The 141,008-nt window shown below is 36.8% G+C and overlaps 13 protein-coding genes, 1 long non-coding RNA gene and 1 pseudogene across 48 annotated transcripts; 8 read left to right on the top strand and 7 right to left on the bottom strand.

Annotated features, from left to right (window-relative positions):
- Positions 1-19,838: 19,838 nt before the first annotated feature.
- On the top strand, positions 19,839-20,870 carry LOC149989172 (uncharacterized). The gene is made up of 2 exons (XR_016503401.1): positions 19,839-19,978; positions 20,233-20,870. It is a non-coding gene; the product is annotated as an uncharacterized LOC149989172 (long non-coding RNA).
- On the top strand, positions 19,953-24,680 carry LOC112283526 (ACT domain-containing protein ACR9). 13 transcript variants are annotated; one of them, XR_016503397.1, is made up of 8 exons: positions 20,897-21,031; positions 21,333-21,477; positions 22,120-22,392; positions 22,524-22,742; positions 22,883-22,988; positions 23,121-23,757; positions 23,895-24,128; positions 24,483-24,680. XR_016503397.1 is itself a non-coding variant. In XM_024522324.3 (7 exons), exons 3-7 carry the CDS (start codon positions 22,227-22,229, stop codon positions 24,036-24,038), a joined length of 1,272 nt encoding a protein of 423 aa, XP_024378092.1. In that variant the 5' UTR covers positions 19,953-21,031; positions 21,333-21,477; positions 22,110-22,226; the 3' UTR covers positions 24,039-24,416. The 13 variants fall into 13 exon arrangements, 9 of the variants coding, with proteins under 9 accessions (XP_024378092.1, XP_024378097.1, XP_024378094.1 ...); XM_024522324.3 differs by lacking the exon at positions 24,483-24,680 and having other exon boundaries at positions 19,953-21,031; positions 22,110-22,392; positions 23,895-24,416; XR_016503398.1 differs by lacking the exons at positions 20,897-21,031; positions 21,333-21,477 and adding an exon at positions 20,198-20,339 and having other exon boundaries at positions 22,110-22,392.
- A 4,940-nt stretch (positions 24,681-29,620) lies between these two features.
- On the top strand, positions 29,621-32,121 carry LOC112283148 (flavonoid 3',5'-hydroxylase 2). 4 transcript variants are annotated; one of them, XM_024521508.3, is made up of 3 exons: positions 29,621-29,833; positions 29,972-30,853; positions 30,965-32,121. In XM_024521508.3, exons 1-3 carry the CDS (start codon positions 29,651-29,653, stop codon positions 31,589-31,591), a joined length of 1,692 nt encoding a protein of 563 aa, XP_024377276.1. In that variant the 5' UTR covers positions 29,621-29,650; the 3' UTR covers positions 31,592-32,121. The 4 variants fall into 4 exon arrangements, with proteins under 4 accessions (XP_024377276.1, XP_090107478.1, XP_090107477.1 ...); XM_090251352.1 differs by having other exon boundaries at positions 29,702-29,833; positions 29,908-30,853; XM_090251351.1 differs by having other exon boundaries at positions 29,702-29,833; positions 29,930-30,853.
- Positions 32,122-37,224: 5,103 nt separating this feature from the next.
- LOC112283158 (putative RING-H2 finger protein ATL69) lies at positions 37,225-38,980 on the bottom strand. Of its 2 annotated transcripts, none has more exons than XM_024521527.3 (2): positions 38,663-38,980; positions 37,225-38,429 (listed from the first exon to the last, which is right to left on the bottom strand). In XM_024521527.3, exon 2 carries the CDS (start codon positions 37,995-37,997, stop codon positions 37,446-37,448), a length of 552 nt encoding a protein of 183 aa, XP_024377295.1. In that variant the 5' UTR covers positions 37,998-38,429; positions 38,663-38,980; the 3' UTR covers positions 37,225-37,445. The 2 variants fall into 2 exon arrangements, with proteins under 2 accessions (XP_024377295.1, XP_024377294.1); XM_024521526.3 differs by having other exon boundaries at positions 37,225-38,433.
- Positions 38,981-44,282: 5,302 nt separating this feature from the next.
- On the top strand, positions 44,283-49,088 carry LOC112283729 (methylthioribose kinase). The gene is made up of 11 exons (XM_024522784.3): positions 44,283-44,556; positions 44,881-44,936; positions 45,078-45,236; positions 45,495-45,594; positions 45,719-45,970; positions 46,125-46,532; positions 46,661-46,978; positions 47,065-47,374; positions 47,563-47,737; positions 48,199-48,400; positions 48,559-49,088. Exons 1-11 carry the CDS (start codon positions 44,476-44,478, stop codon positions 48,937-48,939), a joined length of 2,442 nt encoding a protein of 813 aa, XP_024378552.1. The 5' UTR covers positions 44,283-44,475; the 3' UTR covers positions 48,940-49,088.
- A 928-nt stretch (positions 49,089-50,016) lies between these two features.
- LOC112283622 (small ribosomal subunit protein cS23) lies at positions 50,017-51,582 on the top strand. The gene is made up of 2 exons (XM_024522570.3): positions 50,017-50,378; positions 51,210-51,582. Exons 1-2 carry the CDS (start codon positions 50,103-50,105, stop codon positions 51,483-51,485), a joined length of 552 nt encoding a protein of 183 aa, XP_024378338.1. The 5' UTR covers positions 50,017-50,102; the 3' UTR covers positions 51,486-51,582.
- Positions 51,583-51,720: 138 nt separating this feature from the next.
- LOC112283702 (disease resistance protein L6-like) lies at positions 51,721-56,914 on the top strand (annotated as a pseudogene). The gene is made up of 5 exons (XR_016503489.1): positions 51,721-52,961; positions 53,165-53,174; positions 53,525-54,619; positions 54,838-55,125; positions 55,331-56,914. The product of XR_016503489.1 is annotated as a disease resistance protein L6-like (transcript).
- A 4,998-nt stretch (positions 56,915-61,912) lies between these two features.
- Positions 61,913-62,803, top strand: LOC112283703 (disease resistance protein RUN1). Its single transcript, XM_024522749.2, has one exon. The coding sequence runs from the start codon at positions 61,913-61,915 to the stop codon at positions 62,801-62,803; it is 891 nt and encodes a 296-aa protein (XP_024378517.1).
- Positions 62,804-72,274: 9,471 nt separating this feature from the next.
- Positions 72,275-77,383, bottom strand: LOC112284051 (uncharacterized). Its single transcript, XM_073534777.2, has 10 exons — positions 76,600-77,383; positions 76,074-76,166; positions 75,757-75,858; positions 75,180-75,496; positions 74,812-74,943; positions 74,252-74,371; positions 73,968-74,093; positions 73,509-73,738; positions 73,041-73,194; positions 72,275-72,774 (listed from the first exon to the last, which is right to left on the bottom strand). Exons 1-10 carry the CDS (start codon positions 76,760-76,762, stop codon positions 72,556-72,558), a joined length of 1,656 nt encoding a protein of 551 aa, XP_073390878.1. The 5' UTR covers positions 76,763-77,383; the 3' UTR covers positions 72,275-72,555.
- A 5,407-nt stretch (positions 77,384-82,790) lies between these two features.
- LOC112283487 (NADH dehydrogenase [ubiquinone] 1 beta subcomplex subunit 9) lies at positions 82,791-84,549 on the bottom strand. Of its 2 annotated transcripts, XM_024522194.3 has the most exons (5): positions 84,375-84,549; positions 84,073-84,114; positions 83,844-83,925; positions 83,455-83,510; positions 82,791-83,315 (listed from the first exon to the last, which is right to left on the bottom strand). In XM_024522194.3, exons 1-5 carry the CDS (start codon positions 84,495-84,497, stop codon positions 83,274-83,276), a joined length of 345 nt encoding a protein of 114 aa, XP_024377962.1. In that variant the 5' UTR covers positions 84,498-84,549; the 3' UTR covers positions 82,791-83,273. The 2 variants fall into 2 exon arrangements, with proteins under 2 accessions (XP_024377962.1, XP_024377963.1); XM_024522195.3 differs by lacking the exon at positions 84,073-84,114.
- Positions 84,550-84,943: 394 nt separating this feature from the next.
- LOC112283486 (uncharacterized) lies at positions 84,944-87,464 on the top strand. The gene is made up of 9 exons (XM_090251573.1): positions 84,944-84,962; positions 85,192-85,374; positions 85,543-85,654; positions 85,831-85,891; positions 86,155-86,229; positions 86,461-86,484; positions 86,737-87,000; positions 87,109-87,202; positions 87,319-87,464. Exons 1-9 carry the CDS (start codon positions 84,944-84,946, stop codon positions 87,462-87,464), a joined length of 978 nt encoding a protein of 325 aa, XP_090107699.1.
- Positions 87,465-87,667: 203 nt separating this feature from the next.
- Positions 87,668-91,646, bottom strand: LOC112283485 (phosphoglucan phosphatase DSP4, amyloplastic). Of its 10 annotated transcripts, none has more exons than XM_090251356.1 (13): positions 91,509-91,646; positions 91,114-91,237; positions 90,685-90,790; positions 90,431-90,507; positions 90,193-90,269; positions 89,994-90,074; positions 89,735-89,870; positions 89,561-89,620; positions 89,200-89,256; positions 88,913-89,005; positions 88,732-88,794; positions 88,493-88,600; positions 87,668-88,269 (listed from the first exon to the last, which is right to left on the bottom strand). In XM_090251356.1, the coding sequence occupies exons 1-13, from the start codon at positions 91,574-91,576 to the stop codon at positions 88,132-88,134; spliced, it is 1,188 nt and encodes a 395-aa protein (XP_090107482.1). In that variant the 5' UTR covers positions 91,577-91,646; the 3' UTR covers positions 87,668-88,131. The 10 variants fall into 10 exon arrangements, with proteins under 10 accessions (XP_090107482.1, XP_090107486.1, XP_024377952.1 ...); XM_090251360.1 differs by having other exon boundaries at positions 87,668-88,280; XM_024522184.3 differs by having other exon boundaries at positions 88,732-88,806.
- Positions 91,647-92,882: 1,236 nt separating this feature from the next.
- LOC112283483 (DNA polymerase delta catalytic subunit) lies at positions 92,883-103,661 on the bottom strand. 5 transcript variants are annotated; one of them, XR_016503403.1, is made up of 30 exons: positions 103,062-103,661; positions 102,718-102,828; positions 102,290-102,396; positions 101,867-102,026; positions 101,407-101,602; positions 100,922-101,057; positions 100,498-100,635; positions 100,139-100,216; positions 99,746-99,837; positions 99,591-99,657; positions 99,236-99,307; positions 99,012-99,098; positions 98,726-98,845; positions 98,364-98,465; positions 98,136-98,243; positions 97,779-97,874; positions 97,403-97,468; positions 97,091-97,147; positions 96,828-96,915; positions 96,510-96,589; positions 96,107-96,220; positions 95,711-95,825; positions 95,355-95,527; positions 95,102-95,173; positions 94,777-94,851; positions 94,511-94,626; positions 94,075-94,235; positions 93,740-93,813; positions 93,339-93,426; positions 92,883-93,186 (listed from the first exon to the last, which is right to left on the bottom strand). XR_016503403.1 is itself a non-coding variant. In XM_024522176.3 (30 exons), exons 1-30 carry the CDS (start codon positions 103,315-103,317, stop codon positions 93,099-93,101), a joined length of 3,267 nt encoding a protein of 1,088 aa, XP_024377944.1. In that variant the 5' UTR covers positions 103,318-103,661; the 3' UTR covers positions 92,883-93,098. The 5 variants fall into 5 exon arrangements, 3 of the variants coding, with proteins under 3 accessions (XP_024377944.1, XP_024377943.1, XP_024377945.1); XR_002970119.3 differs by having other exon boundaries at positions 95,343-95,527; XM_024522176.3 differs by having other exon boundaries at positions 94,511-94,600.
- Positions 103,662-107,239: 3,578 nt separating this feature from the next.
- Positions 107,240-112,343, bottom strand: LOC112283484 (putative serine/threonine-protein kinase PBL26). 4 transcript variants are annotated; one of them, XM_090251355.1, is made up of 7 exons: positions 111,738-112,303; positions 111,063-111,425; positions 110,724-110,858; positions 110,090-110,270; positions 109,730-109,786; positions 108,369-109,438; positions 107,240-108,210 (listed from the first exon to the last, which is right to left on the bottom strand). In XM_090251355.1, the coding sequence occupies exons 3-7, from the start codon at positions 110,809-110,811 to the stop codon at positions 107,831-107,833; spliced, it is 1,776 nt and encodes a 591-aa protein (XP_090107481.1). In that variant the 5' UTR covers positions 110,812-110,858; positions 111,063-111,425; positions 111,738-112,303; the 3' UTR covers positions 107,240-107,830. The 4 variants fall into 4 exon arrangements, with proteins under 4 accessions (XP_090107481.1, XP_024377949.1, XP_090107480.1 ...); XM_024522181.3 differs by having other exon boundaries at positions 107,329-108,210; positions 109,730-109,801; positions 111,907-112,343; XM_090251354.1 differs by having other exon boundaries at positions 107,329-108,210; positions 109,730-109,801; positions 111,842-112,307.
- Positions 112,344-134,862: 22,519 nt separating this feature from the next.
- LOC112284003 (uncharacterized) lies at positions 134,863-136,260 on the bottom strand. Its single transcript, XM_024523448.3, has one exon. It carries the CDS (start codon positions 136,094-136,096, stop codon positions 135,143-135,145), a length of 954 nt encoding a protein of 317 aa, XP_024379216.3. The 5' UTR covers positions 136,097-136,260; the 3' UTR covers positions 134,863-135,142.
- Positions 136,261-141,008: the final 4,748 nt, after the last annotated feature.

Below are 141,008 nucleotides of genomic sequence, written 5' to 3' on the forward strand. Positions count from 1 at the left end.
TTCTCATCTTCAAATTGATGGACAAACGGAATAAGTAAATAAAGTTTTGGAATAATATTTGACGTATACTATCAATTATCATCAAGATAATTAAATAACCCTTTTGCCATTGACAAATTTTGTATACAATAATTTGGTACATTGTCCTACTTAATAAACATATTTTTTTGCCAATTATAATTATCTCTCAAGGACAAGAACTCGATGAAAAACAATTCAGACAAGTGAGCCTTCACTCAAAGAGAGGTAAATAAACAAATATATATATTGAAAGAGAAACTGGAATGGCTATTGCCAAAAGACAAGAAAACTAGAGACCCTTGAAACTAGACTAGAAGCAAGAAAGGAGTTGACAAGAGTGAAGAGAGCTTCACTCTTGCCTCTATATATACTATCTAACTAGAAGCCACATGGCGATATTCTATAAGACCTCTAATATGTGTTGACTTTCTAGGCCACATGTCTTTGCTTGCAAGGCAAGTTTTCTATGAGTGGACTACGTAGTTAGCTTGTCCTTCAAGCTACCAACATGTGTGGCACTGTCACGGACCAAAAATACAAACAAGAAATCTAAACAAGAAGTTCAAGAAGAAATGACAAGAACTAGATTATCAGATGAGTACAAGAGCAACGCCAAGAGAATTGAGCTAGAGCTTCAAGAGATGTGTTGTCGAGACTGAAGAACTCTTCAGCCTCGACTCCTATATATACTACTGGCCTATGGTTCTAAAGAAGCGCATCAAGAAGCTTCCCAAGAACTATGAAGCTTCTCGAGCAACTACCCAAGAGCTAGGAAGCTTCTCAAGTAACTTCCTAGAATCTACTAGAATATTCTAAGAATCTTCTAGAGCCTTCTAAAGGAATCTTTAGGAAATCTTTAAAGAATCTTTAGGGAATATTTAACGAATATTCTAAGAGAATATTCATAGATTCTTCTAGAAGTTTCTAGAGACTTCTTTCTAGAAGGTTCTAGAAACTTGTCTCTAGAAAGGTCTAAGGACTATGTCTCTAACATCACCTCCTCCTTTAGCTTCAAGGTCTCCGAGAAGTAATGTTATCATCAATCAATACCAACGCAAGAAAATGAAGATCTGTCGCATAACCTCTGCTATGAACTCCAATTGTTGTTCACTAGGCAAGTGATTGAATGGTCCTTGAAGCCAACGGTAGTGGCCCACGCCTTCAACTTCTGATCAAGCATGAACCTCCATGTCTTCATTGTGAAATTGTCCTGCAAACACTCCTTCTGGCTGACCATTGTAGGCATGCTCGACCTCAAATACAATCACCAGCAATCTGTTGCTCGGAATCCTTCGACGTCATCGTGGTGCAAGCGGTTCTTCATCTCGCGATCGTCTTCGTGAGCTAGTTGCTTGAGATGACATGACAAGTGTAGTATCTTGGCTATCCATATTCAAAGGCTAAAATAATAAGAACAAACTTGGGCCACTAACAAAGTTCTACGCTATCTTGGAGAGAATGACTACATCAACTATGCATTTTGGTGGTGCTCTCTCCTCTTTTCTGTTTTCTGGATGAGCAAGCTTCAGTAAGAAGCTATCGTCGAACCGGCTTGGGTTTCTCAGGATATCGTCGATGAAACTCCTGTACCTTTTGCGGCACATTCGCGAGATTTTCGGCCGGCTCCCATGTTCGTTCATTAATATCGTAACCGCTCCAATGCACAAAGTATTCTAATTTATCCCGTCTTTACCGTGAATCCAGGACCTTTTCCACCTCGTATTCTTCGTGGTTATCTATTTCTATACTAGGTGGTGGACATTATACTCTTCCAGGAAAAGACGATTCTCGATAAGGCTCCAACAAAGAAACATGAAAGATAGGATGTACCTTCATAGTAGCTGGTAACTCCAGACGATACGCTACAGGATTGATCTGCTTCTAGATAACAAATGGTCCCAATCTCCGATAGTCCAATTTGTCACATGGCCGCTTGGTCTTAATATTTCGTCGAAGCAGGCAAACTTTGTCTCCAATCGTGAATTTAGGTGCCTGATTCCGAAATTTATCCGCGGACGCTTTGTAAGATTCTTGGGCAGTTTGCAATTGAAGCTTCAATGTAGTTTGAAGCTGCGAAAGCTCCTTCACCAATCCTTCAGCTGCCGAATTGTTAATCGTTGACGAACTCCATAAGTCAAGCTTTGGATGGTATCCATAATTGGAAAAGAATGGCGTTTGTTGAGTTGATGCATGAAGGGTGTTGTTATATGCGAACTCGACTAGCGGTAGATATGCGACCCAATCATCTTGTTGATAGTTGATGGTGCAACATAAATATTGCTCTAAAACTTGATTCACCCGTTCTGTTAGGCCGTCCGTTTGAGGATGAAATGCCGAAGAAAGCTTAATATCCACCTTCAATATTTCAAAAAGAGATTTCCAAAACTTTGACACAAACTGGGTTCCTCGATCCGATAAGATATTATCTGGTAGACCATGATATCGATACACATTATCAAGAAAGAGTCTTGCTGTGTCTTCGCTTGACGATGTCTTCTTGCAAGTGACAAAATGTGCCATCTTTGTAAGCCGGTCTACGACAACAAAAATGCTGTCAAATGAATTCGATGGTGGTAGATCCGTAATAAAGTCCATGGAAACCGAAGACCATGGTCGGCGCGGAATAGGCAATGGCTGTAGAAGTCCATAAGGCCGATGTCGAGGATTTTTGGATCTTGAACAAATGTCACAAGATACAACAAAATCTTTCACATCCTTCCACATTTGAGGCCACCAAAAATCACGGGAAATAAGTTCCAAGGTCTTATTGAATCCAAAATGTCCCGCAGTTGGAAGGTCATGACAAGATTGAAGAACTTGGAGTCGTGTTGGCCCTTTTGGGATATACAACCGCTCTTCGAAATATACTAGATCTCCTTCCATCTTGAATTTATCATCACTAGCATGTTGCTTGATATCAAGGGCTAGAGAATCTTCAATGGTTGCGGCCCGTACCTGGTCGAGGAAGTCAGCATCAATTGGTACAATAGCTGCGTTGAGCTAAAATTTCTCTGGCTTCAACAATGTCGTGCACTGTTGATCAAATGCTGCATCTCCAGCCTTTGGCACGAGATATGATCTCCTTGATAATGCATCAGACAACCCTTGTTGCTTCCCAGGCCGATAAGTAATAACAAAGTCGAACCTGGATAGCGACATACTCCACCGAGCTTGACGCTGATTCAAAACCCGAGCCGACATAAAATACTCCAAATTCTTGTGATCCGTATATACGGTCACTGGATGTGCAGTTCCTTCGAGAAAGTAGCACCACTCTTGGAAAGAATCTACTATAGCAAGGAGTTCTTTATCGTGGATCTCATAGTTGATCTCAGCAGCAGAGAATTTTCGAGAATAGAACGCAACTGGATGGAGCTTCTCATCTACGCCCATCTGTGAAAGTACAGCTCGCAAAGCAAAATCAGAAGCATCTGTCTCCAAATAAAAGGCCTTTGTAAAGTCCGGATGTACCAAGATTGGAGCTGTAGTAAATACCATCTTCAAATCTTGAAATGCTTTTTCTTCGATAGGTCCCCGTTCGAGCTTGTCCTTACACGTTAACCGAGTGAGGGGGGCAGCAACTTGAGAATAATTCTTGATGAAGATCCGATAGTAGTTAGCAAATTCAAGAAAACATTGTACGTCCCTAACCGTCTTCGGAACTTCCCAAGACATGATTGCTTCTACCTTCTTTGGATCCATCTTCAAGCCTTCCGTAGTCGCGATGAATCCCAAAAACTCCATCTCAGTTTAGTGAAATAAGCACTTCTCCAATTTGGCATAGAGTCCTCGCTCCCGTAGTTTTTTGAGTACCAGACGAACGTGCTTCTCATGTTCTTCCTCGTTCTTAGAAAATATCAAAATATCATCTAGATAGATGATAACAAAATCATCTAGATGCTCTCGAAAGATGTCATTCATCATGTGTTGAAAGATCGCTGGAGCATTAGTAAGACCAAATGGCATGACATTGTATTCAAAATGGCCATACCTTGTTCGGAACGCTGTCTTCCATTCATCTCCTTCCTTAATTCGCATAAGGTTGTAAGCTCTCCTTAGGTCAATCTTTGTAAAGATCCTTGCACGCCCAAGTTGTTCTAGAAGACCAGAGATCAAAGGCAGTGGGTAGCGATTCTTTTTTGTCACCTTGTTGAGACCTCGATAGTCCACGCACATCCGTAGTGAGCCATCCTTTTTCTTCACAAATAAGATTGGTGCCCCAGCTGGCGACTTCGAATGACGGATGAAGTTCTTGGCTAGATTCTCGTCAATGTACTTCCACAACTCAGTCAACTCCGTCTGCAAAAAATTGTAGATTGGTCCAAAAGGTAGTTGTGCTCCTTCTTGTAATTCAATGGCACAGTCATAGGGTCGATGCTCTGGCAGCATATCAACATTCTTCTTTTCAAAGACATCTTTGAATTCTTCATACTGCTTTGGAATAACCAAAGTTGGAGTTGCATCTTCTCGAGTCGGAGTTACGAAGATGACAAGAGGTGTATTTTGCTTGGCTTCCTTCATAAAAGCCCTTGCACCTATAAACAAGGATTTGTTTCTAGACATTGTCTTGGCAGATTCCACCTTCAAGGAGTTTGTTGAAAATGTCACTTTTTGCAACTTCCAATCTATCAATGGATTATATCTATCAAGCCAAGATAGTCCCAAAATGATAGGACATGAAGGGGTCTTGATAACATTAAACACAATATTGCTCTCATGGTTTTCAAGACGTACCTTCAATGGTTTAGTTTCATGGATAACATTGCTCGAAGACAATGGTCGTCCGTCTATGACTTCTACATGGACAGGCTTAAGTTTCTTTACAAGAGAAATATTGTGAAGCTTGGCAAACTCTTCATCTATAAAGCAAGCGGATGCACCCGAGTCTAATAAAGCATCGACTTGTAGTTCTTGAATACCCAGATGTAAAGGTACCATAAAACAATCTGAAGGTTGAGCTGAGAGAAAGGGACCTTGATTAATTTTGGATGTTGAGATGTCCAGCCACACGGTCCCTATTGTGGCTGGGCGTCCTTGTTTTCCTGCATGCTTGTACTCCTGAGTCTGGTTGTTTGAGGCTTCTGTTTCTTCCGACAATCTACAGCTTTATGGCCCGCTTCTCCGCAATATAAACACAAGTTTTGTTCAAACCGTCGCTTCCTTTCCTCAGCTGTGAGGGGTTTGAAACGTACCGCATCAATTTGCATGGGTTCAGGATCTGTGGAGTGATTCTCTGGACCTTTTGAAAATGTAGCAAATACTCCATCATTTCTCCAGCTTGATCGTCTTTCTTGTCATAATTCAAAGAGGTGGTTGTCACAAATAATTACCTGAGATATAAGTTCTTCTAAAGTATCCGCCTTAGGCATGGTGATCAATAAGTTCTTGACATCATCTCTCAGTCCATATTGAAATCGTGTCATGAACGCTTTATCATTCCAATCAAGATCACATGTAAGCTGTTGAAATTCTGCAACATAGATTGCAACAGAACGTGATCCTTGTCGCAGATTTTGTATCTTTCTTTCAACCACTCTTTCTCAATCGCTATCTCCAAACGCAGCAGTAAGTCTCTCTATGAAAGCCTCTAGGTCGTACAATATTGGAGAATCCTTCTCCAATAGTGGAGTAAACCAAGAGCGAGTATTTTTTGATAGAAGAGTACCTATGAAAGCAACCTGGGTAAATCCATTCGAATAACGAGAAGGGTATAGGCGTAGGTAAAGCCGTACTTGTTGCACAAAACCTCGGAAGTTGGCTCTTGTTCCGTCAAACTTGTCTGGCATACTCGCTTTTGGTTCTTTCGTACTAATCCTTGAAGTATCCATAGGGGTCGTATGTGACACATGTCTTGCTTCTCTCAGTCAAATAATCTCTTGTTAAAGGCTAGGAATTTCGCGTCTAGCTTCTTCGGTCACTAGATCAATTTGAGGTTCTTTACTTGGATTGCAAAGAAATGCAATCTCCTTTCATACACTATTCATAAGAGCTTGAAGATCTGCAAGAGTTGCCACTCTATTGTCTACTTGTGGAGATGCACTGTCTATGACCTAGTCTACTTCCATATTTAGAGAATAGATGGATTAAAATTTTGAGAGAAGAAGAAATTGCTAAGTTTCTTGGAGAAAATTGTAGCACTACCTGTCACTAAAACCTACTCGGAGAAAAGAAAAAAAACACTAAACGATTTCAGTTTTAGAGGAGGATAATCCGCAACCTCTAAAAATGCCTCAATGCTTTCGAGAAGAGGAGTAATCCGCACTCTATCAAGAAGGCAAAGCTCTGAAATCGATGTTAACAGTCTTTTTTACTAGCTATGCTAAACAAAAAGAAGGAATTAATATCAGTCCAAGAGAGGGTAATCCGCAACCCTTAGAACGCTCAAGTATATCCAAGGAAACGGGTAGTCCACTCTCTGCCTCAAAGAACTAAGCTCTGATATTGTGATTGAGAAAATATCAGTTTAGAGGAAGGTAATCCACAACCCCTAAAGCGCTAGAATACCTTCAAGAAGAGGGGTAATCCGCTCTCAAACAAGAAGGATTCAGCTCTGATATTAAGATAAAGGTAGTCTCGACAAACTGTCACGGACCAAAAATACAAACAAGAAATCTAAACAAGAAGTTCAAGAAGAAATGACAAGAACTAGATTATCAGATGAGTACAAGAGCAACGCCAAGAGAATTGAGCTAGAGCTTTAAGAAATGTGTTGTCGAGACTGAAGAACTCTTCAGCCTCGACTCCTATATATACTACTGGCCTATGGTTCTAAAGAAGCGCATCAAGAAGCTTCCCAAAAACTATGAAGCTTCTCGAGCAACTACCCAAGAGCTAGGAAGCTTCTCAAGTAACTTTCTAGAATCTACTAGAATATTCTAAGAATCTTCTAGAGCCTTCTAAGGGAATCTTTAAGAAATCTTTAAAGAATCTTTAGGGAATCTTTAATGAATATTCTAAGAGAATATTCAACGAATCTTCTAGAAGTTCCTAGAGACTTCTTTCTAGAAGGTTCTAGAAACTTGTCTCTAGAAAGGTCTAAGGACTATGTCCCTAACAGGCACATGGCTAACTTGTTGACCAAGTTTCTAACCTAAAAGTCAACTATGGACTCCTATAAGGTCAAAGCAGCGTCTATAAAGCTTCTAGGAAGCTTTTCTAGAAGATATTGCACAATTAACCTACTTTTATCTACTTTTATATACTTTTATCGACTCTTGTAGGTAATTATATGTATATCCGTGATATTACCTCCCCTTCTAGGAACAAGTTCCACGAGGAGCGGTGATTATATGTTGAGAAAGTCTAATATGCGGCGAATTATATTTGCTACATACTCTGATCTCTATTCTCTTCGAAGGTAGTTGATCGGTCCTCTTAGCCATCGATAGTGTCCCATTCCAGGGCAAAAAGACCACCCTGTTATTTGATCATTATTGAGGCCTTCATAACTTCCTTCAAATAATACATTTGAAACACCATCAGCAATCGTTCCTATCTCCAGTAATATCACCAAACATCGAGAATCTCTTCCAAGGTCGTGATACCAAACGCGTTGTATCTCACCATCTATTCGAGGAAGAACATGTCGTTCTTGAGGATCTTCATCTCGGTTGCGTCGTCTTGAAGGTTGTGACAATCGCAATGTCTCATCCGATAAGTCAGCAAACGAAGGTTCTTAAGTTGAATCCGCTGGTTGTTGGCTCTCCATCTAATTAGCGTCACAAATGCAAAGAAGTTACAAACAAGGATAGGAAATTGAATGTTATCTTGCCTCAATCTTGTCTCTTTTATAAGAGAGATTTTCATCTTGATTTTGATGGATGTCGTTGATGAAAAACTTTGACTTTAGTTGATGCATTTGCTAGATTCCTAGATGGCTCCCATGTGCATTCACTAATATCATATCCGTGCCAATGAACAAGATATTCCAGCTTATTTCGGCGCCGCCTCGAGTCTAATATCTCTTCCACCTCAAATTCTTCATTATTATCTACTTCTATAGGAAGCGGTGGCATTTGTCTTCTTACTTGTATATCCACTGTCTTATATGGTTCAAGAAGAGACATGTGGAATACAGGATGGATCTTCATTGACTCCGGTAGATATAACTGATATGCAACTCGGTTGATCTGTTCAGAAACAGAAAAGGGGCCAAGCCTACGATAGTCCAACTTGTCACAAGGTCGAGTAGTCTTGATATTGCGACGAAGTAGCCATACCTTATCACCCACGTCGAGTTGTGGTTGCTCCTTACGATATACATCTGCGTTTATCTTTTGTCGTTCTTGAGCTTCCTTCAATTGCGTCTTCATTATTGTATGTAACTCTGACAACCGATTTGCCATATCTTCTGCTGCAGGATTATCAACTTTTGAAAAATCAAAAGTATCAAGTCGTGGATGATAGCCATAATTGGCAAAGAAAGGTGTTTGTTGCGTGGAAGAATGTACCGTATTATTATAAGCAAACTCTGCCAATGGTAAAAGGGTTGTTCAATCATCTTGTTGATAGTTGATAGTACACCTTAAATATTGCTCCAAGACTTGGTTTACGCGCTCTGTTTGTCCATCAGTTTGAGGATGGAAAGCCGAAGATAGTTTTATGTCTACTTTTAAAATCTTGAAAAGAGTCCTCCAAAATCTCGACACAAATTGAGTTCTCTTATCCGATATGATATCTTTAGGTAATCCATGATAGCGATAGATATTATCAATGAAAAGCTTAACTGTTTCTTCACCTATGATAGATTTTGTACATGGCACAAAATGTGCCATTTTGGTGAAATGATCTACTATCACAAATATAGAATCATAAGATCTTGAGCTTGGAAGATCTGTGATGAAATCCATAGAAACAGAAGACCATGGTTATTCTCGTATAGGTAATGGCTGAAGAAGTCCGTAAGGTCGATGACGAGGAATTTTTGATCTTGAACAAATATTACATGATTGTACAAAGTCTTTGACTGACTTCCACATTTGTGGCCACCAAAAATCTCTTGATATGAAATCCAAAGTCTTATTATATCCAAAGTGTCCTGCTGCTGGAAAATCATGACGTGCTTGAAGAACACGTAAACGTGCTTCTCCTTCTGGAACATATAGGCGTCCTTCAAAATATAATAGATTATTCTTGAACTCGAACTTAGAAGAATCCTGAGACTTGAAAGAATTATTCTCGATATCATGAACAAGAGGGTCTGAGGACATACTGGACTGGATTTGCTTGAGAAAAGTTGAATCAACAATCAATGTTGATTTCATTGCTCGGAGATGAAATTGCTCCGGTTTCAAGAGGACTGTTCTTTGTTGCTCAAAAGCTGCATCTCCTTCTTTTGGTGCAAAATAAAAACGTCTAGATAGGGCATCGGATAAACCTTGTTGTTCTCCTGGCCGATAAGTAATAATGAACTCGAATCTTGACAAAGACATACTCCAACGAGCTTGACGACGATTCAACACGCGTGTTGACATGAAATATTCGAGGTTCTTGTGATCTGTATACACAGTGACTGGACTAGAAGCGCCTTCTAGATAATGACGCCATTCTTGAAAGGAATCCATGATTGCAAGCAGTTCTTTATCGTGGATCTCATAATTGATCTCGGCTGCTAAGAATTTTCTTGAATGAAAAGCTATCGGATGAAGTTTGTCATCTGTTCCCATTTGTGATAAAACTGCATCCAAGGCAAAATCTGATGCATCTGTTTCCATAAAAAATGCCTTGGAAAAGTCAACACGATATAAGACTGGTGAAGAGACAAACGATGTCTTCAAGGCTTCAAATGCTGCTTCCGCTTCTTGATTCCATTAGAATTTATCTCTACTAGTCAAGCGTGTAAGTGGAGCTGCAACTCATGAGAAATCTTTGATGAAGATCCGATAGTAATTGGCAAATCCCAAGAAACATTGGACATCTCTTACTGTCCTTAGAATCTTCCAATCTATGATTGTTTGGACTTTCTTAGAATCCATCATGAGACCATCATTTGAAATGATGTATCCTAAAAAGTCAACTTGAGTAGTGTGAAATACACACTTTTCCATCTTGGCGTACAATCCTGCATCTCTAAGTTTTTGTAATACTTGACGAACATGTATTTCATGTTCTTTGACATTCTTAGAATAGATCAGGATATCGTCTAGATAGCAGACGATAAAATTGTCTAAGAATTCACGAAATACATCATTCATGAGATGTTGAAAAGCAGCTGGTGCATTCGTGAGTCCAAAGGGCATGACATTATATTCGAAATGTCCATACCTGGTTCAAAACGCAGTCTTCCATTCATCTCCTTCTTTGATCCGTACTAGATTATATGCTCCTCTTAGATCTATTTTTGTATAGATCATAGCTTGATTCAACTGGTCAAGGAATCCTGATATCAAAGGTAATGGATACCTGTTCTTGATTGTGATCTTGTTGAGTCCTCGATAATCAACACACATTCGTAAATATCCATCTTTTTTCTTTACGAATAGAATTGGAGCTCCTATTGGAGATTTTGAATGGCGTATGAAATTCTTCGCTAAATTCTCGTCAATATATGTCTTGAGTTCAGCCATCTCATCTTGCGATAAACTGTAAATTGGTCCAAATGGTGGCTGAGTTCCTTCCTTGAGGTCGATTGAACAATCATATGGACGATGCTCAAGAAGAATATCTGCATTCTTTTTCTCAAAAACGTCTTGATACTCTTGATATTGACTTGGAATGCCACTTGAAGTCTTTACGTTTTCAGAAATAGGTGCAGCATAAATAGCAAAAGTTGATCCTTCTTTTGCTATGTGTATAAATGCTTTTGCACCTATCAGTACGGGTTTTACTATACTAGACTTATAACTTTTTACTTGGTTGGTAGAACTATTAATAACGCTCTGGAAAAAGTCAAGTTTACGCGAATTCCAATCTATTCGAGGGTTATATTTTTCTAGCCAGGATAAACCTAAAATAACTGGATTGGACGAGGATTTAATTGTGTTAAAAGCTATGTAGCTATCATGACCGTTTATTGTTACTTTTATAGGATGAGTTTCATGAGTGACATCTCCAGAAGACAAGGGACGACCATCTATGACTTCTACATGTACGGGTTTAGTTTTCTGTAGAAAAGGTATTTTACGACTTTTAACAAATTGTTCATCTAAAAAACATGCTGAGGCTCCCGAATCTAATAAAGCAGAGGCTTTGTAATTCTTAGGTCCTAAATATAAGTCTATTATAAAACAAGGAGAGGTTTCTGAGGAGAGGATAGGACCTTCATTAGGAATTGTACAAGATTCCAGCTGCATGGTCCCTATTGTAGCTGGACGAATCCGTTTTCCGACATGTTGTCTTCTTTGACCGTCGTACCCCTCATTTTATAGTTGCGTCGTTTCTTTGGACAATGTTGAGCAGTGTGCTTAGGTTCTCCGCAATATAAACATAATCCTTCTTGACGACGACGAATCTTTCATTGCTTAGTTAGGGGTTTAAAACGTACCGCGTCAATTTGCATGTCTTCTACTTTCGAATGTACATTTGGCAAAGATGTTGATTTTGCCATTGAGTAATAACATTGAGGTTCCCATGAATGATTCTCGGATCAAAATTTGAAAAGTCGATTATCACATTTTACCGCATAATCGATTGCTTGATTCAAAGTTTGAGGATCAGGTAAGTTGAGCATCAATTTCTTTACTTCGTATTACAATCTATAAAAAAATTGACTGATGAGTGCAGCATCATCCTACTTGATGTCAATTGCAAGTTATCAAAATTGTGAAGCATACACTGTTACTGAGCGATTTCCTTGTCGCAGAATTCGGATCTTATTTGTTACAATACGAGTTGCATCGTGTTCACCATACATAGATCGAAACTCCGCCAAAAAAGCTTCCAAATTATCCAATATTGGATTTCATTGTTCAAGAAAAGACGAAAATCACAATAATGCAGAACTAGAAAGTAGAGTGCCAATAAACCTGACTTGTGATCTTGGAGTTGGATAGCTTTGCGATTGAAGTTCAATTGCCAATTGTACTTGATTGATGAACCCTCAAAACTTAGATCTCATACCATCAAATTTCTCGGCTAAGGCAATTCTTGGTTCTCTAGTGCTTACAGGGTGTTGTACAATTGGAGAAGGAACGTGATTTGTTGTAGATGTTGAAGCAGCTCCGATCATCTCTATATCCCCACTTTCTGCTATTCTTGTTCTTTCTTGTGTTGGTGAATTGAGTTGATGCATCGCAAGCATTAACTCCCTCATTTGCTCTTGCATTTGTGCCATTGCACTCTTCATTTCAACAAGCTCTGCCATAATGACACTAAGAAGAAAAATTTGTTTGATACTGCTCAAGCCAAAAGAAAAGAAAGACTTGATAACAAATAAGATACTAAGAAAAATATCAGTTTAGAAGTGGGTAATCCGCAAATTTCTAATACGCTTATGTTTTGTCAAGAGAAAGGGGTAATCCACTCTTACTCAAGAAAAACAAAGCTCAAATATTGTAAGTGTACTCTTGTCAATCTGTCAAGGACAAGAACTCGATGAAAAACAATTCAGATAAGTGAGCCTTCACTCAAAGAGAGGTAAATAAACAAATATATATATTGAAAGAGAAACTGGAATGGCTATTGCCAAAAGACAAGAAAACTAGAGACCCTTGAAACTAGACTAGAAGCAAGAAAGGAGTTGACAAGAGTGAAGAGAGCTTCACTCTTGCCTCTATATATATTATCTAACTAGAAGCCACGTGGCGATATTCTATAAGACCTCTAATATGTGTTGACTTTCTAGGCCACATGTCTTTGCTTGCAAGGCAAGTTTTCTATGAGTGGACTACGTAGTTAGCTTGTCCTTCAAGCTACCAACATGTGTGGCACATGGCTAATTTGTTGACCAAGTTTCTAACCTAAAAGTCAACTATGGACTCCTATAAGGACAAAGCAGCGTCTATAAAGCTTCTATGAAGCTTCTCTAGAAGATATTGCACAATTAACCTACTTTTATCTACTTTTACATACTTTTATCGATTCTTGTAGGTAATTATATGTATATCCGTGACATTATCATCTGTGACTTGATACTTTAAACTTTTCAAAAGTTGATAATCTTACTGTAAAAGATTTGACAAATCATTTATTAGAACTACATATAACAATGAAGGCATAATTAGAGGAAGGTCAAGAATGACAAAAGATCAATGTGAATTCATATTTCAATGAATAACCATAATTTTATATAGATGACAAGGTATGGTTACTTTTTTGTAATATTAAAACTACTTATCCTTATGATAAGCTAGTATATTGTAAGCTTGGACCTTTTCCTATTTGTGAAGAAGTCAATCTTATTGCTTATTGATTACATCTATCAAAGTTTATAAGGATCCATCTTGTATTCAAAGTATCTTTTTTTGAGCCATATAACTCAATGAATATCTCAAGAAGAAAAAAAAATGCCACTTTTTTTCTTTTATAGAAATGGATAATAATCAAGAGTTTGAAATAGAAGAAGTTTTAGATTGAAGGCAATACTAAAATAGATTAGAATATCTTGTTCATTGGCATGAATATGATATTAGTGAATGCACATATAAACCAACAAAGTATCTTGCAAATACAACAAAGAAAGTTGAGGCTTTTGATCATTTCCATTTATCAAAATTAAGATAAAGAATAACAAATCTTTGCTTTAAAATAAATAAGATACAAAGAAGATAGCATTCTACTTTCTATCCTTGTTTGTAGCTTTTGTGAATTTGTGGCATTAAGGAATTAGAGAAATAACAACCATCAAAATCAACTCTAGAGCTATTGCTTGTTAAGTTATTGGACAAGACATTGTGATTGTCACAACCTTGAAGACAACCTAATCAAAATAAAGATTCTTAAGAATAATATGTATTTTTTCAAATAAATGGAAAAATATAATATATTTGATATCACAACCTTGAAAGAGATTCTTGATATTTGGTGATTTTATTAGGAATAAGAATGATTCTTGATGGTAGTCCAAATGTTTTAATTGAAGGAAGTTATGAAGGCCTAAATAACAATCAAATAACAAAGTGGTCTTTCTACCCTAATATGAAATACTATAGATGGGTGAGACGACTTATCAACCATCTTCAAAGAGAACAAAGATCAAGATATGTGGCAAATATAATTTGCTACATCTTGAATTTTTTCAACGTATGATGACCGCTCTTTGTGGGACTTGTCCCTAAAAGAAGAAATAATATCATAGATATATATATTTATTCCAATAATTATCTATATGATTAAATAGAAATAATTAAAAATAAATTAAATTCATCATATCTCTTAGAGAAGCTTTTTAAAAGCTTCATACACTCTAGTTTGACTTTACATGTATTTCTAGTTAATTGATAGGCTAAAAACTTGGTTAACAAATTGGCCATCTAACACACATATTAATAATTTGTAGAACAAGTTAACTATGATGAACTTATATAGATAATTTGTCTTATAAATTAAGTCATATGTCTAAAAAAATTAACACATGTTGGAGGTCTTATAGAATATTGTCATATAGCTTCTAATTAGAGAGTATATATGAAAGTAAGAGTAAAGCATTCGTCACTCTTTTCAATGGCTTTTTAATTCTTAGTCTTGTTTTAAGAGTTTTTAATCTTCTTATCTTTAGAAATAGTCATTCTAGTTCAATATATTACCATCTTTAAGTGATTTTCTAGTCTTTTTGAGTGATACAAGAATATATTGAGATTTTCTTTCTTTGAAATTTATATCCTTGAAAATATTCTATTTTTTAAAAGAAAGAATCAATGTGAAAAAAATAAAGAATATTATTTTAAAGGTGGTTAGTCTAAAACTTTTAAAATAAATTTTTTTTAAAAAAAAAAAAAAAGAAAAAAAAAAGAAGAAGAGATAATTCATGTACTTTAAAAATAAATAATAATAAATTAATATTTTTGTTAAATTAACAAAGACATGAAACAACAACAAAATTCTAAAGAAATAATATACTCTTGTGATATTTAAAAGAAAAAATAGGCAATCTATAAATAAATACAAGAATGAAACTAGAATGACTATTGTCAAATATAAAGCAAGTAGAGATTCTTGAATATAAATAAGATTATAAGGCATTAATAAGAGTAAAAAATGCCTTGCTCTTGCTTCTATATATGCTTTTTAATTAAAAAATTATATAAAAATGTTCTATAGATTATTTAATATGTATCAAATTTACAAGACTTGTAAAGTGAATTTCTTACATATACACCACATGACTAATTTGTAAAACAAGAAGTTAGCATGTGCAATATGTGGCTAACTTATTGACCTACTTTTCAATCTATCGTTTACATACAAACACTTAAAAAGTCAAATGTGCATCTATACAGCTTCTAAAAAGCTCTTGATAAGATATTATCAAATTTACTTACTTTTATTTCAATAGAATTCATCTTATCTTCTTAATTATTAAATCTTCTAAAAAACTCTTGATAATATTGATGTCTATGATAAAAGGTTTTTTTTTATTATAAAATTTTTAAAAGTATATTTTTAAATTATTTTACTTATTTATTTATTTTTATATAAATAAATCAGAATTTTATTTTATTTTAATTTTTTTAATAATTATCATATAATTTACTTATGATATGTATTATTTCAATAAATACTAAAATTACATATTTATTAAAGAAAATTACGCCCCTCAAAAAAAATCCAAAAAATGCACTAATAATTATTAATTATTAAATATTAAAAAAATTATAAAAATTATGCTCTCTTCTTCAATTAATTTACTTCAATAATATTAATTTGAATGAAAGTAAGGATAAAAAAAATTATTACTTGGATGAAATTGAATCAAGTCTATCATATATAAATCATGTTACAGTTGGTATTTAATTTTTGTATAATTTATAGTATCTTAGCATATTATATATATATTTACATCATGTACTGTACAATCTATATTATATAGATATTATTAGCCACAAATTCTATCAATATCTTTGGAATATAATTTTAGACTCTTTTATATTAGCAATATTATTATGTTACAATAGATTTTTAATTTAATGATTTGGAAAGGCTAGAAGTTTAGGTCTACAATAGAGAAGGGCTTTGAATCTAGTTTGGTGCTAAAAAAAGATATCTTCTAGTATTATTAAAGCTTGGCAACTAATAGATTAAATATTATTAATAAGACTTTGATAATATGGGCTAATTCTACTTATTATGCCTTTGCTTCTAAAATGATTGTTTACAAATTATTTAAGATGAGAGATTTATTTGAAAATAAATATTCAACATCTAATTATCTCAAAGCACATTAATAAAGCTCAATATCTACAAGTAGAGTTACTTTCACCTTGTTTTAGCTTATAGAAGATTATAATATTTTTTTATTTAGTAATCTATTAGTTATTACTTTTACAAAGAGATTTTATAGTATGATATCTAAAAAAAAGATAAGAAGGAGCTTTAGTTTTCAAATAGATAGATAGACAAATTTAAGAAGAGATTTCATATCAAAAGCTAAAATTGTCATAAAGAGGATGCATTTGCTAATACTTCTCTTAAGACCTTGAGGAGGATGAAGGGAATTAAACTTCTTATGTGTCAATATTTGTTTTTTGAAATATTCAATATGGATGAAACAAACTTCTTTTATAGGATTAAAACAAATCATATAGTTGTTACAAAAAAATTGTCTAAGAAGATGAAGGAAAAAGAAGACATTACTCTTGAACTTATTAGTACCATTAAACTTCTTCTTTTAGTTATCAACAAGTATATGAAGCCTTAAGCATTTTCATGTAGGTACATTTTTCAATCTAGATAAATTTAAAATTAAATGGTTCACAAATAAGAAAGCTTCAATGAATATAAGTATATTTGAAGAATTTATTTTTAATTTTCATAAGATGATGGTTGTTGCACAAAAAGAAGAAGTATTATTATTAATTGATAATTTCTTAGGTCACAAAGTACCTAATATAGGTCAACAATGAAAAGTGACTTGACTTAAATTTGTGCCTCTAAATACTAGAAGTAGATTCCAATCTATAGATGCATGAATTATACAATCATTCAAAGCTCAATACCACAAGCCGCTAATTCAACACTATAAAGATTTGCTTATAGAAAATAAGAACAAAGATGTCTATATATATATATATATATATATATCAATTTGTCACAATGCTTGGTGCATTGGAGTTATAACATCAACAATCATAATTGTTCAAAAAATATACATATTTTTTTGTTTCATTTTGATAGTACAGAAGTAGATGAGACAATCATGAGAGATAGAGAAACTTAAGAAGAAATATAGAAGAAAAAGTGGAAAGAAGTTACTACCTTTCTGGAACAATTGGCACTTGTATTTGCAAAGAATAAAACGCCAATACACGACTATGCACTGCAACAATCCAAAATTTGCGGCTCGAAACTCCTGAGTTGATCACAGTCTAGCCCTTGGTTCGTGAATAAATAGAATTGTGCTGGTCTGCAAATTTTTCCTGGTGCCGATCATCGGAGGACGGTGACGTGCATGGATGGAAGCATGCAATCAGGATTCCATCGCTGAGAGAGGGCTGAGCTGGTGCAGCTCAGCACGTCAATCTTACATGCTGAGGTATGGATCGGGTCGTTCTGCCTTTCCCGAATTTTAGAGGCAGGAACGGAAGTTTATGTCCCGTGCGCCTCCGGCGATGTGCAGGCCTTTGAAACTTAATCGCATCGTTTGCACCATACAGATATTGCCACAATTTCATAAATGACTCGATCTGACTATCACACCTCTAAATAATTACTCCAATCTAACAAATTTCCGCTACTCCACCACCACCTTCAGCACATCCAGAACTTCTTGTCTCTACGCCTCAACCTCCACATAAGACTTAGGGGAGACGAAATGGAGTTTGATTTCACCAATGCACAACGTCGTATCAGGAGGAAGAGCGAGAGCTGCAAGCGCTGTGAAACCTACAGACCGAATTCCTAAGCATCAAGAAACAGCAGGAGGCCACATCGGTGTGACGGGACACAACATGAGCACCAGGGCGGGGCCACATCAGATCCCATATCTGGGCCATTATTGCCACCCGGTGGAATAAAGCTCCACCGTCGAAATCTGCCTTTCGCTTTCATCCTCCCCGTACCTCACTACCATCACTCGGTTGCAATATGTCCGCTATCGTCACCTCAGTATCACAACCTCACGATCAATCCATTAAAAAACACAGAAAAAAAAGGTCACCACTGGAATTCACACCACTAGTCGGAGCACCATCACCGGAGCCCACATCCCCATCGCCACCGCCGCCCCCATCGGCACCACGAGAGAAACGAAGGCAGCACCTCGATTCTGAGTAACAACAAAGCGGAGACGACACCTACATGAACACGCAGCTAGTACTCTCATTAAATCTCTTAATTATGCATGCACACGAAGAGACGGAAAAACTGAACTCGTCTCGCTGTGGGAAAGAGCATTTGGAGTTTATCCTTTGTAACTTACTGCTTCCTGGTTTCAATTATCAATAACAAACCCCCAGGTGCTAAACTCAACTGGAAGTTCTACCCCCATACATACACTTCTACCGTAAATGTTTTCAGGATTACGCGGAGCCAACGTGAAGCCATGCCCAGTGTACTTTCTGGTAATAACACCGAGCACCCAAGTGGGGGAAGGTAGCAGAGAGAACGCATTGTGTTTAAGTCAACCGCAATAAGCGCCCAAAAGGATCCGGAAGCTAAAGATACTCAATACTGTGATTAAAATATGCAAAAGAATTGTGTGCCAAAGAGAAGAAAAGTGTGATAACATAGAAAAGGTTTCTCTTAAAATGGAATGAAGTAGCGGAAGAGATGAAAACCGGGCACCAGCAAAGGCTTTGTCGTAGATAGACCGTCCCCAGAAAAAGAGTCGCCAATCCCCAGAGAGAAAAAAAAAAGTAAAAGAAAAAAAAAGAAATCTGTGTGCTTAATAAAATAAAATGAACACAAAGGAATGGATCTAATGATATCATGCTCAGGCAGGAAGCAGTTCCTGTGTGGTCGCAATTGGGTTGAGAGGGGATGGACGATGATTAATGTCAGGGATCGATGATTGATCAGGCTGCGGCAGCAGCAGGTGCCACCGAATAATATCAACCAGATCATGAATTGGGTGGTATGGTAGAAGGGTGGCCTGAGCAAGCACGATCTGAAGCGGCAGTGGTGATCGATGCCTGTGGTCCCCTGGCTTCGATCGTCATGGAGCGTCAGTTCATCAGCGAGTGGGTGGATCAGTCAGATTGGTCTCGGATCTGCAGTCGACGATCTTCCAGCCAAAGAAGTCCTTTAGTTTGCGATTGACGACGGCTTTGAGTTCCAAAGAGAGATGGAAGAATGAGTGGGAGTGATTGATCTAGTGACGCGGTACAGGGACAAAGCCATATCACGAGGAGGTACATAGCTGGGTGTCCTCGAGAAGTGGGACAAACGACGACCTTTTCTCAGTGGTGTCGAAGGCGGGATGGTTTGAAGGAATAGTCCAGGGAAGTTCGATTTCGGAGAGGATTCGGCAGTGGTGACCAGGACTGGCAAGTAGTTGAAAGCGAGGGACAGTAGTTGGAACTGTCGGAGAGCACCTCTCCCTTGATTCCACAAACGAAGAGGAGGAGGTGTGTCTGCCTGCGGGCAGTCAGAGAGTGCACACGGATACTGAGCTTCTTCCGCTACTTCAAATCGTCTTGCACTTGAACTCTCGTAGAACAACTCTCGTGGTTGACTTACTCGAATTGGGCTGAGCTCGCCCCTGCCTGCAAAAACGGGCTGTGCATGCGTAGGCGGCCATCCGAGGTTTAGCTGTTTCAGAAGCTGTCGACTTCGGCAGATTTTTTGTCTGCAGTAGAACTTGTGTCCAGCAAGTGAGGATCTGACCTTGAGCGTGGGAAGGGATATTATGCCCCTGCCATTTGAGGTTGGTGAAAAAACATTAGTAGATATCCGGAGGCTTGTGGGGGAGAAGTGTATAGGCGAGTGCAGGTCGATCTTGTGACTGAGAGGAGTAGGATTATGGAATTATGGAGGATCGCCTGAAAAAGAAGATTTTCATGTGCTGAATATTGTCTGCGAGATTTTGAGAGGATATGGGTGTGGAATGCATTCTGTAAAGAAAACGCTAAGCCAGAGCGAGAAAGTTAAGGGGTTGGAGTTCATGGCCGCCTGGTGTAGGTGCAGGTCGAGGAGCGCACTGTCCTATCCTCTGAATCTGGATTTGGGCATGGGGGCCAAAAGCTCCGGAGCATCGCTGCGTTTGCAGCTCAGTGTCTTACCTTGAGGTGTGTGGTTCCCTCAACTGCTGTTTTCGGTAGCGTTACTAGCTGGAATCATGGTTTTTTGGCAACCAGTAATCATAGCTTTCACATTCACCACAGCTTGTAATTTTCTTCTTAACTCTCACACGAACTTGAATATGTTTTAGAACAGCTGAGCGACCGATTACACTTGCAAACAAACAAATGATCGATGCAAGAGTAATCGAGAAAACTTGTAGGGCCCATTCATGCTTACCACGTGTTTGTCTCTTTCTGGTATTAATTTCCCGCAGTGCGAACCAGAGGCATGAACTTCTTGTTTAGGGCAGTGAAAAAGAAGTTCGAACAGAATTTTTTACTGTATTGGTATCTATCAAATAAGGCTCACCTTTCGGAGATACAACAGCATTAGATCGCAGAGAAGGTCTGCTAAAATACAGCTTTCTTGTGTTAGTTTCGTCCTCTTCTCCATCAGGTCCTTGTGTGTCCGAAGTGTCCCTGCGGAACGACCACCATACCTTATTGAAAACTCACTTGAATCCCAGAGTTGCACTCTATTGTTGTTATGTTAAAATGGTTTCAGGTATTACATCGCTCTTTCTATATCCATGTTTGATTCTTGAGAGGGACCGATGGGCTACTCAAGTATTCTTTTCTGGCTCGAAGGGTGTAGAAAATTACAGCTTGCAGGTTAAGTCTGCACTGTGTGGAGTCAGGTATTGGTCTTTGCCAACGAGAATTATTCTGTAGTACGGGTCGGCACTGTGCTTTGGTCAAGTTTAACATTCGAAGTTCTTTTGAGGGTTGTGCAGGCAGCTGTGAATGTTGCAGCATTATTTATTGGTGAACCTATTTGCTTTTAAGTGATCCCTTCGACTATTGTGAAAAAGAATATGTAATGATCAACTGCTGAAACACAATTGAAGTAGTTTCGATTGAAGATAACATGTCAAAAGCCAATGAAGCAGACTATAGTTTGAGCCTGTATTGTGCATGTTGCATCGCATTTTTGCTTAGCTTACGCTAGGGGAGGTGAGCCATTCATCTTCGCGGCTCATGCAAGACTTGGAAATACTGAAGCTGATGGAGAATAGTAAATCTCTAGCACTGAACTTCCCCTTTTGTACGATTGAGCCAAGTGTTGGTGTGATGACTTTGGCAGGTAATTGAGTGTGCCATCTTTACTTAGTTTTTACAATAGTTAAATTTTTGGATGTCGCTGGTTTTGGTAAAGGGGAGAGGTATGGTTCCATGACATGAAATGGTATTCATCTCATGTGGATTGTTTCTTGAGCACTGTTTTGTGCTATTGAGCGATTATCTGCTACGACAAGAGTGTGGCATGGTTGTTTGGGTGGCCATTGAATAAGCCGTTTGTTCTAATGAGAACCTCTCTTGGAAGCTTTGAGCCTGGTTATTACTCAGCACGCAATAGAAACGTTCGATGTGCATAATGAGCCACAGGCACCTTCCAGTTGCTAGTCTGGAGTTCAGTGGGTGGTAATGGTTTGACAAGTCCAATTGCTGTGTTTTCTCATGTTATCGATGTTATCTCAATCTGATTGTTGTCCATTACACCGGAAGCTTTGTGCTAGAATTCTGTAGTAGCGTTGTATTCGTCCTAGAATTTATATCAACAAAACAAAAAATTACAAAACACAAAAACATAAAAGAAATGCACAATTTGCGAATTTCAGCCAGAGCTTGAACGTCGGTGTCTTTAGAACTCGGACGAGTCGGACCTCGATTTACAGAATGTTACTCTGAACATTTACATTCAACTTGGAGAGCTAGTGTTCTGCAGATGAAGTTGAGTGGAACCACTCTGCATCGCGAGACCGTTGGCTGAGGCCCGCTCGCAACATTGTCAGTGTTTCTTGTTACCTGCTAAAACTTCACATAAAACTCAAGATGAGATCGATGCGGGCATATGGCGATGAGTTCGTGGTGGTGAGTGTGGGAGAACAACCAGAAGTCGATCTCACGGAAATTACCATTAATTGTCCAGACAAAGTGGGACTTGGCTGCGACATTGCCCGTATCGTTTTCGAGTTCGGCGTGAGCATCACAAGAGGAGGTGATACGAAATTTCAGGGTCCAGTGCAGGAACTTGCGATGCATTGTGCCTCATGGATTCATTTCCAGTAATGTACATGACTTTCTGATTTTGCTCTGCCACGATATTAAGTCACTTTCATGAATTCGCAGATTTGGTTACCGATGGCCGGTGGTGCTTTGTGGCGCTTTGGGTGATTCCGAGAAAGAGCATGTTGCCCATGCGCTGGACACTGATGAAGCAACGACTGGAGGAGGCTTGCCCTTCTAATCTCCCATCGCTACTTCCCCTTCCTAGCCCTCCAGTGTCACTGTCACAAAGAATACTGCTCCTCCAAGTCAGCTCAATCGATCGCACTGGCCTACTGAATGGTAACTAAAATTTATCACTGCGGCCCTGATCTTGATTGATGTGGGTCCTCGCTATTTCAATCCTCACAACACACAAGTGCATCTCATTTCCTCTAAGTTGGAGACAGATTGGTCATCTTTGTAGGGGTTTGCTTCTACAGATGTGTCACAAAAGCTTTGGGAACTGGAGTTCACAATTCATAAAGTGAAAGTGTCAACTACCCCGGAGGAAAAGTCCATTAACTTTTTCTTCATAAGTGATAGTAGGTATGTTCGTCCTCTTTCTTCAAAATCCCATTTTGCAAACTACGTAGGTGATGAAAGTGTCAACGAGGAGTTCAAGAATGTGGTGTGTAGCTTGTTGTCGCGCTGACTGGAAGTGTTTGGTAATGAGTGCAGGAACAAGCTGCCTTGGAGGAAACGAGGGGATGAGGTGGTACAGCAAGTGAAGGAATTGCTCGGTACCAACTGTTCGTGTTGTGATATCCAGCAGGCGAGTCAGGAGCTCCGGGGGCTTGAAATTCTTCCCCCACCTGCCTGGCTCACTATGGATTTGGTCTATGATGAACCTCCTACATTCGAGAAGAGAAGGAGCGATAGTATAGGAATTCAGAACGTCTCGTCGGCCACAATTGAAGTGAAGGATGATACTATCAATAGTCCTTTACACACTCTGCTTCAAGTGACGTGCAAGAGGCGCAAGGGCCTGTTGTATGACACTCTCCGATGTGTGAAAGATTTGAAACTTCAGGTGGCACATATGCGAATTGCCTCACTGGAGGACGGCAATAGCGAGATTAGCGTCTTCTTCTTAGATTGTAAAGGTCGAAAGGTTACAGATCAAGCCAGTAAAGACAATATTCTGTACTCCGTTCGAGAAGCAGTTGAAAACCCCCTGCGCATCAAGATTATCACTCGAGGGGTCGACACCGAGTTGTTCGTGTCCACTCCCATTGAAAATTGCGGAAGGGGCCGTCCTCGCGTCGTATACGATGTGACTCTCGCTCTGAAATTGTTAGATGTTGGCATATTCCAGGTTTACACACCCCTCAACATTCATTAATTCTACTGGACCTGATTGGATTTGTGTTAACACAATCCAATCCCTTCGACCATTTGAGTTGAACTCAACCCAGTTCTGACATTTGTAAAAACCTTTTTCTGTTGGCACAGGCCGACATTGGACGGCATGAGGTGGATAATCACAAATGGGAGGTGTACCGCTTTCTGCTGTCGGATAGAGAAGATTTCAATTTGACTTGCACCAAGAACCGCAACCTGATCATCGAGCGGGTGCAAGATATGCTTTTGGGGTGATGAGGTTGGATCTCCTCTTCACCTTCATTCATGGATGCTGCTGTATTGGGAACAATTGGAGGAACATGGGCAGGAGGCCTTGTCACATTGGTAAGCTCCTCTAAAGATAGGGATGGACATTTCAATGTTATACTCTCACCTGGGTCATTGGTTACAAGCCAAAACACACTGTTGCTTTCTCGATGCCGTTGCAACTGCAACAATATACCTGCCGATTAATTTTTTTTCTGTGAAATTTGTGAATAGTATGTGAGACGGACGTAATGTATACTACGACGCGAGCAGTTGCTCAATTCGTTCGTTCCCTGGGCTTGGCTAGCCCGTTTCTGTAATTGTGGAAGCCTTTCAGCTTCATTTGAAGCCCTCGCGTTTCTCGTACTATCCAGGCACACTTCCTTGGACGTGATCGGTTCTCGTTACAATTCTGGTGTCGTTCTTTTGCAGGTCATGCTCTTGTCATTCCCATCATATTTATCTGCAACGAATTGCACTAGATATTGTTCTCATCATATGGGCCGTATGATGTTGACAAGGGAATGCAAGCATACAGAGACCAAAGTCAAATGTTGCTGTCTAAAGCTTGCTTTTATTGTTGAGAATAATCCAAGCTATTGAATGAGAGCTTGTTTTCTTTTCCTTCCACATTCACCCTTCGGCAGATGCTTGTTTGATGTGTTGGCCATATATCTAGAAGTCCACTTTGAAATGTCATGGTACAAAAGCCTTCCAATGATCTTCTGTTTGGCAAAAAAAAAAAAAGTCTTTGGAAGCTGTAGTTATTGGGAATAGGAAAAAGTGAGAACGAAATAAATTAAAATACATATATATATATATATATATATGAAATGTTTGTATATTTAATGAGAGAGAGATATATATGTGAGAATGGAATCAATGATGAAATATGTATCACTCCCACAATTATGACATATCAAAAATTAATGTTTTTGTTTTCAATGGTTTTTTTATGAAATTCCGCTGAAAATCACCTTTTTGACAAGCACATATTGCAATATCTAGGAGATACCATTGTTTATGCCTTGTGAAAAAAATATTTTACAATTCAACTTCCTTTTTAAAAAAAATAGGTTAATTACTTAATGTATAATGCCAACAACTATTAAAGAATTGTTCACAAACCTGACAATAGAAAGAGATGAGTTTTTGGTTCCAGCATACATTGAGCGTACACTGGAAGTAGATTCAAAAGTATTTGGACAAATCCAAATTTTATTTTAAGCAAACTTGAAAAGTTTTTGTATATGTATCTTAGTGAAAGAATGCCAATTGTGGCTCACAAGAGATTAGGATTTGGCTAAGGGCTAAGCAAGGATTTAAAATACGTGTTCATCTAAGATAGGCCCAAATTCCTTTTAATCTAATCCAAATATTTAACTTTATAAAATAATATATTATATATCATCTAAGAATATATATATATATATATATATATATATACTTTAGCAGTTAAGTTTCAACAAGTATGTGGGGAATTAAATTTAATATTTAGTCATGGAAAGTTGATCTTTGGTGATATAAAATAAGCCTCATTAACAAGTATCTTTTTTAATTTAATAATATAAATTAGAATATTTTATGTATTAAATTTTTTAGAGTATATATATATATATATATATATATATATTAAGCCAGATCATGCATATGTTGTATTTCAAATTTATAGTTACTCTTCAATAAAACTTGCTTTCATTATATTTTTTACATTATTCATTGAGAAAATAATTTGAGAAATCAATATTATCTTTACAAGCAATCGAACCAGAGAAAACTTCATGTAGATTTATAAGATTAGATAGTACTATCATATTAAATGATAATTTATATAAATTATATATAAAGTAAATCTGAAATGAATTTTTGATATATTATTTATATTATTTATATATATTTATCAAAAATATTATTTATGTATGATAGTACTGTCTAATCTTATATATTTTTAAATAATATATTTATAAGATTAGATAGTACTATCATATATATCAAAAATATATATATTTATACAAAAAAAATTGGTATATTAAATATATTATTAATATATATTTATCAAAAATATTTAATATTTATATTTAATATAATAAATATATTAATATATATAATAAATTAATATATTATTTTTTATCTTTACAAGAAATCGAACCAAAGAAAACTTCATGTAGATTTATAAGATTAGATAGTACTATCATATTAAATAAATAAAATTATCATTATATATAATCAAATGATTTATAAAACATTTGATTATAAATTTATCTAAATAAAAATTATACAAATCATTTGATTATAAATTTATCTAAATAAAAATTATACAAATCATTTGATTATAAATTTATCTAAATAAAAATTATACAAATCATTTGATTATAAATTTATCTAAATAAAAATTATACAAATCATTTGATTTATATAATTTATATAAATAAAAATTGAGAAGCAAGCTTAAAGGGAGAAGAATTGAGGTCTTGGACATTAAATAGCAACTTGGAGCTTGTGGAGAGGGATAGATGATAAGGCACTTAGATGGCACCAAAGAGATCCTAGGTTTGAATTTCTATGGTAGTATAAAAGGAAAGAGAGAATATTCTTCTAAAAATCCTCAATTTATTTGTTAAAAATATCTAGAGGGTTGATCTTGTAATGCTTACATTGAGAGATTATATTAGATGCATGTCGCCTATAGGTAGAAGCAAAGAATCTTTCTTGTTAGTAATATAATCTGAGATACCTATGTCTTTTAAATATTCATCTTCTTGATAGATTGGCATATAATTTCTTCTAAAAAAGAAGGAACGACAAGTTGATAGTGGCTAAAGTGTGTCGACATCAATCCTTTGGAATCTTCAATCTAGTTTTTTTCTTTTAAATAAAAATACTTCAAATAAAATAAAATTTAGGGTTTAGGATTTGAAAATAGGATTTAGGGTTTAAGATTTAGGATTTTGAAGGGGTAGCAACCTTCTTTGGAGAGAAATATAAGGACTTTCAAAGAAGGTTTTGAGCTCTTTCATGTTTGTTTTACAAACATTTGATTGAAAGATTTTTTGACAGTATGAAGAGCAAGGGGATTTATGAAAGGTTTGTATTTTATTGATTATTGTATGTGTCTTTTTTTAAAAGTTTTTATAAAAAAAAATAGCACAATTAATAACAACTAGAGGCCTAATGTTTTTTCAAGGCAAACTTTCTCTCTCCACAATAGCAACTGTGGTGGATTCCATGGGGACTTTAATTTCTTTGTCTTCTCACATAGCATTATTGAATTTCTATTAAAAATAAATAAATAAATATATATATATATATATATGAATTCAAGCATAAAAAAATATTTTGATGCCCTAAAAGAGTGTGATGTTTTGACAATTTATTGAAACTTTAGAGGCTCTATTCTAAAAGCACAAAAGCTCTTTAGGATTTGAGAATGACACCTTGTAAGTTTATTAACAGATTTGTAACAAAGACAACTTTGAAAGCCTAATAGCAAAAATTTAGATGATTTATATAGTATCTGAAGGTAATACAGACAAATGAATAGGTAGCAAATTTAGAATTTTAGTACAAATTAGACAATATTTGCAAGTATATGTATGTATATATATATATATATATAGCAATGATAATTTTTAGCAATAGTGGTCCCTTTGATAATTATAAATAATTTTATAACACATTTTAGATTTCACAAAAAATCTTTTATTATTCTTTTATTCCATCAATAGTCTTGAGCTATATTTAGAAGCCATTTTTGTTTGGATTTTAATTCTTTTATTGTCTCTTTATTGCACCAAGAGTTTTGTATTGCTTTAGAAGAAACTTTAGGTTAGATTGTAAATATTTTTATTATTTTTTTGTTGCACCAATTGTCTTTGATTGCATTTAAATGTCACTTCACATTGGATTTCATATCTTTTATTATTCTTGTATTGTACCAAGAATCTTCAGCTAGTTTTTTAAGCCACTTGATTCTAAAAAAAAACTTAAATCAATTATGATATTAATAAAAAAAAAAGATTAAAAAATATATAATTTTCATATTTAAACTAGAAACACACATATATATATATATATATATGTATTTATTTATTTATTTTTATATTAAAATATCTTTGTAATAATATTTTTTATTATATTTTTAAAAATAATATAGATTTTATATCTTAAAATTCAAACATTTAATTTTTAGATTATAAATCTGCATATAATTCTCTTAATATTTCCATGGCCTTAGACAAATAAGAAACTTTTTTAGATTTAAATATTCTTCTACAATAATACATCTTTGTTTTAGTAATTATACAAGATTGATAAATAAAAAATTATAAAAAATTATGTATTTTATTATAGAAAATATATTTTACATACATACATACATACATAGAATATATTTATATTTATACCTCATTCTTTCTTTTTTGTTTCTATTGTTTTAAACTATAATAAAAAGATGCCAACAATTTACTCATAGCACTATCCATTCAAATTAAAACAATTATATATATATATATATATATATATATTCTTTTTATAGCTTTATTTTAAAAATATTTTCTTACTTTTTACAAGCTCCAGATAGACTATCTACTTAAATCTGAAGTTACACATCTATCTTATTTAAAACTCGGTTTTCTAAATTTCTCAAATTTGGATAGTTTCGAAATGGCAATGCCACTTTTGAAAATCAATTTGCTTGCTACAATTTTGATCAATGTGGTTTCTTTCATATTTGTATTCAAATATCCTTGAAAAAAAATTCCAAATAATTCTCCACCATCAACTATTCAGGATGTAAACATAAGAATCTAAAGGCAATCTTAATCTATTCAAACATTCTCTATGATAGGTTTTTGTTCAACATCATGAATTACATTCACAATTTCTTATAAAGGTCAAACCATGCTTCTGTTGCCTTTGACAAGTCTTGAGTAGAAATGAGTGTCTTGTGTTTTTTAAATAAATTTTAATACTATTAAAAAACCTACGTTGATCTTGTATCTAGATCAAGTGCAGTGTTGCATGACAAGACATATCTGTGGTACATTAGTAGTTTAAGAAACTGCAATAAACTATTGATGTAGTTTACCTATTCCTTCCCTATTCTTAATAAAACCAGAAAAATAAACAATTTGATCAGGTTTTTAATCATTAAAAAAATCAAATAGAAACAAAAAAGAACAAAAAGACGAGGTACAGAAAATACTCAGTTTAATGTGACGTATGGGTCAATGGAAGAGGAACGTACCGAAGCAAAGAAAGTAAAGGCGTTTACATATATGCATTTTTACACATGTTTATTAATAAAGTGTTTAAAAAAAAGGGGAAGGGGGAGACATACATGGGTAGCAGGCAAAGGAAAGTCACGCTGGCTTGCCTTTGAACCACGAAAGAAAAGTGGTGAAGTTCTGGACGCAAACAAGTCTTCTTACAACCACAACAGTGAACCAGCAAAATCCTCTTTTTGCATGCATTACGTCTTTGAAATGAACACAACTATCCATCAGAATCATGAAACATTGTCTGAGGTGGAACTAGCTTCTATCTGCACTTAACCTGGTCAAGATCCCTCGGTGGCCCACCTCTAGTCAAGTACCGCCACCATGCCCAATACATTGCTTGCCACACTCATTTACTTACTTGGCCGGAGTTCCATGTGGAAGCATTGCATCAGCTTCTTCCTAATTCAGGGGAATTTGCAACGGTTAGGTTTTGTTGCACGATTTGCAAAATCGATCGTGATGGTACCTGCAGGTTATGGCGGCGTCTCCGAGTTTCCTTTCCTTGTAAGACTTTTTCTTACCTTTTATGTGCCGATGCTCATGCTTCGGAGTGTTCATTTTTTCGGGTTGACTTCAAGCACTGATGGTATGTGTTCACAGAGAAACCGGTGGTGAGACTATGAAAATTTTAGCTCTTTGCAGAAGTTCGCGGTGGCGGTGCTTGGAGTGTACTTCGTTGCGGTGCTTATTCGCGGAGCGAGCAGGAAATTGCCTCCGGGACCGGTTGGTTTTCCCATCATAGGCTCAGTCCATTTGCTCGGCCCCAGAAGTCATGTCAGTCTCGCACAGCTTGCGAGGAAGTATGGCGCGCCGTTGATGTCGCTGTACTTGGGTCAGAAGCTGTTTGTCGTGGCGTCGTCAGCTGAAGCTGCGATGGAGGTTCTTAAAAAGCAGGATGCGGTGTTCTGCTCGCGACCGCCACTTAGAGGATTCAAAGTGATCTTTCCTCACGACGTGACGTTCGCGGATCTTACTCCTGAATCGAACTACCTAAGGAAGTTTATTCGGTTGCATCTGACAACCGCGAGGAGTATTGAAGCCTTCCAGCATATTCGAGTTGATGAGATGCTACAGATGGTGCGATCTATTGTTGCGTCTCCTAGAGATGTGGTCGTGAACCTGAGGACAAGCCTGGAGGTGATGACGGCTAATGTTCTCACTCGTTCGATTATTGGGAAACGGTTCATGGGTCGGACGGGGTTAAGTGAATCCGAAAAGAAGGAGATCATGGAATTTATTCACATCGCTGCAGAGATAGGCGAGTGCTTGGGTGCAAAGAATCCTGGAGACCTCATCCCCGCCCTCAAACTGGTCGATTGGAATGGACTGGACCAGCGTATGAAAAATCTCCGACGTAAGATGGCAACGTTTCTCGCAAACATTGTCAGGGAACGACGTGAGAAGAGTTCATTGGGGACGTCAAACCCGCCCGGCAAGGAGATGCTTGGTGTGCTCTTGGATGAAATGGAAAATGCTGCTGCCGGAGAAAAAATCACCGAGGACATTCTAAATACCATCATCTGGGTAAGCAATCTCCGCCCTGTCACATCCCTAAGCTCTAAACCCAACATTAGAAGTCGACAGTTGCACATCTAATTCTGTCGATGTCGTGTGGCTGTCTCGCAAAAATGCCAGGAATCTTTTACAGCCGGAATGGAGACAACTGTTCTAGCAACCGACTGGACCTTGGCGGAGGTTCTCCGCAATCCGGAAGTATTACAGAAATGTCAAGCAGAACTCGACGCAGTGGTAGGACGGAACCGAAGAGCCCAAGAATCAGACATCCCAGACCTGCACTACATCAAGGCGGTTGTGAAGGAATCATTTCGGCTACATCCCGTGATCCCCCTGCTCATACCGCATTATTCGCATGACCCAATTAAGGTCTTGGGGTACGACATCCCCGCCCACACACAGCTCTTAATCAACGTGTGGGCGATCGGAAGGGACCCCAAGGTATGGGCTGACCCACTCAAGTTTCATCCGGAGCGTTTCCTAGAAGGGCCACATCGCGAGACTGAAATGTTCGGCAAGAGCTTTAATCTCTTGCCGTTCGGATCAGGCCGCCGGGCATGCATGGGCATAACGTTAGGCACACTCCTGGTGGAAGCCAGCGTCGTTGTCCTTCTCCACTCTTTCGATTGGATTCTGCCAGCAGAGGGTATTGATATGACCGAAGGACAGGGCCTCTCGGTCCGTAAGAATGTTCCGGCGTGCGCGTTTGCCACTCCTCGACTGCCACCCCACGTCTACGCCGAATGAAGTTTGAAAAGGCCCGCTACGACACAAAGTTTCTATTGAAGTCTTAACACATTCACTCACAGAAACACAGATTGTGACTACTATTACTGTGCAAATGTACTTGATTCATTTATGCAGAAGCTGCCTTCTCGTCACAGCAGCACTACTAGCTGAACTCTAGGCTAGCGGGATCACAAGCTTGATGTAAAGAATAATTACTCTAAACTGTACAATAGCCAATGTATCGGTAATTATGATTTACACTCGAATGTAGTGAGTTGAATGAACGCATTTATCCAACACTCCGGCTTGTTCAATTCAACTTTCTACGTCCGAATGTTATTGATCATATCCTACACTCAGTCGTTGTGGAAAGTGGTAATACCGAGTGTAGTGCGTAGTTGGACAAAGTGATGGAGGAAGTGCTTTTGTAAGAATATGAGCGACTTGGTCACGAATCAAAACGTAGTGAAAATCAATTTGTCGTGTCTCTTACAGCTTGCGAATGAAAACATACTTGATGTCAATATTTTTAGTTTGTTTCTGGAAAACCGGGTTTTTAACAAGTGCAATGGCGCCTTGGTTGTCACTTGAAACAATAATCGATGGATGTTGGGTTATTGCAATATTGTTTAAAAATCGGGTTAACCAAATGGCCTTTTTGGTCGTCTCAGCTATTGCGAGTAATTTTGCAGCCATGGTAGAGTCTGCTGAACATGATTGTCGATGACAAGTCCATGAGATGGCTCCATTGGCTGGCAAAAAAACATACCGGATTCATCTTTTTCAATCATCAAGATCACCTACAAAATATGAATTGAAATAATCTCAAAAGTGTAGATTATATGTTTTCCAAAACTAAATTTTCGATGTCATTGTTTGTTTAAAATATCAAAGGATTTTTTTTAATACATTTTAATAAGAATTTTGGTAGATGTTGATATTGGACCACCTTGTTGTGTACAAAAGCAATATCAAGACAAGTTAAAACCATAGCATACATCAAAAAACACACAACTTAAGATTATGGTACAATTATAATTGAATCTCCTTGTAAATCAACAAAAAGAGAAATACTAGGTTTTGCAAAAGTTGATATTGGGTTACAATCTTGCATATTGAAATGGTTGAAGATGTCAATGATATATTAGTGCTAATGAAGAAAGATCAATTGATGAAGTCAATGACATTAGATTTGAAAACCAACAAAATAATTAAGATGACCAATTCTAAATTTAAATGTTGCTTCAAATTAATTAAAAATTTGACAAAATCTAGTTGGAATAAATAAATAATTCTATCATTTACATAAATTCCAACAATAGTAAAGAGTGATCTATTATAATTGATATAAATATAAGAATTGGCAATTAAAAGAAAAAGATTGAGTTGTTTTAAAAATAAATCAAACTTCTTGTTCTACTGTTGGATACTTTGTTTTAGTCTATAGATGCTTGATGGGAGTTGATAATATAATAGTTTTGGTGAAGGTTTGTAAAAACTGAGTGGTTGTTGTACATAGATCTCTTTTTGCAAGTCATTGTTGAAAAAGGTAGTATTCTTGTCAAATAGTTTGAGCTCCATATCTTAAGCAAAAGAACAACAAATAAAACAAAAATGGAATGACGTTTTACAACTAGGTTGAAAGTCTTATAATTAAACAATATCTAATTTTTGAATAAAATCTTTGGCAATAAGCTAGGCTTTATATTTTGGAGATCACTAATAGATTTGTATTTAATTTTATATTTTGACTTGCAATGAATTAAATTTTATTTGGATGAAAGAGGGTGTAAGTCTCAAGTATGTTTTTCAATTAACAAATCATTCTTGGATATACCTCTTCTATTCATTGAACAAAGTTATTAGAAACAAGAGTCTGGTTGTACATTTGAGATTTAAGGAATGACTCACTTATTGTAGCAAGACAAACAACAAAATTGAGATACAAATAAACGAAAGTGTTCATTGTATAGAAAGATCTAGGACGTGGCACAAAATTCAAAATGTTTGGCATAGATAGATAGCATTGTTGTCTATGCAAGATTGAGAAATCTTTGATTGAATCATCTTATAAAGTAGAAACAAAATTTTGTGATAGAGCTTGAGCTTCCACTCATCTATTGTCTTCCATTGTTTTAGAATTATAAAAGTTAATTTTTTTTAAAGGATTTAAATAGAATAATATTCAATGTCGTGTCAAAGATAGGATTGGATCCAAAACATAAATTATTTCTTTTGATATTGTTGAAAGAGGATGCAAATTAAATTCAACAAATAAAGATAGTAGATAATTAAAAATAAGAAAAGTATAAAAATTGAAATAGTAGGAAGTCTTATCAAATCTTACATTAGAGATTTTATCAACTTTATTGAGAACCAAATCCCAAAATCTATAAGCATTATAAGATGAAGAATGTCTAACAAAAATTAGTAGTGTGTTTTTTTATTTAAGCTTTGAAAGTTTTTATTTATTCATGTGTATATATACTAGAGAGTCAAATATTTTGTTATGAGATACCAAGGAGTTAAACCAAACTACTTTTCAAAAGATGTTTTTTTCTAGTTTAGAAGTTATTTGTTTGGTTTAAATTGTAAATTTCCATATTAATAGCTTTGGCCTAGAAATAAAGACGTAATATCTTCTTATATAATATAGATATCATAGCTTCAAATATAATATGATTATCTCTTCTAACATGACCATTTTGTTGGAAGGTGCAAATAATATTGAGTTGGTGATAAATTACATAGTCATGAAGATTTTTTTTTTGATAATTAAGTTATAATTATGATTTCCTTAATGTACCCAAATTTCCTTTACAAAAGTAGTTTTTTTTGTTGTATAATCTTTAGAACATGTCAAAACTAATCAAGAGCTTCAAATTTTTATTTTAAAAAATGAATAAGATGTTGCATTATCTTTAAAAAGCATAAAATACTAACAACCATTAATAGATTAAATATTTAATTTATTAGAGATGTTGCCATATAGAAACTTACTTAGAACAAAGGTTTTGATCTTATTGTTATTGTGTCAATAAATAGATTTAGTATACTTTCAAAGCATACAACCATAACAAAGAGAATATTTTGTTGTTGTATTGTTCAAGTCAAAACCAAAATGAAATGATGAGTAAATATTTTTTTTATAACTAAACCATTGATATGAACCATTTATTTCTATTATAAATTACTATGATTAATTTGAATATGAGCCAAAATAATACCAATAGTAATGATTAGTGATTCAAGATAATTATTTTTCAAATATGTAGATTTTCAATAGATTTTTTTTGAGATAACAAATGGCTTTAATAAAAACACTATTATAAAAAGTTAATATAAGCAATTGACTTATTGTCTTCTAAAACCATATTTCTTGTTTTGAATAAAAACTTACAAGCTCCAAGTATAGTTATAAATGAGGTACCAACTTCAAAAAAAAATCAAATAGGGAAAAGATTTTGCACAAGCAAAGGAACATAATTTATATTTGCAAGAAGTCCAAATAAAAAAATATCATGGACTTACATATTATATAATTGTTACCTCAACTATGGATCCAAAGTTTGCAACCATTGGTGATTGTTATGAGCCAACTATCTTTTGTAATTTGAGTGAATGTACCAAATCATTTATAGAGGTTAGTCATATGTTCACTAGCAACAAAGTCAACATATCAAAATTCACCATGCAATAATATTGAATAAGCGTGCAATGAAGAGATAGAAATTATAAACATAAAATTAGAATTCTCTAAAGTAGAAACAAATAATAACTTATCATGAGTTACTTTACCATTAACAAAGTTGAAATAATAATAATAATAAAGACTCTCAAAAATGTTAGTTTTAGTAATTTTATTTGTAGATGGTAAGTTTTATTAATTCTTCTTCTTTGATTTTTTTCAATCTATAGACCAATGATTTTTTTTTTTTGTTGTAGTTAATATAATATATATAATTATTCAAGCCTTGAATGTATTGTACATCATATTGATGTTTTTCTTGATAAGTTATTGGTCCAAATTTTGGAACTTGTCTATAGGTAAAAAATACAAGACAACTTGGATCATCTTGTGCACCTTGAATGTGAAGGAGGTGTTCATGCCAAAGTAGTTGATCTTGTAATTTGAGAACAATTTGTTGTTCTTTTAGTACATTTGTCTAAGTAGCAAGTATGCTATTATAGCTAGGAGGAAGACCCAACATAGTTTTTGAAATCAACATATTCTTTGATATCTCATGTTATAAATATTTTAACAACAAAGCTATATTCTTGATATTTTGAATATGTGAGATGATATCAATTTGGAACATTTTGTAGTTGTAAAACTTACCTTGTAAACATTTTTGGTAGTCTATTGAAGGTAGATAGAACATAGTTTAGTCTACATAGACTTGACTCTGGAGCAACTTGTTAGTTTGGAGAGGATAGGCAAGGATAATCCAAAGGTGATTAATATTTGTGTATCAGCATTTTGTTGATCCCATGTATCAATATAATTTTGTATCTATGGATTATTTTTGATTGATGGCATAATAGGTTGGCAATAAATAAAATTGAAATTGAAAGAGAAGTAAGAAAAAAATTAACCAGATGTAATTGTGTTACAGGAGGCGTAGCCTGTTCAAGTTGTAGAGGCCTATAACCTATTGAAGTTAAATACTTTGTCACAGAAATACACAACAGTAACACAGATTGTGACTACTATTACTGTGCAAATGCACTTGATTCATTCATACAGAAACCGCTTCGAGTCACTGCAGCACTACTAGCTGAACTCTAGGCTAGCGGGATCACAAGCTTGCAGTAAAGGAGAATTACTCTAAACTATACATTAGCCTATATATCGGTAGTTATGATTTACACTCAATGTAGTAAGTCGAATGGACGTATTCATCCAACAGTTCCCCAGTTGTCCTAAATCAATTGTCTTCTCCAACATGAACCAAATTCTTTCGTTTTATTGCGGTTTCCTTGATTGATTGTGGGGAATTGGCCCGTGGCTATTCTAGAATTTGCGGTGAACACATGTGTGTCTGGCATTGGTTGCAGGATTGCTAGTGGAGCAACTTTTTTCACCGTAAAAGGGCTCCAAGTAGAGAAAATACAGTACAGAGTTGGTGTTTCCGGCTGCAAGGCTTATGTAGCCTAATGGTTTGTGAATCCTTCAAGTGACGAACGCTGAATGTCTGGATTATTCCTAATCTCTTCACCTAATTGAGTGTGTGAGCGTCCTGCAAACAGATGCGCATCAGAGGTAAGCCCCAAAAGGTTGTGTGTTCGGTACACTCTGGATTTTGAGATATTGGAGATAAACAACAAAGTTTCACAAGAGAAATAATATTTGTAGCTACAAATTCAAACATGTGGAGGTTATGTCTGAATTGTGCCCAAGTTGAACGTAGTCAATCAAAAGTAACGGTGTAGCGCCGATGAGGTTGAGCTTAGATCGTGCATTCGCACTCAGTCCGAGACTTCGCCATGCTAGAGGAAAGAAAGAATCAACTCCTTCTGAACGAGGGAATTGAGAAATTGAACACATCACTGAATGAGGTTGACCAAGATGCGTTCTCCAAAATATCAGCAAGAGGCGTCGACTTCAGAATCAATTGAGTTGAATGCATGCCAATCATCAGAGCCGGGTATTAAAACCAATCAATCAAATTAATAGCTCTTCTTTTTGCTGGGTAACGTAGACGCAGAGACACACAGGATAATCTCACACAGAGCCCACGGACCGAGGAAAGAGGCACTCAAATCAAAGGAGCAGACAAGAGACTAATTCTAGAAATCACCCAACGCTCTAGCTCCGCAAATGGTTACTTAATGGCGAGAGAAAGAATCGTCTCAAAACAATATACAAGCTTCAATGACGGATTTGAAGAGGATGACGAGCGAGGGGAATGAGTTCCGAGAGCGGGGTGGAGATGGGCGTGGTGAGGGGAGTGGGAAGCGGGGAGGTGCGGCACATAGGACAAGAGGCGTGCAACCGCAGCCACGCATCAATGCACGGCGCGTGGAACATGTGTCGACACTCCGGCAGCATTCGTAGTATGTCGCCGTCCTTGTAATCTCCGAGGCAGATGGAGCAGGAGTTGTCTTGAAGGTTGAGGGGCGGTTGGGAGGCCGTGTACACCACTTTGGGGTACGACTCCACAGTGACTTGGTCGAGCCCGCTCGTAGACCATTCTGTCAACGGATTGCCATGTGCGTCATCTCCTCCGGAATGGTAGGCCGCCGGGCCAGCGGAGTTGCCGCTTTGGCTGCCGCTGCTGGTCTGGTGCACGCGCACACATACGTAGGATGCCAGCATGATGGTAGAGACGAGCACAAGTATTCCCACCGCAATAGCGATTCCATAGCCTAGCCCCACTTTGCTCAGGTTCACTTGCATCGTGGTAGTGTTGCTGAAATTCATTCTCTTCTTTCATCCCAAGCCTCTCGCGGCCTACTCGATGGCAGTGTGCGAATGCAGGAAAGTTGATAACAAATCCGATTCCCATGCCCCTGTACTCCCGTCCCTATCTATCAGCATGCTGTCCACCACTACTAATGACATCACCTGGCCATTTCGTGACAGCTAGGTCATTGCAGCCATGTGTAGAGCACTTGCCAATGCATGCGAAGCGGATAGATGCTGATGATTAGCGGCATTTCTAACTTCCACCCATGGTCACCAAAGCACTGTGCCAAACCCTTCACTACTAAATGCTACTCCGTGAAGGTCCAAGAGAACGCCAAGGAAGAAATCCCAACTGCTAAACTCAAACATGAGCTTGCAGCACTTCAACGTCTCGCCAACGCTAGCTTGCAACGCATCCAATCTAGGTGAAGCTACACACATTCATCGCTTGCTTTCGGAAGGGAGGAATAACCGCACGTGAAATACAATAACGCAAGAACAAAGCAGTTAGGAGAGTGGAAGGCCCAGAATGACGATATCTGCTTGGTCAACAGCAGCAGCAGAACGGATCATCGCGAGTTGTTCCAACCGAGACGTCCAACACAAACACTGAAATTCATTCAAGGGCGGCCCAAACTCCAATGCAGAGAGTGACCACACCGGCAAGACGTTCAGCATACCAGCAATCACAATAGCTGCAGCTCCATTGCTCCTCGCAGCTCCACGTCGATCACGGCACATCAAACACGGAAACAACAAGCAGCCGGTGTGCCGAGAAGAAGCTAAGAAGCGGTGCACTGTTAGTGCGAAGTGGTAGTGCACACAGCCCACCTCACTCGACCTGCCACTGCAGTACGAACATCCCAGCTCGACGCTCAAGTACAAATCTACAAGCCTTGTTTTGTGCCCTTTTGTCTGCTTACCTGTGCGCCTCGCCTCCAATCAGTCGGCCATGGACCCCACCTCCACCACGAGTTGGCAACATCGGCACTGCACTGCCAGCAGCCCAATCAAGGACCAAACGCTTCCAGCATTGCACAGCAACTTTAATAACCTGCCAATTGACAGGACCTGGAGATAGGCCTCCACAACACCGGCCAAGTGAACATTCTCACAGGATTCTAGAAATGCCCTACGGCCACAGTAAAGAGCTCAATCCATGAACCATCCAACAAGACAAAGCTGGCAGTGAATTTTCTCGTATGCGGTGTGCAAAATGGCTGCGGCAAGTAAACATGCTTGTGATTGCGAATATAAATGCGAAGTTTGTTGCAGAACTCAGCCCATTACTTGATTAGCGTCTTATTCAGAACTTTGTAAAAAACCAATGCCTCAGGTTCGTTCAACTAATTCTGCCAGCTTCGTGTGTTTTTTGCTGTTTGTGTTTGGGAGCTAGCGCTTGGTCTAGTTGATGCTTCCATGAGTTTTGTACTGCTGCTTGCTGGTTTTTTCTGTGCAGAGGTGATGATCAGGTGCAGGCTAAGGCCACTTGAAAGCATTATTACATGAGCTGGGTGGGTTTTTTTCTGGTTGGATTCATCCACAACTAATTATTTTTGGCTGGAGGAAAGATGGAGAGTGCAAGTTGCTTTTTTTGCACTGTTTGGGAGTTTGTCTTGCTGTGGGGTGGATTGGATTGTGCAGCAGAAAAATGTAACTGCATGGCGGCAGATACTGCCATTGGTCATCAGTTGATAACTCCTTCGAGTTTTTTAATGTGGTTGCTTAGAATTGACATTTTTGTGCTTAGCATCGAGACTTATCCGTTGTAAATGGTCCTGGCAAGATTTGAGTGATTGTAGCTGGTATCTATCTAAATAGTGAGGATTAACTAATCACACAAAGATCTCATCCGAATTTAAATCGATTGATTTATGAAATAACATGACATTATAATTTTATATCATAATAAAAATGTAAACAATCCATGACATTTACATTAATTAGTTGATATAAAAACTGAATTGTATTTTATAACCAACCGTGAGAAATGTGGCTATGGCCAAGTAGCATTTAAATTCCCTTTTCCATGTGCTACTAATTTGATAGTATAATTTTCTTTTTTATATAGTATTTTGTAATTTTTCCATACAAAAGAATTTAAACTTCTTTAGCAACAAAATTAGTCACAAACCAAAAATGTCATTATTGAGTTGAACTTGTATACACGTATATATATATATATATATATATGTATGTGTCAATGTAGTTCAAAAAAGTAGAATGGTTGGTACAATTCTAGGATAATTTAAACCTTGATTAGGATTACTTGGTCTAAAAAAAATATTTCAAATTAATGAATGAAACTGCTATTATTCATAAACAAATGCATTATCTCAGATTTTAGTATAGGAACCCAAATTTTTCTTATGAATGTATTCTAAAGGACAAGATAGTTCCTATATTTTTATTTGATGTGTATAGCTATATATATTTTTATAAGGTATAAAGTGAAGGTTCTTAACATTCGTTTTTTTATTAATAATATAATCACACACTAATAATTAAAAAATTCTATAATTTTTTTGTAATGTAAAAAATAAAAATAAAACTAAAAAGCAGATCAATTTACAATAAAGTGTTTCTGCAAAAGAGATAACAAAATATTTAACTAAAAACGTATATTGGTACAAAATCTTCAAAATTGTATCCTAATTTTTTTATGTATATACATATTTAAAGGGTGCTTAATTTCTAAGACATGTGACTGATTTCATAAAACTAAATAAAAAAATAAATTAAAATTAAGCCTTAATGTCAAAAGCTGAATTTGTTTTTATATATTTTTTTAAGTAATTATGGCTAAAATGGTATACCTTAAAGTAGCATATCTTATATTTATACACCTTAAAATAGTTTACTCATTTCCACAGCCATTTTAAGGCACTACCACATAGCATAATTTAATTTAATTGCATTTAGCTACATATCATGCACATGTAATTTACATGCATGGTGATAAAACATGTACCCATCATACTAAACAACAAGAAGATTATTATTCATAAAACTTCTGCTTTCTACTAAGAGAGAAAATAATAATAATAATAATAATAATTGATAGAACAAACTCTTTATAATTAATTAATTAATTAATTGCTTAATTAGATCTATAATTAAAAAGTAAAAAGGTGTTGTGTAAAGAGGAAAAAAGGGGGGGTACAATAGTATAAAAAGTAGAAATTGAATGTTTCTTGCATTTAGAATATTTTATTTCAATATCTAATCTACAATTCTTTTACAAATCAAAATCAAAATCTTATTGAGTAACTTTCAAGTATAATATGAAATTGTTAAAAAGTGAAGATAGAAATATTATATTACTATGTCATGATTGATTTATACTATTTTTTACACACATGTATCTTTGTACAGTTTTGGAATTTCCTACATCACCTTCTTACAATCGACAACGTTTGATATGTTTCTTACTTACTGACGGATTTTAATTTGAAGTATTTTTTCCAGATATTAAGTACACATACATTAAGATTAACTTTACATTTGATATTCCTTACCTTTCAAATTTTATTTTTTGAAAAAATCGATCCAAAATATCTTAGTACATTCTATCATTGCATATTCATATCAATGAACGAAAAATACATTAAATTATACTACTGTGTTTCAAAATATCATTATTATGTTGTATAAATGATGAGTGTGAATGTCATTTTTGATATATTTTACATCATAGCATATCTACACTCCATCTAGAATCTAACCAGGTTATACATAAATTAATTTGTTAATCATATTAGCTCATATCTTCAGCCCACTGTAACTTGACTTACATTGTAAAACATAGATTGTTGAGATATGACTTTGGGTTGGTTGGTTGAAAGGTGGTCCAAAGAATGCATCAATGAAAAATGCATCATAAATTGAACTCTCACTTTGTTTCACATCTTGTGTTGTATTTCTCATAGTCACAATTGTAAGAATTTAGGCTATTGTGATCAAAATGTACCTAGTAAATAAAATAAAGATTGAATTGGTTGTTTAGTTTGTAATTGATTATGATAAACTCCTAATGCTTTGTAGGATTTATGGACTTGGTTTTCAATTGAGAGAAGTTTTGACCTTTTTTTCTTTACAAAGATGGCATTGGCTGGAATGACATTGGTAGGCACCATGTGTGATACAAATGTATTTCTAATTATTATAAGTCACAAGTTTTTTTTAAAGTGAATTGAAGCTCATTTCAAGCACACTACTGCATTAGCATAAGTGCACTCTTTTTGACCATTTCGAAATTCAACCCTATATGTTGACTATAATTTGTAGTTTTAATATCTGGTTCCAGTAACATGATGGCCTAACATAAATTTACATGTTATCAAATCTTACTAAGTACTCTGGTTGCCATTACATTCATGTTTTAAAAAATGTAAGAAAAATAAATTTAAGAGCAGCACACCATGTCAATAAAACCATGGTTTTGTGGCATTTAAGTTGAAACCAAGACTGATTTCTAAGTGTCAATATTTATAAATGTTTCAAAATCAGATTTAATATATATATATATATATATATATATATGTATATATATATATATATATACAAAGTAGTGTTTTTTGAAATTTATTCTTTACACAATATGGGGTATCAAATCATGAGAATGGGTGGATGAAATTCTTTTTTAAAGAATTAGGGACCCAATGATACAATGTCAACATGGAATCTATGAGAGGATATAACTTGTTGGAAGGAAATGAGGAAGATGAAGTATAATTCATGAAGAATATTAAATGAATGTACAAAACCCACACAATGTTGTCTCTAGTCTTGTCTTCACTTTGAAAATAGCAACTAGTGAATCAAATTATTCGATAAAACCAAATTCAGTTTACACAAAGAAAGTCACCTACTATTAAATCCCAAATTTCCTATTGACCCATGTTTATTTTCTTAGAAAGTTTCTTTGATAGAATCTTTCTTATCAAATGCCCACAACTATAAAAATGTTGACACTGCAAAATCATTGTCTTGTAAGTGGATCATAAGACTGTTTGCAATGGCGTGATTGGAAAATGTTGGCTTTTGCAGTTAATGGGTTAAGGGAGTGTGCAGCTTACCATTAAAATTGTGAAGGGCCTTGATGTTTGCATGCCACCCAGGAAAAAAGACCTTTTTCCTTGTACTTCTCTCTTTTTTTATAATTTCCATCCTACACTTTCAACTCAAAATCCAAGCCCACTGCAGCTCCTAACCCTAAACCCTTAACCTGCCCCTTGTTTGTTTAGACTGTGATTTAATCTGTCTCATTCTCTTGCATCATCTGTTAAAAAAATTAACTAATATAAATGTCATGCATCACCTGTAATCCACAATTCATACATTCTCTTCTATGTAAATGTTTTTTTATAACTAAATAAGTAAATCATGTATATATATATATATATATATACGAGGAATTGTTAAATACTTGGGTTAATTTAACCATTCACTACATATATATGTGTGTATATATATTTACGAATAATTTTAGTATAGGATTAAGAATGCCACATTTTGAGAGACATAAGTCCAATACATAAGTTGGATCCATGTTGCCTTCAATCACTGTTTCCCATGCAAGCAAAGATTGATGACCCTAGCTTGAAAACCAAGCAAAAATTGCAAAGATTCTACCTGCATGTGCGTAAGGGATCATATATATATATATATATGTATATCTATATATTTATATTCACTTCATACAAATTCACACACACAACAAAGATAGAAACAGAGGAATGATAGGGAATACCCTCATTAATCAGGCCCACATGGAGCATGACCACCATGGTTTGTTTTTCTTGTTAGGAAAGCTCCACTCAGATGCACAGCGAGGATTGGATAAAGTACAAAACAGAAAAAAGAAGAAGAAAAGAATCAAACAAACAAACAAACAAAACAGAAGTGGTAGACGATTAAAGCAAAAAGCGAAAGCAAGCAAACAACCAAACAAACCAACAAACAAACAAAGGGGGGGAGGAAGAGGAGGTGGGATCAAGTGCAGGAGGATGCGAACGAACAGAATATGCCGCGGAGAGACGCGCGGCGCCGCAGGGCACCACGAGAAGACGACGGACGACGCATATCCGAATGTAAGCCCACATTCATCCCACCTGCACAACACACAAACCAACAAACAACCCACCAACCAACCAAAGCAGAGCGAGGGAGAGAAACCAACGCACCTGGACACACTCACACTCACACACACAGAGAGAGAGAGAGAGACGGGCAGACAGACAGACTCCCACTCCGCTGAAGAAGCGCTGCTGCCACCACCGCCTACTTGTCTAGGCAGCCTCCCTCCTCGTTGCACTGCCTCAGTGCCTCATTGCCTTCCCCACGTCACGATTTGCCTCGGTTGCGATTCGCAGTTGCTGCTTGCTGGGCGAGCCAGGGTGACGCTTGAGCAGGAGAAGGAGAGGGAGAAGGAGAGGGAGAAGGAGAGGGAGACCAGAGCGAGAGAGAGCGAGAGAGAGAGAGCGGCGGCATCATGGTGCCGTTAGAGGGCGGCGCTGGGGAGCAGCTTCTGGCCATTCGCTATCGGCGGGGGAGTCTTCAGCTTCTAGATCAAGTGGGTATTTTTCGTTTAGGTTTGAATGCTGCGTGGGCGTGTTTTGAAAAGACCAAGAATCTCAGTAGCGATAGTTTCGGGAATCGTGGGAGCGAATGGATTGTACCTTGGGATTTGCGTTGGTGGGTGGGAATGTGTTTTGATTCCGGTTTGTTTGGGATTTTAATTGTAAGCACGCTGCGTGAAATTGGTTTGTTGTTGGTGGTTGCATTCGACCGGACAGGTTGATTTGTAACTGGACGTTGTTGTTGTTGTTGTTGTGTTTTTTTTTTTTTTTTTTTTTTTTTTTTTTTTTTTGTGATTGGACCGTGTGTTGCTTTGCAGCGGAAACTTCCTTATGAATCCATTTACAGCGATATCAAAGATGCAGTCGCTGGCTGGTAAGTAGTTTTCTTGTTCTTTGCTTGATTCCTTTGTTTTTACATCAATTTTTTGAAATTTTCTCACTTCGAGTCGGAATCTCTTTGTTCCGTCAATGCGGATGAATCGGAATGACCAATGCTGAGCTATCTGATGAGCAGGGCCGCAATCAGTGATATGGTGGTAAGAGGCGCACCTGCCATCGCTATAGCTGCTGCTCTCGCTCTTGCAGTCGAGGTTGAAAGCTTAAAGCCCTTTTCTGGAGCTGGACTGGAAGCCGTTGCCTTTTTGAAGAATCGTCTGGATTACCTTGTCTCCAGGTTTGTTATTCCTCACTGAGCTCTGTAATAAATTCTTTGCTGACAACAAGATATTACGAATCCGGAGGAGAATTTTGTTTTTTTTAGACAGGGTCCCACGTCATTTCATGCAATCAAGAGAGCGGAAAATTTTATCCTTGAGCTACCTGGTGGCTTTCGAGTTTGAGAAGTGCCAAAAGAGCTGTAGAACTCGAGTCTCTTCGTGAAGCCTGAAATTCAAGGGTGTGCCGACATAATGAATTGTTTCACGGCGGGTAGCCGGCCAACAGCAGTGAATCTCGCAGAGGCTGCCACGAATTTGTTGAATATTTGTCAAGCGGTAGCGGATAAAGGCGATGATGCTGAAGCTGTTTACCAGGTCAGAACATTGAACAATTCCCTCTTCCTTTGAAAGCTGTTATAATAGGAAGATAGCTTTTAACCCTTGAGTCAAGATCTCCACTTACGGAGGTCTGATTGAATTGATACCTGTCTGATAACAGGCTTACCTCGAAGCTGCAGAGAAGATGTTAGCTGCTGATGTCGCCTCCAACAAGGCAATTGGCGCTTACGGCGCAGAGGCCCTTTTACAAGCAAAACCTGCTTCAGGCAATGGCATGCGTGTTCTTACTCACTGCAATACAGGTAGTTTGGCCACATCGCAGTACGGGACGGCTCTCGGCGTGATTCGTGCACTTCATGCTCAAGGGAAACTTGAAACAGCCATATGTACAGAGACACGTCCTTACAATCAGGTTGATGCGCATTCAGCTAATCTACATGCTTTGGCCTTTGTGTATGTTTTGTCATTGTAATGCTTTTTGTACTTTAGAAAAGTTATGTAGCTATTATGGACTGCAAACTTTCTGGGCCCAAGTGTCTTTAAACTTGTTTCAAACCTCGTCGCAGGGGTCAAGATTAACGGCTTTTGAGCTAGTGCACGACAAGATTCCAGCTATTCTGGTGGCCGACTCCGCCGCAGCTTCTTTGCAATCCCTAGGTCGGGTGGACGCGGTTGTTGTGGGTGCAGACCGCATTGCAGCTAATGGTGACACTGCCAACAAGATTGGCACATACAGCCTAGCCCTGTCGGCATTCCATCATGGTGTACCCTTCTATGTGGCATCGCCCTTGACAACCATCGACACCGCAACCAAGTCTGGGAAGGAGATCATCATCGAGGAACGGTCACCGAAGGAGCTGACGCATTCTCACGGTGGACAGGGCACGCAAATTGCTGCTGATGGTGTTGGTGTTTGGAACCCGGCTTTCGATGTTACCCCAGCTCGGCTCATCACTGGTATCATAACGGATCAGGTACAGAACAATCCCCAGGCCAGTTCAATGCGGAACTCTGTCTCCTCCCAGATTGATTAATTGTTGACTGACTTAGAATTTGGTGGTGTGAATTCATCAATCTAATTGTTGGTGTCGATTGTTGTCAGGGAGTCATCACCAAGGAAGGGAATTCTGATGTCTTCGACATTCCTTCATTTATTGCAAGATCCAAAGATGAACGTTCACCTAGTTTGAAGACTGATTCAAAGTCTAGTGGTCTTCAAGTATCGAAGGAAGGAGACTTGCATGCCAATTTTAAGCCACTGAATGAGTCATTGGTGGCAAGCTACGTGAAGTCTCAACCTCGGTTGGGAGCGATACTGGGTGGCACAAGCGCAGATTGGAGTGTTAAGGAAGTTGGAGACGGGAATTTGAACTTTGTTTATATTTTGGAAGGTCCCAAGGGCTCCTTTGTTCTGAAGCAGGTAGTGATATATTCCATGCATTTGAATGCTATCCTGTCAATGTCGTGAACGTTTGAGTTTCTCTGAGACTGCTTATTTGAATGCAGGCTCTCCCGTACGTGCGCTGTGTTGGGGACTCTTGGCCAATGACATTGGAGCGTGCTTTCTTCGAAACCACTGTGTTGCGAGAGCACCGTCGACTGGCGCCGAATCATGTCCCTGAGGTCTACCATTTCGACCACCCTATGGCTCTAACTGTCATGGAGTACCTGGCACCGCCTCACATAATCCTCAGAAAAGGCTTGATCGCAGGCACTGTGTACCCTCTTCTGGCGCAGCACATGGCAGAGTACATGGCGTCAACTCTTTTCCACACTTCTTTGCTTGCTCTGTCGACATTACAACAGCGGAAGGAAGGTAAATATCTCAAACTCGTTGAATTCTCACAGAATCAACTCAATTCATCTGTGAACCCAAGTTGGTGAAAAGAGGAACGAGTTTCTGGAGGACGCTTAGTTTGAGGCAGCCCAGCGTATCCTATCGTATGATTAGTTTTTCCAATTTGTGTTGTAGTAATCTTAGGCATTCACTGTCTGTGGTTGCAGTGGCACGTTTTTGTGGCAATATAGAAATGTGTCGGCTAACCGAGCAAGTTATTTTTACGGAGCCTTACATGGAAGCTTCCAACAATCGGTGGACTTCCCCTCACCTTGATGCTGATGCCCAAGCTTTGAGAGAAGACGCAATTATTAAACTTGAAATCGCTGGTCTTAAATCAAAGTAAGAATCGCCTTCCGATCCTCATCATTTGTTTCCTCACCTGGTTGGTTTAACCCATACAGCTATGATCAACAACAAATTGGTCACTTTGCATCATGAGTACACTTTTCGGTTGGGTAAAAATTTTTTTAGCCCTAGAATAATAAGTTGACACACCTCTTAAATCTTACCATCTATTTTAAGAAATCTTTCTTAATTATTGTGAGCATAGTTTAAATTCAGTAGCCAATGGTAGTATTTTTGGTATCTTATTTATTTAGTATTGATTCATCATATATTTTTTGTTGAACAGATATGTGCAGCCTCATGTATTTAGAACTCATCCAAGTTTTTGAGAGCTTGAGAAAATGTTCCACACTGATTAGTAATCTACAAAATTTCATTTAAAATAGGTATCGATACTCAATAACACCAATGCATTATTTTCCCTTTTTTGCATACTAATCTGACGTTTTCGACAGGTTTTGTGAAAAGACGCAAGCATTGCTGCACGGGGATTTGCATACAGGATCCATTATGGTTACACAGGAGTCCACAAAATGCATTGATCCGGAGTTCGGGTTCTATGGCCCTATGGGCTTTGATGTGGGGGCTTTCCTTGGCAATTTGATGCTAGCATATGTATCTCAAGATGGTCATGCGACTTCTGAAAATGATAGAGAGGTATTGAAGTTTCTCTTGACCCACATAATACGAAGCAAATTCTTCTGATTTTGTCTGGTTTGTTGGTTAAAGGGTAACGAGTCACTTCGCTTTGACATAATTGACCAGTATGAACTAGTTCTGAGAATTTGTTTTACTTGGGTTTACTTGCACTGCAGGGATACCAGCTCTGGTTGCTGAAAACGATGGGCGACACTTGGCAGCTTTTCTCGGAGAGGTTTGTCGCCCTCTGGGATAAAAATTGGGGTGCTGGAGACTCATACAAGATTGAGGTGTACAACACGAAGGAGCTTCAGTCTCTTGTCCAGAAAACGTACTTGAGCGAGTTGTTCCAGGACAGTCTTGGCTACGCTGCTGCCAAAATGATCCGGAGAATAGTTGGTATTGCTCACGTTGAAGACCTAGAATCCATCCCTGATTTAGAGAAGAAAGTCGCATGTGAGCGGCGAGCTCTGAACTTTGCCAAGCAACTTCTCAAAGAGAGATCGAAGTATTCTGATATTAGACAAGTTTGTAACGCTTTGCAGGGTAGCCAATAAGAGACCATAGGACCATAGTGAGTACAATTCGGACATAGTTTTGTAATTTAGGTATTGACACAACAACACGTCACAAGGACTAACTCTGGTTAAAGTTTTCCAGTGTAAACTAAAGCAATGAATTATGTCTTGCTAATTTCTTTTTTCCATTTGTGACTTACATGCCTCAAACACTATCCAAATCTTCGAAAACTACAGTGTGAGTGGACTTGTACTTGAAATACTTCCGTTTGTCACCATCAACGACTTCACGCTAACTGAGCGAGATTCCCCACACCCACAAATTCTAATGAACCTGGACTGATCCCATGAATGAGGGCAACAAAGACCTGCGCTGAAAACATTCCAGAAAAAGGAGAAGGTTTTTCTGGTCTTTCTTTTCTGTAAGTTTGTGTGGGATGTCAATGTAATTTCAGAGATTAGAGTAGCAGTGAAGGTAGTAGAGAGAGAGAGGCTCAAATGTAGCTGAAAAAGTGACATAGCAAGGATACATTTAAGTAAGATTAGGGTTTCTAAACAATAAATGACATGCTTCTGAACCAGCAAGCAGGGGTTGGGATGATTGGCAACAGTGGAAGAGGAGGGGATCGAAGATACAACAACATGCAAATCATGGTTTACGAGTAAACTTTACTCCACTTAATAGAAAAACGAAAACAAAAAAGTATTTTATCTAGAATGAATTTCATTACTGTTTCTCAATTTGATCAATTGTATGCGCACATTTAGCATGAATTAACCTATTCCAACAATCTTCAATCAAAACGAACTTTTCATCGTAAAAACCAAGACACCAAATAAAAAATGCTCCAAGCTTGACAAAATTTAAAAAGTAAAAAGTTTCGATTTTAAGAAAACCAGGTGAACGAACGAGACCATCGGGTCAGCCGGGAAGCAGTGTCAAGAAATACACGGTCACGGTGAAGGGTCACTATATACGTGGCCCGCGAACTCAGATGAGGATAGGGTGGTGTCTGGTCCCCGGAACGGCCTCCTGTAGCCGCGGGATCCCTTAGCCGTGGGCCCTCACGAGGGCTTGTTGTCGATGTCCGGAATAGCACGGAATTGCTTCTTCGCCGGATCGTGAGAGTCCATTGAGCTAAGCTCCGTCGCTCGCTGGTAATTTCGCTTGCGTAGAGCTCAATTTGTCGACCTCATCGACCATGGCGGCAGTGGTGTGCGCAGGTGCTGTGGCTGGTACTTCTGCTGCCGTGGAATGGGCGCCTTCCTCCGCTGCAAGCTCCTCCGTGGGAGCTTCCCGTAGCGTGGCTTTTCGGGGCGCTGCTCTGGCCGTGAAGCCACTCAGGGTTTGCCGAAGACGTGAAGACGATGGGGTTGAGTTTCTGCAGGGACGGATGCAGAGATTGACTGTGAAGGCGTCTGCGGAGGACGGCGACGGTGAGGTGACTTTGAACAAGCCCGCAGGCTCTGGCAAGAAGGTAATGGTTTCTTTCGTTGGTGGTGACGCAATTTGTTTGTGGCGGTTGTGATCTAATTGGCAGTGTTTTTTGCTTGGTGAATGGTCTATTACGTTGCTGTGGTTACTCTATGGCTCCTTTGTTTGATAACTGTGATTTGGTAGTTTGTAATTGTCGCGAATGCAGGGTTTTGGCTTCTTTTGGGACTTATTTTGAGAATTACAACTGTGTTTTGTGACGGTTTCGTACGTTTGTGACATGCTCCCTTGTTAATTGCTTGCCAAATCGACCTTCGCCGAGGGTCGAAATAGTCTTTCATTGTGGACTGTATCATTTAGTGCTGTGTCGGGATGCACCACGCAGGGTTTATGAACAATGTTGAGTATCTGGTGAATTGATTAGACAGGGAGCGTGGAGTTATTCGTCGTTGTCAAAACCTTAGCTTTTTCTCTCCTTCTTTTATTTGTTATTTTAGAATCAAAAAGAAATCCCATTATTATTTTAATAGTTGTTTTCCTAGAAATTAGTTCAGTAAGGTAATTTCTTGAAAAGATAGAGTTCGTACAGCTCTGGTTTTGCCATTTTCCCTAGATTCAGTGAGGGTTTTGAAATGTTCAGCCCTTCTGTCTTGAATGAAAAGTTACTTTTTTTTTTACCGTGGATTAGGGTTTGGAGAGTTTACAGGCAATGAATGAATATTAATTAATTTGACAACATTTTTTTAAACTTTAGTCATAGTTATATCATCTCTAAAGTATCATACCAACTGTATTGCCTCTCTTTCATGTTATCTCTAGTGTCATGATTCTGCTTGTCTTGGCCTGTGCTCAATGTGTTGCGTTCTCCTTGCAGAAAAAATTGGTCATCTCACCCCCAAAGAAGCAGAGGGTTTTGCTGAGATTTTTGTGGTTGGAGAAGAACATCGGCATCGCACTTGACCAGGTTGTACCAGGCCATGGAACCATTCCCCTCAGCCCCTACTACTTTTGGCCACGAAAGGATGCATGGGAAGAATTGAAGGCAAAGCTAGACAGCAAAGGTTGGATCTCAAGGAAGAGGACCATTATCTTGCTGAACCAAGCTACTGACATTATCAACTTGTGGCAGCAAAATGCCGCCGAGCTTTAGATGAAGATAGAGTTGTGTTAATTATATTTGATCCTGGAGTAGCTGTAATGTGTTAATTAAATTTCTAATTGAGAACTTTCCCACATTTCTTTCGGCACTCATGGTACCCTTTTCTCCATACTTTTCTCTCGACACTCTAGTCTCCCTTGATACTGGTCATATGTGCAAGAAAAAGACTTTATGCTGGTCACCTTTATTTTTCGCTATAAACGTCAAGTTTTAGGAACCATTTATTGCCTTACAGTGGTTCTTTCTGTTCTCGATTCTTAGCCGACAATCTGTCGTAAGTTCAAATTTTGGATAACGAACTTCAAGGATAGTTATGGGCATTCACACGAACCACGTGTTCACATCGTAGAATGGTTTCACGGCTTGCCACACTCCATCGCGGCCTTCTAACACACGTTCGCAGCACATTTTCCAGATCTTCCTCTACAAATTGGAATGAGAATGAAGAATAAATCCTTTGTGAGGGGGTAACACTCTACGCACTGTTATTTTTCTTCTCGTGACGTTCCTGACCAGGTTCGGATTAATTCTATCCGCTTCACGTTTTTTAGATACTGGTATGCTATGCTATGACTCAATTTCAACATTACGTGAAAATGTATTGATGATTGATGAAACATTCCCCATACTTTGACAAATTCACAGAACAGATGCCTACCTCACACTCTTAACTTTTTTACATCCGTCCTTCATCCATGTGTGTACTCAGTCCATCAGCTCTGCTCTGAGTGCCTCGAGTCTGGAAGGTTGGTTGGAAGCATTGTGCCTGCAGAACAATCGATCGTCTCAGCTAGCTATGGCGTTTCAGTTCGATGCAGTGTAGGGGGGTGCATGGATCGATCGACGACGTTGGAGGATCATAGACGACGTTCCTTGCAGAGTTGAAGATGAAGGCCAGATGAAGGGTGGAGTAGCAAGTGACAGAGCTTGACCTGAAGCGGGTTACAGGTTGGTAGATTTGGTGACCTTAGCCTTCCACCATGAGTAGGTTTTATGAAGCGGCGGGGACGAGCGCCGGTTTCGTTACGGAGGACTACGACGTGTTTCTGAACCACCGCGGGCCGGACGTGAAATCCACGTTCGTGACGCACCTGGAAGACGCGCTCCGAAGTGAAGGATTTCGGCCATTTCTGGACGTTCGGTTCCTGATGGTGGGCGGCCCGGCGCTCAAGTCCATCGACCAGGCTCTGGACATGGCCAAAGTTCACGTCGCCGTTGTGTCCAAGGGTTACGCAGAGCCCAAGTACTGCCTGAGCGAGCTCGTGGACATGCTAAAGAGCTGCCAACCGGTGGTTCCTGTGCTCTACGATGTGGAGCCCAGGATCTGCGGCGCGTGGACACCGGGCCGTTCGCTGAGGCTTTCACGAAACACAGGGCGGGACGCAACCAGCATAAGGTGCAAGAGTGGAGAGACGCTCTCCGTTCGCTTGTAAAGCTAACAGCATTTCGCTTGGCTGATTACAAACAGTGAGTTTCTCAAACAAAATCGCATCACTAATGTAAGCAACCTGTTTGTGAATTCTCCTTAGAATGTATGATCCCCTAACTTTATATTCATTGGAATGCCAATATCTGGCATAATAATTATGGGGCATATACTGTACTGTTGACCTCACCCCGCTCCTGCCTAGTGAATTGGTGAGCTGCTCTCTAATTTTTGCTTCTGCCAGACTGATGGAGGTTGTGGGAGACATCTGCACCTCCAAAAATAGGGGGCTTTTTTGACTCCTCTTCCCTCTTCTATCACATGTTTCACAACATGTGAAGGGTAAGGTTGAGGGTAGTTCATTATAACCAATTCCTCTCAATGCTTTTGTATGGATCCACACTTGAATTTCGTAACCATGCAATATTTGGAATCCTATCATCATTGTATCCATATGGGGAGAGGGGTTTGAACAATGAGAGAATGGTTTCTCTAGTAAATTTTGGTCAGGCTTTCTGTTGTGTTTGTTCATTATTGGAACTCTTGTTGTTGTGCAGGGATGAAGCATTGTTGAAGCATGATGTTGTGAGAAAAAATAGCACAGGTCATACCTTCAAATCAATCCATGGAAGTGGACCAGTACAGAGTGGGTCTTGAAGGCTCAGTGAATAGATGCATACAGGCGATGGAGAATATGGGTGATGAAAGAGGAATATTGGGCCTGGTTGGAGTGGGTGGAGTTGGAAAGATGACTCTTGCAAAAGAGATATACAACCATTGTGTGGCTTAGAGGAAATTTAGGCACATGACCTTTTTGGAAATCGATCGGGACAACTCATTCTCTTCAAGCACGAAGGTTAGGCCCGCTTGGGCAAAGAAACTACGGAAGCAGTTGTTGTGGGACCTCCTCCGTGTACATGACAACACCTCATGTGATTACAGCTTATGGTTTCGAAAAGTCTCAACCTTAGGGCTCGTGATGATTGTGATTGATGATGTTCACAAGTTCAACCAATTTGAAGCACTTATTCCGTTTGCAAGTGATCTCCGCATCATTGTGACATCTCGTGATTGGAGTCTCTTGAAGGATGTTGTGGGACGAACAAACTTAGATCACCACAAGTTTGATGTTCCTACATTGGAGTCACATGAGTCCAACATGCTATTCCTTCGGCATGCCTTCAACTCTGACAAAGCTCTGGAGGGCTACCAAGAATTAGCATCGAATGTTGTGGATGCATGTGGAGGTTTGCCCCTTGCACTGAAGGTCATTGGATCAATCTTATTTGACAAAAGAGATAATGAAGCTCGGGACACTATATGGCAAGAGACATCACAAGGTGATGTATTGATTGAAAGTGATGTTATAGAGGTATTGAGATGGAGCTATGATAGCCTTTCTGAGTCAGAGAAGCTTATGTTTTTGGATATAACATGTCTATTTCATGATAAATGTACAAAAGACTTGGCATTGGCAGTTTGGGAAAGTTGTGAAGTTTGTATATCATGTGGTGGTGTGGAGACACCAAGAAGTTCATTACGCACTCTTGCCGACAAGTGTTTGCTCAGTTTTGATCTAGAGGAAGTCTCATTCAAAGTGCATAAGCTCTTAGTAGTTATGGGGAAAGCAATAGCTAAGAAGGATGGAAGACACTTTGTGAAGGGGAAATTTGCATCGGTAGTTGCCACGGATAAGCAAGTAAGTTGTTCAATGAACCTTTTTTCAAATTGGTTTTAAAATTTGCTAAAATTGGATGTATATAGATGAAGAGGAAGACTGCTTTTGGATTTGATTTTCAGATTAAATTTATCAATTGAATTTTAAATTTAAAAAATATTTTGGATGATTTTTTTGTTGATGTTATTTTGCAAATTTTGTGTTAATGTTGGGATTATTTGGGATCTTGTGTGTTGTAGGGAACAAAGAAGACAAGGGCATTGAATTTGGTGGGAAGTCGGAAGCGAAAGTTTGAAGCAGAGGATTTTATAAACATGCCAAATTTGCACTTCCTAGAATTGCCGGATGGATGTATTGTGAATGGAGACTTTAAATGCATGCCAAAAGAATTGCGGTGGCTACGGTGGAGAGGCATGTCATTTTCACATATACCTACTAATTTAGATGTATCGCAATTAACATCACTTGACTTTTCAGAGAGCACAGACATGGCTTCATTGTGGATAGAGGCAAATGACAATTTCGAGGTACATTCTAAATACAACATTTTAAGTTTCCAATGTAAACTTTAATGTGAATTCATTTTGTTTTGATTTTTTCCACCGTCTATTTGACTCAAACTTAAGCTAGATGCATCAGATCACAAAAGCTTGAACATTAGTAAATTGGAAGAATATTGAACCTTGCATTCCATTATGAACATTAATATGTAAACCTTGTTTGTTTGGTCAGGGTTGCCTCAACCTACGTTGGCTGAATTTGAAGGATTGCACATCCATCACAAATCTACCAGATTCAATTGGACTATCATCTCAGCTACAATCTTTAAACTTGATGGGTTGTAGTAAATTGAAGAAGCTCCCAAAATCCATTGGACAACTCGAACAACTCAAATATCTTTACCTCAGTCGATGCATCAGGCTTAAAGTTTTGCCGGATACTTTAGGACAAGCATTTCAACTACGATCTCTAGAGTTGGACAATTGCATTAAGCTAAAAAAGCTTCCAAATTCCATCGGTCAACTCAAAGAACTCAAGAATCTCAATGTATGTTCTTGTACAAGCTTGAGGACTTTGCCAGATACTATAGGTGCTCTCTCAAACTTGCAAACTCTTTATGCATACAATCGCACATCTCTTGTGGAGCTCCCTATATCCATCAGGTTTTTTTCATGTCTTCGGACACTATGGTCGGGAGCCAATACAGAATGTCAGACATTTTCAGAGGGTAATATTGAGGAAGCTTGGACACAGTTGCCATCTTTACGGTTATTTGATTGCCATGGATTAGGATCTCTCCTTAATTATGGTGCATTGAAAAGTCTAGAAGACTTTGCTTTACATGACAACCTCACCAAGCTTCCGAAGTCCATCGGGCTCTTGATATGTCTTCAAACATTGACAATTGAATGTGAGAGGCTGCAATCCTCCCAAAGTCTATTGGTGATCTCAAAATGCTTCGCCATCTAGAGCTAATCCATTGCAACAACTTGAAGACATTGCCTAGTAATTTGGATGCACTCACAAGTTAGGAGTGCCTAAGGATTCAATGTCCTCAAAGCTCCCAAGGTCATTAAGCCAATTATCTCGAGTTCAACTCTGGTACTCCTGTAAACTGGTACAAGAATTTGCAGGAGCTCCCAACCTCCATTACAGAATTCAAAAGCCTTTTGCTATTTCAGAACTTAGTGGATACAGATGAGGTGACTCTTCCCCAAGTTGGCGAGGATTGATGCTTCAGCATATGAAGATAATTGAGCTCAGAACAGAAAGAGGCACATTTTGGCAGTTTTAGCAGTTTTGAGCTCCGGTCCTGTAGGGGTTAGCTTATCACATCACTAGAGGTAAGTCTTCGTTGCTGTTGGATGGATTATTGACTTGTTCCATCAAAGTTGATTTACTAGCCTAGAGCCACCTAACAAAATTCAAAAACTAAGTTAAGCTTGACACAAGTTTCCACGAACATCACTTCTAACTTGTTGAGAATGTTTAGAAAGACACAAGAGTAGTAGTGTTGAGAATGTTTAGAAAGACACAAGAGTAGTAGTAAGTAATACACACACACAAGAGAGTTTCTAAGGAGAGAGAGCTTTACACACTCGTCTATTGATCTGGTTGTGTCATGTATATAAGAGGAGAAGGGGAGAGGATAAATAGTTCCTCTCTACTACACTCCAAATATTGTAGCTATAGTATTTATTGTAGACTATAGTAAATATCATGGAGAGCGTAGGCTATATTTAATGCTCTCAACACTCCTCGTTCATCATAATATTTATATAATATAAAATTTGTATGGAATTATGATTTATAATTTTTTGTAATCTCGCAAGATCAACAATTGTTATCTCATTAAAACCTTATCTAAGAAAACTTTATTGTATTTAAGAGCAAAACTATAGATGAAAGAAAAAGAGTACATCATTTTTCTTGATTATTTAAATAATTCATTAACTTTCTTATTCAAGAAAAGCTAGGTGCCACATACAAATACTATAGGTAAATCAACAATGGTTGCACGATAGAAGAGCTTTGGTGAAGAGATTAGTAAGGTTATTTGTAGATTTAATTTTTTTTAATTATAAGTGCTTGATTAGTAATCAAGTCATGAATACAACTAAAATATTTTGGATTAATATGCTTTGTTTTATCGCCTTTAATGAAACCAACTTGCATTTGTGCAATACAAGCACTATTGTCTTCATGCAAGATAGTTGGAAAATCATCACATTAAAATCTTTAGGTTGTTTGAATGAATTTATTAATTGATCGCAACTAAATACATTCTCGAGATGCTTCATGTAAAGCAATATTTTTTACATCGTTGAATGAAGTTGTAGTTATTGTTTGTTTCATTGATTTTCATGATATTGTAGCTCCATGTCTTAAAAATACATATCTTGTTTGAGATTTAGTTATTGCAGTATCAAATTTATATCCCATATCACAATATCCAATCAATTTTGGATTTGCAGTTGTATGTAGTATGATCCCAAGTCTTCAATACCTTTTTGAATAACGTAATAAATGTTTGATGCCATTCCAATGTTGTAGTGTTGGACATGCACTATGTCTTGCAAGAATACTATCTGCAAATGCAATATCTGGTCTTGTAGATGTAGCCAAATATAAAAGTATTCCAATGGCTGCGAGGTATGGATATTGATCTCCCAATATTTCTTCTTCTTCCTTACATGGACGGTATAGATCATGACCATCACAACCACGTCCAACCATTGGTGTGGACAATAAATAAGCATCAATCATATTGCATCTCCGTAAGATTTGTCTAATATACGTTAATTGGTAGAGAAAAATGCTACCATTTGTGAGATGCATAATCTAAAGATCAATGTGGAAAGTTGTTTTTCCTAGCATTTTCATTTCAAATTCACGTATAAGTAAATTAGTAGGTACAACAGATATAGATGTAGTGCCCACTAGGTTAAGATCATCAACATATATAGCGATGATCACAAAACCAATTTTATATTGTTTAATAAATAAATAAGGAATTAATGGATCACTTATAAATTTATATGTAATTAAATAATCTCGAAGATGTTGATACCATATGTGTTCAGATTATTTTAAACCATACAAGGTCTTACATAATTTAATATCATCATATTGTCCTAGAACAAGTGTATTTACAATTCTTGTTTCTAAGCCAGGTGGAACTTTCATATAAATATTTGTATCAAGAAAACGATATAGATATGTAGTTACCACATCTATCAGATACATCTTAAGGATGGCATGAAGTGCCATTCCAATAATATATCGAAATGTAATTGAATCCATGATTGGAGAATATATAGATTTATAATTAATGCCAAATCGTTGAGTAAATCCTTGAGTAACAAGACGAGCTTTGTAGTGGGTTATTTGACCATAAGGATCTCGCTTGTATATTAATACCATTTTATATTCCAAAGGGTGAGATGTAAGAGTTTCTACAATTGGACCAAAGACTTTCTTCTTATACAAAGAGGCATACTCCTCCTTAATAATAATTTTCTATTTTGACCAATCAGTGCGACACATCGCTTCTTTGATGGTTTGAGGTTCAGGACTGTCTTCCTCACAAGAAAAGGCTTCTATAATCATACATGTAAATGATTCATCTACCATAATAGATGGTCTGTCCCAAATATTGTTTGTAGCATAATACAAAATAGATAATTCTTTATTCAACTTGTTCTTATTTCTTCCAATTCCAAGATTGTTTTTCATAGGAATTAAAGGTACATTATGCATAGATATATCATCATGAATTGGTCGTCCTATAGGATGAGTGGCAATTTCTTGAGAAATACTACCAAGAATAGTCAATATTATAGCTTTCTTCTTACGTGGTTGCTTATCTAGTCCATGAATTCTTTTAGTTGTTGTTGTTATAACTTAAGGTATTGTAGTGAGTGGCACTGCAATCTGAGCAAGAGTATTCTCAGTCTAATTAATAGGAACTCTTGTAATTCTAGGTGCATCATTCAAGCCATCAGGTGTTTCATCTACGTTTCGTTTTAGATGTAAAATCTTAGCAACTTCAGTTTTAGTTAAAGATATCTTAGGATTGGGATTCATTGTAAATATTTTTGGTGCTTCAAATACAAGTACTTTATTTCTTTGTTGATTGGATACTCTTCCTTGAAGAGATGAGAATACATTCTCTTCAAAATGACAATTTTACAAACGAGCACGTAATAATGTGCCAATTGATGGATTAACAATACACATAATGCTTGGTGAATCAAAACCAATATATATGCCTTCTTGTCAATGACCTCCAATGATATGTCGTTGAAGTTCTAGTACTAGAATCTAAGCACGGTAACCAAATACTCGTAAGTGAGATACATTTGGAATACGATCTGAAATAAGCTCATGTGGTGAAACAATTTCAAGAGAAGAAGGGCGGAGGTCTATTAATTCTGAAGCATGTTAAATTGCATAACTCCACATAGATGCAAATAAATTTACATGAAAGAGGAGTGGCCAGATAATGAGTTGTATATGCTTTATAAATGACACTGTAAGTCTATTTTGAGCATGTTCATATGGAACACAATATGTCAACTCAATTCATGTTGAAGTACAATAGTCTTCAAAAGACTTTGATGTAAATTCTTTTGCATTATCCATACACAATATTTTTATAATATAATCAAGAAAATGTGCCTGAAAATGAATAAGTATAAATATAAGATTGGCAATCACTATGTTTCAAGTTGATAATAATGAAATATGTGATTGTTTATATGATGCATCAATAAGGACCAAAAAATAATGAAATGGTCCCGATATTGGATTAATAGGACTACAAATATCACCATACAATCTTTCAAGCATTGGTGGTAATTCTTGTGGGAGTTTCCAAATTGAAGGCTGAGTAATCATCTTACCTTGTACGCGTGCATGACATAATTCCATAGAGTCTACATCCGTATGCTTTAAATTGTGTCCAATTATATATGGAATGATCTTTCTAAATGTAGATCCTAGATGTCTCAATTGTCCATACTAGAGAGAAGCACGACTCTCTCTGATAGATGATGAAAAATTAAATATAATGGGAGGTCGAATCGCAATTTGGTATAAACCATTTTTGGTAGCAAAAGCTTTTTCAACAACTTTATGGTTCTTCGTAAGAACCAAAACCTCTTTTCTATTTAAAATGGCGGTCAAGAGGTGATAACTATTGATATGCACATCTCGGAAAATGATCTTTTGATGATCAAACCTAGATTTAAGATTCTTCCAAAGTTCTGTAGGATCTTCCATTTTCAAATATTAATGTTGTAATGCAAGTACAAGATGACGACGAAAGAATAGAAGTGCTTTCCAATGGATAGCAAGAGGAATAAAAATACTTATTGTAGGAGATTCTTCAAACATAATGGCATCCGAGAGTTGTTCTGCAAATAAATATGCTTTTGCTATTTTTGCCCATAATAGATAATTGTTTCCATCTACAATCAATGGTGGAAATAAAAGAGCTTAAAAATATTGGGATGCATTGGTAATAGTTGGAACCATAATAAAAGCAATTGAAGATGTTGAAGCACTCATTATAAGTAAATTTGTAAAGAAAATACAAGATTAAGTAGAAAAGTTGAATAAAATGTATCTTAAAATATAAAGTCAAATAGAATGATAAACTTAAACTTGAAATCAAAAATATTAATATATATATATATATATATAACAAAGTTGTGGATTATGATAGCAAAGCAGCAGCAAGACGGTGGCAATAGGGCGAGAACGATAGGACGGCGACAGTATCAGCGGTAGGGTCGGCAGTAGTTGGCGGTCAGTAGCATCGGCAGTTAGCGATGGGGTTGGCGGTTGTTTTGCAGTCAACGACGACAACATGATGATATCTGTGGTAGGATCGACAGCAAGGTTGGCGGCAAGCAGCGGTGACTATTTGATACCAATTTGGCAATTGTTTGGCGGTAGGTGCGAGGCACAATAGGGAGGCTAAGGTGTAGCAAGTATTCTAAGCAAGCAAGGCACAAATTGGAGGAAGTGCTCTGAGCAAGCAACTAGTGTGTGAGGGGCTAGCAAGAAGTGCAGCAAGATCATGAGTCAGAAGGGGAGCAAGAGTAACAGTAAGTTTGAAGAGACAAGACTAGAGCAAAGAAAATTGCAATAGTGTGTAGAAGAGAGTCTTGCTGATAACATGTTGAGAATGTTTAGAAAGACACAAGAGTAGTAGTAAGTAATATACACACACAAGAGAGTTTCTAAAGAGAGAGAGCTTCACACACACTAGTCTATTGATCTAGTTGTGGCATGTATACAAAAGGAGAAGGGGAGATGATAAACAGTTCCTCTCTACTACATTCCAAATACTATAGCTACAGTATTTACTATAAACTACAGTAAATATTATGGAGGGTGCCACCTACATTTAATGCTCTAAAGATAACTCAAGCGTGCATTGAGGCAAAGTGGAGATGTCATGGATGTATTGAGATGGAGCTATGACATCCTCACTGAATCTGAGAAGCACATGTTTGTCGATATCACATGTCTCTTCTATGGTCGGCCATTGAAGGAGGCCAAACCATACTGGAAAAGTTGTGAAGATTGTGCGTCGTGTGGTGGTGTACAGTGTCTCGACCTTTCGTTACGAAATCTTTTCAGCAAAAATTTGGCGGTGGTGGTGGTGGACCTTTTTTCTTGTCCCGCGTCTAGAAGTGCATGATTTGTTACGAGATTTGGGTCAAGACATTGCAAAGAACGCTGAAACTCATTTTGTCAATGATATTATTGCAGAAGCAATAATCAGGAAGAATCGAGTAAGCTATGAATTTACACCTTGTCGGGAAGGCGACACTTGCAAAGGAAATATACAATTGTTGTGCTGCCCAGAAGAAGTTTAGGCACATGACTTATCTGGAGATCGATCTGGACAAGTCAAATGTGCAAGTTAGGCCCATGTGGTCAAGGAAGTCACGGAAGCAAGTGTTGTGGGATCTTCTCCGGGTACAGATGAGTACTTCAAACGATTACATATCTTGGTTTCGGAAAGCATCCACCATGGGGCCTGTATTGATTGTGCTTGATGGTGTTCACAAGATAGGCCAGTTTGAGTTTATTATACCTTTCGCAAAGGACCTCCATGCAGGCAGTCGCATCATCATCACATCTCGCGATGGAAGCATTTTCAACAATATTGCAGGAAGAGCAGGTTCAGTTGTTCGCCGTTTGTTTATGGTCTCTAAACTCGGCCCAAGTAATTCCAATAAGCTTTTCAATTGGCATGCATTTCAAGCTGAGGAAGCTCCAGAAGACTATAGAGAGCTAGCTGAGGATATTGTGAAATCGTGTGGAGGTTTGCCGCTTGCACTGAAGGTGTTTGGATCGAGCTTGTGCAACAGAACAGCGGATAGAGATCGAGAAAGGATATGGCCGGAAGCAGTGCGTGCATTGAGGCAAAGTGGAGATGTCATGGATGTATTGAGATGGAGCTATGACATCCTCACTGAATCTGAGAAGCACATGTTTGTCGATATCACATGTCTCTTCTATGGTCGGCCATTGAAGGAGGCCAAACCATACTGGAAAAGTTGTGAAGATTGTGCGTCGTGTGGTGGTGTACAGTGTCTCGACCTTTCGTTACGAAATCTTTTCAGCAAAAATTTGGCGGTGGTGGTGGTGGACCTTTTTTCTTGTCCCGCGTCTAGAAGTGCATGATTTGTTACGAGATTTGGGTCAAGACATTGCAAAGAACGCTGAAACTCATTTTGTCAATGATATTATTGCAGAAGCAATAATCAGGAAGAATCGAGTAAGCTATGAATTTACATGTCTAATTGTTAATTAAAAATACATGTACAAATAGTGATGATTGCTTAAAAAAATCTGGTTGAATGACTTTTGATTTCTTAAGAATACATGGCTTTTATTTTTATTTTGTAGGGAACAGAGAAGACGATGGCACTAAATTTGGCAGGAAGTCGGAAGCGAAAGTTTGAAACTGAGGATTTTGCAAATATTCCAAATTTGCATTTCCTTGTGTTGCCAGATGATTGTAATGTGTATGGTGGATTTCGATGCATGTCGAAAAAATTTCGGTGGCTACAATGGAGGAGTATGTCATTTGATCACCTACCTGAGGGACTAAACACATCTCATTTGATGACACTTGATTTTTCGAAAAGTACCAAGCTAGCCTATTTGTGGACAGAATCAGAAGGCAATTGGGAGGTTCTTTCTTGACATAAAATTCTTACTTAATCTTTTCATATAGGATAATGTAGGATGATGTTGAAAGAGCATAATGTTAAGTGAAGCAATATATATTTTTTATTTATTATATTAAAAATTATACATTAGGAGGTATGATTATTATTAACATCAATTCAAGAACTTATAAATTATGATTTGTTATGATCTTTTTAGTTTTTAAAATTTTTTTATACATTAATTTAAATATAATTTGAATTGAAAAGATACTCTTAAATACTAAAATGAATTAAATGATTTAATTAAAAATAATGTTCTACACTATTGATCAAATTATAACATTGGTTTTTATACTCAATAATCAATTATGAATACTTAAGCATTAAATCTTTCAATTCTTCTTTTTTATATTGTATGCTCAACTTCTATTCAACTTGGATACCATTTTTTTAGTTTTCATAGTTTTGAAATAGGTTTCATTAAGCATTGATCCTTGTATGATATGATGAATAATTTAATCAATTTTTGACGAAAATTACAATTTGATATTCTTTTTGTTGTTTCAGATTTGTCCCAATTTGCTTCAACTCTATTTGAATGGATGTACATCCATCAATTATATACCAGATTCTATTGGAAATGCAATGCAACTACAATGTCTAGAGTTGCAAAAGATTGGTAGAGCTCCCAAAATCAATTAGGCAACTTAAAGCACTTGAGTCTCTTAAGCTTAGTAGATGTTCCATTCTAAGAGCTTTGTCAGCTTCTATTAGACACCTCAAAGCACTCAAGAAACTCTCTCTTAGTGAATGCTAGCATTTAAAAGCTTTGCCAAATTCTATAGGTGCCTTGTCAAATTTGAATCAACTATATATAAACCATTGTCCTTTTCTTATGAAAATTCTACTTTCTATTGGGCTTTTATCAAGTTTAGAGAATCTAAGTATTGGAGGCACATCAAATTATCTAAAATTTTCAAATGGTTTTGGAGAAGTTTGGACAATGTTATCATATTTGAGTTTATATAATTGTAAAAGATTTGGATCTCTTTTCAACTATAGAACATTTCAAAACTTGATGTTTCTTAAAATAAGCCATTGCAAGACTCTCATTGATATCCTAGAATCGATTGGGTTCTTAAAGTGTCTTTGGAATTTGAAAATATCACTTAATAGAAGCCTCCAAAACCTTCCAAATTCAATAGGTGATGTCAATATGGTCCAAATATTGAATTTGTGGAGGTGTAATAGTTTAAAGAGGTTGCCAAAAACTTTGGATAAGATCAAGAGTTTGATAGAATTATTTATTGAAGAGTGTCCTATTAAAAAGCTATCAAGAGCTATTAGCCAATTAACACAACTTAGGAGGCTAAAGTTAAAGACATGCAAGAATTTACAAAAGCTTCCAACTTCCATTACATAACTCAAATATCTTCATGAATTGCAAATATGAGATTGTGGAAGTATAGAACCAATGGGGGTTTTGACAACTTTGCAAGGCCTATAAATTTGGGAAAGCACATCTATTACCAAGCTTCATGTCTCTTTGGAAATTGTATCAAATCTTATAGTATGCCAAGACAAATATGTTCCTTGGGATTGCAATGATCTATTTAAAGATATTTCTAACATTTGGATGAAGATGAAAATGGGTTCGTGAAAAAGTATCAAATCAAATTAAGTGAGGCAACTATTACAACCTTACTACAAAATGGAATGAAGTAAGAATTTTAACACAACTTGAAATTTTTCATCAAGTCAATTGAAAGAAGTCAATATTAACAAAAGTATTTTATACATGATGATGTCTTAGCTTTGTAGTATGATATTTTATTATAGATATGAGATTGACTTATGAATATTTTTTTAGATAATCTTTTTATTGTAGAATTCAATTTTTTTATTTATATTTGATAAAATTGATTTTTTAGAAGTACGAATATTCAATGGTTTCTCTTTGGTATTCGAGGACCAGCATATTTAGAATATTAGTGCAAAGATTTGAAAAATATTACAAAAAGACTAAGTTACAAAATTATAGATGCTAATTAGAGTATATTTAAGCTTAAAAGTTAATGAGGATTTTAAATAAGCAAATTGTCTTTAGTTGTCTAATTGTATGTTTGTGATTTTAGTGATGGACCAACCAAAGTTGGATTGGCCTTGTTTTAAGTTATTCGGCAAATGTAGTAGTGGCAATAGCTTTCACTTATTGCATTGATAAGAAAAGAGTCTTGCAAGAAAATGGATATTTATTGGTAGCAAGTAGCATATATAAAATTATTAAGATTTGGATTTTAAAGTAGACAACATGAATGAGTATAATACTTAAAGGACTTACATAAGATATATGAAAATTATTGGCAATTATTGCAATTTAGATGAGATGGAATTTGATTCTGAAAAAAAAATAGCTACAATTATTATTAGATTATAAGAAGGTATATTTATAGCTTATTTATACTGAATAGTCAAAATTTGGAAGCATGTTAATTAAGTATTGTTGGTTTTGTTTTAGTCATGATATTGTGCATATAAGACATTGAATGCAAGAATAACCAAAATTAAGCATGGTTTAAATAATCCATCTTTGGCTTGTTTTGTAGAGCATAAGTAGTTGAATAAGGTGATATGTAGAAAACCAACTATCGGAATGCAAATATATACAAGAAATCCTAAATTTAAATAACAGTTGGCAAAAAGCTTATTTTTAAAGTAAATTGCATAAAAAAAATAAGATGTATAAGAGATTGGTAAAGAATATATTTGGATAGAATGGACTACTAAGTATCTCAAAAGTAAGATGGAAAATACTACTATAAAGTTTACAATTAATGAAGATATATATATATATATATATATATATATATATAATTGATGATGTAAGATCATGATTTGTGCATAATATTGGAAGCTCTTTGACCAAATTAATATTGTTATGGTCCAAAGTCTATTGATTAAGAGTAGTTTCAAACATAGAAGTGCAAGAGCAAATGAGTAGGTAGTAATAGTCTTCACTTAATACAATGTTGTAGTCAGCCATTTATGCAATTGTTGCAATTTAACTTGTGGTTTTTGAACTTTAAACCTATGGTAGAGTTGAGAGATGTTAACATTATTTTTTTCATTAATTAATTTTTTATTAAATCATCAAACTATTTTGATTGATAATATGCATTACTAAAAAAAAATAATACAAAGATTTATTGTCTAAGGTCTAAATTTTCTTATTCCTTTAGTAAGTCTAAGATTCAAATTCTAATATTTTAAAAACATGTTGGTTTAAAATCTAATATGTTGGAATTTTATTTCAAATTCAACTTTAGTTTGGAAAAGATTTGTGACTACTTTCAATCATTATTGGATTATTTTCTCATATTGAATATTAATCTAAAAACACTAAATCTAAATAATATTTTTTTTTATGTCCAAATTACTAAGTTGTAGTTCAAATCCATTTCAAGAGGAATTTTGCATCAACTACTAGTATAAGCAAAATTACATAAAAGTCAACTTCAATATAAAAAAAAAAAAAAAAAAAAAAAAAAAAATGGCAAGGACTTATATAGATCAAAAAATAGAATTCTAAAATAAATAAGATCAATAATGGCAAAAATTGGATTGTGGCCAAAATTAGTCATAGAGATTACTTACACTACTCCAATTACTACTCCAATTAATTACTAGCTCTTAGTCATTTTTTGTTATATGCTAAATATTCTCATATTATAATTAGATCTAACTTAGGTGTCTATTTCTTACATAAAATAGGTATATCCAACTTACCTTCTAATGTTTGGACCTTATTAGTTTAAATCTATTTATTATCTAAACCATATTGGTCTAAATCTTTCTATTGTTCAAACTCTATTGATTCAAATCTCTTTCCTATTAGTGAAGCCAACTATCAATTTTTTTTGAATATTAGACTTTTGGCCTAAATATTAAGTTGTAAGTTATTGCCAAAGAAAAATTTTACAAGTAAAGTTATAAAATAAGTTTCAAAAGACATATGGCATACCAAAAAGAATATAAGGAATAAATTTCACCTAAAATTATTCTTTTTTATTTTTTTAATAAATTTATTATCTACATAATATATCTCTATTAACTTCAATTTAATTTTAGTTTCATAAATACAATAAATATCCATTTTATTGCTTAATTTAGATAAATTTTATATCAATTATTTATTTTTGTAATATTTGATCTTTAATTTTTAAATCCAAAGTATATTTTTTTAATTATGATTATTTTATTTAAAAATTAAATAATATTATTAATAGAAGAAAAAAAAATATCCCAAAAAAAATTTAAATTATTGATAGTTTATGAATTTGATATATCATTGAATTTATTTAATTTTTTATTATGGATATAAAAAATTATCAAAGTGTGGTAATCAATCTTAATTTAATAATATAAATTTAAAAATATTACAACAAAAGTTACAATCAATATTAATTTGAATCTATGTAGATTATAGAATCTTAGAATTATAGAGAAAGATAAGAATAAGGCCTTAAAGACTCTCTATGACAAGTTTTTATACTACTTGTGAATCTTAGTGAGACTTAAACCTTTGACAACTTAAACAAGTTATCCTTAAAGAAAGTTGTAATTATCTTCCTTATGTCTTTTATGTCTTTGATTTTTTATTTTTTCATAACCACTTTATTATAAGTTTTTTTATATAAGTTTTTGGTATTATTAAGAAGATAAAATAACTGATAAAAAAATTATAATTTTATTTTTATTTTTTATTATATCATATTTGAATAATAAATTTAATAAAGTTATTATTTTTTCTTTTTAATTATTTTTTTAATCTCACCACTATTTTAACTAATCCTTAATTAAAACTACTATATAATTTGGATTAAAGAATAAATTATATCTGTATAAAAACATCACTTAATAAAAATATCAAATAATCTTTTAAGCTAATATAAACCACTAATTAATGGCATTAAAGCCTTCAAGCTCGTGTTGAAATTTTAGAAAATAAAAACAAAAATCTTAAACTATTATTTTTTATTAAAAAAATAAAAATCTAAATGAATAACACATAAAAGTAGAATTAGCAAACCTAATTAATAAACTATTAGAAAAATTACATATTCAAATATAAGACAAGCACATAAAAATGTTAATTTTTTATATTCTATAAAACTTTAATAATTTTTTAAAATATATGAAAGTTTATTTGAATAAAAATAAAACTATATCAAAATTTTACTTAAGTTACCACTAGTTAAAGAATCTGGCAATCTATGTGATATGGCTCATATTCACAATAAGAACATGTAGTATTGAAAGTGTTATCTTTAGCCAAAACAAATAACTTTAAGTAGAAGAACTACTACTTAGAAGAAAAAATATACATATATAAAAGAAGTTGGTCTTAGAAAGAAGTTTGGAAGAAAGAGAATTAGTTTTATTATTTTCAGGGCCTATAAAACGTAGTAAAAATAACTAATTATGGTCAACATTCACCATTAACTAGGCCACAAATTTATAGACCATGACTGAAACCTGGTGCGCCTGATTTAAAAATCATTAGATTGTACTAAATTAATCCGACAATAATACATTTGAAAGGACTAGGTTGGCTTTTATCCTCAACATCTGAAATCTACCTTAATTACCTTCGAAATTCAAAAGTTTACTTAAGAACTCAAGATTGGATTTGGACCATAAAAATTTGTGGCTCTTTAAGTGAATAACCTTTTGTAGATAAAATAACCTTATAGTGAATATAAGGTTATATTAATACTATATATTGTAAATTTATAATAATAATAATAATAAGTCGAAAATACTTCAAAATATACGTTGTATTTTTCATAGTATGTTTGTTAAATTTGAAGCAGGCATTGATGTTGGGTAGTTGCTTCAGATTTTGTGAGTAACTTATTAACATAAAATCAATTGTTGAAAATCTCTAAAATATTGAGGTTTTTAAAGAAAAAATACAAAATCATTTATGAAAAATATGATAGGTTAAAGATTTAAGATTTATTTACATGTTCTAGACTAAGGAGCCAGTTTGGAGTTGCTTAAGATTATTAAAAATGATTGTGATAAATTTGATAAATCAATCAGAATAAGAATTAATATCAAAATTATCTCGAAATTTTACCTAGGCTCTTCAAACTTGATCATTCCTTCAGAAATACGTTAGTTAATCATGGTTTATGCCATTGAGAAGCAATACTTTAGCTAGCATCTAAATGCTAAAAAGAAAGCCCATTTTTAAACATAATTTTTGTTAAATATTATTTTATAAATTATATAAATAAAATTTCTATAATATCAATTATGAAATTTAGATTAATTTAATTTAATTCTAGAAGAGAGTGATCTTTAAAAATAAAAATTAGTAATCATTCTGTATTTTATCAATGGAAATGTCAACTTGCCAAGAGCTTCAAAACATTGTAAATAAAATCCTTAACATATAAAATATGTCTTTAAAAGTAGCTGTTTTTAGTATCATAAACTAAAACTTGTTTTTTAATACATGCAAGTCTTTTGTTGGAATATGTGTATATATATATATATATATATATATATTTATATCTTTTATGATTAATCGTAGATATTATTTCTTTTGAAGAAAAATAATAATCTTTCTCTATATTGATATTAACTTAAAATTTCTAATTAGATCATTTTGAAACAATTAGCAAATGTTTTTTTAAAAAAATCCTTTTCATAAATATTTGAAAAAGATACAGAATTCTTTAGTGAATATATAAAAAATAATAACCTATTAAAATAAAGATTTTGTGTAGAATTAATAAAACACTTATAAAATCAAAAAAATTAAGGTTCATTTTATCACTTATTGAATAAAAATATATTAAAAAAATCTATTATAAATATGATAATAAAAATCAAGTTTATAAGTAAGATTAATTATAAGTATTTGATTGGTTAATTTGAAGATGAAAAATAAGTGGTGTGCATAGATATTGCTACAAGTGCTAGTAGGATTCACTTTAAGGTATCATTAGTGCCACCATAGTTTTTGCTAATGCCACCACAACTTATCATCCACCACACATACCACCTACATCCTTTCTCAATGCTAAATTAAAATACATATTTTAAAATTTTATTTAATTATTTATATTTATCTTTATATATTTATATAGTTTTATCATATTTTAAATAATAATAAATTATTTAAAATTCTAATCAAATCATTTTTATTTTTTAAATAATTTAAATTTTTATATTATTTTTTAAAATATCATATCAAAAATATTTATAGAATTTTTTATTGGAAAAAAAAAAACCAAAGAAATTATTTGAATAGATGGCATGTTGTGGTAGCAATAGCAAAAACTATAATGGCATTATCAATATCCTTAATACAATATGCTTTTAATCCTTGCTTGGTCAATTTTAATATACTTTGCCTCCATCAATGTATTAACTCTTAACTTTACACCTAAATTTTTTTAAAAATGTATTAATTTTTTTATTCTAATGCCTCTAAAATTAAGTTAAATATCAATAACTTACAAAAGGAGAAACTTAATAATTATGTACTTTAAATTAGAATACTTAAATTTTTTGATTCAATTCTTTATAAATATTTATGTATATATTTGGAGGGCTTTATTTTTCAACATTATTTTGCAATTTAAAAAAAAAAAATCAAAAAGACATATTTATGTCACCACAACCAAGTTCATCCATACATGCTTCTTTATAATAACTCCTAGACCAAGTTCCATTAATGATTTCTTTACAACAAATTATCATCCACTAGATTTAGTACACTTGATCTTTGTTCCTTATCCCTTGCTTGTTTGTTGCTCTAGGGTAGCAAATATATAATAAAGAAGGGATTAGTTTAGGCAAATATCATTTTGTTTCCTTCAAATTTTAAATACAACAAAGGGTAGATTTGGAGGTAGATGTCATTTTTTGAGCCCAAAGCTCTTGGTTTCAATTCTCCTAAATACCAGAAATCTAAATTTTACACTTTCATATTTTTAGAATTTGGATTTTGTTTTAAGCTATTCCACCCTCTCTTGGACTACACTTATCACCCCACCCTCTCATATGTTGTACTCACCATCCATTTGCATCTAGTGCTAATAGACTGAAAAAAATTGAGTTTACCCAAAAAGAATTTGGTTAAATTTAATGAACATCTATTTCAAAAACTCATCTTCTTTAATTGCCAACTTTAGAAGTTCTTAATGGCCATCTATATATTTCCTGTAACACCTGTCAACATATTCAAACTATTCCCTCCAATCTAAACTATTTACATATACAAATAAAGAATCTAAACAAGGAATAGACAATGAAAAATTAAACAAACTCATTTTATTTTATTTGGCATTGTTTTAAAAAGTTTGATTTTGGAAATGAAATCAACAAAATATAATCTTGTCCTACAATAGTTTCAGATGTTAAAAACCCTTCGAATAGAAAATTGTTATACAATTCCACTGTGAAAATCGCTGATAAAAACAATCCTTTTCACTAGAGACAATCTAACTTCGAGTATATTGTTCCTAGCCTGTGCCACCAACCCAGTGGTCATAACTAGTTTGCCTGTTGGTTCCTTTAATTCTATTGGCATTGGATATTGCTCTTCCCAGCTAATGACATTTATTGGGTTCTGCATTGTAAAAAAATTAAACTATTACATGATGAATATTGCCTATAGTTACATGTGATATAACAAATATATACACATACACACATACATTTTTCCAATGGATTCACCACATCTCTAACAGAAACAGTCGTTCATCTCTTCACGACGACACTGTCAATATCTCATGAAAACAAGGCAGATCGATTCTCAGTTGGACACTAAGATTTTCGAGGAAGCTCACACGAACACTACGTCACCTTATCGACAAATGTTAACGATAATAATATTCCTGCCGATCTAGAGTACATACATTTAAAGGTCCAACTCCAGCAAGAGATGCAACATCAAAGGACAGATCCAAAAGATATCGAGTTTTGGCATCTCGGGTATAGATTTTTATTTCCACTCATGTTTTCTCTATCTAGAACTCAAGCCGTAGAATCTGGAGATAGATTGAGAGATTTTGGAGTCAATGCAATACGATTGCGTTTCCTAATTGTAATGAGTGATTTTATTTCAGTCCTGGAGACGTAACATAACCCTGTCTTTGGAGGGAAGTATCTGCATGTGGAGCCTCCCAGCAGAATCACTTTCCATTGCAATAGAAAAGTATGAACGTGATAAAGTCAATATCTTCAAGAGCCCAGCCAGAGATCATAAATATGACTGGTTTGTTCCTGTCCAATTCTTTTCAACCCTTCGAACTGCCGCCGACTGCCGAGAAACTCAGACCGCAGTATTGGGACATAACCAAGCTCGTCAACCTCTTCAGAAGAGTATGCTGTCCGCAGACGATCGGCATGCTTGGAGTCCGTGTGAATCGCAGCATCGATCTCATCAGGTGACATATATTCCTTTTCAATAGCACAAAACATTACCAAGAATAAGAAAAAATGAAAAATTTGAAAAAAGTACCAAAAATAATTAGGTTCCTTTCGGGGCACGAACGCCCACAATCGAACTCAGTAGCTACAACAAGGATGTTTAATTACAACCAGATTCAATGCCAGTATAGTTACGAACATGCAGAAACTCTGGTAGACGACTTCATAGGTAAAATAGTACCTGAAAGACCGGCAAATATCGTACATATTGCTAAGATAGAGCTGCAAAGATTTACCTGATAAAATGAATGAATCAACTCAATAATTTTCTCTCTGGAGAACCCTCCCTCGCTAAAAAATGTCCGCGAAGATGGACCCAGCTCAGAAAAACGGTCAATAGGAAATAATATCGTCAAAAAGGCACCTCTGAACACAATCTCCCGCTTTTCACTACAAAAAAAAAAAAGAAAAAAAAGAAAAAAAAAGAAACTGTTAATTGATACAAAGACTCCAATTTTGTAAATAAAAAACGTTTTGTTTTTTTTCAAGATATTTGAAAAAGTAAAAATATATATTTCAAATCAGATCGAGGCTACGTTCACAAAGGAAGCCACAAAAATGAAAAACTAACAATTCCCGTTTTCGATTCCGACACGACATCCACCACTCTTAACTAATACGCAACAACTCTACTATTCACCCAAAAGAAACAGGAGCCATATTCAGGCATTAAAGAAACATCATTATTCTACTGGTTAACTTACCTTTCGCTCAAAAGCCTTGTGTAAAATTCCTTGTCAGAGACTTTGTTTCCAGGATCCCGGTACTGACCATTGTCATCTTCATAACCATTCTTCGCTTCATCATTTTCAAAAGAAGCCTTGCCTGAGCTATCTGTATATACTTCTGCAGCAGATGGTGTGTCTGTCACTACCCAACATATGGAGTCTAAAAGGGTAGTTGGTGTGATTGGTCGAGGAAGCGTCCTACAGGGCTGCATCAACATCATAAGGCAGATTACATGTATATCAGATAAAACAATGCATGCAGAGAAATTTCTATCCAGAACAGATTTAAACTGCAAATAAATCAACACGCTAATCAGAAGTGCATAAGCATGTGACAAATCACGAATAAATTTGTACAACATTCTTCTAGAATTCCATTCACAGGGCCGCAGGAAAGTCTAAGAATTCGGCTCAAAATAGTATTTTAGAGTTCACCTGCATACGAGGACCTCGTCTTCGGCGCACTCCTGCCTTCGCTGCAGTGGCCTTCTCTTGTCGATCTTGCAAGTGAGAATCAGCTACTCTGGCATTGCCAGGTCTTCCACAGGTATTGATAGAACCCTGAGAAAGAGCATACACAGATTCCTACAGTGAAACAGTACTCGCACAGCAAACAATTCTACACCCCATATAGTTTGTTGAGCAGCAAAAGAAAATTCTGTACATGAATACACTTTCATTAATTTGAAGATGAGAAATAGGAAACACATGCAACTAACCTTAGGCAGGGTACCATTTTCCTTTACAGATAGAAGGTCAGCCACATTTCTCGCAAGATCTGCTGAGTATTGAACACATCGTAATGGGAAGCCATCTCTTGCAGAAAGAACCCACATAGGCTGCCAGAACATTGTAAATACCTTCGGCATCAGTATATTCCAGGAAAATTCCCGATGCAGCAAAAAAATATAACAAGAGTGATCTAAACCTTTTAAGATGAAATCACAACTTTCGGTTTGAATAGAAAACGAGCGGCTGCTCTCGGGGTCTAACAACTTCATGCGTTGCAGGAAGGTGAAGCTTTCAATTTAACTTAACAGAATCAAAGAGCCTCTTCAGTTCAGCAGTTAACTTCACTTTAAGATAACATACATTAACCGCAGAGAATGTCCAATAAGAACAAACTAGTCACAGAATGTAATCAAAGGATATAAAACATGTGTAAATATATATATATATATATATATATAAGAAAACATTTATCAACTTCATTATCAGATGAAATTGAAGCATTCTCCTCGAAGTTTCCTGAACAACACATATAGGAGGGTTTGCTTACAGAGACAAGATGAAGATTGAGGCCGATATACTTGGAAAGTGAGTTGGGATCACACACAACATGAGTTGTGTTATTGTTCTTGGACCATAATTCCACACATGTTGCGCCCCAAGACTCAACTGCTTCTTGCACCTGGAAGTATCAATCCTAAAGGTTATAGGATACCATAAGATGGATTCTGGCTCAGCTTCTAGTATTTCCTAAAACAATTCCACTGGATCAGACAACATAGCAAATAAACTGATCAAATACAAAGGAGAGGAAGACAAGAACAGCAGAAATAGATAATTGAAAAATAAAAACACTAACATAAACTTAAACAATCCAATAATATGCTCAATAGGAGGTAGAGAACAGAGTCTAGCCACCTTGGCTTGCAAGTCATCTGGTAGATCCGGATCTACGTAAAACCGAGCACCTGAAAGGGCAGTATTTGAATTCGAGGCATGGATTGTATGAGTGGAATGCGGAGTGCGAGGCGTGCTTGCTGAAGTCTTTACAGACCCTCCAGAGCTCCTTGGTTTCGAAACGGAGTTGTTCTGTCTGTACGCAGACCCCAGGTCACAAGTAGCTGGCATGCATGAATTTTGCCAGCTGCTACTGGCAATGGTATCGGATATATTTTCAGAAGTAATTGCATCAGCGATACTCTTTTGTACACTGTACAAGGATTCGTCTAAGCGCTCTGCCAAGGAGATCGTCAAAGATTTAGTACAACAATTGTGTAACAAGTGGTCGTGATACTACTGAGTATCTGGATTACTTCCATCATCATATATCAGGGATATGTAAATATCTATGAAACAACCACAAATAATTAACACTTAAACTCAAAAATGAGTGGCACAGATCAGATCCAATGTTTAAATTTTTATGCCAGAGTATTTGGGAAAAGAATCAGAGTGAAAGAAAAAGCAAGATCAGAGAGAGCCTGTCAGGACATACCATATTGTTTTGCAGAATTTAAGAACCATGGCAATGTGACAACATATAAACCCCTGTGCAATCCATGCTTCAGAGCATGTTCAAACTTTCGCCCGCTGCAGCTGTGCATGTAGTCAAGGAACCTTCTAACTTCCAAGATAAGCAAGTGAAAAGCTCTAACGAACTGTACTACGCGTATCTATTTGTTGCCCAAATTCAAACTGTTGCCTTCTATATATACAACTGACAATATGGACTGCAAGCATATCACTTCATCCACATCACATATTCTCTGCAGTTACGAGCCTTGATTTCAGAACAGGATTTTGAAAAGGATATTTGGACAACTAGATGAGTACAGTTGACGTGAAGATCTGGGCTGTACTGGCCACCCATGCGCTCAGTCATCATCTGCACCTGTTTGCGAGCCTCTGCACTCCAGAGAAAAATAAGTGTGCTCCTTCAGTATGCATCATTATCGGAAACATAAATAAAGTGAATGCAGGATACTGAACTGTTCACTTCAGTTAGACCAAGGCACAGTGAATTAAAACATGACTAAAACTCTCGTGAATGACATCTAATTATATTTAATTTATAGGAATATGGAATCTGAGTGTTGTGGCAGGTATTCCAAGACAGGCATCCAGTATACTAGCTTGCACACTTCAGCCTGTACTTCTAACCACAATTGAACTTTATCGAATAAAACTAAGGACAAAACGAAAGCATTCAGACATAATTAAGATCATAAGAGTGGCAGAAGCATATGATGTAATAGAGGAACCATAATGAGCCTAACAGCTAGAACTCAAGGGCTTAGATGGATTTCAAGCTGAGTTGAAGGAGATAGTAAATCGTCACCTTTCGAGAGTCCAGTCACGCATATTACAAGCCCGGTAAAAGGCTTTTCATTGAACTCGTCCGTGGAGAGGCGGGCCAAGCCTTCAAGCACGGCTGCATGTTCCTTGGACGGGGGTCGATTACGTGACGAGGACGGAGAAGCAGAGGGCGAAGTTGATCTCATCGTTTCTCAACCTTGAGTTAACTGGCAAGAAAATTCTCCTGTACGGGCATTCCCCCAACTATACAAAAAACCTCACAGTCCTAAACCGATTCGGAATCGGCGTCGTCTTTATTCTCCGCCATTGTTCATGTGCCCCAAACGCAGTTTCTTTTCTGTCACAGGAAAGGATCCAATCCTATTTTCCACCCTGTCCATGCAACCTATATTCTATAGCCATCTAAATCAAACCTCATGAGCAAAACTCACTCTCCCTTCCTCTTTTCTCCCAGCAATAGCCAACCACACAAAGGTCACTACCAGAGCTACTGCATTCCCCCGCAGCTCTTCTCCCTCCGAATCCAACGCAACGAGCAATTCAAATCGAGAAAGCAAAGCCTGTCCACTTTCCTTGCACACTCACCATCGTTCCTTCCCCCGCTTCACCGTCTTCAATCTCCAAAACCCCTTCCAACACTCACCATTCTCTCCACAAGACACCAAAACTCCTCCCCTAAAACTCTCAACACTCGTCCTCTCGAACAACGACGGGTCCTAAAGCAACAACAGAGCTAAGAGGACCGATCACAGGTGAAAACCTAACAACACCTCCTCTCAGTTCGACTCATCACACTTCCCTTCCGCTTCAACGAGCCTCGAATTCAAAACACCCCGACTTTCGCTACAGCGCTGCTAGCCCACTTCCCGGCCCTATGCCTGCCCCCTACCCGGGGAAGAAAGCCATGACCTGCAAATCATTGACACCCGAACCCCCTTCCGCGAGGCGGTTATGCACAATCGGGGAGGAGTCAGGTGCGAATGCAGACAGACACTCTCTGCAACACTCATCCATGTAGTGCGAATCGCCACAAGGCGAATGAGACGTTCATCCGAGATTGTTCATCCAACACAGTCTTTGGCCTGGCACGGTTCATTATCCTACGTGGCAGAGGACTGAAGGGGCAAGGCTGCCCAGACAGAAACTTCCGGACAGGGTGCCTTGTCATCTTCAATTGGATCCAGAACTGGAAATCCAAACATGGTGTTGGGGGAAAAGCTGCCCAGGCGGGCAGCATTGAATAGACTCCATGACAGATTTGTGTTCATTTGCAGTGGCTGCCAGTCCTGCCCCTGCCCTGCCCTGCCCAATTTCTCCCCCATCCCCAAAAAGTACTTTTTCCCTGCTTTGCGTCACCCTTCACATGTCATTTATGTCGTGCAGTTCCCTTATCCACGACTTAGTTTGAAAACATGCGAACATCTCAGTACACGCTGGGATGTTGCCGAACCTAATTCTGGCAAGCCACTCATGAACTGTTATTTTAATACTATATTATTTTAGCAACACATTTGGTAGCCGATTTTGCAGAGCAGATACACAAACAGAACAGCTTGCCCTCTTTCCTTTTACTTCATTCGTCCTTTATCCATGCATGTATACAAACATAGATGTCAATTAGCTGTCTCAAATTTTGTGAGTGAGCAATTTATTGACAGGTATTCAATTGTTGGGAGTCACTGAAATATTGGTAAGAGGTGTGCAGTGTTAAGGGTCTAGAGTTTTAATAAATGAATAAATAATACAAAATCATATTTGACCAATTTGTTAGGGTTGATGCTTGAAAGTCTATTAAAATGTTTTGGTAACAGTTGCCATTTGGGTTTTTGTTCATCTAGTACCTTGTACGAGGTGGGTTGGTACACACACTACTACAGCTTTTTGGAGCACAAAAATCATTCTTTGATTTCAGTGAGTTGCATATTATTTTGAAAATGTATAAAGATGATTTATACATGACTATATTCATTGTCTGCCATGAAGATAAATATAAAGTGGATAAAGTTGCATTGTTATTGTAAAATGATCTATTGTCCAAACAAAGATCTATTAGCTCCATTATGATGGCTAGGTTGGAAAAGATGCTTGTATCATGGCATTTTATTTTTATTTTTTTTTCATCCATGAATTGTTTGGACAATTTTTAGAAATGTTGCATACATCTATATGTGGCTTCCTACTAAATTGAGAACTTAGGGCCAAGGAGAGCATAGGCAAAGGAAGCCTCAATTAAAGAAGGACTAAAATACATTCTTAGAAACAATAAGGCTAATAAGTATGGAGAAGAACAAAACTTGGTTTCTACACAAACAAACTTATATATAAGTAATCAAATTCAATCTCAACAATTCTTGCATGTTGTCAATATTCATAATTTTTTCAATCCATTAAAATTTTAATTTGTGGCTGCTGAGTCAAAACTTGGCCACTTCTATAAACACATCTCTATTAAAATAAAAAATAAAATTCTAATAGTTCAAACAAATATACTAATAAATGGATGCTATTCTTTTTTTTCTTAGACTTGCCTATAGCTCTAAATCCTTCAGCCATGATTATATTATTCATAGTCAATATGTTCTTCATTAGATCCTATTATAGCCAACTCAATATTTCTTAGAAAGGCAGATATTTTCTTTTCTTGTAACATTTACTTAATATCAAATGTTAAATAAATAAATTTTTTAACCTTATAGATTCTTCTTAATTCTTCAAAATATTTATCTTTAAAGATGTACTAATTGCACACTTATTATGTTTATTTTGTTGTATGTATTTGCACAATTCTTTCTTAGTGCATCTCTATTGTTTTTTTTTGTACTACCATTTTTTACTTGCCCATCCATACGTGCTTTGCCTTGGTTCTTTCTACTTTTGTGGCTCTTCTATCTCTTCTTCTCCTTAATTTCTAATGCCCTACATTGAATTACAAAATCACTTATTTGCTGCAATTGGAGAGCATAGTGCTTGTCTCTCTATACATGTGCATTATTTGTCTTTTCTTCTCTCATCCCATCTTTTTGTTATTAGAATAGCTTGTATTGGTTCTATTTTGCCTATTTTCTATGCCTTGGGTGAATTAATGTGATGTTGGCTTGATTTCTTTATTTTTGCTTTATGACAAAATCACCTTGTTTTGTAAGCATCATTTTTATATTGGATTTAGAGTCATGATATCTAGACTTGATTAATGATGTATTATTATTATTATTATTATTATTTATAGTGACTCTTGTCCTTTGGTAAAATTTGTTACTTGTTTTACCATGTAGGATGTTCACTTTGTAGTAGTTGTTTGGTGGTGACTTAGATTTTTTATGATTATTGTAGTCGATGAGACAAAACATATCATTGATTTTTGTTGATATTTCTTCTAAAATCTATTTTTGGTTACCAATTGGCATGCCTCTTTATTAACTTTCTAAAAAATTCAATTTTAGAAATAATATTTTATTGAGAAGAAAAGTGGAAACTTTGGTGCTTATTTTAAATAAACTTATTGTCATTAATTAGCAAGGTTGCTTGTCCAAAAAATGAATGCCATCATCAAGCTCTTTGAAGTTGTCATTTTTATCAACTATGGTATCTATTGCAAACTATATAGAATCTATTTGCATTGGCTATGACATTAGCTTGGCATTGGAATCAACCTATTTCTAATAAAATTAGCATATTTTTTCTTTTAGACTATCTATTTAATACAAATAAAGAAAAATTATGCTCAAATACAAAGTTGGAGGTGGTAATTTTTAAACCTTGCTATGGATGAAATTATAAATGGTAACAAATTGTTCTTAAAGAACTTTAAAATGGCATGTAAATGGTGTACATTTTTCCAAATTTGCATCAATTTCAGATTGAGATGCAAAGTCCCACTTGTCCATATACCAAGGTGGGACATTCTTAGCCTTTGCCCCTTCTTACTTTGCTTCTAGCTCCTACTAGAGAACACATGTGTTGTCATTGAAAATCAAAAGGACATCTAAAAAATAATGCATAGTAAAGTGGTATCAAAAGTTGGAGCTTTGCAAAGATGTAGTTTAGATTGGAGCTTACACCATTTTGTGAGTTTATTTATATCAAGACTAAAAGCTAAATATTTTGATGTAGGAAGTTTGTCTTGACCAAATACACATGTTTGTAATAAATGTCAACAATGTTCTAGATATTGTAACAAATGCGACCTATTTTGGCAAGTGATATATAATACCTTCAATTGAATATGATATCCAAACTCAATTAAAAGAAAATATGATCACAATTTTAACTAATCAAGTGTGCTTAATCTTGGAAACAAAGTAGTTATTGATGATTCTTAGAGTGCCAAAAACTCAGTTTTTTTTAGATACTTAGAATCCCAATCACTTCACATTCTTTTAGTTTTCTAATTTTTCTTCTCAACATCCAATCAAAAATGCTTCTTTGTTTCTTTATTTTATACCTAAATTACCTTATAATATATATATATATCAAATAAAATTTGACTTATTGTTTAGAACTTAGCAATTTTTGCTAAGTTCTAAAGAATGTTACGACAAAGAACAACAAACAAATAATTTGTTATGTAAGATAGCTTGGATATAGCACAAAGAGACAAAGAAGTCTTTTGATTTGTTGTGAAGAAGATAAATTTGGAAACTTGAGGAAATTAGAAAACATGGAACCAAAGAACAAGAAAACATGGGAACAATATAACAAGAAAACATAGGAGTGAGGGAACTAAGGAAGGGAACAATAGAACATATGAACTTAGGAACTTGAGAGCAAGGAAACATAGGAAAAAAGAAGTATGGATAAATAAGCGAAATATTGTAGTGCCCAACAGCTAAGGTTTTTGCTAATTATTAAATAAAACAAGTAAGTTTGTTTACTTAATAGAAAATTTAATTTTATACTATACAATAAATCATATATGCATTTAATTTTTATTTTTTTATTTTTTTAACTCTTCTACCACCAAACATTCATCAAAATTTCTATTTTGGTTGTAACACTTTTATAAAAAAATAGAATCCTGTAAATTGATTAGAATTGATGTTTAATTGTGTACATATTTTTTATCAGGATTTTTTTATTTGACTTTGCAATACTTTATATAAAAGAATTATATATCAAACAATTAATTGTGAATTTGAAGTAAAATAAATAAATAAACAAAACTGCACAAAACAAAACAAAACATAACAAAAGATTCAAAGTTTAGATCAATAATTTAAAATTTAAATCATAAATTCAATTTATATTAATAATAACATTACAAAATACAAAATAAAAACAAAAATAAAAAATTCAGGTTATCTCAAAATTTATTGAAAAAACTAAATCCACATGTCTTATTTGGCATATGTAAACAAACATATAACATTGGCATCTTAAAAAGAAATTATCATGTTTTCTTAGTTTTAAGCATAATATGTATTTTAAAAATATATTTACATAAATTTTAAAAAATATATATTACTAATGACAATTCTATGAATATGTTTTACTATATATCAGAGTTAGGAATCATATCTTGAACTTTTGCAATAAAACATCTAAGGTTTATATATTATTATAGATACTAAAATAGTTTTAGTTATTTTATTTTATTTATTTATTTTTATTTTTACAAAGAGCACTCAAAATGTATTGCAAAAACTGCCATCACATCTACTCTTAACTTTGCTTCAGTGTGTTAGAAGAAAAGCTTCTCCATTTCATTTATTTGTTCTACTTTATTTCACTGCTAGCTAATGCATATGCACAATTGGTAGAAAATTTCACGGTATAAATATAATATTTTAAATCAACTATTACAATTATAAAATATTTTTGATTCAAACAGTAATCATCGTTTTTGAATAAAGAATGACAATATGATTTTACGAGTATTTCTAATTCAACTATAATTACATTCATAGCTCGTTCTAAAACCACAGGATTAAAAAACGAAGTGCAGAATTTTCAGGGGAAGAATGAAAACTTTTCTAAAGGACTCAAGTTATTAAGATAGATATGGGAACATACAAGTGAAAATCGAAAACAGTAAAAAAGGAACAATAAAAAAGAAAGACAGAGAGGGAGAGAAAGAGAGGAGACAAGAAGATTAATTTTAACAATCACTTCGAAAAGATATTGGTAGTTGTTGCTTCCGTCCTAAATGTCCCAACATGGTGTTTCAGTTCCCAAGAGGAAATTGCATCAAAAGGTAAATATGGAAAAAACAGTGTATCATGTAGGAATGTTTTTCTCTGAATGTTTAATTTATAAAAAAAGCCGATTATCGTCTCATACGAGTCTGCTTACAAAACAGAAAAACTTGACGAACATGACGGCATAATGTGAATCATTCCATTATAAGATACTATGCAATCACGAAATTTGTTGATCGCAAAATATCTCAAACCACTAATCTGCACCAAAGAAGTGGACCAACAACGATTTGGATCCAGTTGCTTCTTATTATTGAAATGAAACTAAGACTCCTCAGCCTTTAAGCACAACCCTCCAGTCTTAAGCTCTACCTTTGACACTTGCAGATATTCAAACACATTTCTAAGGTTTACAACAAAACGATCAAAAGATGCTCAATGCTGATACTCTTGTTATGAGTTGAAACCATCCTAAGTCGGAGCATATGCGATGAATTCACATTTTCCACGTTTTATATCCATGGCTCGTGTTTGCAAGCCGTTTTAAGCTTAGTCTAGTAGCTTAATGGTTTTCCTCCCGCCCGAAGTCGAGAACAACGCCAATCTGTGTATAAAAATTGCATCTACAGGATATTAGGAGAAGACATCCTCTGAGCGACGCAATTAGAAGAAATTGGACCAGCATTGGAGTGATATTAGACAGAAGGTTAGATTCAAAATTCAAATCCGACCACTGTGATTACCTCCGAAGGTACTGGAGGATTGCGAGCGTACTTAGAGCCTCCTGGAGCCCATGGAACTGCATCAAAAACCATACAACCGAGATGAAGCCCATTAATGGTGAAACAATATCACTAAAACAAAAAGCAACGGGCCATGGTCTGGTAGAAAGACCCACAAACCATTACTATCTTTGACAAAGTCAACTGTTAATTTAATTGAGCCTGGCACATGAGGAGGATAACAACCAAGAATTTTGAACTCCAATCCTTTCACAGACTAAACGCTCAAGGCTTAAAATTTGAAGTCCCAGTAATGATCCTTCAAGTCGAAGCTAAACTATCGACGAAAGGAATTTGAAAAGAAAATATCCGCAACTTAGAAAAAACCGTGATATATGGAAGCACGTTACCTATGTAGGGATCAGGGTGTTGAAACTTTTCAACTCGGCTCTCGCCCTCGTAGAGCAACCGGTCGATAGTTTCTAAATTGGACTGTCACAGAAAATTCACTTTCGTCAGGAAAGAATTTCGAACACTCGAAACTTGCGCTGGTCAAATTTATAAAACAATAACGAAGCCCACCATTCTACCCATCGTCAACATCATACAAGTATAAAATGATCAGCAAATCACGCGTACCAAATCCTTGTTCATCTCAAACTGCTCTCTCATTTTCTGTGCCTGTACAGAAATGCACCCAAAAAAATTCATCTGAAAATCAACCATCAAGAACACACAGAAGAAAGCCGGCTCTAGAATCTAGATTAGGTTAAGCTAAATCCTTCCCGTCGCGCAGTAGCAACCAAACTCATCAACGTACACCAAAAGAAGCAGGTTACATCGTATACCCTACATGGAAATAAGAAAGCGGTTCACGATACTAACACTACAACCCTACACAGAGATAAAAACAATCAACCACTGAAGCTAGAGAAACCCACCTCCACATAGAAAATGTCGCGATGCACGGCCCAGCTCAGCACATTGCGAAGAGCCTTGCGATACAAAACGCGGGTTCGCTGCTGTTGCAGCGCCCTCCTAGCTGCAACCGCGGCCGTGCTCATGATTTCCAAAGCCTAACGACGACGGATCCCTACCTCTCTTCGCGCGAGCTGCCTCTCCAACTGTAAGAGAGACGATGCCCGCATTCCCTTGGGAGGAAGAAGACCACAACCCCTATATCCGTGTCCACGGTTACATATTCGCGGTGACCCAAACCTGCGCAACGACTTCAGACCCAATTCCGCTCACAATGACCCTTTAACGCTTCGTCTCCCATCACCGTGCTTCCTGCGACTGTCGACCTAGAATTTCACCAATTGCAAATTCCAATTCATCTGAATTGCAGTTGGTTGCGTTTCCTTTGCATGCTTGTGTAAGGGTGTGTTACTGTGCATCTTTCTTACGCTCGATATCTGAGCTTGGATTGCTTTGATGCACTGTGTGTTGGACTGGAAGGTTGTTCGAGTTCTTAAGGCTCGTTCGTGCACGTTGATCCATCCTGTTGTTCATGAGGACGTATGGGCTCGGTGATTTGGTCTATGTTGAAATTGTCTCAAATTTGGTCATATATATGGTTCTAATGTTTTTTTTTACAGCGTAGCAGTGTAGAGTCTGGGTGTACCCTAGTGGGCGTATACTGGAGTTTAAATTGTAGCGAAGTCTGTGGGGATGAGTCAAAGCTATAGAAATTCACCCCTGATGTGCTCCTTGGTGTGTGAAATTTGGTTTACGCACATTGGATGTGTGTTTTTACAGCCGCTGATGTGCAATTCTGTGTAGCTATGGCAGAAATCCTCACTTCAGCTACGCGCCTCACACACATACCTCTTGCGAATGGAGTTCTTATTCCTCGTCTTGGGTTGGGGACATTTAGGGCCAGAGACGACAATGTAAGGAAGGCTGTGCTATGTGCACTCCAATGCGGCTACACTCATATTGGTAATTTCAGTCTTCTTTTCTTCTCATCTTTAGCTTTTGTATCTATCCGTTGTTGATCAGCTCTGTGATGTCTAATCAATCTGCTGGTGTTTTCCACACGATGGTTTCAATCATTCTGTTCGCATTCTCACGGAAATGCGTACTTACTTCACTAGTTGATATGGACAGATACCGCGTCCATCTACAAAAATGAGGTTGAAATAGGGGAAGCTGTTCGAAGCTCTGGAATAGAACGGGCCAGTCTATTTATTACTAGTAAAGTTTCCCCTTTCGAGCAAGGGTGAGTTCTATCGAACCGTCCGTTTGTGCCGATTACGCACATCTGGCTAGAATTAGAGAAACTGCCAAATACCTACGTCGTGGTTGAAGGTTATATGTTTTGAGGATTTGCTGTGGATTACTATGTACAGTGAGTGGATGCTCAGTAACGACTCACTGGAATGAGTTTATTGCAAGGTTTGAGAAAGCCACCCAGGCTGTGAACAATATTCTCGACCGCCTTGGGTTGTCTTATCTGGTAAAAGAAAATTCCCCCGATATGCCCCTGATCTATAGCATATCAAACTTACGTCTCTTTAGAGAAAAGAATCCGTTTTTTGAAGAGGTCATCACATCCTCAAAAAGAAAGAGAAAAGAAAAAGAAAAAGTGATATTGTCCTCTTGGTCTTGAGATTGTCCAGGATATTGATGTCAGATGTTCTAAAAACTGGAATTTTTAGAGTAGGTTACACCTTTGTATTCTCTGTAAAATCTTATATTGCAAGGACATGTTGATGATAGCTGGCTGCTTTGTTGTGGCTTGTGAATCCCTTGCGATGCGTCTTGTATTTATCAGGATCTCTGCCTCATTCATTGGTAAGTCATGTTCACCTTACATCTAATGATTCCATTATCTCGATGTGCCACGAAATTATTTGGCTTTTTTACCATGAACCAGCCATATCCTGAGTTGGTTTTCTCGAGAAGTATTAGAATTGAGGGTTGTTGGATAATAACTGCAATCCTTGAGTTTGGTTGTCAAGTGGGTTTCTCTACGTTGAGGGACTTTTGTTATCTTACATGAGATCTGGGTGTTGATGAATGCAGGCCAGGTGCAGCCAAATTGGACACGTAAGTTTATTACACACAAACTGCAAATGTTTGTCCAATAATCACCATGGATGAAGATTATTGTTTTCTTCAACCTCCAAATGACTATCAGAACTATTTGGTTTGCAGCATGCAGTTTTATTTTAATTAATATTTCTAATTCATCTCAAATATTCAGGAAATCAATTCAAAACTCTAAGTTGCGAAGTGAAACATGGAGAGCATTAGAGCAATTTTACAAGCAAGGTGATGAGACACTTGGGTTGCCTGCAGTCGTTAATCCTTTGTGCATTATACGTTTGCGGGATTCAAGTAGCTGTTCTAATGCCGAGCATGTTGAATATAGGGAAATGTCGGGCAATTGGAGTGAGCAACTACACTGAAAAGCATTTAAACGAGCTTATATCATCCAGTGAGATTAAACCTATGGTGAATCAGGTGGAGGTTCACCCTTGGCTGACACAAACACAACTGCGCAATTTCTGCAATCTCCATGGAATCGTAGTTCAAGCGTACTCACCTTTGGGTGTTGGCTCTGTATGCCCTCTCTACTCACACTAAGCTTGTCCTTTAAATTCCGCTTTTTTCTTATTTTGAGGTGCGTTGACCTTGGTTGATGGTCTGATCATCTCTGTGGTTATGCAGCTGCTAAAGGACTCCACAGTACAGGGAGTAGCATCCAAATGTAAGCGGTCTCCTGCACAGGTGCTTCTAAGGTGGGGGATTCAGAACGATATGGGTGAGTTTCCACAGCTGCCAAAAGTTTCTCTGGACTGTTCTTTCTTCCCGAGTTCATCACTGGGTGACCACAACGGTCATGACTATTTCAAGACGTGATGAATATGTGGTGTGCAGTCGTGCTCCCCAAGTCTGTGCATCAAGAGTACATTGTTGAGAACGGGGACATTTTCGGCTTTTCTTTGTCTGTTGAAGATATGGCTTCTCTTAATAGCCTTGACCGTGGGCACCACTTCTGTTGGTCAGCTGAGGGCGTTTTATGAAGATTGTCCAAGTTCGCAGTTTCTTGAGATTCAGCCAAGGCCAACATTGATAGAACTGGTAACTATCACTACAACTTAAGTGTTTTGTTTGAAAAACGAGGTCATTTGCATAAGAAGCTTCAACCAGAATGCTAGCAACATTGCATACATGCTGGGTTTATAAAATGGACAAACTCAACATGTGGGATTCGGTGGAAAAGATATGGACATCTCAAGATTTGAGCACAAAATGTTTTTCTGGTGGGATATTTGAACATATGCCCTGGCAGAGTGACATTACAGTACTTCCAAAATGTGTACTACACCCTCAAGGCTTTGTTAACATTTTGCAATCTCCAACTATTCTATCACCTATACGGATTGTCAGACGGCCTCTACACTGTTTGTTTCCATCCATAAACAGTGCACTTGAATGGCTCTAGTGTTGCATACAAGACTGGAACATGCATGTAGTGCTTCAAGTACCTCATCTGAACGCGCCAGTAGTGAGCTCAGAATGTGTGCATCCTGAGAAGGGAATAGTAACTAGAAGCCAATTGAGTGACGATTGTCTGATGATCAAGGACGTCTTTGAACCTTGCATTTTAGCGTTGATAAGACTGGTACAAATGATGAAAATGATGTGCAAAATTTCTGCAAAAATGTCCATGAGAGACTGACGATTATTTCACCATTGCCCGCTATTCGCAATCTCTTCCAGCTTTGCACGGATCTTGGCACGGTGCTCGGATGTAAGGTCTGCATCTTCTTGCATCAACTGCTCTCGGAGTTGCTTTGACGCTCCACTCTGTGCTGTGTCCGTAACCTGTGATTCCACTTAGAAGTAGAACATGAGCGATGAGCCGATTATATTTGAGAGTTGTGTTTCTTTGTGGAGAGCATTCATGTTTAAGTGAAGCTAAGACGGCAGCCGCAACTTCGGTATGTTATGAAGCTGCTCCCCAAGCAACTGTGTAGACGTGATCTCAACGAAATGCAGTAAAGGCTATGCATTTTTCTCAAAATGGAGGGTACAACAAGATTATTACCTCAATGACATTGTTAACTTGGCCTTCTCTATTTGGTTGAGATAAAGGCAATTCTGGGTTTGTCATCCAAACGCCGTCCACAACAAACTTGTACTCATACCTTCCAACCTAAGAATCACATTAAGGATCAGGACATCTTTAATACTCTATTAGGTGAAATAGAAGAGCTAGGTAAACCAAAACTACAACCCGTATAGTGAAGGCAGATTACACCCCTCTATATAAGCTCAAAGTCTCACCGGGAGTTCCCGCCTTAGAATCCACTGATTTTCACTTTGACGATACTCCATTGGAAGTCGAGTCTGCAGATAAACCTTTGCACATAAACTTAACACGTGTTGCGTATAAAATTACGCTTTTCATACATGTATATAATCAAACAAACAAACCAAGTTGTAAAACAATAATGAATGGACATACCTGACCCCAACCAACGTCAAGACCTGCGATTTCCACATGTTTAGGTCCGCCCTCCCACTTCAGATCTACTACTTGCTTTGATCCCTCTGTCAACTAACCAGGCAAATAAAATCTAGTTGAGTGGATTGATCCAAGAGTTGAGAAGACAGGCAACTCAAGAGAGTTCAAATTACCACAATTAAGACAATTAACAGCTGAACATAGCCTGTGTATAAACATGTTCGCAAAGAAGGGGAATCAAACATCTTGCTTACAAAAGGAAAAAGACGAGTGTGTAGAAAATTAACCAGATCAGCAGTTGCAGCTTTGATAGACTCCAGCTTTGGATGACAGCGCCTCACTTTCTGCAAGCATTTTGCAAACAGAGTGATGATGTGTTGATTATTGCAAAGACCCAATCTTATAAAGAATGAACTACGACATACAATTTAATTAACACTGGCACTTTCTTATGAATAGTACCATGCAAAATGAATTCTTGGTGCAAAGGAGACATATCAGGGGAGAAAAAGTAATTGTCCACAATTTTTCGGCATTCTTGGTTTATCTTGGGGTTACGACCAGGAAATAACTTAAAAACGCCACAATTCTTGGTTTTAAAGAGTTTCAACGCACTGCCTCGAACATCACAAAAAAAAAAAATATAACCTGAAGACGATCATTAGCTTCTTTGAGTGATAATCCCCGTAACCAGTACATGTACGCAAGCTGCATATCCAGTTGACAGACCTCAGAATACTGCAAGCTATGCACTGCAACAAAGGACACATATAAAAACATCAAAACCTGACACAGGCCTGAACAAGGGAACGACCCTCTCACCGCAACACCAGGGGCCCGGCCAAGCCCAGCAGTGCAATGCACATACGCGGTCTTGCCCTTATGTGCTTCAATAGCGTTGTGCAGTTGAGCCACGGCTACTGGTAACCTCATCCGCAAATCATACGGATCGAAGTCTCTGCTCAGCATTGAAAGTCAGAACTTAACTTTAGCAACATTCATACTCCTTCAGTTGAATGGATTCAATAAATTTAGGAAAGACAATGACGATGCACAACTTGATCGGAGCGTCAATGGCTACCTTATCTGGCATCGATAGTGATCGATCCCATCAAGCTCCTTCACATGTGCTTGGATGGCCGGAAGATCAACCCCAAAATATCTGAAGAATACGTTAAGGAAGGCAAATATCTCTGGACAGCAAGGCGGTGCCTCAGGAAGAAACACAAACCTAAAAGAGTACGTACAAGCTCAAGTAACACAGGAATTGTCAAGGATACGCAAGATCGGGGTCCTGCTGTAGACAAAATATGACTCCAACACCCGCATCTTTTAGCTTATCTGCGTCTGCAGGAGTCTAAGAACACACTAAATTCAGCAGTATGCTAATTACAAACTCAGAGACTTCGATAACCCTAAACCAATCAGCAGAGTATGATTTAAAGAAATATGATGACACTTGGAAGGTGCCTGGTGCATACAATGGTTCAAATAAGGAAGTACATCTGAGGAACCGACCTGAAGACAAGACCCTACAATGAGGTCCGTTAACACATGGGCGTAATTCATCCCCAGTTCATGCCTGTACTCCAGTGCTGCATCAACGAAGCTCAGCAGAACGCAACACAAAATTCAGCACTACACATAGAGGCTTGATGCCTAAATAATTATCTTAACTAAATGAATGTGTAGCGCGTAATCGTGTGAGCACTGTTGTTGGCAATAGCTGCGAGAGAATTTGAACAATCGGATTGATAGGCCCCGAAACTTACTTGTACCCATGGCTTGCTGCATGCTGGCACTGTACTCTGCAGTCTTAGCCTCCGTCTCGGTCTTTTCCTCAGTTTTTTTCTCAGCATTCTCTCCCATGGCATTAATCTGCGTGGTCTACAAAAATTGCTCTTCAACATGGTAAGCTTCAGATTGCACAACATTCTCCTTCAACATGAACACAACTTGAGAACCAAAATAAAAAAATGAAAGAAATCCAACAAAGAATTTTGTACCAAGTTAGGATCACAATATCCCAAATGCCGCGCGAGGAGCATTTGAAGCAGCGCAACCGAGGATGGGGGAAGCAATTACTCTCAACAAACAGAACACATTCCTTACAATGTACACCACTGGAGCAAATTCCTGACCATTACTTTTGCAAACGAAGCCCAAACACTAGCGCTTGCGATATGAGGTCCAAAAATTACCTGGAGAGGATGTAACTGGTCTCGATGAACCGATCGCGTGGATATCCTCGCCAACGGGGTAGGGGCACAGAATCTCTTCGCAAAGCACACTCGATTCTCTCGAACACTCAAGCACTCAATTGTCCTGGAACCCAACGACCACAAACACCCCCCTCTGGGAATCGGCAGGCTGAACATAGCCATACAATGGCGAATTCAAGTGACTCTCCCAGAGCCACATCAAATTCACACGAGCAAAGAGCAAACTCGCAAATGGGATAAGACCACAAAGTGGTTTTAATTCAAATTCTTCGAGGACACAGACGATTGATTGATGGATGGGTGGGATTGCTAACCCACCAACCACGCCGACAGGCAACCTTATAAAAACACAATGCACACACATACACACACACCTGGAAATGCAGACGCGGTCCTGGAGTAGGGGCGCCTTGCAGCCAAGCACGCCAATTGTGGAGGCCATGGCTCTCCCTCCCTCCCTACCTCCTCTTTGGTCGTCCGGGTCCCCCGTCCTCCTCCGCAGCAGCAGCAGCAGCAACGACGACGACCAGGGAAGAAGGAATCCAGAGCAAGAGCAGAGCTCACGGGCAGGGACGGAGGGCAGGGAGAGCACGGGCACGGGAACGGGCAGGGACAGGGAAGTTTATGTTGTAATTGTTTGTGTTAGTGATTGTGCTCCGTCTCTTCGTTCATGGCCTTCTGTTGGGTCCTTCACTCCTGGTGATCCCCACACATCCACTTCTTTCTGTTTGGCTTTCGTTCTTCCCTTTTTTAAATATATTTTTGCTGCCAAAGGTATGGTGCTCCACACTTGGGTACTCATGAAGTCCCCCCCACCACCCAAAAAAGAAAAAAGCAATACAACAAGTATATGTATGTTCATATACATATTTATTTCTTGTTTGATATTTGTTGATGTTGTTCCATATATTTATGAAGAAAAGAGATTGTGATATTACAATTTATGACCATTTTTAGAAAGTATTAATGTTTAAATAAAGGAAATTGTTAGGTAGACACCCTCCTTTTGCTGCGTGGACACCTACCTCTGTCACATCGTTGCTGCAAGTTTTTTAATAAAGTAAACACTAGTAAGACTAAATGACATAAAATTAAAAACAAAAAACAACATCAATTCACAACATGGAAACATCAATGATACAAAAGTTAAGCAAAGTAAATAAATTAAGAGAGATGTGCACTTGGTGGTTTGTTTTATTTGCTTTGATTAGCTTTTGTGCCGGTAATGCTCTTGTGTTTGTTGTGGGTTGTTTCTATACCTTTCAACCTCATTTTTGTTCAGCTTATTTAAAAACTTATTGTAGTAATGTGATATAAGTTATGAACTTGATAAAAAATTACAGACATGTTTTTGGAATGATCAGTGCCTTTTTTTAATGGCAAGACATCAGTTGTAAATTTTTGCAGTTAGTTTTGATATAGGGTGATCTTGGATTGGACTTGCAAAGCAGAACAATACAAGTGGCATCAAAGTCAAAATCATGCAAAAATCATCGTTCTTTGCAACCTTTCTAGTTTTTTTTCAAATACAACCGTCCAATCAAGCTAGGAGAAAAAAAAAATGAGGAATTGTAGAACTCTCAACTGCTTCAAATTGATGTTGAATTTCAGTATTATACTATAATAATCCAACATTTTAGAGGGTAAGTTTGTTAGATTAGTTGCACGAATGACTTAGAGTGCTTTATGAACTGACACCAAAGTTCAGTTAAGAAGCTTAGGAGAGGGGTTTGAGGATCCCGGCGCCATTATTTATGCAAAAGAGAAAAAGCCTCATAAGTCACTCATGAAAGGGAGAAAATAGAGGTGCCAACCTTTACAATGGAATTGTACTAAATTTTAGAGTTCAAAATCCACTACTTAATCTACATCCAGGCTTAGTGAGTGTCTAATTGTGCGCAATAAACTCCGTGAGCCGCCAAAGTGATACTTGTGTGACAACACAATTTCAGCAATTTTTTGTTTCAAAAGTCCCATTTCTCCAATTGTAGTTCGGCCTCACCCAGGTCTTTTTGAGCTTTTTTCCGCCTGTAAAAAATAGGACAGTCTCGGCTGCAATGCAACAAAGGCTTATTCAGTGAAAATTTTTAAGTGCAACTGGTGATCAATACTTGTAATTGAGCGGCACATGATGACAAGGGTGGCAAATGACGGGAAATGTTCCAGTAAAAGCTTAGTAATTGAGTGAAACATCAAGGACATACCTCGTGCATAAAACATCTTGGTGCAAGGAGCCTTGGCAACGTTGACATTCTGTCCACAGCCTTCCAAACAGCTGTTCCAGATCTCTCACTGACATCCAAATAAGTTATCACATTCAAATTAGTGGAGGGTACTTGAGTAGACTTAGTCACAATCAGTAGCCACACCAAACCAAAGGAATATGTAAGACTTAGTTTTTATATGCGTCGGGTCATCTACACAACTAATTAACGTGTAAAACACCGAATACATGTAAGTCGGATGACAATTATAATAATAACCATGCGTAAATATTAGATAGATTATCTAAATACGAAATTCACAGGAGTATTACAGATAAATTGAAGCTACCACTTTCAATTCCTACTAAAATGCTGCGGAGCGTCAATGGCTGCGTAAATACCGTTAGAAACTGTTTTCTGGTACAACTCAGCTTCGCGTCCCTGGCAGTGTTTGCACAGAATTTGGTTCTCCTCACTACGAAACAATATAGACGTGAGAAATCCCAAAGACCTCGAGGTAAATAACAATGACTTCAAGTCATCTCCTAAACAACTAAGCCAGCAAAATGTATACTGATATTAGAAGGAAATGCTAAGTTGACGCTCTACTCGGAAGGAGAAACATATCATTACAGTTCTACTTTTCGTACATCAGATCAATATTATGAGGCCCCATATCCTGTACAGATTAGAAGGATTATCATGAAGCATCCCCTTAAGAGATCAGGTAACTTACCTGATAGGAGTCCTACAACCAACGCAGCTAACACGCTTCTTAGCAAACTTCATTATACCGCCAGTGGAAGGTGTCGATATCGAGACTGACCGTGTATGCGATCCGTGAAGCAATTCCTTGCTTGCATTCTTAAGAATGGGATCAAAAAGACGTAGCAAGGGCTGACCATCAAAAGCACCGATATTTTAGCAATAAAGAAGCTTATGCAAAGCGTTATACTTTATATCATTAGAGCATCCAGTTTACCTGAATATTTTCCTAAGCAGTGAGAAAAAGCACTTCCAGAACCTAATCCTTGCCCTACGGTCCTTATGCCAGAGTTCCTAACTCACACATCAAAGTTTCTACACATGTGCCTGTAGACTGAATTCCTCTTGAAGGTTGCAACCATAAAGATCTATTATCTAGATCGAAGTAAACAAGATAGAATAAAGACCTTGCTCAGCTGATTTTCTAGGTAGTACTGTGGATCGATTGGAATGTTGTTCTCCAGTACATATATAGGATCTTCAGATTTCTCGTATGCCTGCAAAACAGTAGAAATCAAGAAGGCTGGTAGGATTCTAGTCAGAGATTCACAACATAAAAACACGTTCCTCTCTCCTTCAGGAGATAGACACTATATTTGTTACAATACACCAATGAAGGCTAGCATCTTCACGTGAATCTTCCACAAATGCAGCAGGTAAATTACAATGGTACCTTCGCACCCTTCGCTGCCTTGATGATAACGTAAGGCACACGATCACCAACGTTTGGAGCAGTTGCGGCGTCCCGCTGAATGAAGAACACACAGACAAACCATACGTTGTGTCATTTCGACCTCGTCACATCAACGCACTAGAGTGTACTTGATAATGTGAAATTGACGAGTGTTGACTAAAGATAGGTCACTGGAATCGTAACAGAACAACAACAGTCTTCGCAAATGCCTGCGAACCTTTTTGCCAAGGTATACTTTTTCTCTGAAAAAGTGTCAGAGAATATAATGATTACAACCCATTGACAGCAACGTAACCCATCTCACCTTGCGCATACGTTCGGCTAGCTCCACATGAGCAGCTTTATTTTCATAAGCATCTCCTGCCTTCGTCAAACCCTGCAGAATGAATAGCAAAGGCCAGCCTTATGAGATATTGAAGATGACACTGCGAAAAGCAGAGTAATTGTCCTTGTTAATGATCCTTGCCTAGCAGACAGACATTCGAGAATAAATAACAAGAGAAGCTAAAAAGACAAAAAGCATGAGCAGAATGTGCAGTCAGAACTGTTATCCGCACTTTCGTGATGACGAGAAGAGATAGATCCATTCGATTCATGAGTAGGTCTGAGATGGTATTCTTGACATATTGAATTGCTCCAGGAATGTCACGATCAATGAGAATTTTATGAAGACACTCTGTGACCAAGTTCTTCACGAGGAGACAGTTGTCCCTCCTGACTGTCTCAATCCCTGCATCCTCATTGTTTATGTCATGTATACGGTCAAATTTAATATCATTTGGTGTATTACTTAACAGATAATATAAAATGAAAGCTTCACAAAATGAATCTTCACTGATAGACATTCCGCTTAACTGAATTCAAAAATTAACAACCCTGCCTCATGACGTTGGCCAGTTGTCTTCATTAATACCTTTTGTATCCATTTTATCATATTTCTCCGGCTTGGTCCACAAGAGTCCCGCATATCTCTTCTTACTGATGAGCAAGTATGGCCAATAAACCTTCTCAAACTCCAACTTGATAGGCTGGTGAAACCACGAACATAAGATACACAAGTAGCAAATTCCTCCCTCAAAAACTGATAACACACAACAGAGCGAAGGTTCCCATCCACCAAGCGGCCGCTGGCTGAAAATTATACAAAACCTCTTGATCTTTCTTCAAGAAATTGAGAGAAGCAACTTGAGCAGCAGCACCTATCTCAATATGGAAGCTCTAAAACATTTGTCTAAAAAGATTTCATACTCAGAATGTATATCACTCAAACATTTCTTTTAGAGATTTTGTAAAAAGCCACAAAAACTACCTGTGTAAAGGTATCACTAATCTGCTGTGCTGCCTCCCTTCCCAGCTCCATGGCTTCGTGAACATCGGAAGTTCCAAACTGCACCATGACCGAGTCTGTGTCTCCATAAATAACCTAATTGTAAACACAAGTCACACAAGTAAAACAATACTCAAGGATAAGGAAGAGTATCTCAAGTGGTTCTTCACCCACTACTTCTGCATCTTGTTACTTCATAATCAACATGCTAGTAATTGAAAGAGGGTCCAAAAGCCAGAAAATTAGTACATAGAATAGATGCCTCAATCTCGTCACAATCTGATCAATTAAGCTCTGAACAGACGCTTTCTTCAGCACAAATATCATCCTCAAAACTATGAACAACAAGAGGTAAGAACTACTTAAATACTCTTCAGTGTCCTACCTCAGCATCATGACTATAACTGTTCGCTGTAGTGAATCTCTCTTGAACCAGTTTCTTTGTATGATCTATCATCTGCCGCCCTGTCACGCACACCCCACCCTAAGTCTATTAAAACACATTATAGATTAAAGTCGTGCTTAATTTCGTCCTTGATGATCACAAGCCACAAAAACCAGATGTCCGACAACAATTCAAATATACACGGTAGAATCAATTGTCCAGTAGTTGGAGAAGGGATAAAATTATTGGATATAAAAAACTTCCAGTTGTGAGGAATGAAATTAGCTGTTGCTTTAAATTCAGGGTTATTGACTTTACCAAAGCTGGTGACACTGGAGGAGATTTCAAGGCATGGCAGCTGCCCTATAGTTGCCCCCGTGAATCCATACACCGAGTTCGCACTGATCTACAATTATCCATGATAATGTTGAGAAAGACCATTCACCCTGGCCCAGTATGAGTATTTCTCTTCCGTCACTATACCGATGCAGAAAGAACGCACAGTAATATGCAAGTAATAGTTTGATACTTCCAAATATCTGTGTTCTCATTAAAGGCTAAAGCAGGTGTGTTGGAAGCACCTTAAGAGCAAGCTGCCGTCCATCTAGCACAGCTTTCTCCAGCGGATCAGTTGCTAACTGTTGGCAAGCAATGGATGCATCTCAATCTTTACGTGAATGATAAATCAACCCGAAACTAATGAATAAGAAATTAACCACAAATAGAAATCGAAGAAGACAGCCCTTCTAAAAGACTAGAAGCACAGAAAAGGTAACAAGGTCAACCTAGCAATGGAAGGCCACAACATGGCCAAACTATGCCTGAAGATACTCTACTGAATGCGAAACCATGTGACCAGCACACCCCAAAAGCATAATTAAAATTGAAGTAACCTTTAAATCAGCTTTTGCACGCTTGCGGGCTGCTAGTAGCTCTTCAAGGATCTCGGGCAGTATTCCCTATGACAATCAAACGACCACCTCAAGACGGTAAATGAGAAGATATGCTAACACATGAACTAAGAAAAGGGCATCTATCACAACGTTTCGAGACTGGGAACTTCCCAGTCCAGTTACAATGCAACTGCAATAACCTTTCCGAATCACAGATTAAGAAAGAAGGCTAGAGAGTTCATACATGATCAGTAACATGCTTCGGGTATCACAGCCCGGCAACATCGCGAAAATATAAAACAATCAGAATAATAAGCAAGTACTGCCCTTTGCACAAGAAATAAGAAACGTTATTGCAGTTTGAACACATTCTAACCTTTTCTAAGGAGGGTTTCACAAACATATCTCCAGATGGAGTTTTAGTCACTTGTTCTGGTTCTAATCTCAGATAGTGCTGATCCTCAGCCCTGACCTGGAAAGTTTTAAAGCAATCGCGTCAATATGCGCGTCTCAACGGGTAATATCCTAGATACACCAACGATGTACAATACAATAAGATGAAATTCAAAACACTAGCCGGAATCAAGCACAAAAATTGTGCATAACCAAAATATACAAAAACAGTACTTAACATCATAGAAGCCATTGTCTGACAATGGCTATGGAAACAACGGAGAGCCTCAGTACAACTGCATGTCGAAGTTGCATAACACGACTAGATGCAGAAGGTTACCAAAGTGCAGTAACAAAGGTTGTAGGCCATCATAATGGAGGGATACAGCGATGCGAAATCCAGCGTAGCAATTGGCTTGTCATAATACCCAGCTTTGGCATCCAACACCTGTCAAAACAAAACATGGTTAACTAGGAGAATCTGGTACGAGGGAATGACCTAGCAGATAGCTGCATACAAACTATTATAAGTACAAAGTCATTTCTCAAAAGTTGAACAAAGACTTACAGTGGCTCCTTCAAAACTTTCTCCTGATACTACTCCTTGTGATTTGACATTGGGCAACACAAAATTCCTCTGTTTAGCTTTTCTCAAGAGTTGTGATAAAACCTGCCAGAGATGACGGACAATCAAGTACTACAATATACATCGCTGACAAAAATCAGCAACACCCTCGAATAAGGTTGGTTCCAATTTTATAATGGAGCCCATAATTGAAAAGGATGTCTACTATCGCATTCAAGAAAAGAAGGATATTTTATACATTCAAGACATCCTACATAAGAATCATGAACCCAAAATTTCCCTACCGCACAATTTTAGCAAAGAAAATCCTAGGAGGATGTAGACTTAGCGTCATGATGCACCACCTTGATACTCTGACCTCTAGCAAGAAGAAAGGAGATAGGAACACCAGTAACACGAGCCATCTCAACATAATTGTATATATACATAAGCTTGTCCAGTAATCGCTGAGGAAGATAAGCGTCCTGTGCATAAATGAAGGTACCTCATGGTCAGTGTACGAGACGCACTCTTTATTAGGCTATGTACTCAAGTTGTTGCCAAAAAAATGGCCTACGCGGCCAGATAAACAACAAATACAGCTAATACAAGTTAAAGACCACTCATGTGACTAGATCAAGATACACATACCTTTAGACAATAAACTGCCAACCTTCGACGTGTTTCAGAATTTCCATTCTGCAGGTCGGATATGATGGAGTGATGCACGTCCTCCTTCTGCTTCCCATTATATATTAGCATTTGGAACCATTTCAGACAATCCTTTACTATTGCACGAGTCTAATACCATACATTTTAAGACTCGGTTGTAAATTCTGCTTCATCATGACGAAGTGATGGTACGGGGAGATTACCTGCTCTCCAAGAAAATGAGCAGAAACTGAGTTCAAAGAGTAGGAACTAAGTTTGTAATCCCTCTGCATGGCCTGATTACCAAGTTTCCGAATCGCATCAATTGGCAGACGACATAAGAAAAGATTTCAAACAAGTACCTAAGGGACGACAATAAACGTACTACATCCTGAGGACCACAGTATGCACGAGGGATCACTCCAATTCATGTTTACTATGGCACTTTTGACCACCTTGGAAAAAATCATTGTGGGCCAAAACACTCATCCATCCCCACCATATGCTATTTTAGCGTAGCAATGTACATCTGGCTAGGTACTAAAACCTCAGGCTTATGACACAAAAATAACAGATCACCTGAAGAAGATCAAATTGGACCCGTCCCTCTATGGTTAATTCCTTGCTTTCTCTGATACCGTATTGCCTGTAAAAATCATTCCGTACAATGCACATGAGATTCTGGTGGAGGAACATGCCATTCCTAAGATATTAATTAAGCCAACTAAACATACCTTGATGAAAAGGATGCGTCCTTCATACGAACTCGACTGTTCCTGATACGACCAAGTATCGGAAACTCCACCACGTCCAACTTCTCTGCCCTCTGCCGATAGCAAAACCAGAATAGCGAAAAATGAAAATTAAAAACAAAAAGGTAAGTATTACAATACTGTTTATGTAGATGTCGTATGCGAAAGACGTGATCCATGAATATGAGTACAAAACTTCAAGAGAACTTATGTTTGCAAGAGATAAAACCAGCACAGAGACCAGTGCGATCAAGAAAAGTTTCAGAAACGGGAGCACACCAAGAAAATGAACCAAATGATAGTGTAATTTATTCTGTACACAAATGTGCATAAACAAGTCAGAATCACCAAAGTAAGCAATTGATGGCCGCTTACCTCAATAAGATAGGGTAAGTCAAATTTACAAATATTATATCCAATAATAATATCTGGATCCACTTCTTTGACGAACTCCTGCGAAGCCACCACTACCATCAATTGCTGCAATGAAAACACTTAGTTGCAAAATTAAGCTTTATCTACTACACCACCCACACTAACGACCTTTTCTTTACCTATCATTTAGCACCAAGTGACTACAAAAGAAACTACTAGATTCTTTGGGTTGCTTACTCAGCGATCGTATATGTAATATGGGCACGTGCAAATTAAGCAAAGTTTATGCACTGATATATAATTAAGTAAGAACATCGGTTCAGGAAAATTTGCATTATGCTAAAGTGCACTGTCCTAACCTTCCAAGCAAGAAGGACCTCCTTTTCTGTATCGAAAGACATAACATCAGCACCAACAATGGGTGCGCACGACTTGAGAGTCATGACGTTCTTCACCATAGGTCGCTGCTCCCCTTGTACTGTAACCAAGTTGGCGATCTAGCCCAACCATCCCAGCCATAGAATACCACAGTCAAGGACATGCCAGATTCAATCGCCTCTTCACCAGCAATGTCATATAAACTACAGACAAGACCAAAGAACTGATTTCTTGACTGGCTGATGTGCAGGTACGAATGACGCTAAATTCTCCAGAATAATGGCAAGATTAACTTAGCCATTACTCAAACGCCAAGAGTTAAGTGAAATTGTAATAGATTTCCGTCCAATGATTGACGCTTTCCAAATAAGAGCTTCTAGCTCACATTAAAGCTTTGAAATTTACCTGAATGACAGGATCATGCTCTGGTTCTGGAAAATGGCCTTTTCTCCCTGCACACTCGATATCAAAGCTTAAAATTCGAAACGGGGCCATCTTTGAATATTGGCCTACTGCTGGATAGCTGACAATCTTGCTGTAGCTGCAACCGAAGTCAAGAAAAATTACCAATGCGGAAAACAGAGTGGGCATCCTCCAAAAAATCAACACATGACCCAATCCACCCTTCTGCTTAAATCTCAGGATTATCATGTTCAATGATTTTAAACATTCTTTCAGCAAATTCTAACCCTTCTTAGACTTTTGAAAATCATGGCACGGGTGGCAAGTGTTTGAATACAGCAAACTGAAGTAAGCATGGAAGAGTATTATCGTATACCATAAACACTAACAAAAGCTACAATTTGCAACAAATTCCACGCAGCTTGAAAAGTGAATTCAGCAAAAGCAAGCCCTCCTCTCAGAAGACTACTCTGCAGGAATGAGGATACTGTATGTCTAATTCCAACTGACAATAGGACAATTGCCTGGAGCTCTTCTGATAGGCGCCAACCGGAAGTTCAACCCAGTTCCCACCAGCAATATCGCAGTCAATCATGAAACGTAGTGCAAATAGTACATTGCTCTCATAGGTCAAGAAGCACCGTTGACCAATGCCATCTATATTGATCCCTTTTTCAAGAATTCCTAAAGCAAAGCAACACCAGACAGGTCAGAAATTAGTTTAAATACATGCAATAAGAGTAAGTTGAGAGAACGGCCTTTCAGTTGTGCTGTTGCGAAATCGAATGCACTGTATCTAGCATTCAATAAAGCAGAGAAACAAATGAGAGGTCTTAATGAACCTATCTACTTTAAATCTGGTCCTAGGCCATTTATTATCAACTGTGCCATTTTCACCCAGTCGATATTATATTGCAATATGAAAGAAAGGCATCCGAGTATTCAAACCTCTACAACCAGCCACCATAGTCGGCAGACCAACGAAGATCTTTAAGAAGGATCGCGCTTTCTGCACTTGGTAATACATTACACTACGCTTTTGCACAACCTCGATCTTGGTAACGAAAGTCTGCGATTTGCTATTTCTATTTGCCTCTCGCATGCGAGTCTGTCACCCGTACATTTTACATCAGCCCGCACTTAGTGTGTAACCATGATAATCGGTCTCTTACAAAAACATCCTACAAACTGATGTCCTAACCATTTAAACTCTTGACTGCCCATTTCAAAACCAAATCATGACTGCATTATCTACTAATCAATTGATGAGTGAACTTCAGTGCGAATCAAGATACTACAGCTTGTCCATACCTCACATTTATAAGCACTTATAAGCACCATATTACCAGATACACAAATGAAATTTCTCACCTCCAATGTACTACGAAGTTTTGGAACATCATCTGGTCCAATGCCATCGACACAGCTGATGTAGAAATAGGGTTCAAAACCATGCACATTGCAACATACACTATTCCCTACACCAATATAAACAACAGCAGCAATTCAGTGTCGCACCGAACTCACGAAGTGACGGACAGTAGATACAGAGCAGTACTCTAAAACCCTACTGTTTAGTTAAGATTACTAACTCTCTGGGAAGGCGGCACCTACGACACCTTAAAAAACAACAATCGTCGGTTAATGAAGATGTTTTCCAGTGCTCACATCCTCCTTTGATGAAGTTCTCCTCAAGAACAAGATCGATCAATGTGGATACAAAAGTTCTAGAGAATTCGAAGACTAAAAACTAGGATAGGCGAAACTACAAGTCACTCCCTTAGAAGAGAAATTTTCACCTTCTTGCGTCACTCCAAACATGCGGAGCACTGCGGCTGGTCCACTTCTGTAAGGACAGAGTTCTTTGTGGCTTTCCCCGATGATGTAATCAATCTCAAGCTGCTGGAACACTGAAAAAAGAGTCATTTACGTTGTAAGAGAAGGTACTAAGCCGGTTCTCTTTCCATCACCTTCAGAAAAAATCACGTCGACGGTTGTGTCGCCCAATGACTAGAAACTGACTCACAATTCTGCATAATATACTGCCTCATCGCTCAATTTCCACATTGGAACATATTTCGAGTACATTATTTTACTCGAGCACGGACAGCTAGTGTGTGTGCAGCGTGAGAGAAGCGCGTACCTATGCTGCTCTTTTGAGTGTTCAAGCTCGAAATAGCGGGGCGTCTCCATTTGGTAAAGAGTGCAGCTCCTGCAGCTCTGGACTCCTGCAACTCTTCCTCACGCAAGAGGGTCTCTTCTAAAAACACGTCCTCGTCTTCTTCCTCCATCACATCGGGTGACACTGTAGATGGCGGTGGCATCTCTTGCCCCTTTGCTTGTAGCCGCTTAGACGGCGGAAAATTTCCATGGGCACCAATCCGTTTCTTTGCATCCATAATGCTGCCCTTCCCCTAAAACCCAAAGACCCCAAAAAAATTACCTCACAACACCCTCCCTGCTGCTAAACCTCTCTCGTCATTGATTCAATGGCCTACTCTTCACCACGATCATGCACCCCCAACTTCGGAGCCTCTCAACCCCACACTCCTCCCAAAAATCTGATCAACAGTAATGTTTCGCAAGCAATCTCTGTAGTCAGCAACTGAGACCAGCGCAAAATCACCAATTACTACAACACAATGTGTTGTAACATCTACCATTCATCAAATTCTTAGAAGTAGAACGACAAAGTAGCCTAGAGCAGGGCAAGCTGGAGGAAGGAAGCTTCAAAGCGGCATCCCAGAGACCCACAGATTGAACTGGGTGCCAAGGATGGAGTAGGTTGTGCAAAAAACGATTTCATCAATGTCACTGTTCACGAAATGCAGATCTGCTTTCCCGCCATGAGTTGAACAAGGTTAGTTCGGGAGTCGCAAGGGGGATGAATGTTGGAAGGGGGTTAGCACAACGAAAGTTTGCGCACACTTCCAGTGCACTGCAGGCTTGTTGCACGAGAACAGAGCCCTTGTTCTCGACCGAGCAGCGTCAGTGGGTTAATGCCGAAATCGAAAGATTTTGCATTCGGATCGAAGAACGTTCTGGATCGGTGCCGATCTTGCAGTAGATTTTTGCTACTTTTTGTTCGCTTGAGAGAGTGTGGCTGTCAGTCGGTGGGACTATCGGGAATTTGAATTTGGAATCAAAGGAGGACAATGGTAAAGGCCCAACATTCCATCAATCACGATGTGAGTGATTAGATGGGCAGAGGCGGCGTGGACAATGGAGACTCATGTTGCCAAGCTTCGAAACTCGATGCCACGCATCACAAGATCCTTCCTCACCATCCCCCTCACCATAACCCTAAGTAGGAGTAGGAGTAGTAATAGTAGTGCAGGAGTGTGTTAGTGCACCCTTGCTTTCTCTTGCACCACCGCTCTTCTAGTTGAACGAATTTCAATGCATTGTGGACTTCATCTTGTAATTGTCGTGTTTTTTCTGATCGATTTTGAACCCACTTTCTAGCAAAAAGCATCTCTACAGAAATGCGCATTTTGCAAATTGTTTTTTTAATGCTGGAATCCGGTTATCTGGTCAACCTCGGTAAAAAAACAGTGTCAATGTATTGCGGTGCAGTACTCAGTTGGGTTGCATTGTCTTGCGGTGCAGTACTCAGTTGGGTTGCATTGTCTTGCGGTGCAGCACTCAGTTGGGTTGCATTGTCACTAACAAAGTATGGGAATTTTGCTGACGAGTTCTTTTCCAAAATATGTGGGTTTTTTTGCAGATGATGTCAGATGGACAAATGCAGAACATTTTTCACTTGTTTCTCATTCCAACCTCTGGCTTCTCCATTAGTTCTTCTTCAACATGGAATCTCTTCCTTGAATGAATTGTGATTTGGTCTTCCATCCAGGTCAGGGTATGTATCATATAGTGATATAGTAGTTATTGATTGTAAATTCCAATTGGACTTGAATTATTGTAAATTTAATCTTCTAAAATGACATGTCAAATATTCTCTTTTTGTTGATGTCATATCTTTGTAATGTGTTTTTAAACCTCATGTTTCTAATATAACCCTCGAGTTGTTTGGTTGAACTCTTTTTGTGATGTTTTTTATTTTATTTTTTCTAATCCTTTTTTCCTCGACATTTTTTTAAAAACCACAATGATGTATGGTAGCCAAAGTGGATGTGAAAACATTTCAAGAAGGTCTCCTGTTATATGAATAAATAACCACTTTGATCATAACAATTAACAAATTTTTCTAAATAATTTATAGACACTTCAGACTTTTCTTTTCTTTTCTTTTGAATTTTTTTGAAAAAATATTTATATAAAAACAAAAATTGTTGTGACTAGAAATTGACTGTATGAAGAAAAGAAATTACAATTTTGAAATTATGACTTGATTCTGAAGATTCTTTTTGAAGGGACTCGTTTGCATTTATATAAAAGAGTAATATTGAGTGCCAAATCAAAGACATGGACTCTATGAGTGTATAGTATTTAGATTATCAAAATAATCGGACTATATTTCTTTAAAATAAGGGTGAACTCAAGCTTGTGAGCACATTCTGACGACACATATATAACACCTTATACTAAAAATAAAAATAAAAATAATTAGATAATTAAGTGCAAACTTCGAAAATTATTGTCATTCAAAGAACCAAAAAAATATATTTTTATTATAAGATTGCCTTCAAAGTTTTCCAACATCATCTACTGATTCATTGAGAGGCTATTGCTAAGTGTAGGAAAAAAGAAAAAAAAAAAAGAAAAAAAAAAAAGAAGAAGGAAGCTCACTAGTTTCTAAAGAGATTGTTATGCCTAAGTATTCCTAATGAGTTTGAATAATATTCATTTCGGTAATTCCACTCAAAATTCGATTGATCGATTCCCATCCCGTACCTTTCCTTGCAGAAATAGCAGTATAGCTTGGAGTGCTATAAGCCGGACGCTTCTACAGTAGAAGAGGAGGTTGAGAAATACAATAAAATATAATGAAATACAAACTTACACTTACACATACAATCCCAATGTTGGACTCGAGAGAACGGACTGGAATTGTATTGGGAGGGGGGAGGGCACGTAGTTCAGAAGCTAAGTAGGAAAAGTTTCAACAAGACGAGTGTTGACGAAGGTAGTGTAGCACGGGAGAAGGTCAGACAGGGATAGAGAAGCTAAGTAGGAAAAGTTTCAACAAGACGAGTGTTGACGAAGGTAATGTAGCACGGGAGAAGGTCAGACAGGGATAGATTGCCTTTTGTTACGAGGTACATGGGGCGGCCACTTCGCGCGCAAACGCTCATCTCTTCCGGGCGTCCCTGTGTTGATTGAGGGAGAAATCTTCGGATGTGTCTCCCCTCCCTTATTTGTAGGCTAGTCGAGCCACTAGCCACTGGAAACGATATGGGATTTATGCCATTAGGACTCGCACCAACGAGGCACTGCCGAGCAGCACAGTCGGGGGGAGGGGGGGTCACATTCCAACCATGCTTTGGATGGGTGGAGAAGGAGGCTGGGTGCAGTCAGGCCAGAAACTGGCTGTTGCTGCTGCTGCATGATCTGTGTAGATTCCACTTGGTGAGCAATGTGGGAGTGGGATGCTGAGAAATCAACCTAGGGTTTTGTTGCAATACCATTGTTATGTGTGGGTTTGTTGTTGCGTTACCATGGTGCGACCATTGTCGATTTTTTTTAATTTTTTTATTCTAAGATTCAATTCACACATTTGCTAGGTTTAGTGTTGGGTTGTTAAAGAGCAATTGTTGGATTTAGCGTTCAGTTAGACTTTAGATATACAGTAAAATTTGTTTTCAAAAGAAATAATTTAAACTATTTGCTGAACTACAAGCACTTAGTTTCCAAAAAGCATTCGTCTTTTAGATTGAGGCCATTATGTGTATGATTAGGTTTCTTGAAGTAAGTTTCATATTAATGCTTATTTAATTGATTATTTGTTTCATTTTTAATTTCTTTTTTTTCCCTTCTTTCTTCCTATGTGTGTGTTTTGCGTTGGCCTATTCAATATTTGAAAAATTCTTATGTCATGACTTGTGCCCAACTTGTCATGTATTGATACTATCTTTAGTGTGCTACACTCTCCTGAGACAAGTTTCCTCTTGACATGAAAAGACCTCGATGGGTGTTTGTGCCATAACCTCGTCCACAATTCATGTATGAGTGAACGTCTGACCAAGAATTAGTTCAAATAGTGCTTCACAAGTAGGCCAGTAGGAACATAGTAAGTGTTTCATAGCAAGATGAAATGTATACTAGTTAACGATCTCGCGAACTGCATACCTCTGCACCGTGAAGTCCGCATTAAGGATGTGCCGGACAAAACATTTTGTGTCTAGAAGGACCAGATGATTACAAAATAAATTTCTGTTTATTTACAAGAGCAGAACATATTCACCACCGTTGAAACGACACAAAAAAACCATGTGCAGACTTCACTCTTTGTCTGAAAGGTAGTGTTCATTTCCAATTCAACAGCGTTCGTCTCAATAGTCTCAAAGTAAGGGTTCAGTAACGACGAATAATATACAAAGGACCGCAGTCCATGGCAAAATTTCAAGAACTTGAACACATCCAGGGCAATATTCTTGTGCAAGCCTGACATGCTTCGAGACTCTTCACTCAACGTTGACCTTGGCAGGTACAGGCAAGCCATGAAGACAACGCATCAGAAGAAATCACCTGTAATGGAAGTGTAAAATGAAGATAACAGCTTGCAGATCACAAAACGCCGATCAACGGATGTGCGAATTCGTTCTTTCTATTACGCACAGAGGGCTTGCATAAACTCTAGCTTGACCACTGAAGCAGACCGATGTTAAGCCTTATTATTGAGGGTCTAAATCACTCCCCGTCGGGATAATTTTCTCAGCATGGGCACTGTTCTCATGGAGCCACCCATCTTCAAGGGACTTGGTCCTGTTCGATTAGATGATTAGATGATTAGATGCTGCCAGCACCTCCATGACGACTGTTGGTGGACATGTTGTAGCAGTCCGAAATGAAACTTCCAGCACGGTGTCCATAGCAGCTACCAATTGACGGAGTTGGGCATTCAGAGACGAAGCTGCCACGAGAGGATGAATTAGGACTGTTGATCATACTTGTTGTCAAAGGAATACTCGCAGTCCCATCTAAAATGCGTCGTATTTCACCCATAGTTGGCCGTAGGTCTGGGAGAATTCTAGTACAAAGCAACGCAATTTGCGCACACAGGATAACTTGCTTCATGTCAAAGACACCTCTCAGCCGTGGATCCACAAGTTCTGATGGATCGTCAGCTTTCGCAAGCACTTGTATGCAGGAGAAAAGTTGCGCTTTACCTTAATCACATTGGCAAACACACATTCAACTTGGTAAATTACGGATATTAACCCTAAAACATGTGAAAATAAAGGGCCTCAATAAGGCCCTGTGGCAAAATACGGTTCCAAAAGTCAACTCATCAGAACGGCACAGGACGAGGACAGGGAGTACGCACCGGGTGTCTCAAGAACCTGTCGACCTTTGATGAGAACCAAGAGAAGCATTCCAAAACTGAAAACATCACTTTTATCAGTCAGCTTCCCAGTCAGTGTGTAGTCAGGGTCTACAAACATTTGTGCTCCAACATGGGTCTGCTCAAAGAGGCCAATTTTAGCAAGACCAAAATCACCAACTCGTGCAGTGAAATTTCTGTCAAGAAGGATATTGCTGGGCTTCAAGTCCTTGTGGATAATGCGCGGTGTGCAGTGCTCATGAAGATACTCCAACCCGCAAGCTGTTCCCAGGGCGATACTGTACCTTCGACTCCAAGGCAATAGGTAGATGTCATTACTGAGCAGAGCGTCTAGGACAGAACCGTTAGACATGTACTCATACACTAGTAGACGCTCTCTACCTCGGGATTCTTTACAATATCCACGGAGGGGCAACACATTCGGATGCTGAATAGTCCCAACAGTTAGGACCTCCTTCCAGAATTCGGCATCCCCACAGTCTCGGGCCTTCACAAGTTGTTTGACGACCATACATGAGCCATTCGCGAACCTGCCTTGGTAAACACTTCCAGAGCCACCGCAGCCAAGTAGCCGGTTGTCATGAAATTTGTTTGTTGCCTCCTCCAGCTCTTGGTATGTGAACACCCTGCATTCGACCGACTGAATCTTTGACGAAGAAATCTTGCTCTTGATCATTCGATTCTTCGATTGCCTCCGCCAGCAGCAAAACATTACAATGAGGAAGGTGAAGAGGATGACACTGAAGGGGATTACACCCACCAAAATGTACAAGACGATAGGGTTTTGTTGAACCCAGGACGGGCAGGTTCGAAGATCAAGTTCAGTCATGTTCTGGCACTCACTCAAAGAACGCATGTTCGGCAGCAATCGACAACCCCCATACTCAAAGAAACAGTTATGTTCCCAGCTCGAATTTTTTATGTCGGCACGATCAGTGATGGGAATAGTGTCATTGAAGTAATTGTAAGAGCAATCAACGTGACGGATATCAGGAAAGCCATCGAAAAGCTGTGTAGCAACTTCTCCTAAAAGTTGGTTCCCGTGTAAATCTCTGAAAATAATCAAGAGAAAACCTCAAGGTTAGACCTTCCTCAGCAATGTCTGGGTGGGCGCTGGAGCCAGAGCATTCCAGGCACGGTGAGGATGTTATATGAATAAGACGTTTAGAATTAATCTTCGATTCCCTGATAGCCTTCAAGGCATATGTAGACATGAAATAGTGCTAGTCTGAACGTCACATACAGAGCAAGAACATCACTGGAACAAAAAAGCCACAGTAAAATTGTAGTAGATACATTTTTGCACAAGACCATGAGGCGTGTGCAGTTGTGAACAAACTTACAGAGACAGCAAGTTAGATAAGCCTCCCAGGATGAAAGGAATCTTTCCAGTGAGATTACTGTTCGACAAATCCCTGTAGTTAGGTGTCATAAAAGTGGGCTCAGCAATTACCTCATCCAAATTTCATTAAAGAAGAGACACTATGGTACACGGCTTCATAAAGAACTTACAAAAGCTTCACATCGAATTTCATATACGGCTAATTTACCCTTCTAAAAATAGTAAATTATATGTAGTATGCGTGATGAGAGCAGAGTAACATGGCTGTAAGAATACAAGATTGCATGAGTAATATGCTCATAAACTGCGAGAGAAACCACTTCAAGTGACATGCAATCAAAAAGCAGGAAAGAGATCTTACAAGCTTATAACTTTGCAAGAAGTGTTTGAAATGCGACATTTTTTCGGAAACGTGATAGCATCTTTGAGTGCACACGTGATGCCAGGCCATGGCCCGTCACAAGGATCCACACTTTCATTCCAGCGACTCACTTTATTGGTTCCTACGCTCCAGATGTCTTTCAACTGCGTCAGCACAGCAGCTGGAGCACAGGCGTTTCACAACCATCAGCACCTAATTGCACCTAATTCTGCTTTCAACTTCCCAGCTTTTCACCTCAGAAAATCTATATTCCTAACAAGGGTTGGCATTAATGGAACAAATTAAGAGGAGTTCGGAACAAATCGTCTAAAAAGATGCTGAGCATATTCAGATTTGTCAGTTTCGTACAAAAAAGGATTTTGTGAATCAAATAAAACTTGGTTTGATATGACATACAAGAGCACGTATCTTAATGGCATCAACTAAAGTACCAGATAAGACGCTGATGCGGTTTTATCCAAAAAAAGACGTTAGAATTGAAGGATTCTTCATCGTTTACTGAAAAAATATATCTCAGATCCACAAGGACTCAAGAACGAAACTATTCAGAACTTGGGTACAGTTACAACGGCCAAGAATTAATGATCCAGAACTTGGTTTGATCACTACCCACCTTCCTGCGGAGTGGCTGAAACTGCAGCTTGGTAAAGGCTCAGAAGCGCCGGAATGACCAGGAGCAAGTGCCACAGCCTCCCAGGCATTCTCGCACGTCTGATGCTCCGACCTTGATCGGCGGTGACAATGTTGCCTGTGTAAGCAAGGCATACGATTTTGGAGCGTGAGTTGTAAACATGGCATTGCCTGTAGCATAAGGGCTAAAAACTTCCAGTGAGAGTCAGTGGATGAAGAGCATACACCATCAGTGTATCACAGCTGACAATGCAGCTGGTTTGACCATGACAAGTCAACAAGAAGCAGGAAAACCTACATGATAGATGCTATCAATGCGCACCTGCAATTGCAGCAGCCCTCGAACTCAGATTTACGACCCGTTAAAATGAACCGCCCCCTCCAGTGGGACCGACGGCGGATGTGAAGAGAATCTGCCTTTGTCCATTGTTGCCTTGACCGCTCAGCCAGCGCCACCAACACCAGCACCAAACGTCTCAAGTTTCTCTAAGAAACCTTCAATTCTAGGAACCAGATGTTCAATGAAACCTTGCAGAATATATCAATCCAATGTCGCAGTGGCCCTTATATTGAGTTCCGTGCATTTGCAAGTGTGACGGGAAGCTGCTTGTCGATGCCCTTGAAGGTTCGTCAAGGGGAAAGACTGCAGTGGATCATCAAATTTTCACAGGGCGGTTGTATATACCTGTCGGTGCGCAGACAAAAGCACGTGTTAATGCAACAACTTCATTAATGTATACCAATGTCACACTGCTCTCGTTTGCTGGAATACAAACCGTGAGGTCCAACTCATAATCGCGCACGAGAGCCAACCTCCTACGCATTGGTGGCAGAATAACCAAGGGACATTACACAAACCCATCCATGTTCACACATCGGAAGGCGTAATGTACAAAAACAGACATTGCAACCCAAACCGACAGCACCATCGACTTTTCCAACACTAATGGCGGAGCAAATCGAAACCGAACACATCACCAAATTAAACCACAGAAACCTTCAAAAACTCGCTTCCACCCTCGGCACTGATCCCCTGAAGATGATCACCGCAGACCAACAACCATCACTCCAGCCGCAATGTCGACATCAAACATTCCATACCAAAGTTACTCCCCACTCCTGCCAACTCCTTCTAACCACTTCAGGTGCAATGGTTTCCAATGTACCGCTTCTGAGGCAAGGACGCAGCAAAGCTGGCACCAAGTGAACGATCACACCAGCAACCACCAGCCGATGCGGAGACGGAACCAATGAGCAAAGAGCAATGGCACTGGAGAGAAACAGGGCACGCAGAGCATTGACAGAAGGACGAGTATAGCACGGCATTGTCTGCACTGGTGAGCTATGGTGAGCCCCTCTCCCCCCTAGGTGCTTCGAGTTCCTTCCCCCCTTCCCCCCCCCCCCTCCCTGCGCTTTACTTAGTTCCCCACTCCTGACATGCGTTCAGAGCCCTGCTGACACCAATGCTCCAGAGATAATCTGTAGCAGCAATAGCAGCAGGAGGAGGAGGAGAAGCACTCTCTCTCCCACACAAACAAACACCAGCAACAGCACTGCAAAGGGATCAGCAGTGCTTCTTCACCATCTCCGATGAGGACTCAACGAGAGAAATACGACGATTCTGCTACTGTTACTGCTACTGCTAGTGCAGGGAGGGGAATGGAACAATGTCGCGTTCCAAATTAATCCTCTGCAAAAAGTGGCTCCAAACACGGAAATTCGAATTGAATAGGATTTCTGGAACCACAATGTCCGACGACGATTTGACACTCCTCCCCATTCCAAAGTTAAATTAAACACAGTTCCCGAGCGAGTCTCGGCAGGAGGAGGAGCTGGGTTAATGAGGGTGTGGATTAGTGAAAACATAGTAGCGCTAATCGATCGGGTAGGAGCGGGTGATTAGAGAAGCGGGTGGAGGGGGGGAGTCAATTGGGAATCTCAGTCAGACCCGCCATATATAGTCGGGTTCTGATGACGACCCGTGGCTTTTTAAACTGCTCTGGGGCTGGCTGACACGCCCTATATTAGTTAGTGTGGGACCTTTGGACTGTTAACTAAATGTAAAAATATTATCTCAGGTGGTGCCGGGTCAAGCCCCCCTCCTTTCGCGGGTTCCAACCTTTGACCGGTCCCGACCCTATTCCCGGCCTTTCTCGGGAACGCTCTGGGAACTCTCAGGTAAGCCTACGATGGGACTGTTCCCTTCACGTTCCCTATTTGTTCTCCCTTTTAACGGCTTTGGGAACGAGTGGCATTTAATTTAGAGAGAGACTCTTTATTTTTTTTCTTTTTGGAATTTCGAGAGGAATCCAATTTTCTTCTGGTCTCTTGTCCGTTGGGTTAAGAAAATCATTAGAAATCCAACAACACTCTGTGTTTCCTTATTAATTAAATTGTTTATTTGTTTATTTGGAACTCTCTTTTCTTGCACCATTTCTTGTCGAATTTCTTTTAATTGTTGGTGTTCTGATTTGTACTCTTTTCTACCCAACTATACTTAATAATGGAATATCATTCATTATTTTAAGAAATCGCTTCATTGGACCTTGATAATAAGAACTTGTTTCTTTTTTATAACTTCTTAGAATATTATTATTTTTACAAAGTTTTGGTTATACTTTCAAGTTAAATTTAACATTGTAACATTTTATTGTGTGTGTGTGTGTGTGTTTTTTTTTTTTTTTTTTTTTTGGTAGTATTGTAATAAATATAGTTTGATTAACAGTGGGGCCTTTCAGGTATTTATATACAGTAAGTTATTTTAGAACTTTGTTGATAAACTAATTATGCATTTATTTGATAACACAAATCAGAATTTTAAAAGTATTTGAAATCATCTTCTAAGTTTTATTTATTTTTACTTTATTATGTTTCTTAAAAGGTTAATAAGTGAAAGCTCATTTCAAAAACTTAAAAATTAAAATTTTTAATGATTAATATGTAGTTCCTTAACTTTACCATCTTTGAAAAAAAGTTAAGATCAAATCCAAATCTTATAAAATTTTGATTATTATATGTGATTACTAATTTACTTAGTATTTTTTAGAGAAAATATTATATATATACCTCAAATATGTTGAAATATTAAGAATATTTATGTATTTTGATAATAGAAAATCTATTCTCATTTGTGATAAGTTATTACTAGTCTTCTTTATTTAAGTGTATCTTGCCAACCACATATCACACAAATTTTGATATGGTACTTTTTAGCCTTTATTGGCACATTGCACCTCGTCTTCTTCTTGATAATGTCCTTTTATTGTACAAATTTTGCCTTAATTGGACCATTGTAGATACACTAATTGTATACTAGTATGATACACAAAATGTTCAATTTGGCTCACAACCTCCAAAATTATATCTATTATCTGAAATCTTGTAGTTTGAAGAATTAGCTTTGTAGTACACATTTATATCGGTATTAATTGGATTATGATATCTTGTTTATTAAGAGGTTAGAAATGATATGGAGAGTCATCAATTTGTGTAGCTTAGCATTATATTCAAGAAATCTTTGAACAACTTGATTTTGAGTCAAAATTTGCTTGACGAGTTGGAGAACTTGAGGATAGTTGCAATTAAGTGAAACATGTCAATTAATGTTGAAAATGTTGATAAAGTAGTTTTTTTTATTGGATATTGGTGGTTTTTCTTAAGTTGGATGTATAACTTTGTCAACTTGCATCGTGTCTAACCATAAGAATGTAACAATATAAGTGCTTCAATGAATTCTAAATCATAGTCAATGAATGGCAAAGGTCTTAGGAATTTTATGTAGTATTTGATGTATAGCAACGAGATAAGATTATAACAATTATTTTGGCAAGGAGTCATAATTAATAGCAATCAAAGGATAGTTTGTAGTTTTTGTAAAAGATAATCTATGTATGGAACTAGATATCACATATATATACCTATTCGTTACCTAAATAGGTAGAATTAGGTGAAAGTAGATTAATTTCATAATACCTTCTAGAGAAGTTTCTTAGAAGTTTTTTAGATGTTATTTTGACTTTACATATGTTTGTAGTTGATTAGTAGATTAGAAACTTTGTCAACAAGCTATCCTTGTACTATATGTGTTCGTAGCTTGCAAAACAAGCTAACTATATGGTGGCCATATAGAAAATTTACCTTGCAAGTCAAGATATGTGTCATGTAAAGTCAACACATTTTTGAAAGTCCTATAGAATGTCACTATATAGATCCTAGGTAGATAATATAAATAGAGGCAATAGTGAAGCCTTCTTCACTTTTATCAACTCTTTTTTTGTTTTTAGTCTAATTTCAAGAGTCTCTAGTTTCTTTGTCTTTTGACAATAGTCATTCTAATTTCTTTTTAATATACACACTTCTTTATTTATATTTTGTCACTTTTCTTTTGATACAAATTTTCCAGGTTTTGTCATGGATATACAAAGGTACTTTAGTAAATACCTATATTATTAGATGTTGTTTTGACTTCACATATGTTTGTAGTTGATTAGTAGGTTAGAAACTTGGTCAACAACTTAACCACATATTGATAGCTTGTAGAACAAGTTAACTATGTGGCACACATATAAGAAACTTGCCTTGTAAGTTAAGATACGTGTCTTGCAAAGTCAACATGTTTTGAAGGTCCTATAAGACATCACTATGTAGTTTTTAGTTAAGAGTATATATAGAGACAAGAGTGAAGCCTTCTTCATTCTTGTCAATGCCTTTGTAGTCCTTAGTCTTATTTCAAGACCCTTTAGTCTTCTTTTTTTTAGCAATAGTCATTCCAATTCAATATTATATCATCTTTGAGTGACTTTTTAATTCCTTTGAGTCATACTTGAGTGTATTAAGGATTTTCTTTCTTCTAGATTCATGTCCTTAAAAAGTTTATGTAACTTCTTTCAATTCATATTCTTGATAGATTAATAAGAGTATACTTATAATATTAGAGCTTTATCATCTCTTAATTAAAAGTGGATTATTCATTTTTTGATAAGACATAAGCGTATTAGAAGTTACGGATTACTCTCTTCTAAACTAATATAGTTCTTAATATCTTCTTTGTTCTTAAGTCTTTCCTTTTACTTGTCTTGAGTAATATTAGATATTTTATTTTAAGTATTATCATAGCACAACTTCTTGAAATAAAGAGTGCAATAGCTTAGATGCAAGAACGATTGAGGGAGTTGATGCTTGTGATGCATCAACTTAGTTTATCACCACATGAAGCAACAAAAATGGTAGGAAATGAAGATATAAATAGGATTGGAGCTGCTTCAACATCTACACTGAATCATAGCGCTTCTCCTATGGTCCAACATCCTTTTGATACTAGAAAACTAAGAATTGTCTTGTGTAAAAAGCTTAATGGCACAAGATCCAAGTTTTGTGGATTTATCAATTAAGTATAACTTGTGATTGAACTTTAAATCCAAAGATATCCAACTCTAAGATCACAAGTTAGATTTATTGGTATATTTCTTTCAAATTCAATATTATTGTAGTTTTCATCTTTTTTTGAATGATGAAATTTAATATTGGATAATTTAGAGACTTTTTTGGTGGAGTTTTGATTCATATATGGATAACATGATATAAATTATGTTGCAACCAACAAGATCCATATTTTGAAATAAGGCAATAAATTTGTAACATTATATGCTTTACAATTTTGACAATTTGTAACTAATATCAAGTAGGATGATATTACAGTTATTGATCAATTTTTCTATGGATTACAATATGAGGTAAAGAAATTTCTGCTCAAGTTAACTCATCCTCAAACATTGAATTAAGCAATTGACTTTGCTATACAGTATGATAATTGACTTTTTGAATTTAGTTTGAAAGCTGAAGAAGTGGACTTCAACATTACTATAATTCAATGGCAATATCAATGCTTTTTCAACACATACATTCAAAAGTAGAAGATATGCAAATTGATGCACTATGTTTTAAACTTCTTATTAAACAAGAAAAGACTTATCACCATTAAGAAGGATTGTGCTTATATTTTGGAGAATCTAAGCACATTAGTCAACATTGTCCAAAGAAGTAGCATAATTATAAAATGAGGAGTACAAATATCAAAAAAGATAATATATTAGAAAATAAGTTTCTCTAGCTATGATAGGAACCGTATGGCTCAAACCTTATACAATACCTAATGAAGGTCATATTCTCTCCTCAAAACTCGTACCTTGTTTTATATTAAATATTATTTTAGTATCTAAACATTATAAAGCCTTTAGCCTATAAGATTCAAAAGCCTTGGCATGTTTCTTAGATGAAGGATTTACTAAAAGACTTAGCATATTTTTAGTAAAGAAAACTAAACATGTTCATGTAGAAGTCATAGATGATCGTCCATTGTCTTCTAGAGATGTTACTCACAAAATCCTTCATATAGAAGTAATAATCAATTGTTATAACAGCTTTGTGGTATTTGATATCATTAGATTTTTATCTAATCTAATCATTTTAGGCTTACTGTGGTTAAAAAAATACAACCCTTGAGTAAATTAGATTTCTTGTATTCTTGACTTTTCTAAAAGTATAACTAAGAGTGTAATTAATCAAGTAGAAAATCATAAGTCTACTACAATCAAACTTATGTTTATAGGTGCAAGAAATTTCTTACATGTTGCAAAAGAATGATCAGTTTGTATCATTTATGCCATACTTGTTTGTAATGGTATAAAGACTTAAAGTGGCATTCCAAGCTAATATCAAAAATTTCAAGATGTACTTGAGAAAAAGAATGTGGATACTCTTCTAGAACATCATTCCTATGATTATTCAATTGACCTTTAAGAAGGAGCATAATTACCATTTGGACCAATCTACAATTTATCACAAAATGAGTTGGTTGAACTCAAGGAGTATATTAAAGAAAATCTAGTTAAGAACTTCATAAGCTATTTCAAATCTCTAGTAGGAGTCCAAATTTTATTTATAAAAAGAAAAAAAATGATCATTGTAGATATGTGTTGATTATCAAAGACTCAAGAAGATCACCATCAAGAATAAGTTTCTAATACCTTTAATATTTGGACTTCTTGATCTATTGAATTAAGCTAAGATCTATATAAAAATAGATCCACAAAGAGCATATAATTTGGTACGCATCAAAGAAAGAGATGAATGGAAGCCTACATTTCAAACTAGGTATGGACATTTTGAATATAATGTCATGCCTTTTGGACTTACAATTGCACCAACAACATTTTAATATCTTATGAACAATATTTTTTGAGACTTTTTAAATAATATTATTGTTTGTTATCTAGACAACATGTAGATCTATTCTAAGAACATAAAAGAATATAAACTTCTTGTTTGTCATGTATTACATAAATTAAAAGATGTGGGACTTTATGTCAAGATAAAAAAGTATCTATTCTATACTATTGAAGTTGAATTTTTAGGTTACATCATTTCAAATGATGAACTTCTGATGGTTCCTAAGAAAGTTCAAACTATTATGGATTGAAAGATCCCAAAAATGATACAATATGTCTAATGTTTTTTAAAATTTGCCAATTGCTATTGGATCTTTATCAAGGACTTTTCTTAAGTTGTAGTTCCTCTTACACATTTAACTTGTAAAGACAAACTTCACTAGAATTAAGAAACAAAAGTAGCATTTGAAGATTTAAAGACAACCTTTATTTTTACACTAAATCTTTATCGTGTTGACTTCTCCAGGGCATTCTTTATAGAAACAGATGTATTAGACTTTGCTATATGTATTGTATTACCACAAATGAGAACAAATGATAAACTTCACGGAGTAGCTTTTTATTCCAAGAAATTTTTAGCAGCTGAGATTAACTATGACATCCATGACAAAGAACTTCTTGCAATTGTAGATTCTTTTCAAAAATAGTGTCATTATTTAGAAGGCACTTTCAGACCAATCATTGTATATGTAGATCATAAAAATCTCAAATATTTCATGTCAACATGTGTTTTGAATTGTCGCCAAGCTTGTTGGAGCATGTTTTGATGAAGATTTGATTTTAAGATCACATATTAAGTTGAAAAACAACAAGTTTTTTATCAGATGCTCTTTTTAGACGTTTTTATTTTACACCAAAAGAAAAAGATGCATCTTTTGATCAACAAATAATGATTTTTTTAAAGCCCAAATATTTTCATCTTTGAGTAATGAAATCAACATTGATTGTTGATTCAACCTTTGTCAAACAAATTCAATCAAGTATGTCTTTTAATTCTCTTATTAATCATATTAAAAATCCTTCTTCTAAGTCTCATGATGCTTCAAAATTCGAATTCAAAAACAACCTATACTATTTTGAAGGATGTCTATATGTTCTAAAAAGAAAAGCACGTTTATATGTTCTTTAAGCATGCCATGATTTTCCAGCAGCTAGATATTTTAGATACAATAAGACTTTAGAGTTGATATCTAAAGATTTTTAGTGATTGCAAATATGGAAGGTAGTCAAAGATTTTGTTTAATCATGTGATATTTGCTTAAGATCAAAAACTTCATATCATTTACCTTACGGACTTCTTCAGCCATTATCTTTTCCAAAACAACCATAGTTTCCTATTTCTATGGATTTTATCATGGATCTTCCAATCATACGTTTGTATGATTCTATATTTTTGATAAAAAAATTATTTTAGAAAGATGACATATTTTGTATCACGTACAAAATCTATCATAAGTGAAGAAACAACCAAGCTTTTGCTTGACAATATCTATCAATATCATGGATTACCCAACGATATTATATTGGATAGGAGAGCTTAATTTATATCAAGATTTTAAAAAATCTTTTTTAAGATTTTAAAGATAGATATAAAGATATTTCCAACCTTTCATCCTTAAAGTGATGGATAGACAAAGCATATAAATGAAGTTTTGGAGCAATATTCAAGGTGCACAATTAATTATCAATAAGATGATTAAAAAATTCTTTTGCTATTGGCAGAGTTTACTTATAATATTATGGTACATTCTTCTATGCAACAAATACTTTTGTTTGCTAATTATGGTTATCATCCACAACTTAAAACTTTTGACTTTTTAAAAGTTAATAATCTTACAGCAAAAGATTGGACAAATCGTTTTAAGTCTTAAAATCTTAAGCCAAAGCTAAACTCTCTATAACTAGATACCTAGTGTATTCTCAGAGTGCAAATTACGCTATATAACAACTAGTGAACTTGACGTGAAATATCTAGGGTGGAGAGTTTTAAAGAAATATTTTGATTTTTATTATGGCTAAAGAATAAGGAAGTGGTAGTAGAAACTGCACTGAGACATCACCATTATAGCTTGATTTTAGTATAGCTCAAATGTTTCAAGTATTTTCTTTCTATATGTAGCAACAACAAGTAGTGGATCATAAGAAGGTGTTAGGGACATAGTCCTTGGAACCTTCTAGAGACAAGTTTCTAGAATCTTCTAGAAACAAGTCTCTGGAACCTTCTAGAAGCTTGTTAGTTAGTAGAAGATGTTAAGGACATAATCTTTAGAACCTTCTAGAGACAAGTTTCTAGAACCTTCTAGAGATAAGTTTCTAGAACCTTCTAGAGACAAGTTTCTAGAACCTTCTAGAGACAAGTTTCTAGAACCTTCTAGAGACAAGTTTCTAGAACCTTCTAGGGATAAGTTTCTAGAACCTTCTAGAAACAAATCTCTGGAACCTTCTAGAAGCTTCCTAGTTGATAGAAGTTGCTTAAGAAGCTTCCTAAATAGGAGTATATATTAGAATCAAGGCTGAAGAGTTCTTCAGTCTCGACAACACATCTCTTGGAGCTCTAGTTCACCTCTCTGGTGTTGTTCTTGTATTCATTTGATTAATCTAATTCTTACCAGTTCTTCTTGAACTTCTTGTTAGATCTCGGGTCTGTATTTCTGTGTCCATGACAGTTTGTCGAGACTTCACTCACCTCAGATATGAGAGCTAGTTTCTTCTTTGTTAGAGTACGGATTACCCTTCTACTTAGAAGTGTACTAGCATTTTAGAGGTTGTGGATTACCCTCCTTTAAACTGATACTTCTTTTGTTATAATATTGGAGTCTTATTCTTAGTAGAGAGAGTGAATTATCCCTTTTTTTGAAGCTCTTAAGGCATTTTAGAGGATGTGGAGTACCCTCCTCTAAACCAATATTGTCTTCTAGTATAGTCATTTTTGTCCTTCTCTTCGAATGGCCGGAGGCCAAGACATTAGTATGACGAAAAGTTCGGAGTCCAAGTTGGATGCTATCATGAATGCCCTTGCTACGTTATCGCAAAGAATTGCAGAGATTGAAGGAATCGTGGCAAGGCTTCATAATGATGGAGCATCTGGGATGGCACAATCTAGGTTGTACTAGCCTCAAACTTCTGCACTTTGAGAAGCAACTTTGCCTCAAGTTCGACAAGCACCACTGGTTCTACAACATAAGGAGCCCTGAGTTAGCCTTTCGGACAAGTTCGATGATACGCGTTCCAAGTTTCAAGGATTCGTCAATCAAATCAGGTTGATAACAGTTTTATAGCCCGAACGCTATCCAACGGAGGAGTCACATGTTGGGCTTGTTGGAACCTTACTTAGAAGGCAAGCTCTATCATGGTTTGCTCCTTTGTTTGAGAAACGATCGTCCATACTAAACAACTTTGAAACCTTTTTGGAGGCGTTTGCCGAAGCATTTGGTGAACACGACAAGGTTCGATGGACTACAACAAAGATCCGGTCAATACGACAAGGGATGCACTCTACATCAGTCTATGCATCAGACTTCAGGCAATTAGCATGCGACATCAATTGGAATGAAGAAGCGTTGATGAGTCAATTCTATTGGGGTTTAAGGCATGATGTGAAGGATTTGCTGTTAACTCTTCTTGATCCACAAATGCTCAACAAAGCTATTAGCCAAGCTTTGAAGTGCGATAATCGCCTATTCCAACGTCGCTAAGACCAACGTTTAAGACAACATACGATTCGCTATGCCCCAACTATGTCGGCAAGCAGCGTGAATTCACATTGAGAGATAGAATACATGCAAATTGATGCGGTACATGTCAAATCCCTTACCCTAGAAGAAAAAAAGCGACTTATGGAGGAAAGTCTATACTTGTATTGCGGTGAAGAAGGCCACAAAGTTGGAAACTACTCCAAGAAGCAAAATCGATGTATCGTCAGGACTAAAAGCACGTTTGTTCAGGAAACGAGGATGCCCAGCTACAATAGGAACCATGCGACTGGACAATGAAATATCGCAATAACAACCAGGTTCCTTTCTTTCCGCTCAACCTGCCCTTTATTTTACAATCCCTTTGTATATTGGCCCTCAGAAACTGAGAACCTTAACATTATTAGATTTAGGAGCATCTGCTTGTTTCTTAGACGAAGAATTTGTGAAGTGTCATAAGTTTCCTTTAGTACAAAAATCCAAACTTGTTCACGTTGAGGTCATAGATGGACGACCTTTATTGTCTGGTAGTTTCACCTATGAATCAGAACCTATAGAAGTGACGTTTAAGGGCCATAGTAGTCATATTATTTTCAATATTATTAGGATCCCATCAAATCCTGTTATTCTTGGTCTTTTCTGGTTGGAAAAGCATAACTCATCCACAGATTAGAGGTTGCGGAAGATGACCTTTTCCACAAAACCATCCAAGAGCAAGCCTAGTAGAAAACCCCAAATAGAGAAATCCTTATTTATTGGAGCAAGAGCGTTTATAAGATCGTCCAAGGAAGGCACACCGTTTGTCATTTATGCGGCTCCAACTACCGGAGACAAGATCTCGACAGCAAGTATACCTGAGCAATATAAGGATTTTAAAGACGTGTTTCAAAAGAAGAATGCCGACATGCTATCGGAACACTGACTATATGATTGCACCATAGACTTGCAGGAAGGAGCACAACCGCCTTTTGGCCCAATGTACAATCTATCGCAGATGAAGTTGGCGAAGTTGCGGAAGTACATCGATGAGAATTTAGCCAAGAACTTCATCCGTCATTCAAAATCGTCAACTGGAGCATCCATCTTATTTGTGAAGAAGAAAGATGGCTCGTTGCGGATGTGCATGGACTATCGAGGCCTCAACAAGATAACAAAGAAGAATCATTATCCGTTATCCTTGATTTTTGGTCTCTTAGAACAACTTGGACGTACAAGGATCTTTACAAAAATTGATCTAAGAGGAGCTTACAACCTCGTACGAATCAAGGAAGGAGATGAGTGGAAGACAGCGTTCCATACAAGGTATGGCCATTTTGAGTATAATGTCATGCCCTTTGGTCTTACCAATGCTCTAGCGGTCTTTCAACATATAATGAATGACATTTTTTGAGAGCACCTTGACGATTTTGTTGTCATCTATTTGGATGATATTTTGATATTCTCCAAAAACGAAGAAGAGCATGAAAAGCAAGTTTGTTTGGTCTTGAAAAAACTACACGAGCGAGGACTATATGCAAGGTTAGAGAAGTGTTTATTTCACCAAATAGAGATTGAGTTTTTGGGGTTCATTGCGACTACGGAAGGCTTGAAGATGGACCCCAAGAAGGTAAAAGCAATCGTGTCATGGAAGGATCCAAAGACGGTTAGAGACGTATAATGCTTTCTTGGTTTTGCCAACTTCTATCTGATCTTCATGAAGAATTACTCTCAAGTTGCTTCTCCTCTCACTCGGTTGACATACAAGGATAAGCTGGAATGGGGACCTCTAGCGGAGAAGGCATTTCAAGACCTGAAGACCGCATTTAATACGGCTCCAATCTTGGTAAATCTAGACTTTACAAAGGCCTTTTATTTTGAAACTGATGCTTCGGATTTTACTTTGGGAGCTGTACTTTCACAAATGGGAGAAGACAAGAAGCTCCATCCAGTTGCATTCTATTCTCAAAAGTTCTTTACTGCTGAAATCAATTATGAGATCCATGATAAGGAACTTCTTGCTATAGTAGATTCTTTCCAAGAATGGCATCACTTTCTTGAAGGAGCTGCACACCCAGTGACCGTATACATAGATCACAAGAATTTGGAATATTTCATGTCGGCTCGAGTTCTAAATTGACGTCAAGCTCGGTGGAATATGTTGCTATCTAGGTTCGATTTTTTTATCACTTATCGACTTGGAAAGTAACAAGGACTATCTGATGCCTTATCGAGGAGATCGTATCTTGTACCAAAGGTTGGAGAAGCAGCATTTGATCAACAATGTATGACATTGTTGAAGCTAGAGTAATTTCAGCTTTGCGCTACTATTGTGCCAATTGATGCTGACTTCCTAAATCATGTATGTGCCGTGACCATTGAAGATTCAGTAGCCATTGATATTAAGCAGCGTGCCAATGACGACATGTTCAAAGTGGAGGGAGATCTTTTATACTTTGAGGAGCGGTTATATATCCCAAAAGGACCAACACGACTCCGAGTTCTTCAATCTCGCCACCATTTTCTAGCTGCGGGATATTTTGGATTCAACAAAACCTTGGAGCTTATTTCTCGAGATTTTTGGTGGCTCCAAATGTAGAAGGATGTGAAAGATTTTGTCCTCTCCTGTGATATCTGTTTAAGATCCAAGAATCCTCGACATCGCCCTTATGGACTCCTACAACCATTGTCGATTCCACGTCGACCATGATCTTCAATTTCCATGGACTTCATCACGGACCTGCCATCATCGAACTCATTTGACAACATCTTTATCGTGGTAGATCGGCTTACAAAGTTGGCGCACTTTATCCCTTGCAAGAAGACATCGTCCAGTGAAGTCACAGCAAGGCTCTTTCTTGATAATGTGTATCGATATCATGGACTACCAGATGATATCGTATCAGATCGAGGAACCCAGTTTGTATCAAAGTTTTGGAGATCTCTCTTTGAGATACTGAAGGTGCATATCAAGCTTTCTTCGACTTTTCATCATCAAACTGACGGCCAAACGAAATGGATGAACCAAGTCTTGGAACAATACTTATGATGCAGCATCAATTATCAGCAAGATGATTGGACCACATATCTACCGCTAGCCGAGTTTGCATATAACAACACCCTCTATTCGTCGATTCAATACACACCATTCTTTTCCAACTATGGGTATCATCCGAAGCTTGATTTATTGAGTCCATCAACAAATAATAATCCAGCAGCTGAAGGATTTACGAAACAACTATCAGAGCTTCAAAATACGTTGAAGCTTCAATTACAATCCGCTCAAGAATCCTACAAGGCGTCTGCAGATAGATTTCAGAATCAAGCACCTACTTTCAAAATTGGAAATAAAACATGGCTTCTTCAACGGAATATCAAGACCAAGCGACCATGTGATAAGTTGGACTATCGAAGATTGAGACCATTTATCATTTAGAAGCAAATCAATCCAATGGCGTACCGTCTGGAATTACCGGCTTCTATGAAGGTACATCCAGTCTTTCATGTTTCTCTGTTGGAGTCTTATCGAGAGTGGTCTTTCCTGGAAGAGTGCAATATCCACCACCTAGTATTGAGATCGAGAACCACGAGGAATACGAGGTTGAAAAGGTCCTGGATTCATGGCGAAGGTGGAGCAAGTTGGAATATCTTGTTTATTGGAGCAGCTACGACATTAATGAGCAAACATGGGAGCCAGCTGAAAATCTCGCCAATGTGCCACAAAAGGTACATGAGTTTCATCAACAACATCCTCATAAACCTAAGCCGATTTGACGATAGCTTCCTTCTAAAGCTTGCTCACCCAAGAATATAAGAAAGGAGGAGAATACCACCAAAATTCGTAGTTGATGTAGTTATTTTTTCCAAGATAAAGTAGAACTTTTTCAGGAGCCATAGTGTGGTCTTTTGATATGGATAGCCAAGAGATAGATACTATCGTAGTCAGATTATCTCAATCGACTAGCTCACGAAGGCAACCCCAAGATGAAGAACCGCCTACACCACGACGACGATCGAGGATACCGAGTAACTGATCACTGTTGATTGTATTTGAGTCCGAGCCTCCTTACGATGGTCAGCCAGAAGGTGTGTTTGCATGACAATTTCACAATGAGGACATGGAAGTTCATACTTGGTTAGAAGTTGAAGGAGTGGGCCACTACCGTTGGCTTCAAGGGCCGATGATCCACTTGCCTTGTAAACAACAGTTGGAGTTCATAGCAGACGTTATGCGACAGATCTTCATTTTCTTGCATTGGTACTGATTAACAACAACATTGCTTCTTAGAGACCTCGAAGCTAAAGGAGGGGGTGATGTTAGGAACATAGTCCTTGGAACCTTCTAGAAACAAGTTTCTAGAACCTTTTAGAAACAAGTCTCTGGAACCTTCTAGAAGCTTCTTAGTTGGTAGAAGATGTTAGGGACATAATCTTTAGAACCTTCTAGAGACAAGTTTCTAGAACCTTCTAGAAGAAAAGTCTCTGGAGTCTTCTAGAAGCTTCCTAGTTGGTAGAAGTTACTTAAGAAGCTTCCTAAATATGAGTATATATTGGAATCGAGGCTGAAGAGTGCTTTAGTCGTGACAATACATCTCTTGGAGCTTTAGCTCACCTCTCTAGTGTTGTTCTTCTATTCATCTGATTAATCTAGTTCTTGCCTGTTCTTCTTGAACTTCTTATTAGATCTCGAGTCTGTATTTCTATATCCGTGACAGAAGGCAATAGCTACCAAAGCCTTATAATTTGCTGTTAGTTTATTGAATTAGTTTGATGGAAGAAACATCTCTAGATATTTAAAATATTTTTCTCAAGAAATGGAGCTCAATAAAGTATCAGAGAAGGAAATAATCTTAATATTTAAGCTTGCAATTGTATCCAAGTTATGGGAGTATATACAAGAGAGTATTCAAACTCATGAAAAAATATGGAAAGATTTTATTTTTCAGCTAAAAAGAATAATCTTTAAAGGATGCTAAAAGAATAATAAAAAAAATCATTCATGGAATGGATTAATAAATCCAATAAGAGATTGATTATAATAGAATTATTTTTAGAATTTGAGAGATAATTTCTTCAATTATCTGGAGTAAAAAAACTTACTCTGGAAAGTGATAAGGTAGAGCTATTCTTTCAATTAGCCAATAATGAAATACAGAAGAAATTAGAATTATTGCTAGAGGATATTACAAAAGACAATGGACTCATAACTAATTGGAAGAAGGTATTTGAAATAGTGGAAATACTTGCTAAAAAAAAATATTAGAGGAATAATATAGTAATAATGCAAGAAAATAAGCCTCTACCAATCACAATATATCATAGGCAACTACCAAAACCTGCTATACCAATATCTATTGGTCCAATTCCTATGTCTATAGTTATACCATAAAAAAATGCAATTGAGAGGTTTTTCTACAATTTGGATATTTTATATAAAGTGAAGAGGTTTTGAGAGCCAAGACTTTATATATAAGTTAAAGATGAAATAAAACACTTATTGAAGCTTAGCCAATAAGTTAAAGCTAAATTCTATATAGCTAGATATCTTGTGTATTTTCAAATTACAAATCATACTATATGAAAATATGTCTCTTCTTAAACCATACAAGACTATGAACATATCAAGAAGAAGATGACCTCCACTTCCTCCTATAGAAGTGAACAATAATAAAGACTTTGAAGTAAAAGAAGTTTTGGACTCAAGGTGGCACCATAATAAATTGAAATATCTTGTCCATTGACTCGGATATGATATTAGTGAATGCACATGGGAGCTAGCAAAGAATCTTATAAATGTAACAAAGACAATGTATGCTTTTCATCAATGACATCCATCAAAACCAAGATTGAAGATATCAAATCTTTGTTATAAATGAAATACAATTTAAGAAAGATTACATTCTACCTTCTATCTTTATTTGCAGTTTTTGTATAATTGTAGTATCAATGAGATAGAGAATGAATAACTAGCAAACTCAATTTAAGAGCTATTATTTGTTGATTTATTGGACGAAATATTATAATTATCACAGCCTTCAAGACAATGTAATAGGGACGAAGACCTTAAAAATTACCTTCAAAGGGAATGAAGATCAAAATACTTAGAAAATATAATTTGCCGCATCTTAGACTTTCTCAACATATGATCATGACTTCTTGTGGAACTCGTCCCTAAAAGGGGAAGTAATATCATGGATATATACCTACTCATTATCTAGATAAGTAGAATTAGATAAAAATAGATTAATTTCATAATATCTTCTAAAAAAGCATTTTAAAAGTTTTCTAGACATTATTTTGACTTTACAGATGTTTGTAGTTGATTGATGGATTAAAAACTTTGTCAATAAGCTATTCATGTGCCATATATGTTAGTAGCTTATGGAATAAGCTAACTATATGGTGGCTATATAGAAAATTTGCCTTGCAAGTCAAGATACATGTCATGCAAAGTCAACACGTTTTTGGAAGTCCTATAGAACATTGCTACATAGATCCTAAGTAGATAGTATGTATAAAGGGAAGAGTGAAGCCTTCTTTATTCTTCTGATTTTTTTTTTTTTTTTTTTTTTTTTTTTTCTAATCTAGTTTCAAAAGTCTCTAATTTTTTTATCTTTTGGCAATAGCCGTTTCAATTTCCTTTCAATATACATATTATTTTATCTCTATTTTGTCATTTTTTTTTGACACAAACTTCCCAAGTTTATGTATCTTCTTTTAGTTCATTTTTTTGACACTAAATTGATATTCAAAAAAAGAATTTACCTCAAATTTAACTAAATGAATTGCATGGGCCTCAAACCAACTTCTTAGGCCATGTTAGTTGATCTATTTACTTTTCACACTTCACTTCTCTATGTTTAAATTTTTACTTATTCAAAATATTGTAAAAAATTATCTTTGATTACTTTGTACTATGCAATATAAGTTCTATTTGTAGAAAGATTGTATAAACTTAAAAAATAAGTAGAATAGACTTTCAATGAGATTTTAATTGATGGTAGAAGGTATTCTATATTTGTTGGATTAAGACTATTATTGCTAAAGTTATATAAAAGGTTGTAAAATTCAATATCATCAAAATTCCTATTAGTACCTACAACATCTAAAAAATGGAATTACAATAAATATCTTGACTTCTAACCAAAGTGCTTATTGCTCAAAAGATTGAAAAAATAGATAATTTTATTGTTTGATGAAAGAGGGTAAAAAAATAATACAATTTCTTTGTATGTATTCTACATATATGACAATTGAGTACATGCAATTACAATCAAGTTGTACAATCATATTTCTACTATAAAGTACAAAGATAGATAGTATTTATTTTTGTACTTCCAAGAGCCAAATTGCCATAGATGTATCCTATGGAGGAGAGTAAATGATACTAGTAGCAAGTAATTTGAAGGATGCAAGCACCACAATGAGAAAAGTATTTCCATAGCTACATCTACCAAAAAATAACATAATAAAATATATAAGAAAAACTCTTTGCCCCACAAGGACATTGTTGAAAAAAAGAAGAGACGCAATGTGCCAAAGAGGGCTAAAAAAGATTACATCAATATCTGTACAACACACAATTTGGATCCCAAATGCAACTAAATAAGGAAGGCTAGTGATAACTTATCACCAACAAGGGTAGATTTGCTATTATCACAAAAGTGAGAAGATGGATTTGCTATTATCAAGAAGATTTTTATTCTTGATATTTCAACATATTTAAGAGATATGTATGATATTTTTTCTATTTTTTAGTAAGACAATAATTTAGAGTTTAAATGTACATCATGATTTTAAAAATATTAATTAAAAATAAATATATTATATATTTTAAAATTTCTTTATTGTTAAGTAAAAACTAAATTAAAAATTTTGTTGCTTATTAAACATACATTTAAGTCTTTAGTTTTCATGTCTACTTATTGATTTTTAAAATTTGATTTAGAAATACATGTTCACACATATATATATATATATATATATATATGAATTTATAGAAACTAATTTTGATTGATGATAAATTTTAAAAAAATTGAATAGAAATTGAATTATAATTTACAAAAATGAAAACCTTTATATGATGTAGTAAAATTTGTGAATATAATTGCTAAAACTGAAATAAAATAGAATTTGCATCAATATCTAAAGACAACATATCTTTATAAGTTAAAAACATCATACAATTTTCACCAATTTTTTTAATATATATAAGTAAAAGTGACTTATATATATATATATATATATATATATATATAAGAGTTCCACCTTTAAGGACAATGCATTTTAAATGAAGATTTAATAGAGCTTAGTATACTTAACTGGAAGAAGAAAAAAGAGTGAATGTGTACTTTTTATGAGTTAACGAACTCGTTTTTTGTATATTCAAAGAGGAGATTTGTAGACGAAGAAGAAGAAGATAATTCAAGTGTAGCAGAGCGTGTATATAAATAAATAAATAAACAAATCATCCCCTTCCGTCCCCCATTGTATATTAATAAATAAATACATGAACTATTGGTCTCTCTTTCTCTCTCTCATTGTTCTTTGATTCCCTTGAACAAGTTTGTATCGAGCTGCTGGGTGGTTGCTGAATCTGTACAGTAAAGTGGAGTTGCATTGTTTTTCAGCAACAAAGCTGGTCGATTGCATGCAACAAAGCAGTGCGGTGGTTGCAGAGGGCAGTGACCCACAAATGCACATCACAAGACATTTCACCAAGGCATTACTACTCATACTATTTGTTGTTTTTTAAATGGACCCAAGTATGAAACCATAAGTGTTGAGAAAATTAACTAGCCCTTGACTACAACAAATCTATTAATACCCGGTTTGTTGGCAAACATTACAAACACTGCAGAGACGACTCGAAGTCTGATGGAATCAACTCTGACTGCATGGAATCAGTGGTTGTAGTAAACAATGCCAAACCATCCAAATGCTGCCTGCCACACTTGATGCTGCTGTTTCAGGCATGGCTGGATCTTGCCTCTTGCTCTGCAACGCCATTATTCTCTTTGCAGAGAAAGACTTTTGTTGTTGAAAAGGAGAGAGAGTCTGGTGCTGCATGTTGTCGATGCAATGTTCCTTCCTTGTCCGTTGAATCAAAACTAGCGGTGCGGTGGTTGTGGACTACAAAGGTTCCTTCACTGCTGTAGCTATTCTATTCATGTTGTGAGGGTATTTTACTTGACCAGATATCAAAAAGAGACTAGAAAGAAAGCAAGGTGTCCCAAATATCGTTTTATGAATCGTTTTATTTATTTATTTGTGGTTTTTTGTTTTTATTACCGACCAATGTTGATGGATTGCCTTCCGTGAGCAGGTTGATTGCGGAGATTGACTGACCATTGTTGATCAATCAGGTGGCTTTACAACAATCTCAACAAGTGAGTTTGTGATTACTTCCAATCGCGATTCATATTGGAGGCTGTCTTTGTGTCAAGTGTTTGGATTTGTCTTTTTGTTTGTTTGTTGTTTCCACCAAAATCGATTGATCAATTGTCTTCAGTGAGCAAGGTGGTTGAAGAGGTAGTGAGTGACCCAAATATGCACAATGGAGGTGAGCTATTTCAGTGCAGATCGGAACATGCCGTGTGAGAATGGGTGCAGTGGATTCTTTTTATTTAGATTGATTAACTTGTTTCTTTAATTTTGTTTATGCAATGGTTAGTTTTTGGAGTTCACTGGTTTTGCAGAGTGTGAATGAGTTTGGTGGTTGTCCAGTGTGGTGTGTATCATCTTTTGATTGGATTCGGTAAATACGTTTGTAATGAATATTTTTTTATTGACTTTGTGTGGAAATTTGATTACCTTCTTAAAATAAGTGGAGGGTTAGTGGGAGGAATGTAAAAAGTTATCTTTGATTTGGTAGTCAGTTGTGAAGTCTCCTCAAAGGTATTCATTCTTTTTGCAGATTTGATTGAAAAAAAATAAGAGAAATTGTGTATATTGTTGTTTACCTGTTTTTATTTTGTTAAAGTGACAAATCTTATCATCTATTCTATGTAACCAAAAAAAGGCAATGTTTATTTTTAGAATATGAATAAAGAAAAAAAATAGGAAATCTTAAATATGTATTTTTAATCTGTTGTATTGTTTATGATATCAATAAATATCTATATTTTTTAGTTTTTAATATGAAATAGCTTAATTTAGTTATCAAATTAAGTATTCAATGTCAAGATGAATGTAGAAAAAACATAAGAATTGGACAAAAAATGATAGAGTATACAAAATTATACAACAATGCATCTAATAAGAAAAAAACATTGATAAAGAAGAAAATCTAATTCATGATATAAATAATAATTTTTATGACAATTTGATTTTTTGGCAGCCATCATTAAATCAAAAGTATAAATATAAAATATAAATTTTGTGGAACATTACAATGATTGATTAAAAGAACTATATATTTTTTTTTTTTTTTTTTTTTAAAAAAAAATCCAAAGCTTAGATCATGTTATTCAAAAGTAAAACTTTAACTTGTTTTTTAGGATCTTCAATTAATAATAAAAGACTCTTAGAAATAAAAGATAAAGAACATATTATATATATATATATATATATATATATAAATGATAATACAACTCATCTCATGTATTTACATTACTTAGATTCAAACTCACTAATAGAATTTTTGAAGGCTAATGATTTTATTATTCTTAAATATTTGAAGAGCTTTAATATCAAATTAATATAGTTCTTCTTAAAGAAGATATTAAACTGAATTATACACAATTGAATACATATGATAGAGGAGTTGAACCTTAAGTAAAAATAGCCCAAAATATAAATTTATCAAATAGAATAATAAAGAAAAATATTTTAAAAATCTAATAATATTATGTATTGTATGTACTATATTGCAAAATCCATAATATATCAGTGGAACAAATGTTTGCTACTATTTTACTTCAATGCACATCAATTCATCTTTTAGAACTATGGAAGAAACTTAAGGGAAGTATTTTTGATGAAATAAGCTACCAATTTATTAATCGTCAAATGAATAAAAATTTAACAAAAGATCAAGTATTAGACCATAATTCTTTTTTTAAATAAAATTCTTCAAGAGTTTGATTTTTTTTTTTTTTAATAATTTCTTCTTTAGTCTTTGTAGCAAAAAAAATTGGAGTAAATATGTCGACAACAAGTTGATTGCTAATTATATAGAGAAAAATTGTAAAGATCTTATATTAAAGTTAATAGTGATTTTAAGAAATGATAAAACTTTTATATCTCATACAATTGTAATAAAGATTTAAAGACTTGGAAAAATTGCTTTATGTGTTGCTTTATTAGATATTATTTTTTAACTTCTTAATGAAGAATGTATAATATATTTAACAGTCAAGATTCCATTAAATGTACTTGAAGAACTTTTTTTTGTCATATATCAAAGAATATTGCACATGCAAATATTGTGTAAACGATAAGTCTTATTATTTGATATAAAATACTAATTAAATACTATAATTTTTATAAAGATATCAATATATTATTTTTAGATGTATAAAAATAATATTTTTTTGATAGAACTCTAATAGTTATTGATAGAGGGTTTTTGACAAATTCTTCTTGTGATAATTAAAAAAGATATCAAAATAGTAATAAAAATAATAGATTTCTTTTTTAAAACTTTTATTTATAACTTTTGAATAATTTTATAATCAATAGATTTTATTATGATATTATATAATATAATATTAACATAGATAATTTATATATGAAATCATAATTAGAAATATTGATATATTTATTTATTTATGATTTATTATAATTTTTTATTATAAAAAAAATGATGAATCATAATATTTTGACTACGAATTAAGATAATTTTTATTTCAATAACCTATATTTATTAAATTTAAAGGTGCAAACTATAAAAATTCCTCTTGTATTTTAATAGTACATAAGTTAAAATGATACAATTAATGATATAATTCTATTCTAATTTTTTATCTTTTAATTGATTTAAAAATAGTATATTGAATGCACTAAATTTTATTAATATTAATCAATACTATAATTCTATAATCTAAAAAATAATAATTAAAAAAAATTATTAATTAGAAAATAAAACTATAAAAAGTATTTTAAAATAATAATTTATAATTTAAAATAACTAATGATAAAATTTCTAAGTTGATAAATAATTTAAAAATACAATTTTAGCTTGAAATGGCAAAGAATCTTTGTTATTTATATAATTATATAATCCAATACAAAGATCAATATAATTACGATTTAATACAAACTATGAATTTTTAAATTTTTGATTATTAGTGTTGTATTATGCATTTCTTTTTAAATAATTAAATATATATGTATATATATGTATATATATATAATTTTTTTTTTATATGTATTTTACAAAGCATTGACATAGGCTAAAATTGAATGATCTTGTACTTATTCAAATCTTGCAAAAACAAGAAAGTTTTAATAAGTAGCCCAGCTGTTGTATTAGATGTTGTATTATTAACATGTCTTTCAAATCAAAGTGTAGATTTGGATGATTATGGATTTTACCGAAATGTCTTTGATTCTACAATAAACTAGTTTTCTCATGATCCGGTAGTAAATCAATTCCAAATACAAGACATTGTTTTGAAAATTAAGTACATTAATGGCTGATACAAGTCAACAGAAAGTTTGGAATTTTGGTTGTTTATGATTACTTCAATGCATTGATAAGTTGTTGGTTAATTTCTTAACCTTTTGACGAACAAGAAATCGTGTTGATTCATGCACAAAACCTCTGAAAACCTGTGATAGAAATACATTCCAGAGTGAGTGGACCCTCTTTGCAGGAATGACCTGCAAGTTCTCCTCAATCTTGCCTTCAAATGGGACTGTGGTTCACGTTTTGACAGGATTGTATGTAAATTCAGACAGTTGAATGATGAAGTTCCTCACTATCGTGAAACTGAACCTGAAAATGCTAGTAAGCTTACAAAATCCTGAATTTCTTTATATATATATATATATATATATATGTATATATATACACGATGTTGCAGCCATTGATGGGACACCCAGGTATCGTTGATCCTCAAAAACTGAGGGACTCTTGCACGCCAAGACACTTTGTGAAGAAGTCTCGCATTGTAACCAAGTAGACTATTTTAAGGCAATGCCAGAAACTAAAACATGCAACGGTGAATGAAAGGTGAAAGAAAAATGAAGAGCTGGAGAAAAGTGTCTTGATTACAGAACATCACTTTGTTAAGCATCAAACCTATAATAATCTGCTGTTACAGAAAAACAGTACAATCGAATGACCAATTGGCATGCTGAGTGTAGGACTGGTACACGAGACATGTCTAGACTGTAATGGATTAAACACACCGTGTCCAAGGTATGCACGTCTGCGCAAACATATCTGTAAATATTCAGGTGGAATCAATAAAATTGATAGGGTAGGATCGGATCAACGCCTTCGCAAGTGCAAACTTCCAGTCGGGTGCTAAAGAATTCACGGAGGAGAATCTTGAAGCGGTTTATAGGCGTAGCTCGAGGTCAAGTTTTTCGCCGCTGGGTTGATGAGCTCTAGGACCAGGTTCTGCAAAGCTTCTTCTGCTCATGAAATCGCAGAGGACTTCAGACCTTGTCTCATAACAGGACCCGAGCACCAAGTTATGAGATAAGATGGGATTACCGTTCCGGACGAAAGAGCCTCGCGGTGCAGGTCCTTGAGTTGAGACGAGGTCCACTCTGCAAGAATTAGTAGCCGGTGCAGACGTGAGCTGATGGGCAGGGAACGGCGCAGGGACTTGAAGGGATGAAGTTGGGTGAAGCCTCTCAACTGGTTGGAATCTGGAAAGGTTGAGGAGAGCAGTACGTTGTTGTTGCGTGGCCTGGGAGCTAGTGGCATTAGACGATGGGCTGTGCAGCTGGGTCACTGATGCTGGTGGAGGTAAAGACGATAGCCAACATAACGACGGGGAACTTGAAATGCGCCGTTCGGATGCAGCCATGAGTGATCCTCCTGCGTTACGTTGTGTGCTCACGGGGTCGATATCTTGAAGGGAAGTGTATTGAGCAGCTGGAGTTCTGTTCACCATTGAGCAGGAGAAGGTGTGCCGCGCAGGTTCAGGATGCAGATCGGTCAGCATTTCGTTGGCGTAGGCTCTCTCCCTTCTATGCACGTTCATGTGGCCTCCAAGAGCTTGCGCAGTTCTGAACATTCGGGTACAAAAGTTGCAGTTGAAAGTTCTAATGGGCCAGTACTGATCATAGAGCGGCGACGCCTTGCATGAAACATCAATATCACTGTCATCGTAGGCTCGGGTGGAAGGTGACGCTGTTGAAGAGCGTTTCGAATCGCCAACAACATTCATGTTTTGTGTTGCAGTCTGTACGATGGTCACCTGCGGTGAAGCACTCAATCTTGACCCAGCATGTCCCCTTACGGCGTATTCACCACATTGCTGCACCTGCATCAGGACTTCCATGCTGCTAAGGTTACGCTAGCGCTGAAAGTACCAAGAGCTTCATAATTGTGCGAAGTTTGTGTCTCCTTCGCAAAATACGTATGATACATCAATAGTACACGTAATCTAGAGAATGAACAACGCCAAGTCTTAGAACCATTCACAGTCATGCTTAAATATTGCGCCGTAGGCATTTACAATGTTTTGCAATGTGGAACTTCAGCGAGTGGACGCAAGATAGAACTGACCAACATGAAGGTATTTACATAGCGAGTTCCCAACCTGGTAGAGGACTAAGACAGCTGATGTGCTCCAGATTTTGAGAAGAGGTACTTCATCACCACAGCAGGATTGATTACGCCCATGCAGATTCAGTTAGTCTTCCGATCAACTGGAGAAACTCAGACGACATGCGTACCGCTTTGAAAGGTGAAATAATGCAGTAGCATAGACATGAGGAGTTGCCAAGTGATTTGGCTGAGTTTGAAGTGGTGTCTGTGTCGAAACATTCGGCAAGAATATCTATCGACGATAATTTCACATTCCTTGCTATGGTCGTCTGCCACAACTGCGCTCATGTAGAGCACGTGCCCATCCTCCGCTGTCTCCATCACTGATCGTCGTCTTTACTTTTCTGATTTTACCTACTTATTGTTCCATTTCCAACCTGAATTCTTCCATCCACTTATCTTATCGAACGACATCCTTTGACCTCTTTCAATTAAATTATAACCCGATAACTTGCGCTAGATAGATGTTAACACAGGTTGTTTGTTTCGACGACCTGTACTTTGACGTTTGCAGAAGTTTGTCTCTGACGCTCCGGAATCCAGGAAGAACATGCAACATTCAATGTTATCACAGTACCACTCCAAGCATTTCATGAATTCCAATTAAGTTGTGTACCACGTCGCAACTCAAGTTCGATCCGCTGCTGCAATCCCAGTGGATGAGAAGGACTGAAGCATCTTGAATTTCGCAGAGACATTATTTTGTTGTGGGTGACTACGATAAACCTCTCGAATCTCATCAAAAGCATATACAGTTCTACAGTCATGTGTATTGAGTATCATGTAGATGTAAGTGTTCAAACAGTAACTTTCTGAATTGGGACTGAATCTCGACCTGACACTAACGGGTGCAGACGAGATTGGAAACTCCAGAACTGACATCCTAACCTTTTATTATTCATCATAATGCTCTGAACACGACATTCCCACGACAAGACACTTACTTTCAGGCTTTGAATATTATTTTTCTAAGCTCGATCAGCTTTGTTTTAAATTGAAGCCATCGAATTACTGTAACCACTGAGATAACTGCCAAAGGGGTCCCGCTTTCAATCAGCTGCTGCTGGGAATGGGCACGTCGATTTCGGTCAGACAGATCTTTTCAATCAAATTCTTAGTTTGGATTGATGTTGTGGTGAAGATGATGTGAGGGTACTAGGTCACACCATTCGGCACTCATGCAACTATTCTATAAGACCTGATCCCCTTCAGATCATTGTAATTTCTTATCAAAGAAACCCTCCAGAAATACCTGTATACATTTTCGCCTCCCAGGATATATGGAGTTACAAATTACAGGGACTGCTTTAGCCGATGTGCGAGGTCACTTTAAATAAGCAAGGGTTTTTCCATTGGAATGTAAATGAGTTACTGACCGTAGGGCATGATAGACTTGTCTGTCCTTACAGTGACTCTGGGCGGCAGTCCGGCAACTTTGTGTTGTGGTCTTCTAAACTGAGAACAGAAGCCTGTCAGTTTGGGGTGGTGACCCACCTGGAATGACGACTTGCATTTACAAATGCAGCACAGCAGCTTTTCCGCTAATATGAATATCTGCGTGTAAGTCAACTGTCCCAATTGCTCTAGAGCTTTCGCTAAACTTCTAGATGTGCTGTCCTGAAAGTCCTTAAATTGGCTCATCGGTCGGAACATTCATGAAGCTTGCCACTCGTTCTATTTCAGTGATGTTAGCGATGATGGCGATTGATATTTCCGACTCGTCTTTCACTATGATGTATGTATTGTAGAGATCCAATGCTAGCTACTACGATGCGTTATAGAGGCAATAGGTTTCTGGTGATTGCTCATCACTCTCTCACAAAATTAGTTAAATGGCACATGGCTGCCCGGCTGGAATCTGAACCACATCAACTCCATCAAATCGATCAGGGTACCGGATGTCGTTTATTTTCCGCCTCTGGCCAGGGTTGAAAAATCAACAACTGCAGATGATAAGTTGAAATTCGCGATGGGCTGCAGTGTGGCCTTTCGAAGCCTGACGAGAGGCACCTGTAAGTTCATGTCTGTCTGGCTCTTTGTTGAAGACCCGTGTGTTTATAGATTCAAGGGTTCACGTCAACCTGCTCACTATTCCTCTGGACGTGAATGGATCAGAACCCATGAGAAAAGGGCTTGATCTGCTAGCTTCAGCAGCTTGTTGATGGAGCCTAGATGAAGCCCACTAGATTGAGATCGAAGCCATTGTTCTGTGCAGGTGGTTACTAGATCCACGTCCAAGTGAAAATCTTTCGCATCAGCGTGTCATTAAGAATACAACACCTAGTCTTGCGTCCACCCATCAGTCAGGGGCCTGAACTGAAGACTACAAGACTGTTCATAGACACACTCGACTGTACTGGCTTTTGCACAGAACCAGGATCGTGACTCCCATTCAAGTTTCCATGTTCTCAGACACTGCGAGACAGCGACGTGTCACATCCCCTTGAGATCTCGCAGCGACCCTCAGTACTCGGCATAGAAAGCATGAGAAAATTGGCGTCAGAATTGATTGTGTGAAATACTTCAATTTCTGGATCAACAAAAATGATCCATGTATATCGAAGAGAGCGTGCGGTCAGAGTAGACTAGTGAAAATAGGGTTGCTGCAGCCGTGTGGAGCAGACGACCGTGCACAGACGCAATTGTTGCTTCTGCCTGCCTCAAGTCAGTGGGCAAGTTCGTGGCGGATCGTCGTGGTGCAGTTTCAGCTGTAAAGTTTATCCAACACAAGCGATGTCGCGCAAGGTGGATCTCCTTTGCACTCATTTAACAACTTTGAGTTTCGAGTTTTGAACAAGCAGAATCCTGTCTATCTACGTCTCGAGTAGCTCCCGAACTTATGTCTTTCTTTACAGTATATGTCTTATGTGTACACATTTTCTCTGCCCAATATGCCACAAAATTTGAAATCGATTTTCTGTGCTGGTTGAGTTGCACATTCTGCATTACATCACGCGCTTGAATCCACTTTCCTGACATAGTTCTGGCGTATCTTGGGGATGAAGAATGTGCAATCTACTCTTGCCACTGCAAGGCGTCACCCATCAAGCAAGCTTAGACCAATGAAGCATTGGAATGTCACAGCATCAGACAATAACTTCAGATCAAAACGAGTCGCATGAAATCAAAGATGATGTCAGTGAGTTCAGCAGATTCGAGTTGTGAAAATAACTGCAGCATGGTCAAGTTACATGGTTTTGTCTGATGATAGTCAGGGAGTAAACAGTTCAAGAGCTTCCACTGAAGTAGCAATCCTGCAAAAGATCCACGGTGATGGTGCCAGCTTCTAGTTCCGTTACTGTCCCCACCACGGTTTCAAGATGAGAACTAGCATCTACCCGATACAGTCCCCGTCCATGGCTAACAACATGAGCATCGACAGCTATAGCCATACATTTCTACGCCATCCACCCTCCCCTAATCCGCGGAGGAAAAAGGCTTTGATAGTGCAGAACCTTAATATCACTACCTCATCACACTCTCTCGTCAGTATAATTACTCACAAGTGTAGACTCCTCCCCGGTGGCCTTTTTCTCAAGGAATTCTAAGCTCGGGTTGGCTTTAGCGGGGCCGACGATGTTCATAACGTCACCAACAGCTCCTTACACGTTCAGTTAGTCGTTGGTTCTTCCTCCACCAACCTCAGCTGTTAATTCTTAACAACAGAAGCAACAGTCTCGCAGTACCTGCAAAAGAGATGGTCTCCTGTCGCCAAAAACCAATCAAAGTCTTAAGACAGTGCCCTTGATGCCTTGGAGTCGTCGAAGCCGGAACACGTCCAGCCCGTCAACGATATTGTCTGCGGTTCAAGCTCGCCAGAGCAAGTGCAACATTCCCAGCAATTACGATCGCCTGTGGTGGTGATGTCAGAGCGAAGAGTAAGACACCATAGCCGGCGGGGAACGATGTCCTACACCTCCTGCTAGACCACGAGTTTTAGGGTACCCTGGATAACACCCTAAAATTCTAAAACCCTTCGAAACCCTAAAAACTGGCTCGTGTTCTGTGACGAGATTTGTCGTCGTTCGTGGTGAAGTTTGGATCGAGTTGGTCTGAGTTTGGGATTTCAATTCTTCCAGTTCCGCTTGGCAAGCTTATTTTTCTTACTGCACTCCATTCCGTTTATGTATCTGTATACATTAGCATCGTTTTTTACGCTTCAAATTGGTACGTTTATGTGTTTTTTGCTTCAAATTGGACGTTGACAACAGTAAAACTATGGAGATTTCAAAATAAATAAATAAGGGAATAAATAAACACGTGCAAGAAGACCCTAGATATTATATTGACTTGGAATTTTAATTCTAATTACCTTTCTCAAAATCGTTATTGTTTACATTGGGTAGTCAAATATCAACATTTTGGTTTTCTAGTTTTTTGCAACTTTTTTTTTGTTAAGAGGAAAATTTTGAGGATATTAGGGATACATCTGAATTTCACTCATTTGTTAGCAGTGATTTATTATATTCTCTTTTTTTCTCTTTTCGGTAAAAGCGTTTGAAATGTTCCTATTTCATTGTAACTCAGCATGGAAGAGTTTAGATTCAAGACACTTAGGGAAATAAATAATTGGAAATTAATCTAAGAAAAATCAATATTATAGTTTTAAATCACGTAGTTCTACACTTATATTTGTGGTAAAG

This window comes from Physcomitrium patens, chromosome 6, assembly GCF_059467195.1.
Source record: "Physcomitrium patens ecotype Gransden chromosome 6, ASM5946719v1, whole genome shotgun sequence".
NCBI classification, from domain to species: Eukaryota; Viridiplantae; Streptophyta; class Bryopsida; order Funariales; family Funariaceae; genus Physcomitrium; species Physcomitrium patens.

What these genes read in the sequence shown, in the direction of transcription:
- LOC112283526 (XM_090251347.1), top strand. Translation starts at nt 21,372, where the DNA reads ATGCAAGACTTGGAAATACTGAAGCTGATGGAGAATAGTAAATCTCTA. An exon ending in TGGTGTGATGACTTTGGCAG is followed by an intron (nt 21,478 to 22,119) that starts GTAATTGAGTGT and finishes AGTGTTCTGCAG; the next exon opens with ATGAAGTTGAGTGGAACCAC. An exon ending in TCGCACTGGCCTACTGAATG is followed by an intron (nt 22,743 to 22,882) that starts GTAACTAAAATT and finishes TTGCTTCTACAG; the next exon opens with ATGTGTCACAAAAGCTTTGG.
- LOC112283148 (XM_024521508.3), top strand. Translation starts at nt 29,651, where the DNA reads ATGCCCAATACATTGCTTGCCACACTCATTTACTTACTTGGCCGGAGT. An exon ending in TCTCCGAGTTTCCTTTCCTT is followed by an intron (nt 29,834 to 29,971) that starts GTAAGACTTTTT and finishes AGCTCTTTGCAG; the next exon opens with AAGTTCGCGGTGGCGGTGCT. An exon ending in TTCTAAATACCATCATCTGG is followed by an intron (nt 30,854 to 30,964) that starts GTAAGCAATCTC and finishes CAAAAATGCCAG; the next exon opens with GAATCTTTTACAGCCGGAAT.
- LOC112283158 (XM_024521527.3), bottom strand. Translation starts at nt 37,997, where the DNA reads ATGAATTTCAGCAACACTACCACGATGCAAGTGAACCTGAGCAAAGTG.
- LOC112283729 (XM_024522784.3), top strand. Translation starts at nt 44,476, where the DNA reads ATGGTGCCGTTAGAGGGCGGCGCTGGGGAGCAGCTTCTGGCCATTCGC. An exon ending in CTGGATTACCTTGTCTCCAG is followed by an intron (nt 45,237 to 45,494) that starts GTTTGTTATTCC and finishes CACGGCGGGTAG; the next exon opens with CCGGCCAACAGCAGTGAATC. An exon ending in ATCGCTGGTCTTAAATCAAA is followed by an intron (nt 47,738 to 48,198) that starts GTAAGAATCGCC and finishes CGTTTTCGACAG; the next exon opens with GTTTTGTGAAAAGACGCAAG.
- LOC112283622 (XM_024522570.3), top strand. Translation starts at nt 50,103, where the DNA reads ATGGCGGCAGTGGTGTGCGCAGGTGCTGTGGCTGGTACTTCTGCTGCC. An exon ending in CCGCAGGCTCTGGCAAGAAG is followed by an intron (nt 50,379 to 51,209) that starts GTAATGGTTTCT and finishes TTCTCCTTGCAG; the next exon opens with AAAAAATTGGTCATCTCACC.
- LOC112283703 (XM_024522749.2), top strand. Translation starts at nt 61,913, where the DNA reads ATGAATTTACACCTTGTCGGGAAGGCGACACTTGCAAAGGAAATATAC.
- LOC112284051 (XM_073534777.2), bottom strand. Translation starts at nt 76,762, where the DNA reads ATGAGATCAACTTCGCCCTCTGCTTCTCCGTCCTCGTCACGTAATCGA. An exon ending in TACTCATCTAGTTGTCCAAA is followed by an intron (nt 75,859 to 76,073) that starts TATCCTTTTCAA and finishes ACTACATGCACA; the next exon opens with GCTGCAGCGGGCGAAAGTTT. An exon ending in GACGAGGTCCTCGTATGCAG is followed by an intron (nt 73,739 to 73,967) that starts GTGAACTCTAAA and finishes ATGTTGATGCAG; the next exon opens with CCCTGTAGGACGCTTCCTCG.
- LOC112283487 (XM_024522194.3), bottom strand. Translation starts at nt 84,497, where the DNA reads ATGAGCACGGCCGCGGTTGCAGCTAGGAGGGCGCTGCAACAGCAGCGA. An exon ending in GCGACATTTTCTATGTGGAG is followed by an intron (nt 84,115 to 84,374) that starts GTGGGTTTCTCT and finishes ATTTCTGTACAG; the next exon opens with GCACAGAAAATGAGAGAGCA. An exon ending in TTGAGATGAACAAGGATTTG is followed by an intron (nt 83,926 to 84,072) that starts GTACGCGTGATT and finishes TTTCTGTGACAG; the next exon opens with TCCAATTTAGAAACTATCGA.
- LOC112283486 (XM_090251573.1), top strand. An exon ending in GATCTCTGCCTCATTCATTG is followed by an intron (nt 86,230 to 86,460) that starts GTAAGTCATGTT and finishes TGATGAATGCAG; the next exon opens with GCCAGGTGCAGCCAAATTGG. An exon ending in GGGGATTCAGAACGATATGG is followed by an intron (nt 87,203 to 87,318) that starts GTGAGTTTCCAC and finishes TGTGGTGTGCAG; the next exon opens with TCGTGCTCCCCAAGTCTGTG.
- LOC112283485 (XM_024522183.3), bottom strand. Translation starts at nt 91,576, where the DNA reads ATGGCCTCCACAATTGGCGTGCTTGGCTGCAAGGCGCCCCTACTCCAG. An exon ending in GCAGCAAGCCATGGGTACAA is followed by an intron (nt 90,508 to 90,684) that starts GTAAGTTTCGGG and finishes TCGTTGATGCAG; the next exon opens with CACTGGAGTACAGGCATGAA. An exon ending in TTGACGTTGGTTGGGGTCAG is followed by an intron (nt 88,807 to 88,912) that starts GTATGTCCATTC and finishes TTATGTGCAAAG; the next exon opens with GTTTATCTGCAGACTCGACT.
- LOC112283483 (XM_024522175.3), bottom strand. Translation starts at nt 103,317, where the DNA reads ATGGATGCAAAGAAACGGATTGGTGCCCATGGAAATTTTCCGCCGTCT. An exon ending in TATGGTGGCTGGTTGTAGAG is followed by an intron (nt 101,603 to 101,866) that starts GTTTGAATACTC and finishes GCTTTGCTTTAG; the next exon opens with GAATTCTTGAAAAAGGGATC. An exon ending in GGTTGTAGGACTCCTATCAG is followed by an intron (nt 93,814 to 94,074) that starts GTAAGTTACCTG and finishes ATTGTTTCGTAG; the next exon opens with TGAGGAGAACCAAATTCTGT.
- LOC112283484 (XM_024522181.3), bottom strand. Translation starts at nt 110,811, where the DNA reads ATGCCTGGGAGGCTGTGGCACTTGCTCCTGGTCATTCCGGCGCTTCTG. An exon ending in TCTTGCAAAGTTATAAGCTT is followed by an intron (nt 109,802 to 110,089) that starts GTAAGATCTCTT and finishes ACCTAACTACAG; the next exon opens with GGATTTGTCGAACAGTAATC. An exon ending in ACAGGTTCTTGAGACACCCG is followed by an intron (nt 108,211 to 108,368) that starts GTGCGTACTCCC and finishes AATGTGATTAAG; the next exon opens with GTAAAGCGCAACTTTTCTCC.
- LOC112284003 (XM_024523448.3), bottom strand. Translation starts at nt 136,096, where the DNA reads ATGGAAGTCCTGATGCAGGTGCAGCAATGTGGTGAATACGCCGTAAGG.